Source organism: Lissotriton vulgaris, chromosome 12 (assembly GCF_964263255.1).
Source record: "Lissotriton vulgaris chromosome 12, aLisVul1.2, whole genome shotgun sequence".
Taxonomy (NCBI): domain Eukaryota; kingdom Metazoa; phylum Chordata; class Amphibia; order Caudata; family Salamandridae; genus Lissotriton; species Lissotriton vulgaris.
In genome coordinates this window covers 373,147,618-373,291,796 of record NC_141700.1, presented here as the reverse complement: position 1 = coordinate 373,291,796, position 144,179 = coordinate 373,147,618, and positions in this window count along the sequence as shown.

The window sequence follows — 144,179 nt, the reverse complement described above, 5'->3', positions numbered from 1 at the left end:
TAGGGCAATAAACCGGTTATATAAAGACCCCACAGGTAAAATATTTGTAATTGGGAATTTATCTAAGACCTTTAACATCTACAGGAGGACAAGACAGGGGTGTCTGCTATCCCCCTTACTGTTCAACCTTTATATTTAACCCCTAGCAGAGAAAACTAAAAAACATGAGAGTATAATACCCTTCCAAACTAGATGCTGGCAAAAGAAAGTAGGATTATATGCTGATGATCTGGTGGTATACACATCAGATGTCAGTCTTGCATTACCAGCAGTTTATGATCTGGCAGTTTGTTTTGGGCAGATCTCAGGTTATGAGATAAATCAAAGCAAAACGGTTATAATGGTATGGAATAAAGTCACACAAGTGAGTTGTGTTAAAGAGGAAATGAGGTATCTAGGCATTATAATTGTTCAGAAAGTAGAACAAGTACCTGAAACCAAGAATTAGTTAATGGTCGATTGTCAGGATTTAAGTATCTTCAAATAAGGAGCTGGAGCCTTACGGACTGTCTTGGAGCGGGACAGCCTAATGAATTGGAAACTCGCTTGACAAGTGGTGTAACTTGGAAAAAAGAGGTGGCAAATTGGTACTGGCTTTTAATGGAGATAGCAGACGGAGATGTTAACTTGTCAACAGTGCTGTGGGAGAAGAACTTGCCAGGAGAACAGATCGAAGTCTTATGGCAAGTATCTTGCAACATGTTATACTCCACAGTACGGGCCGGAAATTTAAGGCAGACCCACCTTTTTTGTCTTCACAGGGTATACTGGACGCCATACAAACTATCAAAATTGGGAAAAGGAGTTATGCCAAGATGTCCCAAATGTAGCAAAGAGAAAGGTGACAACATACATATGTTTTTAGAATGCCCAGCGATTCAAGGGTTCTGGCTGGATGTGAGTAACACAATACTTTTAATACTTGGTGAAACGCTCCAGGTAAGCAAATCTTTGGGATCCTGGAAAATTATGAATCTTTGTTAAAACGACAAAAAAATTGATATATTATCTAATATTGCTAGCTCGTAAGGAAATATGTAAAAATTGGGTTAAAGCAACTCCTCCAACTAAAATAGAATGGTGGGCTTCAATAAAATATACTAATAGGTTAGGTAGAGAATGCAAATGTAAGTGAAATTAGTTCTGGCTTCCGTATGAGAACTGGATGCTGGCAAAAGAAAGTAGGATTATATGCTGATGATATGGTGGTATACACATCAGATCTCAGTCTTGCATTACCAGCAGTTTATGATCTGGCAGTTTGTTTTGGGCAGATCTCAGGTTATGAGATAAATCAAAGCAAAACGGTTATAATGGTATGGAATAAAGTCACACAAGTGAGTTGTGTTAAAGAGGAAATGAGGTATCTAGGCATTATAATTGTTCAGAAAGTAGAACAAGTACCTGAAACCAAGAATTAGTTAATGGTCGATTGTCAGGATTTAAGTATCTTCAAATAAGGAGCTGGAGCCTTACGGACTGTCTTGGAGCGGGACAGCCTAATGAATTGGAAACTCGCTTGACAAGTGGTGTAACTTGGAAAAAAGAGGTGGCAAATTGGTACTGGCTTTTAATGGAGATAGCAGACGGAGATGTTAACTTGTCAACAGTGCTGTGGGAGAAGAACTTGCCAGGAGAACAGATCGAAGTCTTATGGCAAGTATCTTGCAACATGTTATACTCCACAGTACGGGCCGGAAATTTAAGGCAGACCCACCTTTTTTGTCTTCACAGGGTATACTGGACGCCATACAAACTATCAAAATTGGGAAAAGGAGTTATGCCAAGATGTCCCAAATGTAGCAAAGAGAAAGGTGACAACATACATATGTTTTTAGAATGCCCAGCGATTCAAGGGTTCTGGCTGGATGTGAGTAACACAATACTTTTAATACTTGGTGAAACGCTCCAGGTAAGCAAATCTTTGGGATCCTGGAAAATTATGAATCTTTGTTAAAACGACAAAAAAATTGATATATTATCTAATATTGCTAGCTCGTAAGGAAATATGTAAAAATTGGGTTAAAGCAACTCCTCCAACTAAAATAGAATGGTGGGCTTCAATAAAATATACTAATAGGTTAGGTAGAGAATGCAAATGTAAGTGAAATTAGTTCTGGCTTCCGTATGAGAACTGGATGCTGGCAAAAGAAAGTAGGATTATATGCTGATGATATGGTGGTATACACATCAGATCTCAGTCTTGCATTACCAGCAGTTTATGATCTGGCAGTTTGTTTTGGGCAGATCTCAGGTTATGAGATAAATCAAAGCAAAACGGTTATAATGGTATGGAATAAAGTCACACAAGTGAGTTGTGTTAAAGAGGAAATGAGGTATCTAGGCATTATAATTGTTCAGAAAGTAGAACAAGTACCTGAAACCAAGAATTAGTTAATGGTCGATTGTCAGGATTTAAGTATCTTCAAATAAGGAGCTGGAGCCTTACGGACTGTCTTGGAGCGGGACAGCCTAATGAATTGGAAACTCGCTTGACAAGTGGTGTAACTTGGAAAAAAGAGGTGGCAAATTGGTACTGGCTTTTAATGGAGATAGCAGACGGAGATGTTAACTTGTCAACAGTGCTGTGGGAGAAGAACTTGCCAGGAGAACAGATCGAAGTCTTATGGCAAGTATCTTGCAACATGTTATACTCCACAGTACGGGCCGGAAATTTAAGGCAGACCCACCTTTTTTGTCTTCACAGGGTATACTGGACGCCATACAAACTATCAAAATTGGGAAAAGGAGTTATGCCAAGATGTCCCAAATGTAGCAAAGAGAAAGGTGACAACATACATATGTTTTTAGAATGCCCAGCGATTCAAGGGTTCTGGCTGGATGTGAGTAACACAATACTTTTAATACTTGGTGAAACGCTCCAGGTAAGCAAATCTTTGGGATCCTGGAAAATTATGAATCTTTGTTAAAACGACAAAAAAATTGATATATTATCTAATATTGCTAGCTCGTAAGGAAATATGTAAAAATTGGGTTAAAGCAACTCCTCCAACTAAAATAGAATGGTGGGCTTCAATAAAATATACTAATAGGTTAGGTAGAGAATGCAAATGTAAGTGAAATTAGTTCTGGCTTCCGTATGAGAACTGGATGCTGGCAAAAGAAAGTAGGATTATATGCTGATGATATGGTGGTATACACATCAGATCTCAGTCTTGCATTACCAGCAGTTTATGATCTGGCAGTTTGTTTTGGGCAGATCTCAGGTTATGAGATAAATCAAAGCAAAACGGTTATAATGGTATGGAATAAAGTCACACAAGTGAGTTGTGTTAAAGAGGAAATGAGGTATCTAGGCATTATAATTGTTCAGAAAGTAGAACAAGTACCTGAAACCAAGAATTAGTTAATGGTCGATTGTCAGGATTTAAGTATCTTCAAATAAGGAGCTGGAGCCTTACGGACTGTCTTGGAGCGGGACAGCCTAATGAATTGGAAACTCGCTTGACAAGTGGTGTAACTTGGAAAAAAGAGGTGGCAAATTGGTACTGGCTTTTAATGGAGATAGCAGACGGAGATGTTAACTTGTCAACAGTGCTGTGGGAGAAGAACTTGCCAGGAGAACAGATCGAAGTCTTATGGCAAGTATCTTGCAACATGTTATACTCCACAGTACGGGCCGGAAATTTAAGGCAGACCCACCTTTTTTGTCTTCACAGGGTATACTGGACGCCATACAAACTATCAAAATTGGGAAAAGGAGTTATGCCAAGATGTCCCAAATGTAGCAAAGAGAAAGGTGACAACATACATATGTTTTTAGAATGCCCAGCGATTCAAGGGTTCTGGCTGGATGTGAGTAACACAATACTTTTAATACTTGGTGAAACGCTCCAGGTAAGCAAATCTTTGGGATCCTGGAAAATTATGAATCTTTGTTAAAACGACAAAAAAATTGATATGTTATCTAATATTGCTAGCTCGTAAGGAAATATGTAAAAATTGGGTTAAAGCAACTCCTCCAACTAAAATAGAATGGTGGGCTTCAATAAAATATACTAATAGGTTAGGTAGAGAATGCAAATGTAAGTGAAATTAGTTCTGGCTTCCGTATGAGAACTGGGAACAATTTTTATATAATAGTACAATGATTAGGCTTCTATGCCATATTGCTTAAATACTCTGGTGGTGGCTTTACAGACGATTGGGAGAAATTAGCCACCTATAGTTTAATATAGAAGGCAAGGTGCAGAATGAACCATCCCAGTAAACAAAAGATCACCGGTTGGCGCCATCTCGGGGGTGATCGAGGAGTATAACTTTTGTAAACCTGAGCAATGAGGACATAAAAATAAAAAATAATAATTTCAATTTAGTACCATGATTCATGTCTTATATGTGCTACAAAATAGGGATCCACTATTTTAAGATCAAATACCAAAATATTAGAAGAAAGTTTTTGCCTGGAGTGGATTGTATGCCACTAGGTGCACAGAGGAGAACTTCATTTTCCAAGGATAGAGGGCATTCATTAAGTGGATGTTTGGATATTACTTTACCTTGAGATACCTGATTGGAATTTTAAAGGTAAATGTCATTAACCTGATATATTCCGCTTGACAGAGATATCGGGCACCTATTCCTCCTAATGTCTTCACACAATAAATATGTTTTCACTAGTCTGCGGCGACGCAAAAATCAAAAAGAAAAGCATTTGAGGACATTACAGCTGATCGAGGTACTGTTCAGGGCAGGAAACATTAGGGATCACTTTCATAATAACATCTGATGACAATTCTGCAAGCCCCAATCCCCTTCTGTCCTGCTGTCATGGATAATAGGACACCACCTAAAGCGCAGCACTTTCCTTTCAAAGAGGTTAACGCTGCAAATGCCCTAGGAGGATTGCTGTCTGCAATCAGATGGCTAGCAGTCATTTTCACTGGGTTTCATTGTTGACATTTAGTTGCAGCTAAATCATAGGATGCCTAAAATCAACCATATGTTGCAAAACAGAACAGACTGTTCAGAGAACAGCATTGAGTTTTAACTTTTAACAAGCTTGTCGGGCTCATTTTAGCAAATGAAATTTTAATATCATTAATATTGAGCACGCAAGCCACCATTTTGATGAACTGCGCTTATAGATTGTAACATTATGCTGGCAAAAAAGTTAGTGATTTGAAGTTGATAACAAATATCCGAGTCAAGGGCAAAGACGAGATATGTGCCTACAAAAGACAGTTATCTGCTGTATGACATTAAAAATGGTCCAATCTTCATGCCTTTAACAACATTCATGCCAATAACATGGATTGGTGTACGAACAACAAGTGTTAAAATCATTAAGGCACTGGATGTTAACGATTTAGTTCCTCTCTTATTTCAAGTTTTACTTAATCTTTTCTCCCTCGAGAGTTGGCTATTAATCATGTTGTATTTCTTTCCGTGCATACTTTGAGCTGCGCAGGTGTTTATGATGGGCTTTGTGTACTCTGACGATGCTGAAGCCGAAGCAAGGTGCCTGCCAGTGGGTTGGCCTCTCTGCAGAGCACACAGAGCAATGGTCATGTATTCCAGTTGTAATTGCAATTTTGCAAAAATGTGTGTGAAGGGGGTTCACAGAAGGCAAAATATTTACAGAACAAAAGCAAAAGTAAATACATTGCTTAAATATGAGTGAGTGCAATGTATGTTTGCCTTGGTGAAGTGAGGGAGATGCAAGGAGTGAAAAGAGGGTGCTGAAGAGGTAAGAGAGGTGGTTAAACATGTGTAGATCTTGTTTTTAATTTTTTTCTTCTGGAGCAGGATACAGGCTGGATCCCACGTTTGTCCCTTAAGCTTGCCCATGATAGAGCATGGATGTTATCTTTTGTCTATCCTTATGAATTCACCCTGGAAAAATGATTTGTGACAGTAATTTATGAACATGACAAATGTGTGTTAGGTAATTACACTTAAGAAAAATGCACAAATGAAGTTTGATTTAGATACTACATCGTAAAAGCATGCAGAATGTTAGACATTGGTTTGTGATCATATTTATTAACCACAAATAAGATAATGTAAAGTTTAACGAAAATATTGATATATGTTTTTCTCTATGCATAAATAAACATAATAAACAAACAATAACATTGACATTTTATATAAGAATAAAAGTGTTTATGCTATGTAAAGATTTATGTTAAATGTGCTTTCAAATCCTCAATGGTGTATTAACCTCTAACATGAAAACAGACTTGCACACCGGCCCACTAGACAGTCGGACTGCGGGCGCATTGGGACCAGATTGGGGGCAGAGTCCTTATCAACTCAGAGTAGCATAAAGTTTTGCAATATTCAGGGAAAGTCTCCAGGAACACCAGCCTAAAATATATCCAATTTAACTGCACGCATATGACCTATATGATGCCACACCGGCTTAACGTGACATATGGAGGGGAGGTGTGACAATGTCCTAGATGCACCCACCCGGATGCTGACTTTGGCCACATGACTTGGGATTGCCAATGGTTGGACCCTTACTTGGAGGTGGTGTTGGTCAAGATCAAAGATGTACTTGGTAGGGAGTTGGCCTTAAAAATTCAGACGTGCCTGCTGAGTCTCTTCCCCAGGCCACCTAAGCACAGAATTGGGAATCGTTTGGGCCTTGCTAAGCGCAGGACTATGATCGAGTGGAAATCCACAAGGGGACCACGGGTTGCAGCCTGGACCAGGGATGTCATTGCATGGGTGGGGGCAGAGGGCAGAGCGTTGGCCAGGGGAGTGAGAATCCGCCTAATTGCTGAGCAATGGAAAGAAGCAATAGATGAATGGGAGAAACCAGCGGGATCTGGCAGTGCGGGGGGAGAGTCTGATCACAAATCACAAATGGATGCCGAGATACCAGTCGTTCAACGGGGGCCCTCTGGGACACCAGGGGCTTGATCCATGGGGAGACAACGCATGGACTTGAGATGCCCCCGGGAGTATCTGGCTAGACGCAAGAGGGATGCTAGTTTTCGGGGCCCCCTCTACCGGACCCATTCATGGGTTGATTATGCTTTCAACCCCATTAGACATCAGTGCTCCAACATATTCACACCACTCCTCTGCACCAGTTACATGTTCTTTCTTTTTTTCTTTTATCTTCCTTTTCCATTTTTCTTGGGTTTGTACATTGTCAATGCCATAATGTGATTACAATTATAAATACGTATGCATAAGATGGACTGATATTGGACAACTCTCCATATATTTGCCACTATATATCTGTCTTGGTGGAGCAAGCACCCACAAATGTAAACAGTAATGGATGATGTACCTTGTTTTCATTTTTCCCCTTATCCTTTGTGTACTTAAAGTGTTGAATTATATAAAAGGCCAATAACAATATCTTTAAAAAAAATGTAAAAGAGACTTGCAAATTAGTATGAGATATTATAATGAAGTGTTAAAAAAATATTTTTCTGAGGTACTTTATACTTACATGATATAGATGGAAATCATTAATCTACCTGATTGAAGAACTAAAGCATTGTATTCAATAATGTGATATTTATATTTTGGACCAAATTCATCGTGCACAGGTTGTGTTTCATGAAGGCCTCACAACTTTCTATTCTTTCCTAGTGTGAATTTATTAACTAAATAGTCTGAAGCCTATGGGAACCTTTCTTAAAGTTTCTACGTGTGCTCTAACACTCAATAATTCCTTTCACGTTTGTAGCTTACTTGACTGGACTTGCAACAGAATTGTTACTTTCTAGCGCATATGCTTACGAAAAAACTGACAGGATGAGAACATGAACTCACCTAATTCCTAAATGTCACAACCAATCATGTGACAAAGTACAATGGACATAAGGAAAACGCAAAGTAATGAATTACTTAATTCTTCCGGATTTGTGTACTGAAACTGACAAATGGGACAGAGTGGTCTGAGAAATTTGGTGATATCAAGGGGTATAAACCAGAAATGAATGGATTATAACTGCCCAATGTCTGGACAGGGGAGGCCCCCCCTATCTTGTCCATCTCCCCTCTACCTATCTTGTGGGTCAGAGACTGACTATTTGTACTTCCTGCAACACAAGCTGTGATGAAATACTGCATTTCCTGCCAGCTGGTATGCTGGTATGATGTCTGCTGGTATGCTTGCATAGTAGAATCTTTCCAGCTGGAAGGTTTCCGACAAACAGCTGTGGCATTGATGTTGCAGTATGGACAAGGGCAGGCATTCCTGTCCATGAACTGGAACTAGTCAGGATTCTTTATTCGATGATTAAAAATCACCATAAAAGTATAAACATACAATATACATTCCTTTCATTTAAAAAACAATTAAATTAATCATGAATCCCAATGTTGATACAACAAAAAACCACAATATGTTATAAAACCATTATAAACTTTTAAAAGCAGTCACTGAAATCTCACGGTTCCCCCCCTCTAGTTGCCCTCAATCGAACCGCTACTTTAATGAAATTAATGATACAGCACAGTGTAAGGGGATCAGTCGCCTGTTGTAAAAAGATCAAAGCCTCTTGAGCACATTTTATATTAGATTTTTTTTAAATGTCTACCAAAAATCTATGCCTAGGTACAGAATAAAATGGACATAACAATACAAAGTGAAGGGAATCCTGCGGAGACCTATTGTCGCAGCCGCAGGTTCCCCTCTGCTCAATTGTAGATGAATACCCTAGTGGTAATCCCAATAAATATGGTAAAAGATTGAGCCTAAAACAATTCATTAAAAACCTGTCCTGCGCATTATGTATCAAATATAAATAAGGTTCCATTCCTTCTGAGGTCTTTACAAGATTATAGGCACGCACCGAGGGTTTAGCCCTTTCCAGCTCTGTTCTCTGTGTAGCTTTATGTGCCAAGAACGCTTTTTTACCACTCATCTTATGCTCAGGGATAATCACTGCCGAGCCGGCAAAGAGATTCCCGAGGCCCAGGCTTTCCAGGGTGGAATTAACATAACTGAGCCATGGGATTCGCAACCTTTTATCTCGGCCCAGGCCTCAGGGTTTACCCAGATTTTTAACCAAGCTAGGATTGGCCTAACCTTCACTAAATCTTCAAGGTAGGGTATCCCTAACTGGGTTTCATTGTTGACATTTAGTTGCAGCTAAATCATAGGATGCCTAAAATCAACCATATGTTGCAAAACAGAACAGACTGTTCAGAGAACAGCATTGAGTTTTAACTTTTAACAAGCTTGTCGGGCTCATTTTAGCAAATGAAATTTTAATATCATTAATATTGAGCACGCAAGCCACCATTTTGATGAACTGCGCTTATAGATTGTAACATTATGCTGGCAAAAAAGTTAGTGATTTGAAGTTGATAACAAATATCCGAGTCAAGGGCAAAGACGAGATATGTGCCTACAAAAGACAGTTATCTGCTGTATGACATTAAAAATGGTCCAATCTTCATGCCTTTAACAACATTCATGCCAATAACATGGATTGGTGTACGAACAACAAGTGTTAAAATCATTAAGGCACTGGATGTTAACGATTTAGTTCCTCTCTTATTTCAAGTTTTACTTAATCTTTTCTCCCTCGAGAGTTGGCTATTAATCATGTTGTATTTCTTTCCGTGCATACTTTGAGCTGCGCAGGTGTTTATGATGGGCTTTGTGTACTCTGACGATGCTGAAGCCGAAGCAAGGTGCCTGCCAGTGGGTTGGCCTCTCTGCAGAGCACACAGAGCAATGGTCATGTATTCCAGTTGTAATTGCAATTTTGCAAAAATGTGTGTGAAGGGGGTTCACAGAAGGCAAAATATTTACAGAACAAAAGCAAAAGTAAATACATTGCTTAAATATGAGTGAGTGCAATGTATGTTTGCCTTGGTGAAGTGAGGGAGATGCAAGGAGTGAAAAGAGGGTGCTGAAGAGGTAAGAGAGGTGGTTAAACATGTGTAGATCTTGTTTTTAATTTTTTTCTTCTGGAGCAGGATACAGGCTGGATCCCACGTTTGTCCCTTAAGCTTGCCCATGATAGAGCATGGATGTTATCTTTTGTCTATCCTTATGAATTCACCCTGGAAAAATGATTTGTGACAGTAATTTATGAACATGACAAATGTGTGTTAGGTAATTACACTTAAGAAAAATGCACAAATGAAGTTTGATTTAGATACTACATCGTAAAAGCATGCAGAATGTTAGACATTGGTTTGTGATCATATTTATTAACCACAAATAAGATAATGTAAAGTTTAACGAAAATATTGATATATGTTTTTCTCTATGCATAAATAAACATAATAAACAAACAATAACATTGACATTTTATATAAGAATAAAAGTGTTTATGCTATGTAAAGATTTATGTTAAATGTGCTTTCAAATCCTCAATGGTGTATTAACCTCTAACATGAAAACAGACTTGCACACCGGCCCACTAGACAGTCGGACTGCGGGCGCATTGGGACCAGATTGGGGGCAGAGTCCTTATCAACTCAGAGTAGCATAAAGTTTTGCAATATTCAGGGAAAGTCTCCAGGAACACCAGTCTAAAATATATCCAATTTAACTGCACGCATATGACCTATATGATGCCACACCGGCTTAACGTGACATATGGAGGGGAGGTGTGACAATGTCCTAGATGCACCCACCCGGATGCTGACTTTGGCCACATGACTTGGGATTGCCAATGGTTGGACCCTTACTTGGAGGTGGTGTTGGTCAAGATCAAAGATGTACTTGGTAGGGAGTTGGCCTTAAAAATTCAGACGTGCCTGCTGAGTCTCTTCCCCAGGCCACCTAAGCACAGAATTGGGAATCGTTTGGGCCTTGCTAAGCGCAGGACTATGATCGAGTGGAAATCCACAAGGGGACCACGGGTTGCAGCCTGGACCAGGGATGTCATTGCATGGGTGGGGGCAGAGGGCAGAGCGTTGGCCAGGGGAGTGAGAATCCGCCTAATTGCTGAGCAATGGAAAGAAGCAATAGATGAATGGGAGAAATCAGCGGGATCTGGCAGTGCGGGGGGAGAGTCTGATCACAAATCACAAATGGATGCCGAGATACCAGTCGTTCAACGGGGGCCCTCTGGGACACCAGGGGCTTGATCCATGGGGAGACAACGCATGGACTTGAGATGCCCCCGGGAGTATCTGGCTAGACGCAAGAGGGATGCTAGTTTTCGGGGCCCCCTCTACCGGACCCATTCATGGGTTGATTATGCTTTCAACCCCATTAGACATCAGTGCTCCAACATATTCACACCACTCCTCTGCACCAGTTACATGTTCTTTCTTTTTTTCTTTTATCTTCCTTTTCCATTTTTCTTGGGTTTGTACATTGTCAATGCCATAATGTGATTACAATTATAAATACGTATGCATAAGATGGACTGATATTGGACAACTCTCCATATATTTGCCACTATATATCTGTCTTGGTGGAGCAAGCACCCACAAATGTAAACAGTAATGGATGATGTACCTTGTTTTCATTTTTCCCCTTATCCTTTGTGTACTTAAAGTGTTGAATTATATAAAAGGCCAATAACAATATCTTTAAAAAAAATGTAAAAGAGACTTGCAAATTAGTATGAGATATTATAATGAAGTGTTAAAAAAATATTTTTCTGAGGTACTTTATACTTACATGATATAGATGGAAATCATTAATCTACCTGATTGAAGAACTAAAGCATTGTATTCAATAATGTGATATTTATATTTTGGACCAAATTCATCGTGCACAGGTTGTGTTTCATGAAGGCCTCACAACTTTCTATTCTTTCCTAGTGTGAATTTATTAACTAAATAGTCTGAAGCCTATGGGAACCTTTCTTAAAGTTTCTACGTGTGCTCTAACACTCAATAATTCCTTTCACGTTTGTAGCTTACTTGACTGGACTTGCAACAGAATTGTTACTATCTAGCGCATATGCTTACGAAAAAACTGACAGGATGAGAACATGAACTCACCTAATTCCTAAATGTCACAACCAATCATGTGACAAAGTACAATGGACATAAGGAAAACGCAAAGTAATGAATTACTTAATTCTTCCGGATTTGTGTACTGAAACTGACAAATGGGACAGAGTGGTCTGAGAAATTTGGTGATATCAAGGGGTATAAACCAGAAATGAATGGATTATAACTGCCCAATGTCTGGACAGGGGAGGCCCCCCCTATCTTGTCCATCTCCCCTCTACCTATCTTGTGGGTCAGAGACTGACTATTTGTACTTCCTGCAACACAAGCTGTGATGAAATACTGCATTTCCTGCCAGCTGGTATGCTGGTATGATGTCTGCTGGTATGCTTGCATAGTAGAATCTTTCCAGCTGGAAGGTTTCCGACAAACAGCTGTGGCATTGATGTTGCAGTATGGACAAGGGCAGGCATTCCTGTCCATGAACTGGAACTAGTCAGGATTCTTTATTCGATGATTAAAAATCACCATAAAAGTATAAACATACAATATACATTCCTTTCATTTAAAAAACAATTAAATTAATCATGAATCCCAATGTTGATACAACAAAAAACCACAATATGTTATAAAACCATTATAAACTTTTAAAAGCAGTCACTGAAATCTCACGGTTCCCCCCCTCTAGTTGCCCTCAATCGAACCGCTACTTTAATAAAATTAATGATACAGCACAGTGTAAGGGGATCAGTCGCCTGTTGTAAAAAGATCAAAGCCTCTTGAGCACATTTTATATTAGATTTTTTTTAAATGTCTACCAAAAATCTATGCCTAGGTACAGAATAAAATGGACATAACAATACAAAGTGAAGGGAATCCTGCGGAGACCTATTGTCGCAGCCGCAGGTTCCCCTCTGCTCAATTGTAGATGAATACCCTAGTGGTAATCCCAATAAATATGGTAAAAGATTGAGCCTAAAACAATTCATTAAAAACCTGTCCTGCGCATTATGTATCAAATATAAATAAGGTTCCATTCCTTCTGAGGTCTTTACAAGATTATAGGCACGCACCGAGGGTTTAGCCCTTTCCAGCTCTGTTCTCTGTGTAGCTTTATGTGCCAAGAACGCTTTTTTACCACTCATCTTATGCTCAGGGATAATCACTGCCGAGCCGGCAAAGAGATTCCCGAGGCCCAGGCTTTCCAGGGTGGAATTAACATAACTGAGCCATGGGATTCGCAACCATTTATCTCGGCCCAGGCCTCAGGGTTTACCCAGATTTTTAACCAAGCTAGGATTGGCCTAACCTTCACTAAATCTTCAAGGTAGGGTATCCCTAACTCCCGGTGTGCAATTGATGCAGCTAGACTATGTGGGGCTCTTAGGACGGAGTGTAAATATTTGTTCTCCTCCCTCTGCAGTTGGCAAAAATTCATGAAACCCCACACCTCTGCCCCATAGGTGACTTTTGAGCAACACATGGAGTTTTGCAGGTTCAACACCTGTTCAGGGAACCACCTCCCCAACCTTCGGCCATAACCTGCAATTGCTCCGTTGGTAACATTCATCCTGCGACAACGTTCCTCCACCAGGCAGTTACATTTTAATTGCCCATCAAGTAGTAGGCCCAGATACGAGAATGAATTAACCTTCTCTATCTTATGGCTCCCTTTCGTGAAGGTGCATTTGTTGCAGGGTTTGTTACCGACGGATAAAACATAAGATTTACCCAGGTTAACAGACAGGTCTAGAGAACCCATAAAGGATACAAAACCATCAATTAAAATCTGTAGGCACTTTGGTGTGCGTCCGAGGAGGACCGCGTCATCTGCGTAAAGTAACACGGGAACATGAAGCGTTCCTACACGTGGGCAGTCAGATCCCAGCTGTAGGAGATGCTGCTCCAGGTTATTTATATAAAGGGAAAATAAGAAAGGTGCCAAGATGCAGCCTTGGCGTACCCCACTTCTGCAAAGGAAGGAGTCGGTACATCTGCCCTCCATGTTATACCTGACTTGCGCTGAGGTATTGCTATGCAATTCTCTTAAGATGTTAACAAGGCCAGCCTCTATCCCCATACTGGTCATCATGTCCCAAAGCTTGTCCCTATTTACATGATCGAAAGCAGCTGCCAGATCCATGAACCCCATATAAATGGATTCGTTACTGGCCTTAGTGTATTTAGCTGCTAACATGTAAAGGTTCAAGCATTGGTCACTTGTGGACCGACCCGTCCTGAAACCGTACTGGGTGTCTGAGATATTGTTATTGGCCTCCGCCCACTCAGACAGCCGATTTAATATCCCCCTACCCAAGATTTTAGCAGATACATCAGCTAGTCATTTGGTGATTTACTGAACTTTCATCAAAAGGGTTCGTTTGAGAGATAATTGCTTTCCTACAGACTCTCTTCCTTAGGATAAAATCTCCTGTGACTGAGGAAGATTTGCTCCCTTCAGATTAGATTTCACAAGCTGTTAATTCTAATTACATTTGTTCAAATTCTTAAAATTAGATTGCATGCTAATCATTTTTAAATTTGATAAAAATACAATTTGAGATAAAGTACTCTGCTGATTCTGTTTCCAGTAATTGCTGTTGCCAAATTAATCTGCTTTAAAATGCAACTGACCTAAAGGTAGATTTAATCTGGGAAATACTGTCAGTAATAAATTAATGTTAACAATTATCTTATTCCATTTCTTCATATGATAACTTTTCATCTCCCAAGTATTCTGATCTCCTTCAGCACAGAACAAGATTCATCGGAGGACCTATGAGATTTAATAAAGAAGCTGAGGCTATTCTGAGATAAGAATTTGATCAACTAAAATAATTTGTGAGGCCCAACACGTTTACGTAACAACAGTTTTTCTGGTAGCAGAGGATGGTTTACAGTCTGACAAAACTGGGAGATAAGGGAGATGTGTAATGAGGTTACTACAGATTTGCTCAAATCCTGAGTTCCATGATCCCTTGAACAAAATTACTGTTCCAAAGATGACAAGACTACGAAGTGGTGTGAGTATTAATAGGGTTGTGGAAATATTTTGTGAGGAGTAGGGTTTAATAATCCCATAGCACCTAATGCTCCAGATGCCCTTTCAGTTGCAGTAACTATAGGGGCCGTAATTGCTCTATATCAGACAGGCATGGGTAGGACAGCAAATACACCTGCTAACCCTTCCCACTAGATTAGGAGGAGCAAATACAGTATCCCAAGATTTTAATAAGGATCAAATCAATTCCAATTTAACATTTCCAATTGAAGGTAACTCGCAATAAGGGAATGAATTAGGAGTAAGTGAAGGAAGTACACAGACTACTGTACCCCCTAATCAAGAGACAGAAAACCCATTATCTAGGACTGCAGAAAGGCTCATGGAAACTCCCACTAGAGGACCACAAGCCCTGACAGCTAAAAATTTACAGTTGAGAACTCGAGGTTCTGAAACCCGTGTAACTCCACAAATGGAGGGAATTAGTGGCGAATCACAAGAGGGTGTGTTGAATCAGGCAGTAGGTCCTAACCCACAGGAACTTGATGACTAGATTAAGGCTATAGCTCCTTCCACCTTTGAAACAGGTGCAACAGACAGGGGAAATTAAAGCGCAGGTAATTGAAATGAAAAAACAGTGGTGAAATTGGAAGAAATTATTTTGGGAACTATTAGTCCAGGAAGGATTGATAATTGCTGTGACAATACATTATTGTTTATATGTAACGATATTACTAGGAGAGCTAGAACTACACACGAGAAATTTGGTGAGGAGGCACAAAATGTGGGGTGGCTATCTAGAAGTCAAAAGCATTGATTGGATTGACGTGACCAGGATCTAGAGAGTTTAAACCCATCAGGAAAAAGATCACAGATTAAAGAATTACTATCAACACTTAGTAAATGGGTGAGTTAGAATGATGGGAAGGCAGATGGGCTGAAGATAAGGAAACGAAAAAGGCAACTATGCAAATGTATTCAATGTTTGAAGGGGAAACTGAACATTTAAAAACAAAAATATTTCCAATGAGAGACATGCCAGGAGGAAGATATGCTCATGTTCCTTGGACTAGACCAGACATATTGTTCTTTACAAGTGACTTTCCAAAGCTGAGAGAGAAACAAGTTGAATGGTATAGACTGGTTGAGAGGTTTGTGAATGTTTCAAAGGTTTTGTTGAAGGTTTTGGATACTTTCTTTATTATTGTGGTTCCAAGTGATTTATGGTCTGAGTGGAAGATTGCAATAGATTGACCAGAGAAAGAACCTGTGAGAGATTTGGGGACTGGTGCACCATCACCTGAAGTAATAAGTAAATATAATCAAGTTATTACTCATTTAAAAGGAAAAAACATTCCAAAGGAGACTGTGCTGCTTCTGGTTGATTGCATGCATTCACGCGCTGTGAGCCACCCGACATAGTGCCACCAAGCCTGCCGCCATTTTGGGTTTGTCTCATCATCTCTTCTACCCATATTGCCCTTGCCAACCACGTTTTGTTTGCCAAATAGAAGTTGTTGTGAGACTGAAGAGTTTCTTTTATGCCTCAGTCTTCATCTGCTCACTTCCGCGAAGTGTGTTTCGATTGCAGAGACTTCGGATCGGCCTAGCGTAGTCATATTTCACTGCAGGTGCTGTTGTTGAACTTGCTGCCTCTCCTGCGCTGACCTCTTAGTCAGGCTTTCTTTTCTGGGAATCTTGCACATTTTTAATCCTGCAATCTCAACAGTTTCACTTTAGGCACACTCAAAGTACTGGACAATTTTTTTTTCTACTGTGCCATTTAGTTCTTTAATGTTGCCTGCTACGCTACAAGGATTCACCCTGCTGCGCTACAAGGATTCTTCAACCTGATGTCAACCTGCAATTTGCTTTGACATTTATTCTCCTTCATTGTTTATTTATTTATTCATTTATTTCTCTATTTATTTTTTTCTGCAATGTCCTGCGCAATTTACATTTACGTGACTGCAAGTTTTTCTCTTACATGCTGTTTTTTTTCTTCTGGGGAACCTTTCTTTATGTGATATTATTGCTCTGGTAGTTTCTACCCTCTGCTTTAGCTACATATTGTATTGTACTGTGTGGTGCCTGCCCACACCTTTCCTGTGTTTGGAGTAGTTTTACAATTCCTAATAGTACTGTGTGGTTATTTCCCACACCTCCAGTTGCAAAGGTTTTGCAGTAAGTTGTGCAGTGTGGCGTGCCCCACACCTAGTTTACAGTTCCGGCATTTTATATTATTACAAGTGGTATTTTACGCAATACCTTGCATTTTTACTGTATTGTATTTTACACCATACCTTGTGTAATACTGTGTGATGTTTTGCACCACACCTAGTTTTACGTTTCTGTATGTCATTGTACTATATGGTTATTTCCCACACCTTATTTTTATTTCGTTTCATATTTCATTGTACTGTGTGGTATATTTCACCACACCTATTTCTGCTGTTTGCATTTACATATTGCAATGTAACTTATTGTATATTCCGTCATACCTTGCTCTTTATTACATTGTCCCGTGTGGTACTTTCCGCCACAGCTACTTCTGCATTTCTGTATGTTGCAATGTACTGTGTGGCACTTTCTGCCCTACCTAGGATTTGCATCTTTCTAGGGACGTATCACCATACTCTCTCTTGAGTTAAAGGCAACTATCCTTTTTCTTGCTCTATCTGCTGCTATCTTCCACACTTTCACTGTTCTTTTGCTTCTGTGTTTTGTTCTCTCCTTCACCTTGTGGCATTTGCCCTTGTATATTTTTTTTTCCTGGCCAGCTTACATAATCTTTGTACTTGAGTTGTTTTGTTATTTATGTGAGGGAGAGTGTGGGTTGTCTTTTTGTGAGATAGGGTGTTCATGCTTAAGTTGTTTGTATTTTCTTTTCATGATTGCGTTTCCTCCTTTTGGATCTTTTATTTCCATGTTTTCTTTCAGTCATTTTCCTTGCTTACTTTTGAGGCATTTTTGATACTTCCTTCATTTCCATTGTAAAGGAGGGAGATGTGTGATATCGTGCTGCTCAGCCAGAATGAATGCATGAGAGAATGTTGGTATGTGGAATGTTGAAGTGCCTGTGTCAGTTGGTGTATGGGCTGAGCAGCAGGGAAGCTGCTCCTGGTGGGGCTCTTTTCCATGTATCCTGCTAATTAATAAATCTACATGAAAACATCTTGAATTTCGACTACCATTAATTATACTACATTGAGTGGTATTATTATTGAGGAGTCTTAATTCCAGTTCCTTTAATGCATATCAACGTTTTTTAACTAATACCATGTATATTTTAGGACACACACAAAAAGAACAGATGATGGCTAGAATGATGAACATTGCAAACATTCACCCTGAGTCACAAATATAGGTTTAATCCATAATTGTTTTGCTCTCCATGCCACCCTAGTTTGAACGCAGCTTATGCAAATCAGTTATAACCCTGCTCCTCCTGGGAACAGTCTAGCCTGAACTGCCAAGCCAGGTCCTCCCTGGACTGGAAACAAGCATCCTGGGACCGGTTTCAGGGTATCGCCCCTCATTAGCCAGGCTTGCTTGAATCCAGTGGCACAGTGAGCACAGGACCCACATCTTGGTATACCCTTCCCACTTAGGGAGACAAAGGCAAAAAGAACGGATGATGGACAGAATACTGAACAATGCAAACATTTCCCCCCCAAGACCAAGCCATTTGCAAATCAGTCTTGAACCTGCTCCTCGTGGGAACAGTCCAGCCCGAACTGTTAAGCAGCGCATCCCTGGACCAGAAACAAGCAGCCTGGGTCCTGTTTCGAGATATCACCCCTCATCAGCCAGGCTAGCTTTATTCCAGTGGCACAGTGGACACAGGACCCACATCTGGGCATACCCTTCCCACTTAGGTTGACAAAGGCAAAACGAGTGGGAAGGGTATGTTTGTTTCCAGTCCATGGAGGACCTAAGATGGCAGTTCTGGCTGGACTGTTCTCATGGGGAGCAGAGTCAAGACTGATTTGCTTATGTTTGGGTCCAAACTGGCGTGGCATGGTGAGCAAAACAACAATGAATTTAACCCAGATCTGTGACTGGGCATGAATGTTTGACAATGTTCAACATTCCGTCCATCATCTTTTTGTTTTATTATTTTAGGAAACAACCTCATTCATTCCCTAGCATCATTCGGAACTGATTTTACCAACTATAAGTTAGTTACTAAGGCTCTATTCAGCCTCTTCAAATCAGCTATAAATAAAGTGAGTGTCAATAGGAGCTTCTTGTTTTGTTTATTTTTATATGTTAGATGAGAGAAGAAGCATTTTTATAGATGGATGTGTCCACTCCATTTCACCACAATCAAAGAATTTGATGGATTTCATAAGAAAGTAGCTGTTCTTTCTTCAAGGAACAAAAAATAGAAAGGAAGACTTCCGCTGTATACATTTTTGGAGATGCACCAAATCAGCGCAAAGGTGAAAGCAAATAAAATGGGTGGAAACAGAGTAGCTGCAAGATGAAGAGGAGATTATTTGGTCAGGGGAGACAAGGTGGAAAACATACAAGGAAAAAGGGCAATTTAATGCTTTTTAACTCCTCTTTCATTATCTAAGTGCTATATCACCACACCAAATGTTTGCTAGATAAGGCAGTAGTTATTGGCATTATCTTTGTAATGCCAGCTCAGAGCTTCTTTTATAACTTGTGTTTATTATTACAGGTGTGCAAAATTTGCATAATTAGCTTTTCCACAATTAAGAGAAATGTTGGCAATATTTTGCAAAGTTATACATAATTATATGAACTGCAAATCCACCATTTAGTGATATATGTTATCCTTTCATCAATCTTTAACACAAGGATGCATTTTGCGCTAAAAAAATATTTTTTTAACGCTACACGCACAACAACTGCTCATGTTCTCTTGTTTCGTGTATGTGCTGTAAATGTTTACCACAAATTGTATGTTTGAGGCAAATTTCTTTCTAGCCAACCACTGGCCTGAATTCTCTACATCCTTAAATATTATCAAATCAGATGCTGTGTACTAAAGCTAACTTCCTCCATCCCCAGCAGTGCATGTGCTGCAGGCTGTCTGTCTCCTTGTTTATAAGCACTGAAAAGAACTGTAACAGAGAAATGTTCTCCTTACCCATACAACAATTTGGAAATCTGTAGAGAGGCTCACAAAGACCTCTACACTTGAAAATATCTAATAATTACCAGTCACTGTTTTTTTATTTTATTTATTTCAATGATTAGCTTTTATGAGAAAACCATGAAAATAAACACAAATGACCCTGTGTTGAATTCAGGAAGTTGTCTAGTTTTCGAAAATATGTAGCTTTCTGGGTTCATCCTTGGATTTCACACCTGTTTCCACAACAAACAGCAGGTAGCTTAAAATCACAAAAATAAGACACAAACGTCTACCAATTAAAAAAAAATACAAAAATTGTTTTTTCTTTTACAAGACAGCGTGTTGCTGAAAGCTGGGAAGATGGTCATCTTGTTACAGCACACCTTTTATTTTCTCAGTTCCCTCTCTCGGTACGATTAAAATTCCCAAGATGTCAGAAAAAAGAATACAAAATCTGGATACCATTTGTGAAAAAAAGTTATGAAGGCCGAAAGTCCCAAAAATATTTTTTAAAAAGGGCTCAGCACTGGGAGTGGAAAAGTCTCAGCAGCTAAAGAGTCATGGATCATACATCTGTAACTAAGGGTCAGATGTATGAATTGATCGTTTCTCCTTTGTGAATGTTAAAAACATATTTTTAGGAGTAGGCAGTGGTCCCAAGGATAATTGCTTAGTCCTAAAAAAAGTTAATGATTCCTGTTAAGTAAAATTGAATTCACTAAAAAAAATTTTTTTATTTAAAAGCAATCACAGACATGGTGGTCTGCTGATTCCTGTGATGGCAATAAATCATAGCGGGTTGCAGGTTGCCGTGTTCCTTATTAACATGCATGAGGTATGCCAAATTGGAACCCACTAAGATTCTGTATTTTTGAAACCTGACGTATGTATACATAAGTCAGTTTCCCAAATACCATTGCACTCACTAGAAGTCGGTGGACAAAGTGCAACCACTTTTAGCGAATACATTGTTCGTACAGCTAGCCCCTAATTCGGTAACTTGACCTACTGTGGGATTCTATGCAATGTCTTGCTGAAACTGAAAATTGTGGTTGCAGATATTAATACATCTCTGGGATAAGCTATAAACAAGTTCCATACTATCATAGGTGAAGATATATCCACAGTGAGTTAAAAAAGTAACCATTTATAGTCTTTAATGGTTTTCAAGCAGGTAGTTAATAACAACAGATGTGCTCTGCACCCTGTACTGCAAATTACCTTTATCTGTGTATTGCAGACAAGTTGGCATGCAAGAGGGATAGGAGAGTGGAGCACTGATGTAATATTACCGTTTTAACACATAGAAGTTCATAAAAACAGCAATTCTATTTCGGCTTGACTTTGATATTTTTGCTAAAAATGGGTAGAGCCTATCTTCTTAGGATTTGATTGACACCATTCATCAATCAACTATAGGCTTTGTTATAGGGTCTTTACCACAGCCTGAATCTATACACTCATGCTCTTCATGTGATTTCTATGTGAGGTGTTGGACATAATTGGGAATAAGAACCATCCATCACTACTGGAGTAGTGGAATTTCTCCAATGTTAGTGACTCGTAAGCATTGGGTTTATAATAGCTGACTAGGTCCAGGTGAAATTTAAATTACGCTAGTGTAATCCACTTAATTTAAGGAATTTTCTGTATGCTGTTTAAATGAAATTCCTAAAATCACACCATTAAGTGACATCGCGTAATTACACACTATTTGTGGTACAATTTGACAGCAAGCATTTAGGAATAATATGGATAGCAAGACCCCAAGTGGCTGTTGTTCTCTGTATTTGTGTTTTTCTCACTAATATTTACAGTGAAATGCATTCTCATGTCAAAAGTTGACCGGAGAAGGAATTTAAGACTAAAGTACTGTTTTAAATTACAGATTTTTGTACTCATATGCAAAATCACATTACACGAATTTCACGAACCCCTAAAACCGGACCATGATGCAATACTGAGAAAAGTCCTCCAAGCACTCTGAATCAGTAATAGATTATCAATGAAAGTCTTTCTTCAGATGTTGAGGTTCAGTTGCCACAGTAGGTACGTATTTGTCTTCCAAAATTATTTTATTAGTTGTTCACATTCGTAATCCAATGAACACAGCTCCAATTCAAATAATAAGCAGCCAACACGTGTTTCGTCTTGCTCAAATTTAGCAATTGACTTCTTCTGGGCTGCAACCCAAATAACAATACATAAGAGTAGCTCAATACAACACTTTAATACATTTCTACAGGTTCCATTACTACGTCAAAGCTCCAAAAAGAAAGTCCAAAGAAGTTAAACATCCACAAGCCAAACCAGTGTTGCAAGAATAGAGGGAAGGAACGAAGTCCCCAACAAGAAATCACCCAAAGTATGTGTCATTAAGTGAGTACTTCCTAGTCCATATGTCTCTAGTAACAAGGGCTACTACTACCAACCTTGTCAGTTGTCTGTTCATCAATACAATGTTTCCTCACATTCCGTAATCAATTTCAAATCATAATAATAATTTTTCTCAAAGTAAAGCAGTAAATTCCTGCAAAAGAATGAAAAAACGTATGAACAAATTCCATATTAAGACTCTATTCATTCTTATGACTCACACGTAACCACATAGACACAAAGTCCAGATCTCATCGTATATTGCAACTATATTATAATGTCCCAGGTATCAGTTCCTCTGCATCTCAAATAATCCCCGTGAAGCTAAGTCTCAAGTTTCATATTGCAAATAACACATACAATATCTACTAGGCACTCTAGATGCTCACCTAAATGTTTTGTCCTGTTGTACTCTAATTCTGTCAAGTATCCCCAATCTCCAGCAAGCCTACGATAATACATATTCCTAAAAACCACCAGAATCGTGTGACATTATAATATCCGTATCGCATTGTTGTAGTCACATACACATACAATATCTACTAAGCACGTTAAATGCTCAAACTGACATAATTGGGAATAAGAACCATCCATCACTACTGGAGTAGAATGTGTAGCTAATTCTAGCAGCAATTTCTCCAATGTTAGTGACTCATAAGCATTGGGTTTATAATAGCTGACTAGGTCCAGGTGAAATTTAAATTACGCCGGTGTAATCCACGTAATTTAAGGAATTTTATGTATGCTGTTTAAATGAAATTCCAAAAATCACACCATTAAGTCACATCGTGTAATTACACACTGTTTGTGGTACAATTTTACAGCAAGCATTTAGGAATAATATGGATAGCAAGACCGCAAGTGGCTGTTGTTCTCTGTATTTGTGTTTTTCTCACTAATATTTACAGTGAAAATGCATTCTCATGTCAAAAGTTGACCAGAGAAGGAATTTAAGACTAAAATACTGTTTTAAATTACAGATTTTCATACTCATATGCAAAATCACATTACACGAATTTCACGAACACCTAAAAGCAGACCATGACGCAATACTGCCCTAGAATAGTAACATGTAAATTGACCGTCTTCCTATTTTATCATGTGCCATTCTCATTTATTTTAGTTCAGCCTGTCAAGGGCAAAAATATTGCACATAAATATATTGTAGTATAAATATCAAGAATCAAAATATTGTGAAGATACTACATAAAGGTAAGTATAGGTTTTCTAATCTTAACTCCACATCCACGATGGAAAGTAAACCATCATGGCACACAAATGTTGAGTTGAGTATAGAAACCTTGATCTGCCTTCATATATACTTTGGTAATCAAAATCTTGGGCACAATATTTTTGTTTGAACATATTGCGTCCACAATATTCTGGTAGCATACTGCAAGAAATTGAGCTATTAGTTGACGGGGTAAATACCCACGGCATTTAACAACCAGAGTACTCATCAAGCTAAACCACTAAATTCACTAAATAAACCCAAGCACAACCCACTGGTAGCTAGGGCACAGAGCAGACAGGCTTAACTTAGAAGTAATGTGTAACATATTTACACAGTACTAAATTAGGAATAAAGTTGAAATGCAAAACAATAATAAATCCAAAATAAACTAGAAAAATAGAATAAAATGTAATTGACAAAAGGACAAAAATCCAATACAAGAATAAGATGTATGAGTTATTTAAGTTTTAAATTGAAATAGCACAAAGATACAAAAAGTGTCAATGATAGTCAATGGTCATGGTAGATCAGGACCTTGTGCAATTTGACACTGACCACAAAATTCACAGGTTGGATACACTAAACAGATTTGTCTTCATGAAAGACTTTTACCTTCTGACTTTAGCCCTTTAAGTCCCAATCCATCACAGGAGTACTTTTCTACAGCCTCCCCAAGACCTCATGGTACCTCATTGGAGATACTTAAAGACTCACTGAGTGGAAAGCAGAGTCCAGACCAGATTCCGTTGCTACTGATCAGTTGAACAGTTGGAGGAAAAACCTCATGTAGCATTTGGTATTCCAGTAGCCTGAATCTGCCATTTGATCCTTAGATTCCAAATTCTTCAGGCACACTAAACTTAGGCTCTGAGGGCTAGGGATGTGTGCGAAAGTGTACTATAGTAATTCTAGTGTCGTAATTCTAGTGTCCATCCACATCTATCCCTAAAATCCAGTTGTAGTCAGGCCCTCTACTCCCAACATTGTCAGAGCCCGAAGTTGGGTATAACAACACTAAGCTTTCTGCAAATAGACTCTGGATATACACAAATTGCTTTGAGATTATGTTTCCCTCTTTTGAAGTGCACCCCAAATTTTATATGTGAACCCAGCAGAACTGTTAAACAGGTTGTGACACTGTAATGTCAAAAGAGGTCCACTGTGTTGAGGGTCTGCCATTTTGGGTAGACAATAAAAGGCCCCTGCTCAAGTGTCAGTTAACATTTGCAGGGGAAAGAGGTGGCCCCTTTGAATTGAGTCCCAGGTGTCAAATGAAAAGTCCCAGCAGGCCTCCCAAGCAGGATGTGACATTCAAGCAGGACTTGACACTTTAATGGCAAAAAGAATCCTCAAAGCCCCGTTGAATATTCTGTCAGGTTCAGATAGGTCATCTCTGCCCATTTTGGTCGGCCTATTGTTTTTTTCCTTAGACCAAGTTTTCACTTCATTCATGCATATTTAAATGTTAATTTCCGTCTGGCTGAAATGGGAGAACAAAATGCACATTTAGCTTCCAGAGAGAGCAGGCCAGGGCAAAGGAAATTTTAAAAAAGTTGCATTCTTGTAATGTTTAGAAAAAATCCAACTCCACCATTGAATTGGGATCTAAGAACTATTAAAAATAGTTGTTTAATTTTTTTCTAGCTAGTCCCAATCCCGAGATACATGATTGGTATTTAATATTGCATCCTAGTGTTTTCCTGTGGAATAACTAAAACTGCTACAGAAAAATTTGCTTTGAGGGCATTTTCACCATAAAGACATGTTTAAAATTACATTCTTACATGTTCTCCTTTTAAATACCATGCACCCTGCATGTATGGGCAATAAAGGGCTAAAAAAATTTCAAGAAAGTTTGAAGCCTGTCAAAAGGGTTTATTTTGACAGGTCGAATTTGCAGTTGAAAATGCACAGCCAGGCTACAATCATAGGCCTGGAGACAGGTTTTACAGTGCTCCTTCAGTGGTTTGCACAATGTGTGCTGCAGCTCACTGGTAACATTTATTTTTCCGGCAATAGGGACACTTGGTATCATATACTAGATACTAATCAGCAAATTAGATGAACAAATCACCATGTTGGACCAATTTACCATGTTGAAAGGAGGAGCACAAGCACTTCATCACTGGTTAGCAGGGGTAAAGTGCACAAAGTTCTATAGCCAGCAGAAGTAGGGTTCAGTAAAAAAGACAAAAAAAAGACCACTCCCTTAGTCCCCTTTATTATACAAGCCGCACATCTACCTGGGAGAAGAGCATTTAAGTTTCATACATCTTAGAACCAACTACCCATTGCAGTCCTCCTTCGGTCTTCTTTCAGCCAGTGAGCTTCCTGCATTTTATTATTGGAGCATTTGACTCATCAATCTTGCTAATGAATGTGCAGCACTGATGTTTATTTTGTAGACTCAATAGTGACTGAGATTGTTCTTATGCTATTTATCCAGAATAACATTTCCACTGGATATTCACAAACAAATTCTAACCACCTTGCTACCATTCTCCACATTTTGCATAACTTTTCTTCTCCTCTCCAAACGTACCCTGAGATTCATAGCATCCTGCCTCCCTCCAATGACAGACCTAGGCACTTTGTTCTTTGTAGCCCAGACATGTTGATCAGGTGAACACCCTTGATTCATTCGCGTTATGAAGATGGTCTGAACGCTCTCATGACTGTGCCCTATCCTACCCTGTGAGCGACAATCACACTCCAGAAGATCAGTCATGTGCCCCATATTGCTTCATAATACCATATTAACCATCTCCGCCCCTCACAACAGTCTTCCTAACAAGAGCAAAAAAGCATCATGCATGTATATGGCAGGGTTACTGCCGTTGGTTGCCTTATTTTAAGAAGAGTAGCTTGTGTTTCTCTAATTTCATCAAAGAGTTTATTGACACCACATCAAATTACTTTTAAATAGATTGCAATATAATATGTGCTTGTGCACAAGTCATCTTGATTTCAAGCATGAGCGTTTTCTTTTCATTCCCTTAGCACATAGTGCAATTTTTCTATGAAAAGTCAGAAGAAATCCCGTAAGGGAAGCCATCATGGGAGAAGACTGCCCTATCTTTCCAAGCTTTCTCTAAAACGTATTCTTTAACTTCCAAATCTAAAATGGAAATTATCATGAATTTCTGGTATTGCCTTTTGAAGCACACTCCTTGAGCCCTGGCAATGGTGATATCATTTTGAAACCTAGGTAAATGCAGAATTATTAAATTCTTGATGAAATCAATTAATATTGTATCCATCATAGTGTTGCCTTCTGCTTCCTAAGGGAACCCCTTCAAACAGATATTAGATCTTCTGGATCAGTTGAATAAGACTTTGTTTTTTATCCTTGGAGTTTACACAGTGCAGCGTTAGGTTCATTGTTCCTGTATCAAGATATACCCCTTGCACTTAGTGTGCATCCTAGGCAACAAACATCCATGTGATAACAAACCTGTTATGCCTGGTAACACTATGTTTGTGCTATTAACATATTTTCACGAAAAACCAAGTTTATTGGACTATTAGGGACCTTGTAAACATCTAAAGTGGAAAATACAAAAAAACACAGAATAGAGTGCTCACACCATCATGCCAGCAAATCACTTACAGCTGCATGTCATGTTTTACCAAGCTGTTGCTTTACATTATGGTCTATGGGGTTGTGCTTTATACAGTATATCTTTCTCAGTTTCATTATATTCAGTCTTTTGGCTCAGTTGGCCATGCATCACACAATCCTGCTCTGGTAGTAAACCAATTTTATTGAGTGTAATTCCTAATCTGAATTTTGATCTTTATGGAGCTGCTGGCTTAATGGTGTGCACCCTATTCTGATGTTTTAGGATTCTTGATTGAGACATCCAATGTGTAACAGGTGGCTGTGAACCAGAAGAAGATGATCTCTTGCAGAGAAGTCGTTACTGATCAGGTGCTAACAGTATTTGGTGAAAAACTTGACATTTTTACTGGTTTCAGACTAGTTGTGTTGCAAAAGAGGTGAAAAGATGGAGGTAAAGGGCATCACAACCCAGCTAAGGATTCACCTCTGAGTCATGGCCTTCCTCCCACACTCAGAAATGGTAATAAATAGCATATTAAACTCCATGCATCCACATACATGTATTTATAACTATCCTCAACTTTAATATGTACCTAATTGGAGCACTATGGGCCTCATGTAAGCCCTGATGTGCAGACTGTTGTGCCATTTCTTTTGTAGAAGAAACACCTTGAACACAGAGATGGAAGAAGGCTGATGCAATTTATGTTTCCTGATGAGTTAACGGCTGGAGTAAAAGAAGGTGAACAACTGTGCAGTGGGAATTGAGACTCCATGTCCCACCCCTCTCATTCCTACTCCAAGTGACGTCACTCCATGCCACCACCCTACACATTGAATGTACTCCCAACATGGTGGTAGAAACGTCTCTAATAGTTATTTTATTTTCTCCACAAATCAGGAACATAGTCATGTTTTTCCCCACAGAAAAGACACTACTGGAAATGAGAGTAATTAGGTCACACTAAATTAGGCAGCTGGTCTCAAGTCATTTGTATCAGGGTCACTTCCTCCACAATGGTCCTTTCAAAGGCTTTTCCAGCAACTGCGTTGCCACCAGGAATAATGCCTTCACCCACTCTTATACTAGTATGATGGAATACAGGCAAGAGAGAGCGGTTTGTTGCGGTTTAAGCATGAGCGCCGTTACCATCCTCCTCTATTAACCGCTGTGTAATTTTGTTCTCGTATAGGGTGAATATTGCACTAGAAAATGTTATTCTTTGGTAGTTCAAATGTCTGAACAACATAAAGACATCTTTACTGGCTTTGCCTCTTCAGAAGTATAATGTCTTATTTGTTTGTTTTTGATGACTAAGGGCCTGATTTAGAGTTTGGTGGACAAATGTGACAGATATCCCATCCGACGTGTTACAGGTGCTTTATATTCAATGCCAAACGGAGTATGGCAGACTGGAAATCCATCACACTTGTGACGGAGTAACCTGTCTGCTGAACTTTTAATCAGGCCCTATGTATCGAAGCTAGGCTCTAATGTCAACAATTAATGATGTTTAAATAAATGCTTAATAAGTGTACTATTTTACTCAATCATGGCACATTCCATGTATTTATCTTATCATGCAGCAGCTGTTGTGTTTGTAATCAATATTCGGGAGGTCATCCAAACATGTAAATGCCATTCTGATTCTATGAAAGTCTTGTTTGCACACATGAATTTAAATGTAAGCTGTCTAGCTGGTTTAAGAAGAGCTGTTGTATATGCAGTGTGTAGAGGCTCCGTGAGGAGCTGTCCCAAAGGACCGTTCAGTCATATCAATAATATGTGCATCTAGTTAGAGGCGCACACCTGATGTTAAAATAAATGATCCTTTTCCTAATAAGCTACTTTTTTCATACGTTTAAATTGCTATGCTGACAAATGCCTGTGAAGTAAATTGAGTTTGTTAGGTCAGGCAGCCTCAGGGTGGTCTTCCCCCCTACTCTTTGCCTTTCTCCTCCACTTTTCTGACCTTGTTTATGCTGGTATTAGGACTCTGCTTACTTTACCATTGCTAACCAGTGCTAAAGTGCTTTTGCTCTCTACCCTAAACATGGTAATACAGTTCATCCCCAGTTGGCATATTTAATGTATTGATAAGTCGCTAGGAAAGTGGTAATACATGTACCAGGGCACGTAATTGAAATGCTACAAGTGGGCCTGCACACAGATTGTACCACCCACTTAAGTAGCCCCTTAACCATGTTTCAGGCCTGCCATTGCAGAGCTTGTATGTGCAGTTTATTCGGCCAATTCAACCTGTCAAAATAAACCTTTTGCTAGGCCCAAACCTTTCCCTTTTAGATCAAGCCTGAGCCAGCGCAAGTGCTGCTCTGGGGATAATCTGTTGTAGTTCAGTATGGGAGATAAGCAATGCCCACTTCCCCACCCATATTTTTCATTGGCTTGTGTCTTTGTCCATCATAAATGCAGTCTTCTGATTCCTAAATTTGTTTGTTAGTCCCTCCTTAGTACCACCATGTTGTCATTTGTATTCTCCCATGACTACTGGCCCCTTTGGTTTGTTGTTACACAGGACGTGTACTATTTGTTTCTTGAGTTTTTCCTAGTTAAGCAGGACGTGCTTTGCTTACATTTGGCGGGCCACACCCACTTTCTCTTTCGAAGCAGGAAGCATTTATGAGCAAAGGAGCACCATAAAAGCGGCGAGTCCCCGAGCAGCCCTGGGGTATGCTGGATGAGGAGATAAGAGATGGCGCCACGGTTGCCGCATGCACTATCAGCTCTGTGGGTCCTTGTGTCACAGCCTCCTCCCTCGTGACAGAGCTTGCTACAGGTACCACCAGGGAAAGTTACCACCCCCTTTAATACCTCTTGAACTCCATTTCATTCTCCTGATCCCCTTCCATGCTGGCTCTGTATTGTTTTCTGTAAGCCATGCTGCACACTGGCCCCCGCTGCTGTGCAACATGTCTTAAAAACCTTTGACAACGTCCCTATTGTCTTTGCCATCGCTTGTTTCCCCCTAAAGGTGCTGAGTCTCACCATGAGCCTACTATGAACACAAGCCCAGCTAGCACGAGTCATGTGATACATTTGTTGCTGTCTACATCACAATGCTGCCTGTGGGGCATTTCCTAATGGTGGAGAGAGCATCACGTGACCATGTTTAAATCTGACCCTGGTTCGCTATTTAGTTGTGGGGACTGGTGGCTACAAATGGCTGATGAGTAGCTTGGCCCTCACCAGCAGAGCAGCCCAGAGAAGGGCCTCGGGGACAGTCGGGAACCCGAGGCTAAGAGGTCCCTAGCAGATCTGGCCTTAGGAGTGCTGAGGAATCTTCTGGAGGTATAGGTGCTGCAGGCGAGCGAGGTTCCTGACAGAGGCACGTCAGCCACTCAACACATGGAGCCATCGGAGGAGGTGAGCCAGGCTCAGGAGTTCATAAGTGAGCAGGATAGTAAATACATCCAAGTTTACTCCTTTTTCCAAGTCCAAGTTTTTTAAATACAGGGCTGTACTCGTTGGTCCAGAGGTGGGGAAGGAGCAGGACTTATAACCGGGACCGTTCTTGTCAGGTCAAAGACCTGGCCGTAATTAGGACTGAATTTGAACACCTCTTTACCTGGCCCCATTTTCATATTCTTAATTTTGTAGGCATAAATATTGATCAATTTCTCAAGTGTCTGTAAATACTCCTGAGGATGTAAGCCAATTTTCCCCTATTTACCTTTCAGATGTTCTATTTCATCTTGCATTTCTTAAGAGTTTTTGCTTTTTGCAGGTGTTGTTTCTGTTGTTTTTTCTTCAACAGAGGACACTTACACAGCACGTGGGTTGAGAGGGTGAATGGATATACATGGAGGGGAACAATTGAGAGTTCTGGAGTTGAGGTTGAAGGCAGTGTAAAAAAACAACAGTGAGTCTCTCACTGTGCCTGTTAGTAGCTCATTAAGAACGTCATACTATACCTTCACCCACCCCTTGGCTCCTCTGCAGAGCATACAGAGCAATGGTCACTGTTGGGCAAATGTGACTACCATTATATGTGATCATATTGCAGAGGTGCCCAGCTGTCAAAGTATTGACAGCCCCAAAGGAAAAGGAAATGCTGTGTGTATAGGTCAATGTGTATATGAGGCAGGGCATCGTGAGGACGTTGTAACTGAAGAAAGTACTTGTGGAAGAGATGACAAATGATGCAGCAAGTGAATTTATAAAAGCTGTAGGTCACAAAAGGACATAAAGGTTTAACTAAATGTGAGCTTACAAAGGGAAGTGAGTTATATGGGAGAACAGGAGTGAAAAACACTACCTCTTCCACAGACTTTAGCAATGCTTCATTTACAATATTTTATGAATTGAAACGTTTTCATTTCAAAATTATTCCCGGAAACCCATTATTGTTACTTATTTATATGAGCCTGCTAACTCAATGGCCTAGCTAATAGGTCTGGTTGTTTTGAGCGCATATTTATTGTTGTGTGATATGTCTGGATATAATCAATAACTCACAGAGGCACCAAATACTGGCAAGTGCCACACTGTGTAAAGCAGAAGATTTTAGTTTTCATGCTTTAAGCCCCAATCTTAACTGCATATGCCACTTCTCTTGGAAATGATTCCTAGTTAGGCTTAGTTAACCACGCCCATGTTTGAGACACCGACCCACGTTTTATGTCATCCCTCTTAAAGAACAGGGTAGGAGGACCATGATTAGAAATAAGAGACTAGATGACAGGGTATTGTTTCCTATTCAATACTGCTCCTTTATATGTCATTATTTGAATACAAATTGACAAATAGTAAGTCATTTCTTAGTATATTATAGTTGGAGACCTCATTGCGGAATAATGTATTGAGAGAAAGTGATAGGGCTTAAGGCAGGGGCACTAGTTTGCTCTGTGTAGCCTATAGTTTCTATAAAGACTTTAGGCAGTGCTAAGCTTTTCTTATGGATACTTCTAACTACACGTTGCTCACCTTACAAATATCGCCCATGTGCAGTTTATAGCCAGGGAGTTGTTTCAGCTATGCTCCAGCATGCCAATAGGTGGCGCCATTTGGCTCTACGATGATCTACGGAACAGCAGTGCTTGCAGATGGGGGCCACGTTTGTCAAAGCATACTCAAGAATGTGAATGTGTCCCTAGCAGGTTTATTGTTTCCATTTATCTCCAATATGCTGTTTGTTAATAACAATTCCATATACTAATAAAAATTCAGAAATGTGATTGGTTCACACCTAAGTACACAGCATAATCCATCCGGAAAGAATTGGCTTGGTAGTTTGGTCTGCCCTGTTCCCATGATGCACTGGGCCAGGGACAGACTAATTTGCATGTAGCCAGGTTCTGAACTGGGATGGTGCAGTGAGCTAAAAAACAGTGATGGATCAAGCCCTGATCTGTTGACTGGGTACGAGTGTTCTGCTTAATTCAGATACTTTGTCCATCACCACCCCCTTTTCCGAATCGTTTTGTCCACCATAAGCGTGGAAGGGTATGCTCAGACATGAGTCCCTTGCTCACTGCACCATCAGGATTCAAGCAAGCCGGGCCGAAGACGGCTGTAATGCCAGAAACTGGTCCCCGGAAGCTTGTTTCCTTTCCAGTAAAAGAATTGGCTTTGTAGTTTGGTCTGCCCTGTTCCCATGATGCACTGGGCCAGGGACAGACTAATTTGCATGTAGCCAGGTTCTGAGCTGGGATGGTGCAGTGAGCTAAAAAACGGTGATGGATCAAGCCCTGATCTGTTGACTGGGTACGAGTGTTCTGCTTAATTCAGATACTCTGTCCATCACCTCCCCCTTTTCTGAATCGTTTTGTCCACCATAAGCGTGGAAGGGTATGCTCAGACATGAGTCCCTTGCTCACTGCACCATCAGGATTCAAGCAAGCCGGGCCGAAGACGGCTGTAATGCCAGAAACCGGTCCCCAGAAGCTTGTTTCCTTTCCAGTAAAAGAATTGGCTTGGTAGTTTGGGCTGCCCTGTTCCCATGATGCACTGGGCCAGGGACAGACTAATTTGCATGTAGCCAGGTTCTGAGCTGGGATGGTGCAGCGAGCCTGAAAAACGGTGATGGATCAAGCCCTGATCTGTTGACTGGGTACGAGTGTTCTGCTTAATTCAGATACTCTGTCCATCACCACCCCCTTTTCTGAATCGTTTTGTCCAACATAAGCGTGGAAGGGTATGCTCAGACATGAGTCCCTTGCTCACTGCACCATCAGGATTCAAGCAAGCCGGGCCGAAGACGGCTGTAATGCCAGAAACCGGTCCCCGGAAGCTTGTTTCCTTTCCAGTAAAAGAATTGGCTTGGTAGTTTGGTCTGCCCTGTTCCCATGATGCACTGGGCCAGGGACAGACTAATTTGCATGTAGCCAGGTTCTGAGCTGGGATGGTGCAGTGAGCTAAAAAACGGTGATGGATCAAGCCCTGATCTGTTGACTGGGTACGAGTGTTCTGCTTAATTCAGATACTCTGTCCATCACCACCCCCTTTTCTGAATCGTTTTGTCCACCATAAGCGTGGAAGGGTATGCTCAGACATGAGTCTCTTGCTCACTGCACCATCAGGATTCAAGCAAGCCGGGCCGAAGACGGCTGTAATGCCAGAAACCGGTCCCCGGAAGCTTGTTTCCTTTCCAGTAAAAGCATTGGCTTGGTAGTTTGGTCTGCCCTGTTCCCATGATGCACTGGGCCAGGGACAGACTAATTTGCATGTAGCCAGGTTCTGAGCTGGGATGGTGCAGTGAGTTGAGCTAAAAAACGGTGATGGATCAAGCCCTGATCTGTTGACTGGGTACGAGTGTTCTGCTTAATTCAGATACTCTGTCCATCACCACCCCCTTTTCTGAATCGTTTTGTCCACCATAAGCGTGGAAGGGTATGCTCAGACATGAGTCCCTTGCTCACTGCACCATCAGGATTCAAGCAAGCCGGGCCGAAGACGGCTGTAATGCCAGAAACCGGTCCCCGGAAGCTTGTTTCCTTTCCAGTAAAAGAATTGGCTTGGTAGTTTGGTCTGCCCTGTTCCCATGATGCACTGGGCCAGGGACAGACTAATTTGCATGTAGCCAGGTTCTGAGCTGGGATGGTGCAGTGAGCTAAAAAACGGTGATGGATCAAGCCCTGATCTGTTGACTGGGTACGAGTGTTCTGCTTAATTCAGATACTCTGTCCATCACCACCCCCTTTTCTGAATCGTTTTGTCCACCATAAGCGTGGAAGGGTATGCTCAGACATGAGTCCCTTGCTCACTGCACCATCAGGATTCAAGCAAGCCGGGCCGAAGACGGCTGTAATGCCAGAAACCGGTCCCCGGAAGCTTGTTTCCTTTCCAGTAAAAGAATTGGCTTTGTAGTTTGGTCTGCCCTGTTCCCATGATGCACTGGGCCAGGGACAGACTAATTTGCATGTAGCCAGGTTCTGAGCTGGGATGGTGCAGTGAGCTAAAAAACGGTGATGGATCAAGCCCTGATCTGTTGACTGGGTACGAGTGTTCTGCTTAATTCAGATACTCTGTCCATCACCACCCCCTTTTCTGAATCGTTTTGTCCACCATAAGCGTGGAAGGGTATGCTCAGACATGAGTCCCTTGCTCACTGCACCATCAGGATTCAAGCAAGCCGGGCCGAAGACGGCTGTAATGCCAGAAACCGGTCCCCGGAAGCTTGTTTCCTTTCCAGTAAAAGAATTGGCTTGGTAGTTTGGTCTGCCCTGTTCCCATGATGCACTGGGCCAGGGACAGACTAATTTGCATGTAGCGAGGTTCTGAGCTGGGATGGTGCAGTGAGCTAAAAAATGTTGATGGATCAAGCCCTGATCTGTTGACTGGGAACGAGTGTTCTGCTTAATTCAGATACTCTGTCCATCAGCACCCCCTTTTCTGAATCGTTTTGTCCACCATAAGCGTGGAAGGGTATGCTCAGACATGAGTCCCTTGCTCACTGCACCATCAGGATTCAAGCAAGCCGGGCCGAAGACGGCTGTAATGCCAGAAACCGGTCCCCGGAAGCTTGTTTCCGTTCCAGTAAAATGATTGGCTGGGTAGTTTGGTCTGCCCTGTTCCCATGATGCACTGGGCCAGGGACAGACTAATTTGCATGTAGCCAGGTTCTGAGCTGGGATGGTGCAGTGAGCTAAAAAACGGTGATGGATCAAGCCCTGATCTGTTGACTGGGTACGAGTGTTCTGCTTAATTCAGATACTCTGTCCATCACCACCCCCTTTTCTGATCGTTTAGAAAGGGGGCACTTTCTTGGTTTAGCCATTTGGTGCCTGTATCCCGTCTCTGATCACATGACTGGGTATAGTTGGCAATAGGGCTTTGTGTATCCCTCCTAGACAGCCACACACATTGCAAGCCTAAGTGTGTCTCAAGTGAAACTGGGCACACTCTCACTCATGCCTGAATAGGTAGTGGCCTATTCACACACAAAGGGCTGCATGCACCCCTGTAGAGAATCTGGAGACCGGACAGGCAGGAAGGACACATGTGCACTTCAATGGCATATCTTTGAAGTCTCCCCCACGTCAAAGCACCATTGGGTATAAGTACTGGACTTCAGACACCATCACTTCAGTATACTTATGGACCTGTGGATACTCTGCCAGGAAGAAGGACTATTGCACTGCTGAAAGGTCTGCCATTCTGCTGGTCTGCCACCATGAAGGAGCTTCTGCCTTGCTTGCTGGCCAGCTGCCCTCTTCCCTGGAGAGAAAGAACTGAACCTGGAACCCATCTTGAAACCCTCACCCCATAGTGACTCAAAGAGCTAGTCTTTTGGCCTCCTGTTCTTAGCCTCTGGGACAAAACAAGCTCCCCACAGCTCCTGGCCCTGTCTTTAATGAGTTTCTGGCACCCAAGTACCACTCAGGTCCTGGCTCCTTGGTGTGGTTCTCAAGCTCTTAAAGTAAAGCTTTTGAGCTCTTCGCAAACAGGTCAGTTCACACTGGAACCTCACCGCTGGCATTGGAAATCAGCTGAAGCTGCGATAAGTTTGCCTCTTCACACAATAAGCATTGTCCACCAGTTTGGATCTCCTCAGTAGGTCTCCAGCCCAGCCGACTGAGATGCCTGGCCTACTCTTTGCGCCCTGTCGACCATCGCTAGTGATGTTCTCCCTTGCTCCTGGTGAACATCTTCCTTGCAAACTTGATTCTTAGCATAAAACTTAAAAAGGTAAACCTTCAGCTGAACTAATCTGGGATTATATCTAAACTGCGCTCCATCGCAATTGGCCTGAACATTTGAATTTGAACTGGCCTTGTGTGACCAGTTAGCGCTTTCTGTTTCTAGGGGGTAATTAGCAGTTTATTTTTTAAAATTCTTAACTCCAATTCTAATAATTGGAGTTTGGTCATTTTGGTCTTGTTTTATTCCGTGCATTTCGCTCTATTTCCTACCCTGGTGTGTGGTCTTTTTCTGCGATGTTTTCACTGTTGTACTGTTTAAAGTGTTGCACAAAACTTTACAAATACTAAAAATAAGCCTGACTGCTCTGTGCCAAGCTTCCAAAGGGTCAGCACACGTTATTTTAGGGTTTGCCTGTACCATGCCTTCACCAGCATTGTTGTTGCTGCTTAACTAGAGCACACATCCCAGTCAATCAGTAACCCAATTTTTAACAGAGTTCATATCAGAAAAGCAAATGTAAGAACAAAAACAAGAGTTGTTGACAAAAGACAAACTTATGTGCATTGAAAATTGAAATATATTGATAAACGTTCAATAATGATAAATATTTGATTTCTCCTCAGAGCTCGCATGTTGCTATTCATTGCATTAACGTAATTCCTTGAAATGTGTTTCTTTGCAGAAAACAAGGTCGGACTGCGATAGAAAACAGGCTCGGGCACCATGATAAAAGTGGTTTTCAATACTTAATTAGATTTCTAAGTAGCGGTCCATATTTGGAAATCCGAGCAGTTTTCCACCTGCACCACTGTCATAGGGGCTGGTCTTAGGGCACATGGGGGTGCTGCAACACCCCCAAAATAACAATGCTGCAGTTCATGCTGCAGTTTAGAGGGTGAAAGATCAATAAGGATGCCTTTAAATATTGTTTTCATCTTGTCACATTTGCTGTGCCTTGAAAAACAAAGGTCAAATGTCAGATTATGACTCCCGACCAAATGCTGCTTATTCTTTTACCATGGAGATTTGAGTTTGCTTTTCTTTCTCTGACTGCTAAGTTAAAGGATTTTATCAAGTAGATCATCTCACAATATTGGTCCAGGGGGAGTAAAAGGAAACACAATATATAGGATGTATTTGTTTCTTACACACAACATAATTTAAGTACCTGTAAATAAACTTTAATTCTAGAGTGTGCTATAAACAAAAATGTTATAAGGCCAAAGCAAATCAAGACATTCTACTTAGTGATGTGCGAGTGATAAAAATGATAAAAAAAAATTGCAGTACAACTACATGCCAGTTCTAATTGTGTTGCCATTTCAATGTAAAATGTATTGACTGTAAAAGGACAACGTGCTATCACAGGATGCTTAAGTAAAGTATTTGCAACAGTATGGTACGAATGCACCACTGGCTACAACCCTCACCCTTACCACTCTCTTGCTGAATGTGCATGGCTGATTTGCTATATCCGCTCTTTATGTGACTTTTGACATTTTACCAATCCATGTGACTTCAGTGATGTAACATTGATGGCAGCACCCCCACTCGGAAAATTGTTCTAGTTCCACTGCACTGCTCTATAGATGTTTTGCAAGGTAATTGCGAATGCATACATTTGTGCTTGCTGCAGGCAATATTTCTGATAGTATCAGGGAAATCAACAGAACAAAACAGCCCACACGACAATAAAAAGCTCACAAAGAATTAAACAAGCATTTGCAATGCAATAGGGCTCGCATTTAAGCAAGACCTACCTATTGTATTGCAAACGGGAGTACAGGCGGGTCGAGGGGGGCAAAGGGGTGAGAAGGCACAGACAGCCGGAGTGCGGGTGGTGCAGGGGGTGAGAAGGCACATAAAAAAAATAGTACAGAAAGAATAGTGCTCTGAAAAACACGTACCGTACAGTGCAACTCCTGAAGTAGAGGGGCCAATAGCCATGGGAGGGTACAAATGACCACATGGACATAATAAGAAGGGATTAACATGGCTCATAATCAATCAGAAGACAGAATTAATGAAGGACAAAGACAGAAGGCAATGAAAAATATGGGTGGAGAGTGAGGGCAGCTTGTCTCCCATACTCTACTACAGCATGCCTTGCAAAGCGAGAACCGCATGCGCGCTGCCGCTAAAGATCGACCTAAAAACGGCCTACTCACTGACTCGTCAGATCAGCACTTCTGGCACCACCATATTGACCTATGTAGTCTGACCCTAGTAGGAAAAGAGTTGACTATACAAGTATACAAAACTAAACAGGTATGTCATGTTGTGCTGTTTTTGTGAAAAAGAGTTCATGAAAAGTATGAAAAAAGGCATTAGAGTGTGGAAGAAAAAATGTACATTTATGAGAAAGCAAAGCCTTTAAAGTCTGTACCCTGGAGCCCGCCCTGTACTTTACTGCTGTCAGGGTTTGATCTTTCCTACATTCTTTGTTTCATCGCATATGAGTATATTGGAAATTGGTGGGAGATTAACGAAATCTTACAAAGCTTAGCAGTTCCTGGCTCGAGTAGGGTAATATATAGTTTAAAGATTGAAGCCTGGAGCATCGCCAGCAAAAATGTGATGCACAATACCGCCATCTAGTGGTTTCTTTAACCTTTACGAGAGCACAGCAGAGCTAATTTTAATGTCCTTCTGTTCGCGGAATGAGCTTTGGCCATATGAGAATGCCTGGCCTTAGATGCCAGTAAATTATCCAAAGGTTATTGGTGAACTCAGCAAGCTATTTCTTATTTACCGTCAGACTGGTCTCCTGAAAGGAGTGAAAAGAAATGTCCTCTACAGAAAACACACAGCCTGAAGACTCCTCTCAGCTAGGAATGCAGGGCGCTGTTATTCGTATTCACTGTATATAATATTGAAGCTGTGGGCTGTACAAAGTCACAGATACAGTGAAAGAAAACACATTAGTAATTTGCTAGCAGGTTTGGCAACTCAAATCATACTCTGGACGTGAATCGAGATTTTACGAAATTATATACATTCAAAAATTAGAAGACTTTTAACTTGGGTGACCACAATGCATCTCTGGGGGTCAAGCAATAATACCAAATTAAGGGGCATATTACCAACAACTAGCGATAATTATCGCTATGTTGGTTTAGCGGCGATATTTTTATCGCCGAGCTGCGGCGATTTTTATCTCTTAGGAACCTTGCTATTATCAAGGTTTATCTCCTAAGCGATAAAAATCGGCCGAAATGGATGAATATCGCTGTAAAGTCAGTGATATTCATGCATTACCGAGCTAATGCTCTTAGCCATGTTATCCACCTACCATTGGATAACATGGCTAAGAATTGCTCTGGGGCAGGCGTTAGCTTTTGGAGTTATTCGCGCTTAGCGCGAATATCTCCAAAAGTTGGTAATAGGAGATAGCGATATTAGCGACTGTTTCCAGTCGCTAACATCTTGGCACGCCCACTTTGCATGTCATTAGTGATAAATATCACTGACATGCAAAGTGGGGCCCAAGATGGTCGCTATCTCCTACTAGCTGTCGCTAACTGGTGTTAGCGACAGCTAGGTAATAGGGAGATTATTTTATCTCCGCTTTCTTGGCTTTTAAAGCCAAAAAAGCGGAGATAAACCCCCTTGATAATATGCCCCTCAGTACTTAGATGAGCGACACATTTACAAGACAAAATTGAAATACATTCTTTGCTTTGCATAAGGATCAGCAGTATTGAGCCAACGTTCACTGGCCATGACCACAGTGCTGTGAGGTGAACTAAGCTGCCAGCACCACTCTGTGGACAAAAGCATTAAAGTGAGAGTGTTGCTCTCATTTCTACTGGACATTCTGCGTGGACCCACTCCAGTCTTTAAAAAACACAAGAACAACCCATATGTCCATGTGAACTGGGTATTAAGTATCACACAGAATACAATTGAGATAATATGTAAGTGTTTTAAAAAATGAGCTCATGTGACCACTTGTAAATTGGACCCACTCGTGGGCAGGAACAGGTGATCCTCCAAAGTGAACGATACAATGCACGCTCTGTTGCTATTCAGAGCAGTAAGGTGGGGAGAGGAAAGGGTCCCTCACTCTATGCAGTGCTGCAGTTAGTGTCAATGTTCTGCACTGTAAAAGATGCTGAACCGTGGGTGCACACCATATGTTGTTCCACACTGTGGTGAATTATGTCTCATTGAGGACTTCTTAAAAGTGAAATACAAGCCTCAAAACGCAGGTGCATGCTGTTGGCTAAAAACAGTGCTAGCCGCATGGATCACAAATGGTGGGTCTCACTGAGTCCCTTTTCTGGGCACCTTTAGCCACTTTGACACTTCTACAGCATTGGAGCCTATTGGTTTTAATCTGGATTGAAGGGGCAGAATATAATTGCATAGTTAGGAAGAAAACGCAGCCATTAAGTTCAATCTGTATAAGCTAGAGCAGTAATGGACGACCACTGTGACTGCAGTATACAATGCTTAGATCTCCTTCTTGGGCCTAATTCACGCTACACACCTACCTATACGTTGGTAGTCTGATAACACCCCCCACCTACTGAGGGTAGAGACATTGCTTAGATCTTCAGGAGCTTTCACCTTGTTACATTGCACAAAACAAGTCATTTCTGAAATTGATGTAATTGTTTGGGTAAAAGCATTTTGTTCTACTTGTGATAAAGTGTTACCCAAACTGGTACACGCAAGGCATTGAAATGTCACGCATTCCCTGGTAAAAATATGACAGTGACACACAGAGGCAAACTGTAAACATGGTGGCTGTGCTGAGGCTATACTTATATGGCCATAAATTATACGCATTGTGGAGCAAGAGTGACACAAACCTTAAGGCATATTTTTGAAACCACGCAAAGCCACTTAGCCTGGCTTTGAGTGGCTCCAAAAATATGGAGTAGTGCAATGCAGAGCAAATCACTGTATTGCATTACTCTGCCCTGGGTAGGCGTCCCATGGGTGTTCCCATGCAACCACTATGGTTTTTGATGCATTCACAGATTTACAAGACCTTGTAAACCTGGAAATGCACCAAAAAGGTATCCTTCCCCAGGGTAGGCATAACGAGGAGAAATATCTCTATTTCTCCTCATATTTTCTTTGTCAATGTCTGTTGTATTCTGCAGCACACAGGGAAAGAGGAAAACACTTCTCACAATTTTTTTGTGCAGGAAGGTGCCTGTTTCTACACAAAAGCAATCCTGCCCGCAACACAGATACCCTTACACATGTGTTGGCACTATGTTGCCAAAACAGTGCCAGAGCTAGGGAAAAAGGATAGGAACGCACTATATTGGATTAACCCAGGCATATTCCTGCCCCTTTCCCTGTGATGCAAGACAACATAGCAAGGTGACTTGCTGCTCTGACCCTGCATCACTAAGGTCATAAATATGGCCAACATCACTTAAATTGGCAGTGACGCATGGCCTTGCAGGACATGCCAGGGAGCTTTTAGTGACAGAGGTCAGCTTAGGATTTGCTGAAACCATCCTCCTTGTTTCCTCTGACTGTAGTGGGTTTTCCCAATGCCCCTATGGCCAGGAGGGCACTGCAGGCAACTGCACAGTAGGCCACAGGTCTCCACTAACATCCAGAGACCTTGGGTTGCCTGGACACTTAGCTATTGTAACAGCTGTAATGAACAACTCATAGTCGGCACAGCCTCTGTATACATTTATTCAAGACACAGGATATTAGTGCTCTTCCCTTGGTAGCTCTGTCAACTGTACTGTGTATATTCCAACATTCCGCCTACATTCTAACAGAACATTCCATTGTATTACAGTGCATCATTACATTTCTCCCCCCCTTTTTTTTAAAGAAAAGAAAGAATAGAGAGGAAGAATAAGAAAGAGGAGAAAAACCAACTGAAAAATCAAACACCTTTTTGATCAATATCACATTTTAATATTCAACCATGTTCAATTAGCCAAATTGGTTTTTGTGAAACTGTCTTTTAAGTAACTGTTCCATATGCTTATCACCCGACTGCATAATGTCTTGTTCATTAGCCTTCAGAATACATTTTTTGAAGAAACTCTTATTTCCTGTTATCATTCTGCTATCACTTTTTGCCATAATTGCAGTCCCATGAACATTTGTCACTTCCAAAGGTACCTGGATGAAATCTACTTTATAACTTCCTTATATTTTGTTTATTTACTAATACTAAATCCCTTACATTGTAATCTTGTCTCAAATGCTCCTTTTGTTATCAGCATAGTGCTTCATTTTTTCTTTAGCTTTTATGTCTCTCTCCGTTATCTCAGCATGAACTTTTGGTGGAATACGTGTTTGCCTCGACTGAACAAACATCAACTCATAAGGGCATTTTCTCATTGATCCATGAGCAGTATTTCTATAATTTCTCACCACTTGACATAATGGTTATTTATTGAAATTGCTGATACTGCTTTTACAATCGGTAAACAAAATAATTCATCAATTAATGCCAGAAATTAAAGCCCAGAATCAAGAGGTCCATAAATATCCACTGCCACATTAGACCACACAGCATCTGGTAATCTGGACATGTGTAGTTCTTCCATTACTCATTCCTTATTAGTGCATTGGCATAAATGAAATGTTCCTACGATTTCCTCTACTCGACTATCCAGCTTTTTCTCTCATAATATGTTTTTTTGTCACTGAAACACCTCTATGGCTTTCATGTGCCATATCAAGCCCTAGAAATTGTGTTGCACCATTTATTTATTTATTTACTTGTTTATTTATTTATTTATATAGATTTTTATATAGCGCGGACATGACCCAATCGAGTATCAGAGTGCTTTACAGATGATCAAGGGATAAACAGAGTTGGGCCCACAGGTCAGTAACAAAAAGTGTTTAGCAAGATACAGGAGTAGAAAGAGGATTAAGATATCATGCCAACGCAAAAGGACATAGAAGAGTATATATGAGCAACAGACAAATATAGAGGTTGAGCACAGTCAAGAGTCACAGACATAGTCAAAGGCATAGGAACACAAGCAAAAAACATTGTAGAAGCATCACTCAGGGTGAGTCAGTCTATGGAAGAGGAGAGAAACCCGTATGTAGCAGAACAAACAACCAGTGGTATCTGGTGGGGGTAGGTGCAGTCAATCAAGGGCATTCACCAATAGAGATTTCTCTTTTGTTTTTAAAGATTCCGTAGAGGGAATAAACCTGATTTGCGGAGGCAGGAAGCTCCAGATTCTTTGGGGAATTTTTATGGTTTCAGCAGCAGGGTGCTGGAACGCCTGATCGGCTCCCACCAGAAAGCTCCAGTTTGTGGGCTAGGTACAGAGGGGTGTTAAAGTGAAGGGCCTTGTGTGTCATTCACGCAATCTTAAGCTGAATTCTCACCTCCAAGGCAGCCATATTAAGGATTTCAGGTCCAGTCTGACGTGACTATTTCTTCGGGATCCCGTGATGAACTTTGCTGCTGAATTCGGGGACGGCCTGAGTGGTGCCTACTTGTAGCTGGGTAGCTCACAGAGTGTTGAGCTACCATGATCTAACCTGGAAATTACTAGAGCTTGAACAGCAGATTTGAAGTGGTCCAGGGGGAGGAAGGGTTTATCTTTCTTAGTATACTCATGTGGAAGTTTGCACCTTTAGTGGCTGAGATAATGTGTTCCTGTATGCTTAGTGTCCTGTCAAGCATTATGCCAAGAGACCTTGCGGAGTCAATATTGTGTGGGTACAATTGAGAACTGTTAGGTGTTTCAAGTTCTCAGCGATGATGGTAGTCTGTTTAGCTGGGCCGATCAGGAGGAATACCGTTTTGTAGGAGTTTATCTTGAGATGTTGGGAAGTCAGTCAGTGTTGTATTTTGAGTAGGGGTGAGTTGAGTGATCTGATGTTGTCTGGGGAGGAGATTTTCAGGTACAGTAGGGTGTCATTGGCCTACATGTGAATATTGGCTGAATTTAGTAATTCTGTTAGAGGCTCCATGAACAAGTTGAAGAGGGTGGGAAAGAGTGCAGGTCTCTGAGGGACCCCAAGAGCGGATGGCATAAAGTTATTAAGGGATTGATTGACTTTAAATCTTTGCATACTGTTATTAAGAAAGGAGGCAAACCAGTTTAATACTGCGCTTGAGAGACCCTTCCTTCTCCATTTGTTTTCAAGTATAATTTGTTTAATTTCCTGAATCGTTTAATTTTTTTCTTTCATTTTAACTAGGTATTTTTCTGATATAATGCCTTGCACTGGTGACCTGATGATAAAACATATGTATGCCTCTGCTGCCAATTGGTGGTTTTTTGTCTCAGCTGTAGTTGGGTGCCTGGACAGATATTCTGCTGGGTTAAACTATTTTCCTGGTTTATGAATGATCTTAAAATAATAATCCATCAGTGTCATTCCCCGGCTTTCAGTGTGTAGTGGCATTTTAATTTCTGGGTTTCGGAAGATCTGTTACTATAACAAATGTCTTCCTATATGTGAAGTCATCATAATGCTCACAAACCCAGACTACAGTGAGGCTCTCTTTTCCTGGCTGAGAGTATCTCCGTTCAATATCAGACATGCTTTTACTGGCAAGTGAAATCACATACTGAGGAGTTTCTCTACCACGTTTATATTGCACCAACATTGCGCCAAGTCCTGGATTACTAGCATCCACCACTACTTCCGTGCTCAATTCTGAATCAAATTTTTTAAATTAACTGCATATGATATGTAATCTTTTATTTGTCAAAAAGCATGCTCATGCCCCAACTGAACTTTTGCCTTTTCTTTGTTAGTTCTCTAAGAGGCGTATTTATAGTGGCATAATTCTTCATGTAACACAAAAAGTATCTGGAAATTCCCAAGAATGAACACAGTTAAGAAACATCTTTCGGGGTAACTACTGAATTTAAATACAACACCTTTACTGGGTCATGTCTCATTTTTCCCAAGAAAATATATGGCCATAGAATGTTATTTCGGATTCATTTTTTTCACATTTCCCTAGATTGAGTGTTAAACCTCCTTTTATGAGTTGTTGACACACTTAATTTAATGCTTGATCTGGTCTGTTCTAAATAGCAAAATATAATCACTGTAGTTCATAGCATTGTTTATTGGACTTATTATATTTTTTATAGTTTCTTGAAAATGTTTAGCAGCTGAAAATTTGCCAAATGACAATCTTCTTTTACCTAACTAATCCTAGATGCGTAGAAAATGTTTTTATATATCGGGACCGATCATAAATTCCCTTATAGAGATCCAATTTTTAAAAACAGTAGTTTCAGATATACTACTCATCATGTCATTTAAATATGGTCCCGGCGCCTCTCTCTTTCAATCACTGTATTGGCCACTCGCATATCCACACAAATTCTGATATATTCTGTATATTTTTCAGAACTGCCACAATCGGAGATATCCATGGTGTCGGACCAGAAACTAGTTCAATAATATCCTGCTGAAGAAGTGAATTTATATCTTTCTCTACTTTTGTCTGAAAATGTATTGAAACTCTTCTGTGAACTTGCACCACATGTTTCACAGCTTTTTTAATATGCAAGGTAATTGTCTTAACCTTCAGCTTTCCTAATCCTGTAAATAATTCTGGAAACTGTGTTAACACAGGATGATCTGTTGTGACATTACAAGTCACTGCTAGCAGACCCATAACCTGAACCGTGACATTGCTTAACAAAAATAGGCCAGGAACTTCACCCTCGAACATATGTATTTCTACTCTGCTGGTTAGCTCGCCACATTGCAAAACTTCCTAAAAAAGTCCCAAACATGAAACCGGATGTTTTGCTCCCCATTGGAAAACACTGATGTACTGGATTTTCATTTTCTGGTACTCAGTGACAGAGATGATATTCAAAGTTACTACACTATCCAGCCCAAAAGGAACTTTTTGAAAGCCAACTATGATATCTGCAGATGTTGATTTATTTATATCTTCTCCTCTGATCCTATTAATCTGTTGAAATTCACTTTCTTCACACATCATGTAAAGTCATTCAGATTGTTAAGCTTCGTCTTCGTCATAATATTGTTCAACACTTTTAATCTGCCTTAAATATTTCACATTACCTAATTTCTTTTTAGCCTCTGGTACACTTTGTTTGTTCTAACTCTCCTTCTCCATTTTTCCCATCTCTGTGCAATAGTTTGTTGATCAGATATGTCAAGGGCAAAGACCTTCGAAAAATTATGCGTGATACTTTTCTATATTGTCTTCATCATTTTTTATTTCTGTATCTTTCTGTATATTTATTGTTGCTTCGCTACCTTTTCTTTCACTTGACGTTTTCCTATATTATTTGAGAAATATTATTGAGAAAATTAGTGTTTTTCCCCCCAAAAAATAATGTATATTTTTAATAAAATGCTTCACTTAAAAATAGAGGTTCACTCCATAATCACGGCACAATTCAGGTGTGCCCGACTTTAGAATGGAGTTTCACTATGTGATTAAGGCTCAATTCAGGTGTGCCTGACTTTAAAAAGGCAGCGTGATTTCCTTTCAGACCTATTGCAATCCGGTTTTAAATTACTCCTCGTATTAAAATGGCACTTACAGTGACCATTCAATTTTTAATAACACACATGCGCAGGATATGCCCAACGTCTTGTTTCTGCTGTGCGCGATCTAAATAGAACATTTCACATGCGTGCATGATCAGTGTCTTTCTACGGTATTGCACATACACATGCATCGTGACTAGAGTTCTTTTAGCTGAATCCTGATGCCGTGTGCACACTACAGTCAGCACCCTGTTTCCTAAATATTACTTTTAAGTCTCTGCACTATCTTGAGAGTGCAATGCTCTTTCTTTACAGTTGCTCAGTGCAGGATGTTCACAGGCAAAGTCAAATCATCGCAGATTGGCTCCAGAATTTCCAACGCCCCGCAACCTTAGTAATAAGTGCAGCCACCATTATATTTTCAATGCATGCCACATGGTAGTCTTCTGCTCTATGCCATTGCAACAGCTGTAATTAACAACTAATAGTTGGCACAGCCTCTGTATACATTCATTCAGGACACGTGAGAATGGTCCACTTCTCTTGATAGCTCTCCTAACTTTACTGTGCATACTCCAACTTTACTGTGCATACTCCACCTTCCAACTCACATTCTAACTGAAAATTCCATTGCATCACTATGCATCATTACAGCGATCAGAGCATAATATTGTGTCCAATATTCACAACACCCATGTTGGGCACTTTCCATGCAGAATGTCCCACTTACTGTGTAGAAAAAGTCATTAGTACTGTTATTTTGAGCAAAACACACCTCTGCCATACATAAGTGACAATGATGATTATGATGCAGTGACTGCCGCTCATATTGCTTATTCTTGTCACTCCTAAACACATACTTTTAACATTTTAATCTGGAATAGGCAAGGCAGAGGGCAGGTGAGTCCATCGATATATTTCATGCATGTCTCAAACACCTAGCAATTATATGCAATCTGCCTAGTATAGATGCATATATAATGGATACTAATATGCAGGGCCTGTGTATGAAAACACCAATAAGTTGGCACTATTAAGGGTGCTCTACATTGAAGGCCTGATGGCTCCTAAAGGGTTAAAGATAACACTACCATAAACATAAGAAAATAGCATTTGATCATGTCTCATTAGGTTGGCAAATGCTGTGTAATGGTAAAAAACAGAATCTTCATAACAATTTCTGGGATTGGTAGAAGGCATAAACCCTGGCATCCTGTAGGAGGTTAGGAAAACGGAGCGTAATACAATGCACATGTATATGCACCCAGTCACTTACTGCAGGCCACCCAGACAAGGCTAGGTGGAAGGCATGTTGAACAAGCACACCCAGTCTACATAAGTGCAGGTAGGTGGAGGATCTCTACTGCAGGGATGGACTTTACTGTTCCGTGGCACATGCTGAGCCCACATCATCCATCTCCTGATGGTGAATTCTGGGGTTCACTGTCATCAAAGACTCAGAGCTGTGCCTCCTTTAGGGTTTCTTATTTTCCAAAGTCTCTAACAAAGTCCCAGTGATGTAGCATCACACCACCATCGAAAGACTGTCATATGCTCAGATTCACATAACATCTTCTAGGACACTCATAACCGTAAGATGCTTCACCATGTTAGTCATGAGAAACAAAAGATTGAGGAGTCCACCTAGGCATAAAATAGGTGAAAAAGGAATACAAAGTATCAACCTATGGTAACAGCTGAAATGCTGTTTTCACAGGAATAATACACTGTGAACTTTGAAGAAACATTTAGGAATGTCAAAGTTACACATGTACTGAATAAATAAAGCAGAATTTCACCTGTTTTATAAGGCACCATTTTTCTAGTTCAGGGGAAAGGTCAGCATTAGACAAAAAACATTTTCAGATAAGCCTTGAAAATGGGCATTGCTCATTTCAAATGAAATAAACTCTAAATCAATATCAAATGTAATGTAATAAATAATTTCAAATGGGGAATATGTTGAACTTTCACCAGACATTATTACATTGAACAAAAACGCTAGAATTACCCTGCTATCACATTTTTTCTCACTATTCATATGTGTATAATTTTCAAAATTCACACTACAAAGTTAGTTTTTCACTTTTCATAAACTATAGACTCTCTAATATTACCATGCAAAATGTCAAGATTGTACAGAGTATCTACACATTTCTGCACCAACTAGCTAAATGGTGCATTGTAACAGAAGGCATTAGAATCATGAGGCCACTTGTTCATAAGAAATTCTCATTAGTGCAACTTGTTTATATGTATGAGTATTATTTTGTATGTATGTTTTCTTTATCTTACTTTTTAAAGCGCACTTTTATCGTGCTTCTACTACACTTGTCTCATTTTCATGTGTCACTGTGTCTAATGTTTGCAAAGCGTACTTTCAGCTTTTTGTGCCTTTAAGCAGTAACTCAGGTATGTTTTATGATTTTCAAAATCTTGCGTCATAAGTATGTACCCAGTGGGCATCCAGACAATGGCAGAGCCAGGCGCCCTGATATGTAGTAATGAATAAAAAGGTGGAACACGTGTTATGTGTGGTCTTTACCTGCAGGTCAAATCTAAATGTGGCAGTCTGTTTTATTGTCCAAAGCCCCTTTGGGGGACCGTCTCTACAGTCCTTAACCTCAATGGCAAAACAAATTGATTGTTTTCTGAAAAATAAATGCAACAACCATTAAAGTAATCCATATTTATATTTACATGTTTTACTTAATCTTCTATTCCCTAAGAGTCTTAGCTATTTCCAAAATGCTGTGTTTCTGTATTTTTTTCATATAGCATATTACTCCTGTTTAGTGTACATTTTCAACTGAGTTGCCTCTAGGTGTTTATAACTGACCATGATTGAGAGCTGTAGAGTTGGGGCTGGAGGCAGTACAAGTTTCTCACAATGCCTTGGTGTTAGACCTGTCAGCCCTTTGGGTGGTCCCTCCTACTTATTTATTTATTTTTGTTCCCTTTCTGCCTCCTAACCCTTGTTCTTTTTATGTCCACTGGAATTTTTAGGTGTTGTCCCAGGGGCTAGGTACTCCTTGATTCTAAAATCTTTCTTAGGCCTAGAAGACCAACTGTTAACCGTAAAATTTAGTTTTACAAAATTGTGGCTTGTAACTGCCACAACTGCTCACCTCAGAAAATGGACCCATAGGGTAACATAGGGACACTCTAGAACCTTCCAGCTGGTTCTAGTGGCCTGAGGCTAGCCTATATAAGGCCAGGGACAGGGCAGCCATTTTTTAGAGTGACCAGAGTACCTAAGAGAACCTAGTAAGGAGTGAAGCATTAGTGTAGGGAGGCCGGCGCAGTGATAAGTGGTATATTGTCCCTAGGTTCAGCTGCCTCACTTTGCTGACGTAGCCCCCTTTCTTCTGACTGAGCCCTGATAGCACTGTATTGTTTTTAGGCTCCTAAAGGCCATAGAGCCTCCTACCTTAAGACAACGTTAACTGACTAGGGAAGACCACAGGGGACAGGTCCTGACTAAAAAGGAGATTGTCCTGCCCTGTTTTTTTTCCCCTTTCTCCAGAGTGACCCCACCAGTAATGCTCGCTGTGGAACTGTGGGGTTAGGAACGTCTTCGCTCCTTTCCTGAGAGACTTCCTGGTCATAAGGAAATAGACCTACCCGGTGGCGCGGTGAGTGGCTACTTCGTCATCATTCCGCTGACGCTAATTCCTGGGCCCCTGTTGTGGCAGGTCAGCCGGGAGGGTCTGCCTGAGGTCAGTGAAGCAGCGAGCGTAGCAGACAGTATTGCGCAGAACAGCGAGGCAGGCTAGCGGGTTTCCGGAAGAGAAAGGGGCGTGGAACTTAAGGAGGCCGGCCTGCGTCGTTCCCAACCCCCCTCTGACGAACGTGAGGAGGGCAGGACACGGAGCAGGGAGCTGTGAGGAAGGCTCGGCGTAGCCCGACCCCATCAGCTGCTTTGCATTCTGCAGCGCAGGGGGCGGAAACCACACAGCGCTGAGTTACCGGTGGAACTGTGGTAAAATCGATTACCTATACTTAATTTGCTATCAATAATCAATAAGAATAACTCAGAAAAATAAGAGGCAAAATCCGGGATATTGAGGTTAACTCAAAAGGGTTTTATTCCTGTAAAAGGAATTGGGTTATTGGCTCGAGCCAAGGTGGCATAACCATTCCATCACCACACAGGTTCAGGAAGGGGCAGACAGACAACATATTGTTTACAGAGGTACATATATATAGTCAATGCATTACAATGTATGAGCATATAGTAGGCGTAACAGCTGGAAAAGAAGAGATAAAACATGGAAACGTCATCAAAAAGGCGGTACAATAGGCGTGCATGAAGGCGTACACTAGAAACGTCATTAATCATGAGGTCACAAAATGGGTGGATACATAAGAGAATCTTGCAATGTCAGCAGAAATTCATGGCAGAGATGCGCGCGCAGCAGATTGACGTGAATCTGACGTATAACCAGAGGGTGAAAGGACTTGACATTTAGCACTACAAGTGTAGACATAAGTGTAGACATAAGTCTGGGATGTCAGATCAACCTAATCCCAAATTGCATCTGGTATCGTATGTTTAAGGAACAGTAGTGTCTGGAAGGGAAAAGGTCTCTCGGGCGGAGACTACTCTATACTGTCTGCATGTATGCGTCTACGTGTTGGTATGCGGGGTGAGGGGGCATGGTCCTACCATGGCAACGGAGTCTATGAATTACTTGCACGGAGACAGAAGAACCGGGCCCTCTGCTCCTGCAGCTGGGAGGATGTTTACTTGAGCTACGAGACAGGAATGTGTTTTCGAGGAGTGGAGCAGATAATTCGAAGGTTGAATACAGTCTTGGCAGGCAGAGGTTAGGCTATGCGCCGGAGCCGCGCAAGGAGTAAGGTGGGGGCCACTGGTACAGAGGTAGCCTGGGCTGAGGCCCTCGGAGTCAGGAAGCAGGAGAAAGGCTCGAAAAAGCTCGATGGCATGATCTGGGCCTACTTCGCCAGAGCTGAAAAACGTGTAAAGTGTACCACAAAAAGACGGTGGCACGACATATATAGGAACTGAATATTCAATCCGTTCATGGCGGATCTGAAAGAGGACATGTTAAAGATGGACGCAAATGTATTTGCGTCTTCGTAGCTAACACAGGAGGGAAATAACATGCACTGCAAGCTAGCACATGGAGACGGTGGGGTACTCGCTGGGGAACACTACTCGATCAAAAATTATATTTCCTCAGATCGAGGCAGCAGGAACAAGTATGGGACTGGGACAAGCCTCCAATCACGCGGTAAGACCGAGGAGTGGAGAGCGGGGCCCCCGGGTCAGAGAGGGCCTCTTACCCGGCTTTGGCGTAGTGGAGGGAGGGGTGAGCCTTCCTAATTTGACTGGAAAGTCCGCCTTCACTGACTAACAGCTGACGGGCTTGGAGAAATTTCTTTTCCTGCTGTTGTGGTAATCGAGTAAACCAAACTCATGGAGTGTGCGACATCATAACTGTCTAGTCGCACACGAAAAGGCTGCCTGCAGGAAAGCATTCCACAGGGTGAAGGGCAACTTGCAGCCTTAGGAGAACAGGGTTACTGCTATAAGGCCAAACAATTGGTGCTGACGAATGGAACTGTGAACAGCTTGTAATGTTAGTCTGGACAGTGTAAACTAAAGAGGCTAGTTGGGGACAAAGGGGATATTATGGTTGAGGGTTTATCGGAGCACCATTCCCTTTAGGCCTGGTATTACTGCACTATTCGAGGGACTGTTGTTTGTAACCTCAGGTTCAATATTGCAATGAGTATACATGGTGAATGAATAAGCCTAGCCTAACGTTAAGAGGGATCTAAGATTGTTAAATGCCAGGTCCGTGAAATATAAATATTTTGCTTGTTTTAATAGAATGAATTGTTGTAGAACCCTCCTGTCAGAGTGAAGGGGAGGGAAATGTCATTAATGTTTGATAAAATTGTCCTAGTGTTAATAATTTCATGTGGAGCTATTTTGTGCTGAAACTAAAAGTCTGCTAATTAACAAAGAAAAACAAGAGATTATTTTTATAAAACAGCTCGTATTTTTCCAATTCTGGTGTAGAGTCATTCTTTTTCTAGTGGATGTGCACTGAGATACTGTTGATGTGAAGCAAGCTGTGTGCAATCTGCCTTGGAGTTTAATCCTAACTGCTCTGTGCTAAGATACCCTATGTAGTCTGGGACTCCAGGTCTAACATAATTGGTGGGATAAGAGCTTGTGCTTGCATCCACTCAATAGTAACGCAGTGTGTACCACAGGCCCACATCTGGAGTTTTCTCCAAGCGGACTCCCTAATTATATTTTTGAATTTCCAAATTTACTCCTGGTGGTGGGTGGAGGTAGCTTTTAATCACCCCCTTAACTATTTCCTTCCAAGTGGCTGTCCCTGACTCTCATTGGCAAAATGGAATTTGCTCTGAAAGAATTGGAGACCTATACTGTGGTTCAACTCAGAGAGTTTTGCCAAAATATGGGAGTGTTCTTCAAGTGTGGTGCTAAAAAGGGGGAACTCCAAACCAGCTTGAGAGCGTGGGTGGCAGCGCACCCAGATGGGAAAGAGGAGGAAGAGGGGGATTGGGACACTTTCATCGGAGTGGATGGACTATTCCAACCTGAGAGGGAGAACCTACTGACAGGTCCCAGAACACTCTCAAGGGAGGGCAGCAGTGTTTCCGTGAGAAGTTTGACTGAAGCCGAACTAGTGGACAGGAGGGAGGAGAGACAGTTAAAATGGGAGTTGGCGAAATTAGAGAAGGCAAGGGAGGAGAGTAGGCTAGCTCATGAGTTGAGTCTCAGAGAATTAGACTTTAAGGCCCTGCAAGTAGGGACTTCCAATTCTCCAAATGGTGGCAGCGAATCTAAGGACTTGACCAGGGAACCCAGACCCTATTTACCAAACGACGTAGTCGCCAGCTACAGCGCAGGGGATGACATCGCCAAGTGGCTGGCTGCCTATGAGGTCTCCTTAAGAGCCCGTGGGATACTGGAGAAACACTGGGGGGGTGGCTTGTATAAATACATGCCTCCTGTAGGAAGGGATACACTTTTGGCCCTAGAGCAGGGAGAGCAAACCCACTACCCCACCATGAAAGTGGCGCTGATCAAGAAGTTTGGACTGACTCCAGAGAAGTATCGGCAGAAGTTTAGGGGTAGTCACAAACTAGGCACACAGAATTGGGTGGATTTCTTGGACTACGCAAAGAAGGCATTAGAGGGTTGGGTACAAGGCAGTGAGGGGAGGGACTATGAGCGGTTGTATGACCTTATTCTCACGGAGCACCTACTCGAGAAATGTTTTCCTGAGCTGCGACAACACCTGGTGGATAGCAAGCTGACCAGCCCCCGGAAGCTTGCTGAGGAGGCGGACATCTGGGCTAGTACCCGGGTGTCCTCAAAGGGGACTGGAGGGGATTCCCAAGGGAACAGACAGGGCGCCCCCCAGAAGAAAGAGGGGGCAGATAAAAAGAGGGAGTTCTCAAAAGGCCCCCAAAACAGTTTCAAGGGAAACGGAACAGGATTCACCCCTAAGGCTAACCCGCCCAGAAACCCTCATCCTGGCCAAAGTCAGCAGCCAAGGGTTGTCCACTGCTTTGAGTATGGTGGCGTTGGACACTATACGGGAGATGTCAAGTGCCCAAAGAGACCACCCCCTCCCACTGGAGGAAAAGCCCCGGGAGTAGCAAGTGTAGTGCTCGGGAGGAGTTGCCCTTGGATAAAGGGGGGAGTGAGCGGGTGTCACCTTAGTGTCCCTGGGAGATCCGGAGATGGTTCCTAAGATCCAGGTACCTTCAAATACTATTAAGTATGGGCAATGGGTCACCATCAATGGCCAAAGAGGGGAGGCTCTGAGAGACACAGGAGCCAGTATGACTATGGTAAGGAGTCAACTGGTGTCTCCAGAGCAGGTGATTCCACATGTACTCCACCCCACCGCGATGGCTGACAGCAGATTGGGCCACTACCCTGTGGCCGAGGTTCCCTTTGAGTGGGAAGGGGTTGCAGGTTCACTTCGAGTTGCCGTAAGCCCTGCCGTGCCAGTTGATTGTCTGCTGGGGAATGATATTGATGCAGTCAAAAAACAGTGTCCCAATAGGTAATAATGAACAGTCAATTAAATATGCATGCACATCGCATTGCTAGCAAGGAAAAAGGAGAACACTCTTTGAATTTAAGGCAAGGTAGTAAATCATCTTGTTTTATAATGTAAATTCATGGTCGGTATTATACAGTTATAAGCAGCACTGCATAAACTCAATTAGGTGACAACCATAGAAAACTTGGTGCTCTACAAAAAGTGACTGTAGTGAAAGTGGCGACGCAAGTGGGGGCGTGAACAGCAGAAGCGGCGCACTGTGGAAAGGTGCAAGTAATCTACAGTGGGTGGCTCAGATCATGTGACAAAGTGGGATCACAGATACAAGATTTAATTTCCATTATTTGAACCACATTAGAAAAGTACGCCTATTAATAAGCTGTAGAGTCGACGGCGTTTCGATCCACGCTAGTAAGGATCGTCATCAGGACTGGGTTGTCTTGCTTGGGGCGTGCTGCAAGGGAAGGAGAATGTATCAGGGGCGGTGTAGTGGAGATTAGGGAGGGGGGGCGTGAAATACAGGGGTAGTAATTACCTGGAAAGGTGCTAGAGTTGGGACGATCAGGGGTGATCGTCAGGAAATGAATTTCAACCTGCACGAGGGCACTGTAATTAAAAATGAGGGCATAGGGTAAGGATACTTGATCAGCTACTCTGGATGTTAATAGAAGGTTAGTAAACTGAAAATACATACAGGTATTGGAGGGCTGGGCGGTCGTCTGTGATCCACCAAAAACCTGCACGAGTCCTGTAAAGAGGGGAGACAGGAGGGGGTAATTAATGACCGGTCTAGGACGCTAACCTGTAGTAAAGGTAGCGGTGTGGATCGTGGGGCCAAGGTGTTTACCTTAAATCTTCGTGCTGGTGCTAGAATCAATCCTCAGGTCTGGTGAGTGGTGGCGTTCGGGTAGAATGGTGGTTTTACTTCCGCGTGTGGGAGGAGAATGGGCGGGGTCTAGGTGAATGACGCGAAGGACGGGGGCGTGGTCTGGGGAATGACGTGAACTGAAAGAAAAGCCTGTCGCTTTTGAATTTACTGTCATGGGAGCAGTAACAATGTCTGGGCGTAAATATGTTTAGCCAAGGATCATATTGTGGCCAAGAATGATTAAATGAAAACATAATATTGACAATGCATGGGTTGTTTAAACCAAAACATAATCTTAACAATGCATGGGTTCCCGTAAACATGAAAGCAGTGAGATATGAGTGGACAGTAAACACAGTTCTAGCGGAGGGATTGAGCTGCTTAATTCCTACAGCGTTGAATATTGTATTTGTAATCGTGGATATCAATTAGTTCATATACAGATTTAGCTAACAGTACGCAAATAATGACAATATATAACAGCATAGTCCATTTGAAAATTAGGGAAATGGGGGGGGAGACAGGGGGAGGGAAGGGGAGGGACGGGGGTTCTAAAAGGGGAAAGGTAGATCAGAGGGAAGAAGGGTGGTAGAGTTGCTGTGTGCAGGGTCAAAGGGGGAAAAATGTGGGAGTGGAATGATAATTGACTGGATTGCTGTTTACAGGGTCAGAGAAGGAGGTACATATCTTCAAGTGGTAACAGTGCTGTTCCACTCATCGATGGTGTTAAGGCCATTATTCACAGAGTCACAGATGGTCATCCATTTGCATTCAGCTTTATTGAGTAAGGATTTAATGTCTCCTCCCCGAATCGGTAGAGTTGGTTTTTCCACCACTTGCCACAAAATGTCTGTATCTAGGTGTCCCAATTCTAGATAGTGTGCCACTAGAGGTGCCGTCAGTGTTTTACAGTTTATCCTACTTTTGTGTTGGATAATACGTTGCTTAATCATCTGGGTTGTTTGGCCGATGTAGAGAAGTTCGCATGGGCATTTTATCGCATAGATGACATTTTGCGATCTGCCGTTTGTGTGATTTTTTAGCTTGTGTGAACGGCCCCTGAAATTGAATTCTTTTGTGTTTAGAGTCAGGCTGCAAACGCTACAGTTTTGACATCTTTAATGTCCCACAATCAGATCAAGGACCCAGGCTGATGTTATGGTGTTTCTTTTTTTGGTGGTTTGTTGCCACATAATGGCATGCACTAGGTGACTCGCCAGATTGTCACCCCGTTTGTATGAAAATAATGGGGCTTCCTGAAAATGCTCATGTGAGGGAAGCAGCGACCAGTTCTTCTTGATGATTTGATTGACCTTGTTGCTGTGTGGGCTAAATGTAGAAACAAATGGAATCCTCGTCATGGATTTCTTAGGTTGAGTGGTGAGGAGGAGGTCTCGGTGGCAATACTAAGCTCTTTTTTTGGCTCTATTCACCAGGCGTTTTAGATATCCACGATGTATTAGCTTTTGGGAAAGGATGTCTGCTTCCCTGAAAAAGTCTTTCCGCCATTTACAATTACGGCGGATCCGTAGGAACTGACTATATGGTAATCCATCACGGAGGCCGCGTGGATGGTAGCTGGAGTAGAGGAGTAGGGTATTCTTCTCGGTGGGCTTTCTGTATAGAGTGGTGCCCAATCGTCCTTCTTCTGCGTGGATGGTTATGTCCAGGAATGGAAGGTTGTTATGTTTGCATTCACTCGTGAATTTCAAGTGTTCTTGGGAACAGTTAAGCCAAGTAAGGAATGGATCCAAGGTTTCTGCCGTGCCGTTCCATAATAGCAGCACATCATCTATATACCTTCGCCATAGATTGATTTGTCAAAAGAAAGGATTAGTTGGTGTTAGAATCAAGGTACTCTCCAGATTGTGGACAAATAGAATAGCGAAGTTTGGGGCAAAGCAAGCACCCATGGACACACCATTGATTTGTAGGTAGAATGTGTCGCAGTACATGAAATAGTTATTCTGAAGTGCTATTTTCAGAAGATTCTGTTGGAATTCGGGTAGGTTGAGGTCTGAAAAGTAGGAGAGTCTGAATAACTTGTAGGCCTTCATCATGTGGTATGTTCATATAGAGGGACTCTATATCCAGTCCTGCCATTACTTGATTAGTGGTGTCCAAAGGTAGGTCCTCTATTGTGTTAATTAGATCCATTGTGTCCCAGATATAGGTGTCTGTTTTCAGGGACAAATTCTTTAATGATTGAGTCTATGTATTTTCCAAGGGGTTCTAAAATAGACCCGCAGCCAGAAACAATAGGTCTTCCCAGGGGGTTTTGATTGTTCTTATGAATTTTAGGCAAGACGTATAGCACCGGTGTGCGCGGACTCTGGTTGTTTAAAAATTCAAATTCCTTCTTGGTGATAATGTCTCTGTCTTTTGCCTCGTTAGTGATAGTATGTATTTTGGTGCGGTTATCCTCCAAGGGGTCTTTGGGAAGGGGGCGATAGTGTTGTTGATTCGCCAATAGTTTTTGGATTTCCAGATCATATTTGGTAGTACTCATCGCCAGTATTCCGCCCCCCTTGTCCACCGGCTTGATGATGATAGCTTCATTATTTTCTAGGGTTTTCAAGGCCTGTCTTTCTGACATAGGTAAATTGTAGGGGATGAATAGAGATCTTCCTTACCCAGTCCTGATTAGGTATATGGGTCACACTCCTGTACTTTGTACTTGTGGAATGATATTGAGCACAATGCTTGGAAGAAGGTGGAATACCTGACTCATTCTGAGATGCTGGGTACACCTGACTGGGCCTGTGCTAGCACAAGGTCCGCGACTACCCAGAGGGGGAGTTCACTTGGGCTGGAGCCTGGAACAAGGGCCCAGCCTGCTGCCAAAAAGGAAAAGATCCGAGGACAGGAGAAGCCTGCCTCGGCGTCCACGCCCCATGAGACAGATAGGCCTCCTGCGTGGGTGGACCAGGAGTCCGTGGAGGGGGATGTTGTCTCTCTGGAGGACCTACCTGTCCCTGCCGAGTGTCATGTGGAAGGAGGGCCTACCAGGGAGGAGTTTTGTAAGGGTCAGAAGAAGTGCCCTACCCTTGAGGGACTGAGGCGACAGGCCAAAGCCCAGGCAGCAGGGAACGTTACTGGGAACTACCATATTTACTGAGAGGATGGACTCCTCTACAGTGAACCTAAGGCACCCATGCACGGTTCATCACAGGCCTTGGTTGTCCCTCAACGTTATTGAGCCTTTCTTTTAGAACAGGCTCATGAGATACCCTTGGCAGGACACTTAGGACAGGACAAGACCTTTGCCCGGCTTGTCCCCCACTTTTATTGGCCTCAGATGAGGGTGGCATCCGACACCTACTTTCGGACATGTGTAACTTGCCAAGCCAGTGGGAAAACAGGGATGAAGCTAAAAGCTCCCCTGGAACGACTTCCTGTTGTTAGCACCCCCTTTGAAAGGGTGGACATAGACATTGTGGGGCCATTGGATCCACCAACTACAACTGGTCACAGGTTTATCCTGGTTCTGGTGGATCACGCCACAGGGTACCCAGAGGCTATACCTCGTAGGACCATTATGCACCTGCAGTGGCTAGGGCCCTGATGGGGATCTTTACCGAGTGGGTTTCCCCAAGGAGGTTGTGTCCGACAGGGGCACCAACTTCATGTCAGCATACATGCGGGCTATGTGGAAGGAGTGTGGAGTTACCTACCGGTTTACCACTCCTTATCACCCACAGACCAATGGTCTGGTGGAAAGGTTCAACAAGACCTTGAAAGGCATGATAAGAAGTCTGCCTGAGAGCCTGCAGAGGAAATGGGACGTCCTTCTACCCTGTTTGTTGTTTTCCTACAGGGAAGTGCCACAGAAGGGAGTGGGCTTCAGCCCCTTCGAGTTTCTGTATGGGCACCCTGTGCGTGGACCTCTCAGCCTGGTGAAAGATGGATGGGAAAAGACTCCCAGGAAGCTTCCCTAGGATGTGGTGAGCTACATGCTGGCCTTCCGGAGCCAAATGGCTAAGTTGTGGAAGCAAGCTTCAGACAACTTGGAAGCCAGCCAAACAGTAATGAAGGAGTGGTAGGACCACAACGCTCACCCCGTGGAGTTGGAGCCTGGCCAGAAAGTGTAGGTGATGGAACCTGGAGAGCTAAGTGCCCTCCAGGATCGCTGGACAGGCCCCTTTGAGGTGATGGAGAAGAAGGGTAAGGCCACTTACTTAGTGGATCTGAAGACCCCTCGGCAGCCCCTGCGGGCGCTCCATGCTAATCGCCTCAAACCCCACCATGAGAGGCCCGAGGTCTTCCTGATGATGGTGACTGAGGGAGCAGAGGAAGCGGAAAGCGAGCCTCTCCCTGATCTTTTTTCGTCTCAGGAAAAGGATGGGTCGGTGGAGGGAGTGATTCTCTCCCCATCCCTAACTCCTGAGCAGCGAGAGGACTGCTGCCAGGTCTTGGAGCAGTACTCCTCGCTGTTCTCCCTTGTCCCGGGAAGGACCCACCTGTGTACCCATGATGTGGACACAGGAGACAGCCCACCTGTGAAGTCTAAGACCTACCGGCTGTCAGACAAGGTGAAGGCCAGCATCCACAGTGAAGTTACAAAGATGCTGGAGCTAGGAGTAATTGAACCTTCTAGTAGCCCCTGGTCCAGCCCGGTGGTTCTGGTACCCAAAGTTGCCCCACCGGGCACCACTCCAGAACTAAGGTTCTGTATGGATTACCGGGGACTGAATTCTGATGCACATCCGATCCCTAGGGCGGATGAACTTATTGACCAGCTGGGAGCTGCCCAATACTTGAGTACCTTTGACCTCACTTCAGGGTACTGGCAGATCTCCCTTACAGATGGAGCAAAGGAAAGGTCAGCCTTCTCCACACCTGAGGGCCACTACCACTTCTGGGTAATGCCCTTTGGGCTCAAGAACGCCCCTGCCACCTTTCAGCGGCTGGTGAACCAGGTCTTCTCTGGGATGGAGGCTTTCTCCGCTGCTTATCTGGATGACATTGCCGTCTTCAGCAGCAGTTGGGAGGACCATTTGTGTTACCTGCAAGCTGTTTTCCAGGCCCTGAAACAAGCTGGCTTGACAATTAAGGCCAGCAAATGTCAGATCGGGGTGGGGTCGGTAGTGTACCTAGGCCACTTGGTGGGCAGGGGAACGGTGCAGCCCCTCCAGGCAAAGATTGAGGCAATCATGGCCTGGGAGCCCCCCAAGACCCAAACTGAGGTCCGAGCCTTTCTGGGCCTCACAGGTTACTACCGTCGCTTTGTAAAGGGGTATGGCACTATCGTGGCACCCCTGACTGAGCTCACATCCAAGAAGCAACCTCGACGGGTAGTCTGGACGGAGGCTTGTCAGCAAGCCTTTGAAAAGTTGAAACAAGCAATGTATGCAGCACCGGTCCTGAGGGCCCCAGATTTTTCCAAGAATTCATTGTCCAGACGGACGCATCAGAGCATGGAATTGGAGCAGTGTTATCGAAACTCAATGAAGAGGGTCTGGATCAACCTGTTGTCTTCCTGTCTAGGAAACTGCTTCCCCGGGAACAGAAGTGGAGTGCAATTGAGCGGGAAGCCTTTGCAGTGGTATGGGCTCTGAAAAAGTTGCGGCCATACCTGTTTGGCTCGCACTTCCTGGTTCAGACCGACCATCGGCCCCTTCGTTGGCTGATGCAAATGAAGGGGGAGAATCCCAAGCTGTTGAGATGGTCCATCTCCCTACAGGGAATGGACTTCTGGGTGGAACATCGACCTGGAGTGGACCACGCCAATGCAGACGGTCTCTTCAGGTATTTCCGCCTTAGTGATGAGCACTCCCAAGGGGTTGGGCAGCTCTCCCCACTTTCAGCTGGGGCGGACGCGTGTTAGACCTGTCAGCCCTTTGGGTGGTCCCTCCTACTTATTTATTTATTTTTGTTCCCTTTCTGCCTCCTAACCCTTGTTCTTTTTATGTCCACTGGAATGTTTAGGTGTTGTCCCAGGGGCTAGGTACTCCTTGATTCTAAAATCCGTCTTAGGTCTAGAAGCCCAACTGTTGACGTGAAAATTTAGTTTTACAAAATGGTGGCTTGTAACTGCCACAACTGCTCACCTCAGAAAATGGACCCATAGGGTAACATAGGGACACTCTAGAACCTTCCAGCTGGTTCTAGTGGCCTGAGGCTAGCCTATATAAAGCCAGGGAAGGGCAGCCATTTTGTAGAGTGACCAGAGTACCTGAGAGAACCTTGTAAGGAGTGAAGCATTAGTGTAGGGAGGCCAGCACAGTGATAAGAGGTAGATTGTCCCTAGGTTCAGCTGCCCTACTTTGCTGACGTAGCCCCCTATCTTCTGACTGAGCCCTGATAGCACTGTATCGTTTTTAAGCTCCTAAAAGCCATAGAGCCTCCTACCTTGAGACGACGTTAACTGACTAGGGAAGACCACGGGGGACAGGTCCTGACTAAAAAGGAGGTTGGCTTGCCCTGGTTTTTCCCTTTTCTCCTGAGTGACCCCACCGGTAATGCTCGCTGTGGAACTGTGGGGTTAGGAACGTCCTCGCTCCTTTCCTGAGAGACTTCCGGTTATAAGGAAATAGACCTACCCGGTGGCGCTCGGTGAGTGGCTACTTCGTCATCATTCCGCTGACGCTAATTCCAGGGCCCCTGTTGTGGAATGTCAGCCGGGAGGGTCTGCCTGAGGTCTTTGGAACTGTGGGGTTAGGAACGTCTTCGCTCCTTTCCTGAGAGACTTCCTGGTCATAAGGAAATAGACCTACCCGGTGGCGCTCGGTGAGTGGCTACTTCGTCATCATTCTGCTGATGCTAATTCCAGGGCCTCTGTTGTGGAAGGTCAGCCGGGAGGGTCTGCCTGAGGTCAGTGGAGCAGCGAGCGTAGCAGACAGTATTGCGGAGAACAGCGAGGCAGGCTAGCGGGTTTCCGGAAGAGAAAGGGGCGTGAAACTTAAGGAGGCCGGCCTGTATCGTTCCCACCCCCCCCTCTGACGAACGTGAGGAGGGCGGGACACGGAGCAGGGAGCTGTGAGGAAGACTCGGCGTAGCCCCGACCCCATCAGCTGCTTTACATTCTGCAGCGGCGGAAACCACACGGAGCTGAGTTACCGGTGGATCGAGGCAGCAGGAACAAGTGTGGGACCGGGACAAGCCTCCAACCATGCTGTAAGACCGAGGATTGGAGAGTGGGGCCCCCTGGTCTTACCCGGCTTCGGAGTAGTGGAGGGAGGGGTGAGCCTTCCGAATTTGACTGGAAAGTCCGCCTTCACTGACTAACAGCTGACGGGCTTGGAGCAATTTCTTTTCCCGCTGTTGTGGTAATCGAGTAAACCAAACTCATGGAGTGTGCGACATCATAACTGACTAGTCGCACACGAAAAGGCTGCCTGCAGGAAAGCATTCCACAGGGTGAAGGGCAACTTGCAGCCTTAGGAGAACAGGGTTACTGCTATAAGGCCAAACAATTGGTGCTGACGAATGGAACCGTGAACAGCTTGTAATGTTAGTCTGGACAGTGTAAACTAAAGAGGCTGGTTGGGGACAAAGGGACAAAGGGAATATTCTGGTTGAGGGTTTACCGGAACACCATTCCCTTTAGGCCTGGTATTACTGCACTATTCGAGGGACTGTTGTTTGTAACCTCAGGTTCAATATTGCAATGAGTATACATGGTTAATGAATAAGCCTTGCCTAACGGTAAGAGGGATCTAAGTTTGTTAAATGCCAGGTCCTTGAAATATAAATATTTTGCTTGTCTTAAAAGAAGGAATTGTTGTAGAACCCTCCTGTCAGAGTGAAGGGGAGGGAAATGTCATTAATGTTTGATAAAATTGTCCTAGTGTCAATAATTTCATGTGGAGCTATTTTGTGCTGAAACTAAAAATCTGCTAAGTAACAAAGAAAAACAAGAGATTATAATTATAAAACAGCTCATATTTTTTCAATTCTGGTGCCAATCTGCCTTGGAGTTTAGTCTTAACTGCTCTGTGCTAAGATACCCTATGTAGTCTGGGACTTCAGGTCTAACACTTGGTCAAAAAGGTATTCAAAATGCATGGTCCTCCAATTATTGGCCTGAGTGCACAGAACAATGGTCTAGTATTCCAGTTGCAGTTGTGATTCAGTGTAAATGTGGGTGTGCAGGAGGCACAGTTGGCAAAATATTTAGGAGGCAAAAGCAAAACAAATGCATTGCTTACAGGTGAGTGGGAGCTTTGTGCATTTGGGGGAGCGGTGAAGTGTTGGAGGTGCAAAGATGTTCATTCATGGGCATCAAAGAGGGTGCTAAATAGGAAGATGATTGAGTGCAAGCTAAGTAGATCTATGAAGTGTGAAAAGAAAAGGACATGTATGTCTGATACAGACTAAAAATGTTCAATATTCTTTATAGCAAAAGAATAGTTGTTTCTTATTTATCATAAACAGCTTAACAACCACTGACATAACTAATTGTCTTGGCTGGTTTTAGGTGGACGTCAGTTGTTGTGTTATGTATGTGGAGGCAATAAAAGAAAAGTTCAAGAATAAACAAAATTACTGGTCAGGTGGCACACTCAGGGAAGCACAGAAATGTGGTTTACATGTTTAAGCCTCACCATTTAATTGCATAGGATATGTACCTTTTGGAGACCCCACACTTTTGCCACCCTACTCAAAGCCATGAAGTAGACGTTATCCTACAAAACCTCTTCACTTCATTGCAACTCATTTTGATTGAGTTTTAAGTCTGAGACAACCATGAATGTATATAGCTCTGAAGGTGTGAGTCATAAACACCTCACTCATATATGGTTTGAGAAATAATAATGTTGCTCCACATAATAAGTGAAAGTTGATCATGTATAGTGCACATGCCATAACTGAAATATTGTTGGTTTAGTCACAGCAGTGTTGCTAAGGTATTGAGCTACTGAATCCTAACAAAGGTTCAGGATATCAATACATACAATAAACAAACTTACAAAGAACCAAATTTACCATATGAAAAACATCAGTGCAAAGAAAAAGGAGAAGGAAGAAAAGGAAAAAAGCGGGTTGAGGCCCATGTACAAATGGTTACAAATGTATAACAAATTCATTCAGTTCATTAAATATTAAAACATACAAGACAGTGACGCTTAAACAATACACTGGTAACAAAAAAAGAAATAATAAACAATACAGTGCATAACCAGACAAGTGGCTGATGGAAGGAATTATACAAACAAGGGCACTTCAGGAAAAAACTGAAAGAACACAAAGCAAACAATGCGTCGTTGTTCAATTTTGGCCACATATGTGCGTCGATGACGTTTTTACCATTGTGAAAATACACCAACTGGACAAGAAAATCATTAACTGATCGTCCAAGAAATTTGCATAACATATCTATCCCTGAAATGAATCCGACCCAATGTAATTAGCAATTTAAAGAGAATGCAGCAAGAGTTTGGAAGCCGAATGGAAATGATTAAAAGTTGATAAAAAGAATTGTAGCAAGTGATCAACTAAGTGATAAAACATCTACCCGTGGCTGTGTATACTTAATATATTAATCATGGCTGGGAGTTTGTAGAATTAGTACACGCCGGGCTCGTTGTGCACCTTGCCTGTCATCTGAATCAGGCTTCCTGATTCAGATGACACTCACAGTGCACAACAAGCCCGACGTGAATTAATGAAGCACACTGAACCCTAATTCAGGAAAAAATTATTTGTTATTGAGGTTTTTTTTATAGTTAGTGAATTTGATATAATCATATATAGTTTTATTTTTAACTTTTTTAAGTTATAAGTTAACTTTTTTTTAAATAAATATATATTTTTATTTTGTTTACTCTTATTTATTATGTAATCCCTCGTTTGCTGCTAGTTTCTTGACTGGAGTTGGCAGGGCCAGACTGGAAACCCAAACCAGCCCTGGCAATTTTGCTGTACCAGATGGGTAGTGTGGTGCAATTTTGAAACACTGCTGATTTTGATACTGGGAGCTGATATTGCAGCCCCGCTTCTTAACCTGCGCCGAACAGCAAAAAAACGGCTCCACTGCAGCAAAACCTGCCCCCACCCTTCCTGCCTCCTGGGAAAACAACCAATGTCTGCTACGGCCAGTCCAGGCCTGGGAGTAGGAATAGTAAATTTAACCCCTCTGAAGTCCAAAACTTTACCCCACTGTTGCTTACATTGGAATGGAAATGGTAAATGTAAACCCTATGAGGTTCAACACATTCCATACTTTTGCTCTAACTGGACTAGGAATTAGTCAATTGAACCCTTTCGAAGTTCTACGCTACTGTTGCCTAGGCTGGAGAAGGAATACTACATTTAACCCCTCAAAAATCACTTTCCCTACTGTTCTGCTGACAGAAGTAGGAATAGTAAATCTAACCCCCTGAAGTCCAGCTCTTTCCCTCCTGTTGTTTAGAGTGCAGTGGGAAAGGTACATTTTACCCATCCGAAGTCCAAAACTTTCCCTACTCTTGCTTAGACTGGAGTGGGAGTAGTAAATCTAACCCCTCCAAAGTTCAACCCTTTCCCTACTGCTGCTTCGGCTTGAGTGGGCATAGTAAATCTCACCACTCCATAAACCAACATTTTCCCTAGTATTGCTTAGATTGAAGTGGGAATAGTCAATTCCACCTCTCTGAATTCCAACTGGAATGCCAGGACAGAGCGTGCTCGCATGGTTGATGCTTTGAATACCGTAATGGGAGAGTGTTGCCATTACTCACAAGGGATTTTAAAATGGGACAATATGTTTGAGGAGGACCAAAGTGTTTATAGTGTTTGATTTGGAAATACATGTGGGATTGGTTGGGACTGTGAATAACGAAACAGGTCACTCCGGGTCAGAATTTACAACCAGAAGTTGATGAAAGGCCTGTAACTTACACATATAGCTGGACAGCGCTGATGAACCGAAACACGAAATCAAGACCCTCGGAGTCTGGCTAGAACCCGACCTCTCAATGAAGACTCAAGCGGCCAAAACGGCAGGGACCTGTCTTGGGCTCTTGCGGACTATCCGCAGAATCTTTCCCCTACTTCCTCCCTTGTCCAGGAAACTATTAGTCCAAGGCCTTATATTGTCACAGCTAGACTATAGCAATATGGTCTACATGGGTGCACCGGAAGCTACCTTGGCGAGACTGCAACGAGCCCAGAACGCAGCAGCTCGCCTACTTATGAGCGTACCTCCCAGAGTATCCGCCAAACCCGCTATTAAGGCCCTGCACTGGCTTCCAGTCCGCCAAAGGGTGGAATTTAAAGCCATGTGCACGGCCTATAAACTGATTAACGGCTCGGGACCTGCTTTCCTCAGTGGCCTGGTTACTCCGTACAAAGCATCCAGAGCTCTACGGTCCGAGAACGAGCACCTTGCCAATATCCCCAAATTTAAGAGGACGCGCACCGGAGGTCGACGTTTCTCTGTAAAAGCGTCCACTGGATGGAACTCCCTCCCACATTCCCTCAGACTGGAGCCCAGTTACCTGGCGTTCAGGAAAAAACTCAAAACCCTTCTGTTTCCTAAATAAGCCCTTCGCCCTTCTCCCTCTCAGCAGGACATGAATCTTTTATAGCGCGGGGATGCCCTTGGGTCACCAGGCGCTTTACAAGTCGCTAAATAAATAAATAAATAAATAAACTTGTAGGGTTACACCCTAAGATGACAAAACATGTGTCAGCTCAAAAGATGGCTAAAAAGAAGAGGTCAATAAGCCGAAAATAATATGATTAAAAAAGACATCAGGTTTATGACTATTCATTGTATTATCATTTTAATTTTTTTGCTTGTGCTTAAGACTGTATGTTTTTCCAGATGAGAACTTGCCTATCACAGGTAGCCTGTCCGGGGCACATCATCTTTGCATGCAGCTGTGTCCCACCAGCTGACTGTGGCTCCCATGTCTGTACTACCAGATGTGAAACATTGCACGTTTAGATCAATCTGCTCCCATGGTTCAGTTAGAAGACTTGCACCTTGTGGGCTGGGGAGGGAGGCTCCTTGTCTCTGTTAATCCCCATGAGACTGCCATATCTAATCCAGTAGACCTACAACATCTAGACTGCTAACCTGAGTTTATCTTCCTGCTCAGTACAGCATGACTTAAGTAGCGTCTGCCATATTGGAAGCAAAAGTGTCCACCCTTTATTACAAATGACTCTCTATCCTCCTCATAGCAAATGTAATGTTTGAGTTAGAGAGATAGCTTATTATTGACAGCACACATGGCAGGAAACATCGGAACAAAAGTGTCAGTGACTCCATGGCAACCAGCACTTATGCCTGGGTAAACGAAAAGACTTTGGGTTTAATCACGAGTGTGGTGGTGCGTGAGCGAACGGCACACCACCACAACGCCCCCGCACCATCAAACTCGACCTGTTGGATAAGGAGTTTTCTCCCAGTCTGGCAGACGGTCCTTTGGCATTCCCACCACGGTGCCTTTCAAAAAGGCACCACAATGGGAAGGTCAAGTACCAGTTCCTGCACAGCATGGACTGTGAAGTCCATGCCATGCAGCAATGGAGGTGCATGCACATGGGGGGCAAATGTTATTCCCTCCTGCATGCATCCCATGGGCCGTGAGGCACCGCAAAGCCCTGTAGGTTCCCCTTTGTTTCCTCACCACTACCCTAACAAATGCGGTAACACTGCTGTGGGTAGGGTCATAGTAAGGAAACTTGTAAAATGCTTGGTGGCATCGCCAAGCATATTGCTGCCTCAAGACCACCATGCAAGTGCAAGGGATCACGGATCCCTGTCAGCTGCGGCAGTCCACTCACGGTCCGACTGCAGTACTTGTAATACGGCAGCTGGACCACTGGTGGGGCAGTCACCGACTGCCACCACAAATCCACTACAGGTTCTGTGGTCCCTGTAATCAGCACCTATATGTCTAGATATCTAGATATTGCTGTTTGAGACTGTATATGTCATTGGAACTGAAAAACAAATTGCCTATCCTACTTGAATGCAACTTGCATCTTAAAACCTGAATGCTCAGAAACTGTAACGTAATGAAACCAAATGATCTTGTGTTGCAACTGTTTCCAAAGTCAGCCTTGAAAATCTTGTCTGTGCTATATCAAATTGCAAAAAAATAAACGATTACATTATTAAAGTTCACGACGTTCTTAAATATAGGTTAATTTCAATAAAATGTGAATACTTCCTCTTTGATATCTGGGAGATTTGAGATGGTGTTTAATACTTAAGAAAGTTTTGTGACCAGTAAGAAAAAAAATATTACAGATTATATAATATTCTATCATCTAATGTGTATCCGAAGCATTTCCTATGTAGGGGGTTGTTCCACCCATTCTGTCTTTTCAATATTGTTTACAATTTCTAATAAATTAATTCATATTTTCAGTCTATTCATGACTTCTAATAACCTGATGTTTACTTTTGTAACAACGAGAAACCTTTAATCTAAAATACAGACACAGATCACCAGAGAGGTGGCTCAATCAAGTAAAGAACATACAATAAGTCAGAAATGTGTGTAGGTGCACATTTTGTGTATTTAATAATAGCCATGGCAGCCGTTTGCATCTCATTAAATCCTTTTCGTTCCCTGTATTCTTGGATATCCCATCCTACATTTGTGTAGTGAAAAAACGTACTGTCCAAAATGAAAACAATGAAAGAAACTTACCAGACATGGATTAAACAAATGGAAACTGATGGAAAATTTGGGAAAACCGTCTTCCTGAGGAAGTTGAGAATGAGTCAGATGAAGAGGAGTTCCTGTGCTGCAAAGGCTCTTGCAAATACAATGCTTCTCATAGCCTGATTGATCTCCAAAGAGAGGGTCTTCCAGACAACAAGGGTGCTGCAAAACATGAGCTGAAAGGAGGTCATAGGGCTGAGCGCCCCAGAGATATAAAAGAAGACACATACTTCTGTTATGTACATGATCATTGGCCATTGGGGAGATTGGGATATGGGCAGCCAGGCTGCAGTGGTAGCTCATTCTCAAGCACTGGCTTTAGATGAAGCACTCACCAGAGCGGCAGGTCTTTGATGGTGATAACTTCCAGGCTGGTAGACTCATTCCTGGGGATCAATATTAATTATCAGTTCAAATTCAAGGGCATATTTACAAGCCCCTATCACAGCTGGAGCATCACTTTTATTGAAACTCTAATGGCGTGGCATCATTTTCCATATTAACAAGGTGGCGCTAAGCCACTTAGCGTTGCTTAACACCACCTTCTAAATATGCCCTTTTCCACCGCAGGTTCTGAGGCAAAAGGGTGTGCAATGGGTGTTGCTGTGGGCGTTCCACAGCAACACCTATAGCTTTTAGATGCAGCCCCAGATTTACAAGGCTGAGTCAGTGCCAACAAATAATGCCACAGACTACCAGCAATTAGAATGGTGATACGAAGCAAACTTATTAAATTCTCCTCACTTTTTGCTCTTTCCATGTGTGCTGCATTCTGCAGCACACATAGAAAAAGGAAATTGCCATTAATGATTGTGTTTGTGCAGGACAGTGTCCCTCCCGGCACATAAACAATCGTCCCTGCAATGCAGGCACCATTGAAACATGGCACCAGGTTTCTTGCGCTGGTGCTAGGCAGCTTTTTTTTTTGCACTAGTGCTGGGGAAACACAGAGGTGCTTCGTATTCTTGTCAATACGATGCATCCCAGCATATTGAAGTGCAGTGCTGCCAAATTTGGCACAGCTCCGCACGCCAACATTTTTTTGCAAATATGCCTTTCAGTACCGCTGTAAAGGCCAATGCAGCTGCACGGAAGGAGGGGACTGGCACAGCGCCAGCATTAATCTTCAGTAAGGGTGGTGATGTGGCAGAGGCTACAGCCTTTCAACCCTGGTTTTGGGGTGGGAGTGTTCTTTCATTTTGGCCAAGAGAAACAGAAAGATCACGGGTCAACAAGATACACAGAGAATAATTCTGATTTCCCACAGTCGTAAGTAGACTTGATGTCAGCCAGAGGTGGCATATACATGTTGATGAAGCCTTGTGGGACCAGAATCTTTTTAGGGCCCGATATGCTCATAAAATCGATTAGGTAACTGCGTTTTAAAAGCACTAAGTGTAAACTTTTGACAATAAGATTCTTTCTTATAATTGCCACCTTAGGGACTGTAGCTAATTGATTCTGCACGGTTACCTTGGAAATGGAAAAGCAAACTTACAGTGTCATTTAGACCTTGGCGGTGAAAGCAGGCAAAAACCTCTCTGACGAAAATAACCAATATGCAGGGTTCGCTGTGACTCTCAGTGATCTGAAAGCACACATTTTTTTAAGGATTATGTTCCCTTCAATTAATGAAAGTCGCTGCTTGTCTAAAAACGGAAAAGCACTGTGTTGATTTAAATGTATTTTTCGAAGTCGATTGTGACAATCATGGGTAATCATTAAACGTACTGTTCTGGATAATCCTTTTCATTAATTAAAACATGAAGCGGAACACCTTCAATTAGAACATGTAGAAAGGTTGTCAATGCCGATCACAATGCTTTTGATGACAGAGGGATACTTCTACACGGCTCAAGGGAAACCATAAGGGTGGCGTGAAAATTAGGGGCCCATTAGGATGTCGGCCGGATCGCCACCGCCATGCAGGTGGTGGCGATCCGCCCGACATCTGTCACTGGCCGACACCTATTTCCCCCCGCCGTATTACAATGCCGGAGGGGGCCAAGGTGGCCGTAAACACCGTCCGCCGCTTTTCCGCCCCGGTTGCCTTGCGGCCGGGGCGGAAAGGGTTCATACGGCTGGCGGTGTCTTTCAGACACCGCCAGCCATATTAGGATGGCCAGGATCAGATGCCTTTCTGTGACGGCAATGGCGCCACGGAAAGGCATGCGGTCTTCACTTTGAGGGCCCCCTGTGGGCCCCCATGGTGAAGACGAGGGGGGTGCACATGGGGGGTACCTGTGGTACCCCCCTGCATTTGCATACGCAATGCGGCAGGCACCTCGCGGTGCCTGCCGCTTTGTGCATGCAAAGGCATCACAAGCATTTATAGCATTGCGGCGGGTGCTGGTGTGAAAAGCGCCTGCTGCATGTTATAAATGCATGATGCGCTGCCACGGTGGCGGGTGCATCATAATAAGCTAGGCGGGACCGCCGCACAGCCGCAAAGTCCGCCAGCCATCCTAATGGGGGCCTTAGTGTCTTTAGTGGCTGCATACCCGAAACATCATGGCAGCAGCCTTCCTCATACATGTGAGATGACCAAAATAGATGCGTTACTAAATTTACGAGCATAGCAACACACATGAAATGTATTGTTTAATGTTGCGCCTATTTAGTTTTATTATATTTGGAAATGTCACTTCCTGTAACACACTATTTATTGCTCGCAGGTGCTTTCATATGGAGTTGGGTTGTCAGTCGTCCATTTCTGGCTTCCAATTAGATATCTAGATTCCCAACCCTGACTCAAGAAATGCTATGTGTGAAAGAGAGATTCAAATCATTTGTCTGTAATGTCTGGATAAAACGTCCTACTTCTTCCACAGTATCATTCTATATAAAAAGATGTCTATACAACATATCCAAATTAGTATATGGGAAGTATAGTGCTCATAACCAAGACTACAACAAAACTCAAATGGATCATCTCCTTATGGAGAGCTCCTGAGACCTAAATGTATTTGTGTTAATCAAGACATCTATATGACCGAGGCTAGAACATCATTACCAGATTTACCAGGAGAGGATACCCCAGAAAAGTGTTACAAGAGGCAGCTCGCAAGTTAGCCTCAAAAAGAGTGATTAAATTCCTTTTGCTTCCAAGAAAACCATATGTTGACCTAATGCACAATGGATTAGGTTTATCACCAATGTTAGCAATCAATCTGATCAGATAAGATTATTGTTGAACACTGAGGGATATTGAAATATGATATCGTTATAGGAAAAGACATCAACACACATGCTGCAATTACATACAAGAAAGCTAGATGATCTTTGAATGATATGTTAGTTCATAGGTATTCACAGTCAAAAATGACTTCCACATGGTTGGAGTTACCTGTGACACATGTCCAGCATGCACGAATAGCACTAACTTCAATATATATCTGTTACCTACAGGTACGACAAAACGTTTTACTAAACATATTACGTGTTGCATTGATTACTGTGTTTATGCGCTAGAGTGCCCATGCAAATTGAGATATGTTGGAGCACCACTTTTCCAATAAAAAAAGATATTAGAACATCTAAGAGCTATAAAAAAATCATGATATTACCTATCCAGTTGCTCGCCACTTCTATGATGAGCATCAAAGCAAACCAGATGTACTAAAATATTTTCATATTGACAAGATCAACAAACTTATATGTGATGGTGATAGAGGTAAAAAAGTACGTATTCTGGACTTTCATCACATTTTAGACTTGAATATCAAACATGCTTAGTTTGCATAAGGATGAGGAAATAGCTGGTCATATTCATGCAACATAAATACTTCAGTTTGTCTCATGCATGAGCTAAGCACCTCTTTCTCCAAGTAAACAATGTATATTTTTACTTACATGTATGTACCCATAATTGTGATTTTCTTTTGGTTCTGCCTTGTCAATTCTTTTCTCTCTATTTCCTTTTCTTTTTCTTTTATTGCACAAAAAGGAAATACATTTTATTGTACTTCATAATGAATTACTAGACCAATAGTGATTTATGAACAATTGAGTTGCAATATATGATTACAACACCATGAATTACACAGACGGGAAATACATTTCATTGTACTTTTTGATGTATTATTGGACGAATGGAAAGGGGCGACCACTCGGTCCCCCCGAACGTATGGCGGAGTGCCTCGATCCCCCGGGAAGCCATTTTTGGGCGGGAGGCGCGTCTCGGCTGGTATGCCCGAAGCGGCGTAGCCGGGGCGCGCTTTTTCCCGCCCTAGAGTGGGCTGGCCTAGACACTGACGCAGCCAGCCACGCCCTCGGGGCAGGCAGGGGCGGGTTTACGCCCGCCCTGAAGACGCATAAAAAGGGACGCAAGACCAGAAGACGTCCTCTTGTTCTTGTGCTCTGAAGCTGCACCTCCTCGCTACACGTGAGCTCGAGACAGAACGAAGAGCCAATTTTGAGCGTTTTGATCTTTCTTTTTGTCTTCCAGATACTTCGTTGGAAAGATGCCCAAGAAAGGCGCGAAGAGAATGACGACTGACCAAATGGTTCGGGTCCTCGTGAAGGAGATGTCCGAAATAAAGAAGCGGCTGGCGGAGCGAGACGGTGAGGGGGGATCGGGGCGTCCATCGGCTGGAGCAGCCCCTGGAGGGAAAGCCAAGAGGCCAAGAAGGGGACCAGCCGGGGGAGATGTCCCGGTTCCCTGTACCCCGCTCGAGGCGCCGACCCCGGTACCGATGGAGGGGAATCCGATTCCCGTTGTGGTCACCCCGACATCCACTGAGGATATGCCCCCCGAGCTGGCAGCACAGCTAGCAGCGTGGTTGGGCGATAGTAGCGAGGGCGCCACGGCTGCCGAGGCACAGGCGCTGATGAAACAGTTGCGCGAAAAAAGAGATGCAGCCAAGGTGCCCGCGCCGGCTGCGGTGATAGACAAGCCACAAGTGGTGGAAGCAGCGTCCGGTGCAGGTAAGCGGCCATTGCCGATCGCGAGGGATGAGTCAGCACCCTCTCGTAGAGAGAAGTTGGGGCAACATGTTCCTTTGGCAATAAAGGAAAAGATTTGGGCGGGGGAGTATGTGAACATTTTCTCCTTGCTTGTCGATCATTATGAAGTAGAGCATGTTAAGAGTCAGAAGGACCTAATGCATCCGAGTGTTTGGCGCGCAAAAATGGCCGCCTTTAAAGTGAATGAGAATATTGGCAACTGGGGCAATGCGTGGGGTATTTTTACGTCAATTTTGGGGGAACGTAGGCCTGAGTTGCTTCCTGAGTTTCCAATTTATCAGTCACGGATTATGGGATACTCGACATCGCATCAAGGTAACCATTGGTTCTGTTATGACAACCTCTTCAGGAAGGCAAAGGAGCATAACAAAAGTTTAACCTGGGACTGTTATGATTCGTTGACATGGGATAAAATGAAAGAGTCAGGAATGTTGAAAATGCCGTTGGTGGGGAGCAATGTTGGTGAGTCCTCCCGCCAATATGCGGGGACGCCCTTTCGGTCAGGTACGAGTACCGACGATTACTCGAGACCCGCCGGCAATACAGGGAAAAGGGGATTCTGCTTCAGTTTCAACAAAGGTAAATGTACTAGGCCCCTGGGATCGTGTAAGTTCAAACACGAATGTAGTGGTTGCGGGTCGTCCCATCCTGAGTCCTCGTGCAGAGCCAGAACGGGTGAGAATGGGGGTAGAGGAGGCGCCAAACAGGTCTAATGTAGTCCGAGGGGCGCCTTTACCAACTCCGATTGATACCTTGGCGATGATTCCCTGGCTCAGTGAATACCCAGATCGTACTTCTGCTGGGGTGCTGCGGAACGGTTTTTCATATGGTTTCCGCATCCCGGTAGGGGACTTTCAGGGTGTCGGGACGTGCAAAAATCAACTTTCCGTCTTGCAGCATACGACTGTAGTGCAAGATAAGATCCGGAAAGAGGTTATCCGGGGTCGGGTCGCCGGCCCGTTTAGTGTACCCCCGGTACAGAATTTTGTCTGTTCTCCCTTAGGGGTGGTCCCCAAGAAGGACCCAGGTGAGTTTCGATTAATTCATAATCTGTCAGCTCCGCATGGTCTTTCTGTAAACGATGCAATTGATCCAGAAGTATGTTCGGTGCGGTACGCATCATTTGATGAAGCAGTAGCCATTTTGAATCGCCTGGGGCCCGGGACGTTGATGGCGAAATCAGATATCGAGTCAGCGTTCCGGTTGCTCCCGGTACACCCAGACGACCAGCGTCTTCTGGGATTCATGTTTCAGGGTTCGTATTACATGGATAGGTGTATGCCGATGGGGTGCTCTATATCCTGTGCATATTTCGAGAAATTCAGTACTTTTCTACAATGGGTCTTCACGAAGAAAACGGGTTTCCGAAATGTAATGCATTACCTTGATGACTTTCTGTTCCTTGGGGCCGCCGGAGATCACGAATGCGGCGGGGCCTTGGCTGAATTTTGTGTGTTAATGGGTCAATTTGGCGTGCCATTGGCACCAGGTAAAACTGTGGGTCCCACGACTTGCCTCGAGTTTCTGGGGATCGAGTTGGACTCTAGTGAGGGTTGTTTTCGTTTACCAGCTGCCAAAGTGTCGAAATTCAGGGCAGCCCTGCAAGTATGTATAAATGCATCTAAAGTTACGCTGAATCAATTGCAACAATTGGTGGGGAAGTTGAATTTTGCCCTGAGGGTGATCCCAATGGCCCGCCCCTTTTCCCGTTCAATTGCCCAAGCGATGGTTGGCCTAAAGGAGGGTCATCATCGCACGAGACTATCGGCTGAGGTCCGCCAGGACATGCGTATTTGGTTAGCATTTTTGGCGGACTTCAATGGTCGAGTCGTCTGGAACAAACCAGCCGTGTCCTCTGAAGAGCTTGGTCTATGGACAGATTCAGCGGGAAGCATGGGCTTTGGCGCCATCTTCGGCACAAAATGGTCGGCACAAAGGTGGCCCCCATGGTGGCATGAAGAGGGGCTGACGAGTAATATTGCGTTCCTTGAACTGTTTCCCATTTTGGTGGCCCTCAGAACCTGGCCCGAAGGGTTCAAAGATCATTCTGTCGTGTTTTGGTCTGACAATATGACCGTTGTAGAATGCATCAATAGTCAGGCAGCACGTTGTAAACTGATTTTAAGGCTGCTCAAAGAAATTGTCTTACTGTGTATGCAACTGAACGTGATATTCAGAGCAAAACATGTCCCAGGGGTGATGAATCAGGCGGCTGATGCACTGTCTCGTTTTCAAATGCAGGCTTTCTCGGGTTTCCTTCCCTCAGCGGACCCAGAGCCGGCACCCTTTCACGAAGCTCTCTGGTCTCTCGGTGCCCCGAACTTCGTCACCTCGTGGGAGAGAGTCTAGCGCCAAGGACGAGGAAGGCATATGAAGGGGCATTTCGGGCCTATTTAGCCTTTTTGGGGACTGAGAGAGAGGGGCTTTGGGGCCATGAGGAATGGGTAGTACATTTTCTGATGTCCTTGCGTAGGGCTGGGAAGTCGGTGGCTACGGCCCAGAGGCATCGTGCTGCCATTTCCTTTGTTGCCAGGGCCCATAATATCCAGGACCCGACAGCGTCTTTCGTGGTACAAAAAGCGCTGCGTGGGTGGCAACGCCTAGAGGGTCGCAGAGTAGATGAGAGGCGCCCGATAGGTCTGGATAGGTTGTCCCAGTTGCTGGCCACACTCCCTGCCACATGCTCGTCTCAGTTCGAGACGTTGTTGTTCCGAGCTGCTTTTACGCTTGCATTTCACGGGGCGATGAGGATAAGTGAGCTGGTGGCGAAGAACAAACAGGATGTGGTGGGGGGTTTGTGCCGGGAACACGTTCAGATCAGGGGTGAGACGATGACTGTCTCCTTTGTCAGGTCCAAGACCAATCAAGATGGGATGGGTGACTGCACAATCATTCGCAGGATTCCCGGGTCCTCCATGTGTCCGGTACAGTGTTTAGAAGATTACCTAGCACGAAGGGTGGCATCATGGGGAGGGACCTTGTTGAGACACGCGGACGCCACCCCACTGACGAAGTTTCAGTTTCAGCGGGTGCTTGCGATGTCAATTACCGCAGCGGGCTTAGACCCGGGCGAGTTCGGGACCCATTCCTTTCGGATAGGGGCTGCCACTGAAGCTACAGCCAGGGGTCTTAATGTTGAACAAGTAAAACAAGTGGGGCGTTGGTCCTCCAATTGTTATAAGAGATATGTGCGGTTGCACATGTTGTGAAGCTGTAATAATGTACTCACGCTTCTTGTCTTTTGTTTGGTTTTCAGTTGCGCAAGCCTACGAGGCAGGGCGGACTATGCAGTCGACCCAACACCAGGCCAGCGGTCAGACATCACCGGCTGTGAGAAAGGAGGTGTGGGTCGTGGGCCACTCATACGTGAGGCGTGCCGCAGACGTATTCGAAGCAAGTGACATGATTCACGTAGCTGGGGAATACGGGTACAGGGTGTCCTTCTACGGAAGAGGCGGTCTCTGTATTGACCAGTTTCAAGCATTCTTTGAGGGTCTGTTAGGGCGGACGAGGTCACCGCCGTCTATAGTCATAGTACATTTAGGGGGCAATGATTTGGTCACCACCGGTAGACGACTTCTCCTAGAGGCAATGCTTTCCACTGTAAGTTGGTTGGCGAGGAAAGTTCCGGGGTGCATAATTGCGTGGTCTCATATGATCCCACGAAAAGTGTGGCGGGGGGCTATCTCGATTCCTGCTTTGAACCATTCTGTTAGAAAACTTAATAACAAAGTGAGTAGGTTGTTCCGTTCCAAGACATTGCATTCTATCTCGCATGGTTGTATTAATGATGACAGTATGTATTTGGGGGATGGTGTGCATTTGTCTCGGGTGGGAAATGAGTTACTCATAGGAGACTTCTTAGCGTGGTTAAAAACGTTAAAACATGACCTTTAGGTAGGAGTTTTGTGGGGGGTCCGGATAGCCGGTCAACTATCCGGGCCTGTGGTGGTAAGGTCATGATCGGTGAGCACTAATTAGAAGATCCCTATGAGTGGGCGTCACCCAACACGGATGGGAGCGCTCGGGAGAGGTGGCCATTGGCCCCTCAATGGGGAGGCGGTCCCTTCTAAGGATGGGTCGCCGGAAGTAAAGGAAAGGCGGTCAAGGCCCCTTCCTTTGTAGGAGGGGTTACAGCCCCCTCCTGGAGAATTTCCCGGGGCCAGTGACATCTGCGACGGCAGATGCGGTAAGTTGTGTGGGGTTGGGGGGAGGTCTACGATACCTTCTAGATACCTCACACGAGTCTTCGAACGACCTTTAACTGGCGTCGAGTTCTTAAGTGCCCCCGTCAAGTCAAGGGAAATTGTTAGTAGTTGCACTTGAGGTACGCCTCCGTGCTGTCGCCCCTCCCAAGTGGGAGGGGTAAGTCTGGTTAGGGATCTTGACACCGGTTATGACCTTGCCGTTGGCCCTTAAACGTTAGGATGTACAATTTCAATATTTCAAGAGAATGTTTTGTAGGATGCTAGTTCGGCTAGGAGAACCTCCGTATTAGAGAATATGTTAAGGTTAGCCAAACATCGCAATGTGGTAATGAAATTGTACATAACATGAAACGTTTAATGTTTTTAATTTTGTTTTTAATAAATACGGCCGGGAGGGTCACTCCCTCCCACTTCCAAAAAACTTCAAGAACTGTTTCCGGTTTCCCTCCTTTTGGGGATTGTGTTGAGAGGGGGTGGCGGGTATCTCAGCCATATGGAAAGGGGCGACCACTCGGTCCCCCCGAACGTATGGCGGAGTGCCTCGATCCCCCCGGGAAGCCATTTTTGGGCGGGAGGCGCGTCTCGGCTGGTATGCCCGAAGCGGCGTAGCCGGGGCGCGCTTTTTCCCGCCCTAGAGTGGGCTGGCCTAGACACTGACGCAGCCAGCCACGCCCTCGGGGCAGGCAGGGGCGGGTTTACGCCCGCCCTGAAGACGCATAAAAAGGGACGCAAGACCAGAAGACGTCCTCTTGTTCTTGTGCTCTGAAGCTGCACCTCCTCGCTACACGTGAGCTCGAGACAGAACGAAGAGCCAATTTTGACCCACCCACCAGCCCCTGAAGACAGCCAGTTGTTTGTAATAAAGTTGATCAATAATTCTGTTTCTGTTTCGTTTACAGGTTGTGATAGTATCATGTTGATGTTGATTATAATAAAGAATGGTGTATGTTGTGTAGGTTTTGCGATTAAAGAGATTCGGATAGTGTTGATTTTTTGAGCATGCTCTTTCGGTCATAGTGACCAATGTATTCGTAGGTTTTGTTAGCATTGTCGTATTTATTTTGGTAGGCGGTAAGGTCATGATCGGTGAGCACTAATTAGAAGATCCCTATGAGTGGGCGTCACCCAACACGGATGGGAGCGCTCGGGAGAGGTGGCCATTGGCCCCTCAATGGGGAGGCGGTCCCTTCTAAGGATGGGTCGCCGGAAGTAAAGGAAAGGCGGTCAAGGCCCCTTCCTTTGTAGGAGGGGTTACAGCCCCCTCCTGGAGAATTTCCCGGGGCCAGTGACATCTGCGACGGCAGATGCGGTAAGTTGTGTGGGGTTGGGGGGAGGTCTACGATACCTTCTAGATACCTCACACGAGTCTTCGAACGACCTTTAACTGGCGTCGAGTTCTTAAGTGCCCCCGTCAAGTCAAGGGAAATTGTTAGTAGTTGCACTTGAGGTACCCCTCCGTGCTGTCGCCCCTCCCAAGTGGGAGGGGTAAGTCTGGTTAGGGATCTTGACACCGGTTATGACCTTGCCGTTGGCCCTTAAACGTTAGGATGTACAATTTCAATATTTCAAGAGAATGTTTTGTAGGATGCTAGTTCGGCTAGGAGAACCTCTTCAAGAACTGTTTCCGGTTTCCCTCCTTTTGGGGATTGTGTTGAGAGGGGGTGGCGGGTATCTCAGCCATATTGTTATGTATGAATCATTGAGTGGTGATCTATTACTACTACACCATGAATATAATAGGATACAGGGCTGTAAGAAGCTGATATATTGAATTAAGTGGCAATGAACACCGCCTACTTGAGTGATCGGATAAACCCCAAATAGTCTTACAGTTTTGTGGAATATTTGAATTAATATTTTCTTATTGTGCATATAGGGTTCTGCCATCCTAATTTGATTTAGCACTATTATTAATTGTTTTAATTCTGGTTTATATTATTCTATTCAACATATGTATCATTCCTTTCATGCTTGAATGTCTCAACATTGATTGGACTAGTCTATGAAATTATGGTCCATGTAGTTCCCAAATGTGGAAACAAGTGTGTGCATATTTATGAATTACTTTATAGAAAAATATATGATGCATTTATATAATTTACCTCCATCAAAAAGGAAAAAGGCACATACACATGTAATTAATATGAAATGTCGTATTTTCTTTTTATCTTGTACAACATATTATGTCTTCTATGACTTTTATGGCTTTGTTATTTTTACGGGTTGTAGGCACATTTTGCAAACTTGAGAAAGGCTTGTAGCCAAAAAGTGTTGTGTGTGAGCACCGTATAAATCCACAAAGAAACTGCAATAGAGTGCTGTTTCTATATATTTCCTGAGTCTACACATATATATGACAGTAGCCACTCTGTAGTTGTAGCTAGGTTTCCTAGACATAGGAATTCCTCGAATTTTTTACAGTAATTTTGTGCCTGCATGCTGAATCTCCACAAAACGTTGCAGACCTATAGCTTCTCCAACATTGGTGTATGATGCACAGTTTTGCGGTAATTGGTCAAGGGGGTGCAAAGAGAAATGGGGAGTTCCATAATGTGTTTTGCATAGACTTTGTCGTCACACAGAACAGATTTCCAGGAAATTTGGCAGGATTATAAATTAGGATCAGCAGATGATCATATTGGGTAGTAAAGGTAAGTGTAGTAAAGGTTTTTAAAATATTGAGGCATTTAAACTTAGTAATATCTGTGGTTACAGTAGTTCTGTGAAATTCCATGGTACATTGCATTGACAAAGCATCATGTGATTGGCAAATGACTGCTTTTATCAAAGTTAAACGCAGCCATGTTGTTTTAACTACACTTTGGGTGTGTTCTGAGTTAGACCTTAGATTTAGGTAAGTATTGAGCTTTAGATTTTTTTCCATACCTATTACCACTTTAATAAAGTGGTAGAAGGTAGGGAATATTATTTAAAGTTTTCTACATCTTTTTTTAGAATGCACTTTAAAAAAAAATTTCAAGAAAGGAAGGCTAGATTCTGACTGGCAGACTGGCTCTCCGAGCCTGTCGAATGCCAGCCGGCCGGTTTACTTTTCACTGCCTACAACATAACGGGGTGGGGCACTAATGCAAGGTTCTGATTGGCTGGAAGCACCTTCACCAAAAAAATGGAAAGGGTTAAAGAAATACTGACCATTTAGAAGTGGTATAACAAAAAAGGAATTCTATTATTTGTTTATTAGAGCAGCATAAGTAAGAGCACAAGGTAAGGGGTAGCCATTTAAGATGTTTTTCTACAGAAAGATGGGTGGTTTGCAAGAGTTGTGACTGGTGATTTGGAATGAAAACAGAGGTGACCAAACATAGAAATAAAACGGAGAGAACTGGAAGCAGCTTTTACAGGTATGTTACTTAGGTTGTGGTATATACAAGTATATTAAGGAAAAAATAATGACTGTATGTAAGGTGGAAGAAAATGTGTAGCTTCTAGACAGTGTAGTAGAGGGGAAAATAGAAGTGTGTTTAGACGAGAATTTTAACAAAAATTACAGTGAACAGGAAAGGGGAAAGAAAAATTGCTAGACACTGTATATTCATTTTATTATGCTAGTATGAATAATTGTGTTTATAATTAGAGGTGGGTGCTTGCTTATAGTATGCATTTTAATAGTAAGCAATTTGCATATACTCATACAGTCAGGAAGGCACTTACAGAACCGGTTACACTCTTACAAAAGCAGTTATATACCCATCACTCATATAGCCAGACAATGACTGCCACATTCATTCACACACATCCACAGAATGCTAAATTCACCACAAAAAGAGTTTGAAAACGACTATTTAAGCACTCTTGAAAAGGGACAGCCCTGATAGTAACATACAACAAAGATGAAAGATCAAGGCATATAAGTCCTGCAGCCGTCAGTACAAACTAAATAACAGTACATTGTTGTCACAATGGAGCAATGAACCTGAAGTGTGACCCTTCTACACTTATAATAGGAAATTACATTCCAAAATTAACATAGAAAATAGTGGTTCAGCATTCAATTCAATTCAATAATACTTTATTTGGTTAAAAGAAAGATATAACCATAAAAGCACATGAAAATAATCATACATTAAAAATTAAATATCTCTATTTAAAAACACATAAATACAAGAATAGGAAAGGGCACATCATACACCAGAATCACATTATAATTGATTTTCTTATTCTAAAAACATTTTTTAAAAAGACCATAATTGAGAATACCACAAACATTGTCTCCAATTGATGAAGTGCCACAAATGCAGGATGACAAAGCCTCAATTCTGATTCTTTTAAAAGAGGGACAATCCATTTTTTCCTCTGAGGTATAACATTTACAGAAAAACAAAACATGTATAGTGGATTGCTCCGAGGTATCATTGCAAGGACATTTACATGGAAATTTTGTCCAATCGTTGACTACCGGGAAACTTAATAATCCATGAATAGAACCCAGGTGAAACCGCGTTAACAGGAATTGATCATAATCTTTCATCGGGAGGCGTAAATACGGCTGGACACAGAATGTTGTTAACGTAAGATTGTGAGCCTGAACCGAGATTTTATTTAGTTCGGCACACTGTATTCGTTCTGCTAAGTAATTCAGACAAATAGTCTTAGGAGATTGTCTGTTCATTTCAGCCATAGTAGATGGATTATCATAAAATGCAGGCATTCCTACATTATACAAGAACTTTTTTACATAGGATAGCCACCCAATCCTTTTTTACCCCTTCCAAGGCCTAGCTATCAACTAATATCCCCCTATCAAAATGTGTCTCCTCAGTAATCCATACCCTGTGCCTTAAAAGGACTGGTTGAATCTTTATAATATCTTCTATATACGTTAGTCCTAATTCAGTATGGCACACAAAAGAGGAGGAACTTTTTGGGACAATCAACAAAAATTTTAAAAACATATTTTCTGCCGTCTGGATGGAACCTACTTCCGCGTATCCCCAAATGCCCGCTCCATATGTTGCTACGCTAACACATTTAGCCTTGTAGATTTCTAAGAGTTCCTCAACAGGCTGTCTACCAAGTCTCCTGCTAAAATTAGAGAGTGTAGATAAAGTTTTAATATAAAGTAGCCTCCTTGATTTGACGGCCTGCACCAATTACCCTGTGGCATCAAACAATATACCCAAATAAGAGAAAGTCTTTGTAAAATCTGCCCTCTTGTGATCAATAAAAATAGATTTTTTCTTAGAGCACCCTGGTCCACAATTAATTACAAATGTGTTTGTGGGGTTAATAATAAGACCTCTCTCTGACATATAATTTGCGAAGCTGGTAACTACCCTTTGTAAGCCCAGCGGGGTACGCGCCATTAAAACTGCGTCGTCTGCATATAATAAACCGGGAATGGGTCGCTTACCGGTAGATAGGAAGATAGGAAGATCGTTACACCTTTGGACAAGTTCCTTTTCCACATCATTTATATATAAAGTAAAAAGGAAGGGTGTGAGAACGTACCCTTGCCTAACACCACGTTTTACTTCAAAATGTCTGGTGCATTCACCCCCTTTCCCATATCAGACCCGTGCCCTAGCCCCTAAATAAAACTTTCTAATAAAGAAAATTAAAAAATGATCTATGCCCATTTTGTCTAAGGTAGACCACAACATGTTGTGGTCTACACAATCAAACGCTGAGGTTAAATCAACGAAGGCCAAATATAAGGGCCCCTTTTGGGTTTTAATGTATTTATTTAATAAAATATTTAAATTTAGGCCCTGCTCTATGGTGCCTAATTTTTTCCTTATTCCAAATTGTACATCACTAATTACTGTTCCTGCTTCAGCCCAGTCTTGCAGTCTATTCAATAAAACACGTCCTAATATTTTCACTGTCGACTCTAGTAAAGATATGGGTCGACAACAGGCCGGATCATTTCCATCCCCTTTTTTATATATAGAGACGAGTATAGACTCCTACCAAGTGGTAACAAAGCCAGATATGACAGCAGCATTAAATACTTGGATAACTAAAGGACCCCATAAAGCAATATTAGCTTTAAATACGTCAACCGGAACACCGTCCAGCCCAGCGGCCTTCCCATTCGAACACGAGGTAATTACTAAATTACCTCATCGAGCCTGAATATTGAAGCACTCCACGATTCCATAAAGGATAGGCCCTGGACCTCCCTGTCATCTTGATTGAATAAATCAAGCACCTCCCCCTGTATGTGTTAACTCTCGCAGTTGTATATTTATTTTATCATACAAGAGTGTAAAATGCTCAACCCATCTGTTCTCAGGGATAGCTAGCTTGATTACTGAAACATTCTTATCATTAAGGAATGGGGCATGTACAGCCTTCCAAAAAGCACATGGGTCTTTAGCAATTGATGCATCATGAAGTGCTGTCCAGGCTTCTACTTTTAGATCTTCCTTTCTCTCTTTAAGGGCCCGTTTATACTCTCTCCGTGCAGAGCATTTTTTCTCTCTATCATTCGATTCATGATGCAAAACATGTCTTAAATGTCTATATGTCCTGGTACAGTTTGGATCGAACCAGCCCTTTCTGCTTTGCTGATTATTCTTGTTCTTAAAACTAACTGTTAGTACACTTTTAATGTAGTCTGTAATTATCACAAAATTGTCAATGACATCCTTTGGCTTTACCTTTTCCTGCAGACACACCTTAATTGCATCATTACAGTTAGTTACCACCCCGGCAAGGAAATCTGAGGGTATTACCTTCTCCGAACTCAGACTGTAACCATTTTGTCTAGATAGAACAATATTTTCTAAGATATCATTTGAGCTATTACTTTTGCCCTACGTTTGTCCAAATAACAACAACCTTACGCTCTTAGGGAAGTGGTCACTCAATGCAGTAACATGTTGAGAAAAAACTACAACAATGGACCCATAACAATTAGACACCAAAATAAAGTCTATTGTGGAAGCACTCCCTTGCCCATTAAACGTAGGGCCCAAGGAGACTGGTGGGCAGCTTAAAGTATTGGCAAAACCTAAATCCAACTCAAATATTAAGTCATTTAGACATTCACTATATAATGTATGAGGGAAGTGAGGGAGGCAATGTTCCCTATCATACGTAAAACCACAATTAGCATTATCCGAATGTTGACACAGGGCAATATTAAAGTCTCCACCCCATAACACAATCATATCTTTATTCCCCGTGTCCAACAAATTATACATGTAGCTTCGGATATCCTTCAGGACACCTTCTCGCATATGACAGGGGATATTATTGTAATAGTTCAAAAGTATTACAGAGCAGGCAGTATTGACCTTCATGCGAATAATTTGATAGAAACTGTCCTCCTTTACCATATCTATTTTCTCAAATGAAACTAAATTAGAGTTATACGTACAAAGGCCCCCCTTAACTCTACCATATTTGGACGCTATAGCATCAGTATGAATGGTCCTACAGCCATTAAGGTGGATTGATTCAATAACCCAAGTTTCCTGAAGGCTAAAAACATCAAATTGGTGGATAAAGTCAAGCCAGGGTATATTATTAACTTTTGATTTTAGGCCGGCGATATTCCAAAACATGAAATTACATTTACCCTTCTCGGTAGGACCTCTTACAGTTGTAATACTTTCTGGTGTTCCAGGCCCCGATATAAGTTCACTTACTGCTGAGTGGGTAATATCAACCATGGTACAGTTTCCAGGTTCAAACCTACGTGACGTTTCAGACACTAAAGGATTTACCAGTGCTATATCTTCTCGATTTACCACTATGTCACCATCCCTTATACCAGTGACAGCCGAGGAATTCATAAATATACTCTATCTATACAAACTATATCCCTTGATTCCAGAATTACCCTCGAAGCGGCATTATTAGACACATTTTGTCAATACACCTCTTCCAGGTTCTGTAACATATTAAAACGATTAGAGATGGGTATTCCATAATTTGTATATGGAGGTAACCAGGATGTATCTTTTCTCTACGGACCAAAACCAGATTGACTGGGTTTATAAAAATAGCCTCATGGGACTATATTAATCTGATCATTTCTGAATGGTCCATTATATGCCCTACTCAAAATTCTCTGTTTTAAAAGCGGAGTTTTGAAAGTCAAAATAACACAATCTCCCTCATATAATTTATCTCCCGGCCCTACTCCAACCCACCCTCCTGGCCATTTTAAATTCATTAAACAGACTGTCTGTCAGGCCTGTTTTATATCCCAGCCAAGAAAGGGATTTATTTCTGAGGCTTTTCCATGGCTCATCCATCCCTTTTTGAAGCTTCGGTACATTAGTGAGTATCACGACATAGGGAGTAACAGCCGGGGGGAGATCTAAAAATGACACAAACTTCTCAGGTTCAGAGCCTTTTGGCATATCCACTGTTCTAGTTACACCATACCACTCATACTGGTTAACTTCTCACCCATTTTGTACCGTGCCACTTACTCCTCCCATCCTGTCCAGATTCCTACATCTAGGGCTGCCTTGTTTGTTTGAATTCAGGGCTGCACTATGTGTACTAGTATTTGTACCAGGATCTAAAATTACGTCCCCTTGTGGAATTTGTGTAGCTTTAACTTGCGGTAGCTGTTAATTTTTCTTATCAAATTTTATCAGCGTGTCTTCTATTACGCCCAATCTGCCACTTAATTTCCCTAAAAAATCCCTAAGAAAAGAATCTAATGCCTCCAATTTATTTTTAACTCTTACAACTTCAGACTGCAGCCGAGCATCGGTACTAACTAACGCTTTCTCCCTTGCACATGTCTTGTTACGTGTCAGTATCCTACCCCTATTTATCTCTTTGTCTTGAATTGTATTTGCTATTTCCCCTTTATTTATAATGGGATCCTTTTCCTTATCCTGGTTAATTAAATTAACATGATTTTTTATTTTTTTTGTGGGTGGTTGCGGGTCACTTTCTGAGTCAGAACACTCAATGTGTTCAGAGATGTTAAACACACAATTATTACAAGCTTTACTACCGGATGTACCATTCACACTGATCACTTGAGGAATAATACTTGTCTCAGTATTTATGCTAGAATTAGTGGGTACTGCAGAACCTTCAATACTATTGGATTTATCTGAAATCATAGCTACCTCCACATTTGCTATTTGCTTTTCGATGGCACCCATTGTGCCAGTCAGATAGTTTATTAGTGAGTACGATGTCTCTTCCCCCGTTTTCCTTTGCTTCTTTTTTGTTGGAGCAGTTACAGTTTTCCATTTCCCCATAGTAGCTTGAATATACGAAGACAAGATACATCACTATTACAACCCGCAACTAGTGATTAAGTCAGTAGAAAGACCAGTGTTTATGACGGGTGAGAAAGCCAACCTTCAATAAGTTCACCCTTTCAGGCAATAAACACAGAACCTTCGAAATGTCCACCAGAAGCAACCTAGAGCCGTGGCCCAGCCCAGCCTCTTCCGGCCGCTGCGCGCGTCCCGTGCTGCGGGGGCTCCCAAATGCTTTTATCCGGTGGGGCTGGTGCTCTTGCGGCTCTTCTCGCGTGGCCACTCTGCCTTCTGGGGGTTGTGGTGCCCCGGCGGCCCGCGATTCCGAGAGAGCAAGGGCAAATTACAGGCCAAGGTGCAGGAGTCCAGAATAGAAGGGTAGCAGGCAAGAGCAGAAATCCAACACTGTGATATGCGCGTCCCTCACTTTTCCACTGTGTCTCCAGAGTACACCACTATTGGCTCCATTCAAATCACTGTGTAATGGCGCGCATAGCTGAATGTTACTAGAGGCAAAATGTCTAACGGAATGCACCTGGTAAAAGCATTGAGAGTCTTACTTCATACAGCATGCGCCTTGATGGTGAGGAGAATGTATTATGGCCAGCATTTCAAAAGAAGTTTGTTTGCCCACATATGCTGCGTACGCCCAGCAGCAGGCTCCACAATAGTCAGCTTTGATGATCCTAAAATGGCGGGTTCAGAGCAATGCTACACCGCTATACAGGGGAAGTCAGCGAATCTACGCGCGTCTCTGCAGCGCGATAATTATAAAAAAGTGTCTCCTGTAAGCTGGCAGCTTTTTATACCCACTGTGTGCTCTCCGGCAGGTCCGCACTCCCCCCGATGTCCGCAGGGGTTCCGTGGCCGTGCAACGCTCACTGTCGGTCGCGGTGCACACCAGTGCCGGAGTCGGGGTGCCGCGCACTCATTGCTGAGCGCAGGTCACCTCAGACTCGTCCACCCCGCTGACAGTGCTCTGACCCTCGGCCTCCTCGGGTTCTCCGCCCGCTTTGCCATGGGTCCCGTCACTGTTCCAGTTTCACCGCACCCGCTTTGGCAGCTCCTGATTCACGATCTGCTCCAGCAGCACAGCAGCAAGCCCCCAGCTCTCAATTTCAGAGTTAATTAAATGTACATGGTGAGACTTCAGTCTAAAGTACACAAATTGTAATTACAAGAAACATTATCATTTGGTCTCAATAAACAAATGTGAGAGTAATTTCTCGGATGTCGATCGCTCTAAGGCTACATCCTCTCCTCAAGTTAATCCCAAGCAGGCTGTAGAGGTGGAATATTCTGCTGCACCTAGTTTCTCCGGCATCATTCAGTTGTGCACCCTTTCATTAATTGTTTTTATGGGCTTTACTTGGAAATTGTCCCATGTGAATACTTCTTGGCAGTGATGCTGGGTAACTTTAATCACTCTTTATCATCGAGGAGGGAGAAGGAAAAGATTTGTGATCCATCCAGTTTCCTTGAAATGTAATCTCTTAAATCAATTGGGGGGGGGGAAGGATCACTTGTCCTGCTAACCTGGACTTTCAGGTAAGTGGGATGTCCCTCGGTAAAAAACCCTCATACACGTGAGTAGATGTTATCTGGTAGCGGTATATCTTGGTTCTCCGCTATATTACTCTTGTGTCTGCATAATCACGGGGTTAGTAGGTATGCAGACTCCACCCCGGAGGAAGTAACCCAAGGTTAAAAACAGTAGTGTCCAGTGATAGGTGATAGTGGTGACATTAAGATAACTCGGACAGCCAGATTGCTATATTTATTGTTCTGGATTCGAGTTAGTGATGAAAATATATTGGATATGCGTAGCGAGAATTGTAAAGATTCTCACGCTATCAATTTTCATAAGTTTAAAAGGTCGACAACTTTAATCACTGCACTTATTTAGCTGTAATTTTCTTTCCCCTGAAGGTATTCTAAAATGATTGCAGACATCACTTTCTTCTGTACTTTCTGGTGTAAAGATATACCTGCATGTGTTTAAAGTCGTTGTGCACAAAACTGTATTTGTAAATAGTTAAATACGTAGTTTTATGTTTATTTGTTTATTTGTAGAAAGTCCCTTAATTGCAATGAGATAGTGTGCAATTTTTTTAATACAATCTTTATGAATGTTTTTTTCCCCACTGTTTAATGGTGACTGCTTAAAAAGTACATAGTTTACAGTGTATGAGTAAAGAATCTGAGACCAGTAAAAAAGAGACAATTAAATGCCTATTTATATTAATACATACCTTTACAGTATGAGAAATGTCTATTTATTTCTTTGAATTATGTCTTTATGCATTGTGAAATTGTAAGTTACTTTTGTAATTCTATTAATTGTGAAACTAATAAATATTTCAGTTCTTTGTTCTTTGTATACTTATTAGTCAGTGGCACATCTATTGGAGTAATGTACTTTACTAATTAGTTCTTGCAGTGTTGTTCCATACCTTTATATGTTCAGGATGCACAACCAAGTACAGATTGCTACAATTACTAACACGCCTAGGCATACATCAGTACCACAACTCACACAGCCAGCTAACCACAGATAGAGGTACTCACACATGCAGGATCACACTGATGCAGCCACTAACACACCTAGACACACATTGATACAGTCACTGACACACCAAACTACACACCGAGACAGACACTGACACATCCAGTCAAACACTAATGCATCCAATAAAACAACCAGGCACACAGTGACACACACAAGGACTTCTCAATGCAGACACTGACACACCGAGACACACACTGATGCACACACTGAGACACCCAGAGACTTACCAATGCAGACACTGACACCCAGCCAAACCCTAGTGTATCCAATAACACACCAAGGGACACACTGACACACCTAGGGACTTATCAATGCAGACACCAATACACCCATTCAAACACTACAGCATCCAATAAGACACCCAGGCATACATTGACACATACACTGACACACCCAGGCATACACCAAAGCAGACTTTGATATACCCAGGCATATGTCAATAGAGACACTGGCACACCTAACCAAACTCATATGCATCCAATGAGACACTGACACATACACTGGCACACCTAGGCACTTTCGAAAGAAGACTTTGATATACCCAGGAATATAGTAATGCAGACAGTGACACAACATGCCTAACATTAATGCATTCAATTACACACCCAGGCACACATTGTGATACCCAGAGACTTACCAATGCAGAAACTGACACACCTAGGCATATAGCAAGGCAGACACTGACCCACCCAGCTAAACAGTAATGCATCCAATGACACACCCATGCACACACCGAGATGCCTAGAGACTTTCCAATCGCGACACTGATGCACCCAGGCATACAGAAAACAAAAGGAGTAAACTGTAAGTAAGAAACTCCTTCTATCCTCACAGAACCCCGATGCGAGCACATGCTATGCTACGTATACTTACCGATGCGGTCACATGTACCGCCATTCGGCATTCTCCGTTAGGCTAACCTTATCACGGGTACTATATCATTTACACAGAATACGTTGTACTGTGTGATGTGCCTACCCCCTGCCCGCCGAAGCACTATAAAGAACCACAAACAGTAAACCTGCCCTCTGCCAAGCAGCATCTGTGACTCTCTCTATGTTACATGTATGTTAGTCCTGTGTGTCTCTTTTTGAAACTTCGGGCATAGCCTGCACCATAATTGCTAAGGGCCATCACTGTCTGGCCCATGTTACATAATAATGCGCATTATGATACCTTTTCTATTAGAAGGCAATTTCGATCACAACCGAAATAACGCATTTTTGGGACTTCTGCCTATCAAAGCACTATGGCGATAAAAATAGTATTATTGCATGCGACCGTGCACGCACCAATTGATATTTATATATATCGGTCCCGGCACTAATACTAAGCGCTCACGGACACGATATCATCACGCTCATTATCACCTGAGGTTTTTCCATACATCACTGTGGCATGAAGTATGAACGCACTGAGAAACTGCACGACGTAACAGGCTAGTAAGAATGATTTGCGCCTGACGCCTATTTATTTTCTCTTCTTCACAGGTTTTTACATATGCTCTACATTTTTTGAGCATTCCACCTTTGGCCAATTTGCCAATGGTATAGAAAGGATTTAGGATAGGGTGAGTCTTTTAGGGGACCCACACCGTCCATCTCCTTGGTCCTTATGAATACCGGGAATTTTCCCATTTGGTAGAAACATGTGCACCAACGCACCATAACACATACAGAGATACTTAGGTCGTAACTCCCCTCCCAGTATCTCACCCTTTATTTTTATTATTGTCCAGTTGCTTTTTAATAAAATTCACTTTCTCAAGTTAAACCAGGACAATTTTTAACATCTATTTTTTGCACCAACATTCACAACCTGCTCCACTGTACCACAGGTGTCGAAGCACACCCTGGTGACGTTTGGCCACCAGGGTGGACCCCGATGATGAAGCATGTCACCACTAGGTGGTGAGTGAGGGTTTTTTTACAAAAGGAATAAATATTCCTCCTTTTGAAAAACCTGCCGCCTAACTTCGGGTGATACTCCTCCTTTTGTTTCCTATATCCGTGACCACGGGAACAGGAGTATTCCTCGTCCACCCTTGGTGGACACTATCCCTTGCTCTCCCCTTGTTTTCCCAGCACCCAGGCATACAGCAATGCAAACACTGACACACCCAGCTAAACACTTATGTATCCAATAACACACCCAGGCACACACTGATGCACACACTGAAACACCAAGAGACTTACCAATACAGACACTGACATGCCCATCCAAACACTAAAACACTAATGCATACAATGACACACCCAGGCATTCACCAAAGCAAATTTTGATATACTCAGGCATACACGCAGATAAACACTAGCAAACCTAACGTCTAGGGTGATACGAAGGCATACACTGGCACACCTTGGAATACATTTATGCAGATACTGACAGGGCCAAACACACACCAAAGCAGACACTGACATACCCAACCAAACACTAAGGCATCCAATAACACACCCAGGCATACACAAACATGCACTGACACATCCACTTTCACACGATATAGTCAATGACACAGGTAGTTCTTTGTTTCATTAGACAGTGGTTCTAACAACAGCCGTGTTTTTCCAGAAGGGTTTTTTAATAGTTTTTTTTTTCATTTTTTTCTTCTTTCTTATTTTTTTTAATTAAAAGTAAAAGGGAAATGTAAAAAAAGAACTAGCTTCAGTCTTATAAAAACATTATGTGGCCACTGGAAGCAACAAAAATAAAAAATAAATTACAGCGATGCTTCTTCACTGTTTCCACGAATTAACCCACAGAAGATATTTTTACAGCGACAAGCATGTTGCATTGCACGCATTGAATAACCATGTCACTCAATTCTTCCCAGGCTCCTAGCATCGTAATGACTGCAGATGATGATTGTTCGCCCACTGCTGCTGTTGAGGTTGACTGTCCTGCTCCACCTGCTTTCTCTAGCATCATCTGGTTCTAGAAAACTTTATGAATTGTTTTCAGGTTCTTTCACATGGAGATTGTCCCGTGGGAATATATCTTTGCACTGCCTCTGGATAACTGCTTGATGTAAATATTCCACTGCACATATTTTGCTGTTACCTTCTTTTCCCCAGAAGGTATATTGTAAAGTGCTTTTGAACATCACTTTTTTTTCTGCAACAGGTTGTGGATGCTCATCTTGGACAGATGATGTAGCTTCAGCCATTGTGTAAAAACAGATATAATATGGTTTCTATGTATTTGTAAATATGTTCACACTGATGTCAATAATGGAAATTGAGGAGTGTACATATTCACAGTAATATACACATTTGTCTGTGAATCTGCAGAGCCAGACACGTGGATTCATTCCGATCACATGATCATGATTAAAAACCATAGAGTAGTAGTCTGTCTATGTTTACACACCCGCAAAGGTACCACAATCCCCCAAATATATTTTTTTAAATACAATTTCTTTAATAGAATTAAAAGAACTTACTATACTCTACATTAACTAAATATGTGCTTTTTATGTTTTAAAATGTACAAAAACTATTTCTATAAAAAACATGGCTACAGAATAAAAAATACATGAAAAATCAAAATAAATTGTAATAAACTTAGTATTAAAAATGAGCCCCACAAATTAACTCAAAAACTAAACATTAAAGGGAACTAATATTTTAGAAATGGAACTTGAAAAACCTTTTAAATTCAATGAAAAAAATCAAAGGTTACAAGGATGTTATAGTTAGGAAATAACATTAAAAGCCACAGAAATTCACTGTAAAACCAAAGGTTACAGGGATATTATAGTTAGGAAAAATAATTTATAAAAATCTTAGAAATTAACTGAAAAAAACAAATGTTACAGGGACATTATAGTTAGGAAATATAATTTAAAACAACTTTACACATTCACTGAAAAAAAGTTTACAGAGGTGTTATATTTAGGCTCATATTTCACTTGTGCAAAGTCATAGAAATTCAGCAGTTATAGTTACCTGAGCTAAGTATAATTTATGCCCCAACAATGCACTGCTTATGACCTCACATATTTTCTCACTCATAATATGGTCAGTGACATCCCTGATGACATCCAAAATGACATCACTCATGACATCTCAAATGACAAAACTGAAGAGATCACTGATGGCATCATCCATAGAAGCACTCACACACTGTAAGAATGGTCTTTCCAAAATAAAGTAAGTAAATCCACAGATAAATATATTCAAGAAAACATGAATATTTAATTTCTTACATAGCGACCCACGACAGGTCCAGTGAAGCAGCAACTACAAAATGATTAATCCTAAAGCAACATTCTAGATCTAGGAAGATAATGATCATGAGGTTGTAATTCAATTCAATTCAAAAATCTTTATTCGGATTTCAGAAATCCATAAAAGCACACTTTAAAACAATTGGCATTTACAATTACAGTTACAATAGGTACAATAAACACTATAAGGAGCATTATTAGTGCATTTACTACGTCACGCATTTCAAAAGTGCAAGAAAGAAACAATAGACATTAATAATTCATGGGTATTCCATACTTCTACGTACATTAAAAATAACCTTTAAAAAACAGCTTGTCCGAAATATGAGTTCATCATCCTCCAGTCTTAAAAGCATCAAATAAGACTGGTTCAGGGAAATGGGTCTACGTTTTTTAAAATATGGTGCTAAAAACCATTTAATGTATTTCATATAAAACTTACACATGAAGAAGAAATGTACATCATTTTGTTTGCTGGTTCCGTCACAGGGACACGGAGTCTTGTCAGCTACAGTGTGTCCCATAGGAAAACAGAGTAAAAATTTTACCGTTCCTGCTTTCAGTCTGAACAATAGAGATCTTTCCCAGTAGCACATTGGTAGAGTCAAATACAACGGAAGCTGCTGGGTTAATAGACCATTGTTAATATAGGACACAACAGTTTGTTTCTTTATCTCTTCTGACAATCTTTTTTCCCTGTAACTGGCATACAGTTCAAGTTGGACTACTTTTTTGTCTGCCCTCTGTATACAAGATGGGTTTTCAAAGAGGTTGCCCCTGTCTATACTAGATAGACTCTCTTGTATGCCACGGAACCATGGGATCTTATTCCATTTATCACAAGCCAGACATTCCCTCAAAATGTCATGTGTTAGGCTAGCATATTCGTTTACCCAGATAGCTAGCCAAAATAATGCAGGCCTGGCTGCAATAAAGTCACTAATATCGGGTGCATTCAGCTCCGAGTGACAGATAAACCCTGACGATGAAATGGGAGCCCCCAGTAGCTTCCTGCAGAGCCGATTTTCTTCTCTTTGTATTGAGGGTGTTTTTACCGACCCCCAAATTTCGGCACCATAAGTTGCCACTGGGATGCATTGGAGCCTATAAATCTTTAAAATTGCTTTAGTTGCTCCAACTTTCCTCGGTTTGGGGAGAGATAAAATAGAGTTTATGGCCTTTGAGAACTTGCCTGTGGCGTGGGCAATGTGCCCACTCCACAGGCCGTTCGCAGCAAAGACCATACCTAAATATGGGAATGTTTTAGTTAGGAGCAGCTTGTCAGCTCCTATCGTGATAGAATTTAATTGCTTAGCACCCGGCCCACAGGACATAGTAAATGATTTTTTAAAATTTACTTTTAAATCCAAATTCCCCATATATGATGCAAAATCCCTGACTAGTGCCCGTAGGGCGTTGGGTGTTAATCCCATAAGCACAGCGTCATCCGCGTATAAAAGGCACGGTAGTTGCTGACCTTTAATTTTAGGGACATCTTGGGTAGCCTTTTTTAAGGAGTCTCTCAGGCCATTTATGTAGATAATAAATAATAGGGGTGCTAAAACGCACCCCTGTCTCACCCCCCTCTCTACATTAATTGGACCAGAGAGTGTACCCTCCATGTCTATCCGTACTTGTGCCTTTGTATCTTTGTGTAAATAGGCAAGGAAGTGTACCAGGGGGGGGTCCAGGCCATACGACAATAGAATCGACCACAATTTTGACCTGTTTACCAGGTCAAATGCGGACGATAAGTCCATAAACGCCAAGTAAATGGGAGACGCCTTAGCAATATTATATTTGCTAATTAAAAGGTTTAAATTTAAACATTGTTCGATGGTTCCCACCTTGCGTCTAAAACCCATTTGGCAACGGTCAAGTACCCCCATTTCCTCAGCCCAGTCATTAACTCTATTATAGAGTACCCTGCCCAGGATTTTTAAAGTATTGTCCAAGAGCGAAATAGGCCTATAATTTGCGGGCTCAGATCTTTCGCCCTTTTTATAAATAGGCACTATTATGCTCGTGGACCAAGTTGCAGGTATTGGGGCAAACGGTAGACTATTAAAAAGGTTGACAAAAATATTTCCCCAGAGTTCTGGGTTGTGCTTAATTATGTCTATTGGGAAGCCGTCGGGCCCAGGTGCCTTGTTTCCAAGGCTCTGATTTATGGCCACGATGACTTCCCCCACAGTGATTTCTAGGGATTCCATTGTTCCTGGGGTATAATCCTCTAAAACCACGCCAGGGCTGGCATATATTTTAGAGAAATGCAATTCCCATTGCTCGCTTGCTATGGTACAACTGGTCGGGGTTAGTTGCTTACCCATATCCCGCATCTTTTTAATGGCAGGCCAAAAGGTGGTGCTGCTCCCCAGGGTGGCAGCAGTTGTTAGTGCCTCCCATTGCTCAGTTAGTAGAGCAGCCTTCCTTGAGCTTGTAGCTGTTTTATAATTTAGTCTGGCGATCCTCACATCTGTTTTACTTCTCGGTTTACAGTTTAAAGCTCTACGAAGAGCTTTATTTGCTGCCGAGCAGTGACGATCGAACCACCTTGGCTCATGGGCGGTTTGTTTGATAGGGATACTTAAGAGGGATTTAATAGTAATGCAGAGTTTAGAAAAATCTTTTACTATTCTGCAATGGTTCCCATCATCCAGAGAACATGATTCAAGTAACGGACCATGGTTGCTTGTGATAGTGTCCGTTACTTGTTTACTATTTACCCCCCGCCATTTTAACCTCAATTTGTTAGTTGAAACCATAATATCCCTTGCCCCCAGGGATCGAACAAGGGCATTCGTGGGGCCTAAGCCAATATTGGCCTCTAAAGCGTTATGGTCCCCAAAGGCAGTTTCAAGGATGCCAACCTTATTAACTCTATCTATTAGGTCAGAGGACATGAAAATATAATCCACTGTACTAGAAGAATCTCTTCCTCTAAAGGTTGGAATATAGATAAGTGGCTCCTTCTTGTCAACATCCATTATATCTATTAGGATATGTTCATTAAGGAAGCATTCTAGTTCTTTGCCCCGTTTGTATGCCCTATCTATTTGTACATTGTTCGTTTTTGATGTTATAAACTTGGCATTAAAATCTCCTGCCAATATTGTCCTGGTGCTTATTTGATAATGGAGCTTTTCCTCTATTTTAGATAGTTCTCCGAAAAGTTCAATAAAATTCCTGTTCGGAGTAGAGCTAAAATCGTTATTATAAAAGTTAATAAGATAGTATGGTACCCTTCGAGTATACTCAATTATTTGGATATTTGGATTGTTTGAATGAATCAATTTTATAGATCCTCCTATGCTTATCTTAAACCCTGTCAGTAGACCTCCAATTGGGCGGCCAAAGACAGGCTTTCTGGCATTGATACAATAGCAGTGGAAACCCTCTATATGCACCGCTGTTGTCGCCCAGGTTTCCTGGAATAATATTATATCCTTTTCGGAAATAACCTTTAACCATTCAGGATCGGAGACCCTTTGCTGTAATCCAGCAACATTCCAGCTTATGATCTTAAACTCCTTATTATGCTCCTTTGGGTATTCACTACCTTCATGTATTCCCAAATCATGGGGTGTGACACATTCTTCTTTTCCGTAGAGCACTAATTGCCCCAACACACCCAATGCATTGACCAATCCTTGTACTGGTGTGGCATTTATCTCATCTATTTGTATGCTTCCTGCCTGAGCTTCGTTGATATTTTTGTCCCTAACACTAGCATCTAGTGGGTTATTTTGAAATTCGAGTGGTAATGGGAGTCAGTCTACCATATCCAAAGTATTGAAGGCATCAAATCTATTGGATGTAGGGAACCCCCAAGTTGGATCCCTTGCTAAATGGGGTCTTTGAAAATTCCAATGATTGTTATTATTATTTTGCCTATGGTTATTTCTCCCCCATTCTCCCCAGTTGTTTCTCTGTCCTACCTGGGTCCACCCTTCGTCTAAGCCACAATCATAATCATCATAGCATTGTTGTCTAGGATTTCCTCTTGGCGGGTAGAAGTATGAAAGGTGCCTTGTCTCAATGCCCTCGGTGTATCCCTCATTAACCCAGGAACAAATATAATCCACTGTGCGAGGGTCATTGAAATTAATAATAATACAGTCACCTTTAACTCTCTTTTTCTCGTGGCCAACCCAGGGTACTCTTCGTACTGTTAGGATTTTACTTACATAGTATGATGGTAAAGGCCTATTATTATTCAGCCAGTGTGTAACCTTGTTAAGTAGCGACCAAGATGGCTCGTCTATATTGTCGGGGGTCTCAGGTACTCCTGTCATCACTACAACATAGGGACTTGAACCTGGGGGTAGATTGGCTGCAAATCGTTTATTCTTCCCTTTGTGCCACTCATTTCCCTTATTTGCCTCTTTGGCTTTTTCTTTACCAATGGTGGAATTATCCCCTGCAATATTTTTGTTATTGTCTTGGGGTTTTGCAGTTGGGGTTTGCACCATTGGTTTTGTTGTCAAGTTCTTAGCCATCGGGAGTGCCTTAGAGTTAGTTATGGCAGTAGTAGGGGGTGGATTAGTTCTTGGTGTTGGCTGGGGAATTTTTTGCTGGGGAGGGGGTGGAGGTTTTAGGGGTTTAGCTGGGGGTCCTTTAATTATGGTGCTTAATTCATTCAGTTGTTTTTCTATTAGTCCCAGTCGTGTATCTATGGTCGCAAGATGAGCAGTGACAAGTTCTCCAACCTTCATTGTTAAATGACTGTTGGAGGTACAATCTTTACACAACAGGGCTAGGCTGGGCATTTCCCCAGCACATACAGGATCTGCAGTTCCTTTTTTACTCCCTTTTTTAAGGCTGTTCTTTGCTTGATCCTTCCCCTGCTTTCTCTGAACCTGAGGATTCCCCTTAGAACTTGGTACATTTGTAGCTAACTTTTGTGGCGGTAGTTTTTGTACAGCCCCCTCCCTCAGACCTCTCAGATTTCTTGAAGTAAAAATTGAGTTATCCAGAGTATTACTACTGGTAACTATGGGTATGTCAGGAGTAGGGTTAGGAACAGAACGGTCCAAATTTATGTTTAATGTATCATTCACGATAGAGGTATTTTCAATATTAAAGATGGCTTGCGATGCCTCTATCATAATTGGGTCTAAACCATTGGCAAGATTTATCAATGGAATGGACTCAGTTACAGTATCTAATTGTGTGTTAAAGTCCTCTATCAGATCTAAATTTGGTGACTTCTCCAGACTCAGTTGTAATTCAGATAATGACTGAGTAGCAGATAAATCAACAGTGTTTGGCATGCTGTGTATCTCCACTATGGCAGCAGGTTGAATAAGTATTCCAGGATCTCGATGGGGTGTTTTCGCATTGGCTAGCAGACCCAATGATGACCTTTTTGCTTCTGCCAACTCTAAAGAAACGCGTCGATTTAATAAAGATATACCCTGGTCTATTGCATCATTTGCTTTCGCAATAAAATTATCAATGGGTCCAATCACCTTTGCTCCTCCAGCTGCAGTTTTGCTCCGGCTGCCCCTTGTGGACATGATCACCGTTTAAACACAAACAAAAGGCAAAGAGTATATGTTACAATGGATAATAAGTTATTACTTATCCTCACAAGTCACAGAGTCTAAGTGTAAGGGGGGTGGCCCGTCCCGTCCCCGGTCGTCCCCGGACGGCCACAGACGGTCCCGCCCTTGTCCCGGGCTTCTCCCGGCGCCCACCCGCGCGCTCCCGCGCAGCGGGGATGACGCTCCTCTTTTGTTGCTAGCTGATAGGACTCTGGGGGCGGAGCCGGCAGGGAGAGCAGCCCAGATCACCACGGGCGCGCGGGGGCTCCTGGAACTTGGAGTCCCCCGCTGTGGCTCGCAGCCCTGCCGGACAGAAAGCCCACACACCTGAAAGCCTTACAGGCTGCTCCTTGCCGCGAAGCGGGACCCGCGAAGCGGGTCCGGCGGGAGGCAGCGGCGGGAGCAGGCAACAGGCAGCGCAGGCAGCAACGACCGCCCTCAGCTCCCTCCTGGACAATGGAGCAGTAGGTCCGTGGTTGTAGAAAATGAAATCCGCTGGGTCTGTAAAAGGGAAGCCGCTATATTCGTCCTGGATGGGGGCGGAGCCGGCAGGGAGAGCAGCCCAGATCACCACGGGCGCGCGGGGGCTCCTGGAACTTGGAGGCCCCCGCTGTGGCTCGCAGCCCTGCCGGACAGAAAGCCCACACACCTGAAAGCCTTACAGGCTGCTCCTTGCCGCGAAGCGGGACCCGCGAAGCGGGTCCGGCGAGAGGCAGCGGCGGGAGCAGGCAACAGGCAGCGCAGGCAGCAACGACCGCCCTCAGCTCCCTCCTGGACAATGGAGCAGTAGGTCCGTGGTTGTAGAAAATGAAATCCCACAGTTAATGCAGAAGGTAATAGTGCTGGAGTACTTTTTTCAATTTTGTTACGTTACCCGAGCCTCTGAGAGGATGACGACCAAAGGGAAACAGGAGAGAAAGCCAAGGCAGCGGACGCCGAGGAACCTCATTATCGGAGCTAGGAAGCGAACTTGGCGGGTCACGGTCCTCACGCTCCCGTGGCGCCTCAGACGATCCTCGTTTTCCTACTTTGCGAAGATTGTCGCAGTTGTCCCTGTCTCCTTCCCATGAGGTTGTAATTAAAGGTACACAACCCCAACATACCTGAAACCACTCTCAACACACCCCCATCCTATAAAACGAACAGGAATAAATAAATAAGTAAACATATACATATTAATAATATACAAAATCATCAGAACGTAAAGGTGAATTTCTGATACAAGAGCTGCATCTGACCCGGATGTTATCTCCAGATCCTTTGACATTACATGGAGCATTATCAACATAAGTTGGAGTAACCTGAGAAGAAGAAACATTATCACCACTCCCCACATTTTCTGCAAAATGAGTAAAACAAGAGTTTCCATCAAAATGTTTATGTTTATGAACAAGCTCATCTATATCAAACCACTCAGAATCAGATTAAGTTTTGATTCTTTTACAGATTATCTTAGCTTGTTCCTCTGTGAGTTTTATTACAGCATTTCGATTCCACTACCCTCTATTCTGTAATATTACTGCCATTTTAGATATCCTTACAATTCTTGCAGGTTCAGAAAATTTAGATTGCCATTTGCAAACTTTTATGGGCTTCTTTATAAGAACCCAATCACCTGGAAATAAAGTAGTTGTTCTAACATATTTTCCTATGTCTTAATTTTCCTTACATTTTCTTTGCTTTTCTTCAACATGTTCTCTAACTTTTGTAAATCAATAGTATTAGGATCATTAGGACCAGTATTATGCACTTTATTTCCCAACCATGAGGGACTCAGAAGAGAAACTGGTTTTCTCCCACGTAGCAAAACATAAGGAGAAACATCTGTTGTTGAATGTGGAGGAGTATTGTAACTCCACACTTTATCACTTAAATACTTGTATACATACGGGTTACTTGCCAAAGCCGTTTGTACCCCTCTTTCAAAATTCTGTTTGCTCTTTCCACCAGACCAATAAAGGCAGGACTATATAAAGGCACCAAAACATGCTTAACAGAACAGAAACCTCACTCATAACATTTTCAAAATCATTGGATACAAAATGCGTACCAATATCAGTCACAATTTCGGAAGGAAGGCCTTCAATTAAAAACAAATGTTGTAGAAAGGCAATGACAGACTTTTTTCTCCTTTCCGCTTTTCTTCTTTTTTTCTTTAGAAGTAATGTGAAGTTTTGATTTAAGAAATACTGTTTTATGTTTGTATTCCTCCATGTTTTGAATGAATTTATAATTGTATGTTAATTATGGAACTGATCTACTATGAACTTTGTCACTACTTGCAAACAATAAAAACGCTTAAAACAAAAAAAACAAAAAAATAAATAAATAAATAAATGGAAAGTGTTCCTCTTGGGGCAAAAAAACAAAAAAAAAAAAAAAAAAAAAAAGAGAAATATTGCCACTTAGGAAAGGAATCAATAATGACAAATAAGAATCTATTATCAGCACCAAGAAGATTAAAAGGACCAGAAAAACCTAATCCTAACTTCTGCTAAGGAAATTTTGGTCATTCAACCGGACATAAAGGAGTAGTGGAAGTACACCAATGCTTATCAGAAGACAAGTATTCTGGACATTTATCTACAAACACCTTAACCTGACTATCAATGCCTGGTCACCAATACATTTCTTTTATTTTCCGAACAGTACCAGAAATTCCTAAATGTCCGTCATGAGCAAGATAAATAATTTTACATCTCATACATTCTGGTGATACAATTTTGTCTTCACGAACTAGAGCATCCTTCACTAAAGATAGTTCTGCAGCAACCTGAGAATAACAGTTGTCTTGCATAGACAAGCTTCTATCACAAGGCCAACCTTGAACTAAACATTTCTTCACTCTTCCCAAACTAAGATCATCTCTATCACAAGCAATCCATTCCTCTTCAGTCAACTTGCTAGACTGTATTAAATCATTAATAGTGAAAACAACATCACAATCATTATCCTTAATGGAACTATCCATGTCCACACACTCCAATGGAATACGTGATAAACAGTCTGCCCTGATGTTTTTCCCTCCTGGAATGTACATAACATCAAAGTTAAATTCTTGCAACCTAGCCAAAAGTCTAAACAACCTTGATGAAGGATTGTTAGAGCAACTGTCGCGAAGCATATAAATTAAAGGTTTGTGGTCTGTGAGCAGTTTGGATCTAGAATCCCAAATATACATCCTGAACTTTTCCACAGCCCAACAACATGCTAAATCCTCCCTTTCAATAGTACTATAATTTATTCTGAACTGCTTAAAGTTCTGGAGGCAAATGCAATCGTATACTCTTGGCCATTAATAATTTGACTTAAAATCGCACTTAATCCTTTTTACCTAGCATCAACAGTCACAACACTAGTTTGGCCATGAGTGAAGGTTCTAATGGCTGGTGCTTCCAAAATAACCCCCAGATTCATCATGGTCATGTTTTGCGAGTCCTTAATAGCGAATTTTAAGGATTCGCTATTAAAGACTCGCAAAACGAGATGCATGTAGAAATCTCAATATTTTTTGCGATTTCTACTGATTCCCTATTTGCGATTCGCTAATTGCTAATCGTAAATAACAAATGGCTTTCCCATTCATTCCTATGGGCCTAAAGGCCCATAGGAATGAATGGGTAGTCATTCCTTATTTGAGATTAGCAATTAGCGAATCGCAAATAAGGAAGCAATTTCAAGGGTGCCGGGGTGTCCAAAGGACACCCTGTAGCACCCCTGAAATGGTAATGTACACTGGTGTAGCGCACACACAACTTAGAAAAATGCACTAAAGTGCATTTTTCTAAGTTTTTGCTATTTACCACATAGTTAGACTTCGCGGTAAATAGCAGCCCCAGATTGCGAATTCTCAATTTTAAAATGGTTCATGAATTGCATTTAAGGAATCTCAAATTGAGATTCCCTAAATGCAATTCATCGCAATTTAGCAATTTCTAGAATTGCGATTTTTGAATTTGGGATGATGAATCTGAAATGCAAAAATAGCGCTCAGAATCTGGCCCTTTGCGAGCCGATTTCGGCTTGATGAATCTACCTGTATATCTTTTAACAGAATCAAATGATTCTTGCATCACATCAGACCAAGTGTACTTTGCATTTTTTTCAATACATTTCTGAGTGGTTGCACAATTATGGCATAACTTTGTAGAAAAAGGGGGTCATACTCGCTAAGCCCTAAGAATGCTCTGAAAGCGTCTTGATCTTGGGGTCTGGGAGCATCTTTGATTGCATTAGTTAGAGATAGGTTAGGTTTTATGCCATTAACAGAAATATTGTGACCTAAATAGTCTACTTCCTGAGTAATGAATTAACATTTCTTTTTGTTAACAGTCATACCAATATCCTCAAGTTTTTGCAACACAGCGTAAAGTAGATTATAATGTTATTCCAAAGTCGAAGTGTGAATCAAAAAAACATCTTGAAACGCTTGAATACCCTCAATATGTGAAAATAATTGGTCGATCAAGCATTGAAAAACACAAGCAGCGGATGCTAGTCCAACAGGTAAGCGTTTGTACATCTGGACTCCATGAGGAGTAACAAATGTAGTTAGAGGTTGAGAATCTTTAGAAAGTGGGATATGATGGTATGCTGATTTTAAATCTAATGTGGTAAAATATTTGCTACCACCTAGATTTGCCAACATCTCCTGAATACGGGGTAAAGGGTGACAATCTACCACTATATTACGGTTTAAAGCTCTCAGATCCGCACATAGGCGGATCTCGCCAGAACTTTTCCGAGCGACAACACTAGCGGAAACCCATTCAGAGGATTTAACAGGTGTTATTATGTCCTGAGCACATAGATCATCAAGCATTCTCTTCAAATCATCTCTGGCTGACAAAGGAATATGTCTGCTTTTTTTAATCACTGGGATAGCATTTTTCTTTACTTTAATGTTGTGTTGGAAACTTTTAAATAAACCAGCTTTGTCAGAAAACACACTAGTGAACTTATCACAAAAATTCGTTCAACATAGTATCATCACAAGTTTTAACCGTATCATCTGAAATAGACAAAATAGGTAGATCACCCAAGACAACAGGTTCTGGATGTCCAGGTCTCAAAATAATTCCTAATTTTGCTGGATCTTGCCTACCTAACATGTCACGACCAATGACAGCCACAAATACTCTTGTGTAAATGATTCTCCCTTTAAAGTTGATGGAATCTGAAAAACAACCCCACATGATAATATCAAATTCCCCAAAAGGGATCTGTGGGTTTCACAAAACTTTAGACCAGTACTTGTTAAAAGTTTTAACATCAAGTATTGTGATTGGAGACCCTGAAACAGCCATAACATGTAAATCAATGGACCCTATGGATACATTGCATAAGGGACCTTTACATCTTTTACTTTCGTCGTTTAAAGTGTTGATTTTAATGGTAGATAATGTATTGCTCATGGACTGACTGAGGGCCAGATGTAGGTGGCCATTTACCGGCCGGTAAATGGGTTTTTGGGATGTAGGGGGCCAATTTTACCGAATCGGTAAATTTACTGAATCGGTAAAATACCGAATCGGTATTTTTACCGATTCGGTAACTTCTAGATGTAGGTGGGACTCTTCTGAGTCCCAAAGGCCTTTCAGATTCGGTATTTTACCACCCAATCCAATTGGGTGGTGAAATACCAAATCCAGGTGTGCATGCACATGTGTGCATGCACACCTATGCCATGTGACAGACAGACATGCCCTTAGGGCAAGTCTGTGTGCCACATGGCACACATGCCTGTATTTGGGGTGCAAGAGGTTGTCAAAGTGACACCCCCTGCACCCTTACTGGAATCGGTATTTACAGAATCGGTAAATACTGATTCGGTAATGCCCATTGATTCCTATGGGCTTCAATACCCATAGGAATCAATGGGCATTACCGAATCGGTATTTACAGAATCGGTAAATACCCAATCTTAACGATTCGGTATTTACCGATTCTGTAATACCTACATCCCCCCCTCTATTTTACCACTTCTTAAATACCGAATTGGTAAAATTCGGTATTTAAGAAGTGGTAAAATAAAATTACCTACATCTAGGCCATAATTCCTCTTCATAAACCTCAATGGAATTGACTTTCTTTTTAAATTTAGCTGACCTACACACCGTATTGAAATGGCCAACTTTTTTACATATGTTGCATCTCTTACCTTGCGCTGGACAGCTTAAATCATTACCCGTATGATACTTAAAGCCACATCTGTAACAAGAATTCTTTCTTTCACTGTTGAAATTAGGTTTAAATTTAGTAGAGACAACATTAACACTTGGTTCATTACCTTTTGAAGCCATATCTGAAATATTAGAAAATTTTAATGCAGAATCTTTAGTTAAAATTTTAGATGATATAACAGAACGTTCAATGCTTCTCGCAATATCCATCACTTCATCAAGTGAAGGATTTTTGCAAGTTAAAATACGTTCTTGTATTTTTTTAGTAAAGCAGTTAAAAAGTAATTGATCATGCAAAGCTGTGTCCAAATATGACCCATTTTGACATTTAGCTGCCAAAACACGTAAAACAGCCAAATAATCTTCAATGGATTCATCTTGCATTTGTTTACGCTTAAAACATACATGCCTTTCAACCATGACAGATGGTTCATCAACGTAATTTTTGCCAAGTCTAGCTAAAGCTTCAGCAAAAACATTCCATGTTTCATCACCAGATGGTGCTGGAACCACAGGTAAGTTATCAAATACATCTTGACCAGCACTACCCAAATGATTAAATAAAAGTGCTTTTTTTGCAGATGCAGAATATTTTGAAGCATCTATTGCCTCTAAATAATTATCAACAATCTTAAACCATTTGTGTCAAGGCACGAGAGACTTACCTGGGTTTTGTAAAAAAAAGGTGGGGGCTGCATTACATTATTAGAAGATGAAGCCATAGTGTAAATAACTAAAACAGTTAAAAGTAAGAATTGTAAGTTATTTGAGAAATGACTGGACAATTGTTTGAAAAAACACTGTTATAATGGATTAAAAAGTCACTGTAAATATATGTTTCTGTATTCCCATAAATCCGATGTCCAAGTAGAAACGTGTGCTACTCACGGAGGAATAGCACTAATGAAATAATTCTTGAAAAAGAGTTGAAATCCTTTCAAGAAGCACCTTTAAAGTCATTATTTGAAAACAAGATGAAATCCTTTCGAGAAACACCTTTAATGTCGTTATGGAAACTCAAAGCTAAAATGGCTGACACCACGTAAATTTCCCAAGCGTGATGACGATTAACGTGAGAAGCGTCCTTTGCCTTTCCGATGATGCATGAGTAGCGTCTCTGGCTCCTGCAAGTGCTCGGTGACGCGTCGAGATATGAGTAGCGTCTCTGGCACCTGCAAATGCTCGAGAGGAGAAGGTTCAGGACCGAATCTTCATGAACGAACAAGGAATGCTCAAAGAACTTAATGGGAGCAAGAACGGATGAACATTCAAAACAAAACAATCTCCAATCGGCCAAAGGCAAATCAGTTGTTCTTTAGATCAGTAGAAGTTGTTAAGAAGTTACACTCTAGCATCCATAAAACTACCAAAATACACACACGTCAGAATGTACATGGTATCGCTCTGTTTTTGAATAATAGAAAAGTAGTACAGTACCTTTTTCATGAAAGTTGAGTTTTGCCTTCAGGAATAAGTATAGAGATTATAAATCCAAAGCTTTGCAATTCCTTGGCAAAACAACAAAAGTCGAAGGAATACAGAATTATGAACTGCTCAGTAAAAATTTGTAAAGGTTCTAATATATATGTATATATATATATATATATATATATATATATATATGTATATATATATATATATATATATATATATATATATATATATATATATATATATATATATATATATATATATATATATATATATATATATACATATATATATATATATATATATATATACATATATATATATATATACATATACATATATATATATATATATATATATATATATATATATATATATATATATATATATATATATATATATATATATATATATATATATATATATATATATATATATATATATATGTATTACCTACTGGCGGCTGGTAGTTGAAGTTAGTAACATGTTTCCATAGAAAAAGCACTTTTAGGCTTACCTATAACTTTGGCATCATTTGACCGATCTTCCTGAAATTTTCTTTCCAAAAAGAGTGTCATGGTAGGTTCTCGTTTTCATGGAAAGTTTGGGGGTGATACATGCAGTGGGCCCCAAGGGCATAAAATAAGGGTGTGTTTGAAATGTTAATTCCATTTGGAAACTTTAGCCACACCTACAGCCCAGAATGCTGAACGGACTCACACCAAATTCGGCGTAGAGGTAGATGTTGGTTCCAGGAAGTGCCTTTTAAATATTCGGTGTAAATCTGTTCAGTGGTTTTTGAAAACTTTAAGCCAAAAATCATAGTGATATCCCTGGCCGCTGATAATTCACAATGTTTTTGCGATTACTTGTGAATACATGCACCAACAGAAATGCTCTGATTAGCTGAAGGCAACCAGAACAGAAAGTTGCAGCTGCCATTTTATCTGTCAGGAAGGATTCCCAGAATCTGTGGAGTAAAACACCCCTGCTGTATCTTATTTGGAAGTAGCATGTTCCGTCTAGAATGTGCTGTGACCTTGTGACATACTGGTTGCTTTGGGCTGCTAGATACACTGAGCAATGAGTCTTCTGGGGTAAGGGTGTTAAAGAGACAGAGCATTTTGTTTAAAGTGGAAAAGTGATGACACAATTTAAGTAATGGCAAGTTTTAATTTCCAACTCAGGACTATGTAATAAACTGTTGTGTAGTATTTACATTTCAGAAATATTAACATAGATATAGGTTTGAATTACACAATCATTGCAAAGACATCGCGAAAACACACTCACAGGAACCTAGTTTTGATATAGAGGGAAATAGTTAACAGATGCTGACCATTCACAAGTGGAGATGAAGTACTCTAAAATGAAAGACATGATTTAATTTGCTGCCTTTCTCATGATGATAGAGCGGTTAGAGTTAAAGAGGTTGTCATTTTAATGTTGCTTTGTATGAGAGTGGTGTGCCATTCTTGTGCTTAGTTTTTACAAATCCTAACAGTGTCAAAGGTATCCACAAAGAGCTAAAACAACAATATAATCTACTAACGCAATTTACTGGTATGTACATAACTTTTTAATCCTTTAAACAAGATACATTAGAAATGAAGATGTGCATGTGAGTTTGAAAGAAAAGAGTATCACAGTGATGTGAAAAAATATATGAGATGAACTGTATCTATTATAGGGTTTGTGTTTGAGAGATCAGTGGTGAATATTTTGGGAAGTAAGAGAAAATGAATTAGTGGTTCATTACGTTGTGCATTTTATTGAAAAAAACAGTATAGTCTTGTGGAAAGCTGCGATGAGAAACTAAGAATGTTTTAAATGTCTAAACATCATTTGCAGAATAGATATATCTGTCAGTTGCATTCTCGGAGTTGTAGTACTTTTAGTAACATTAATTAACAGGAATAATGTAGTGAGAAATAAAAGATGAGAACCTATTTTCCTCCTGTATATGAATTAGAAATAAGTAAGACTTGCTAGGTATGTATTGTGAAGTGATTGCCAATTTTTTTTTTACCTTATATGACTGCTTTGCATATGCTTAGATGATGAGATATGGTTTTTGTGCTTGTACATAGCTATATATATAGTGGGACTTTTGAGTTTACCTAAAGATGCAGAGAGGTATACATTTTTGGAAAGATGGCTTGAAGGTGTACCTCTAATAAGAAATGGCATATATGTTTACATTGTGATCTATTTTCAGTAGGGCTGATGAAAATGTCATGTATATGGTGAGAGTAGTGTTTTTCTTTAAACATAGTTTATTTCAAATGGAGGAGGATAAATAGTGTAAAATGCCTCTAGAGTTCTTGTTCTAGCTTTAATTTGAGTGTAACTTTTGTTTGAGATATGCTGAATATATATTTTAGAAGCAGATTCAGTATTTGAAAAATGATGTAGGTATGCCATTCGCAAAAGGTTTTGTGCTTTGAAAAAATTAAAAATGTTGTTATCCATTTTAGAAACTTACTGATGCATGTGCATGCTCAGTAAGAAAGCAATGTATGTTTCTAGAGAGCCACATACGCAATTATATATCAAGTGTGATCCCTAGACTTCACTCACATATAGCTCAGAATAAGAGCATGTATGCAGTAAAATGGATAGTTTGATACTGACAGAAGGAGATAACCAATGAGTCAGAGATATAGTGACACCTGTTATGTATCAGCAATGAAGGTACTTTCACAGTCAGTCAGGCAGTATTCAGTCACTCATGTAATCACCCAACCACTAGTCAGGCAGTCATCAAATCAGTGATTCACTATCCATAGAGTTATTCAATTAACCAGACAATGCATATGTACCCTTGCAATTAGGCCAGCAGAAATTATGTAGTCATTGAACTATGCAGGCACTACCAATATATTCATCTAATCACCTAGGTGCTAACCATTTACTTATGTGATTAGAAATTCTGTAACTATGCAATTATTATAAGATTTGCGCAGAAACTATGCAGCCATCTAAGCACCCACTTATAACCCATGCAGTCATTGAAATACTGAGGTACATGTGTGCACTGATGAAATACTCAGGCACTACTCATGCACTCATCTATTTGTGCAGAGATTACCATTGTAGTAAACCTATCACCCATCCAGTACCTATGCAGTCATTTAATTACTGAGGCAATAGTCTTGCACTAATACAATCACCCCAGCAGTGCACTTACTTTCATCCAATCTCTCAAGCTTTAACACTGGACTTGTGCAGTTACTCAGACACTAGTTATGCACTAATCTAATTAGACAGGCACTAATGATGCACTTATTCAATCATCCAGGCACTACCTGTGTAGTTATCTAAACATCCGGGCACTACCTGTTCATTCAACCAAAAACAAATAGACAGCATCCAATCGCTGAAACAATATTCATGCACTCATCCAATAGGCTAGGTGCAATGCATTGACTGAAACAATCATGTATGCACTATCCATGCACTCTATAAATCATCTATATATTATGTATGCGCTCTTGCAATCATCCAGGCACTAGAGTTGCACTCAATTAATCATTCCACCAGTATCTGCATATATTGAATTATTGAAGTATTAGTCACACACTTGCCTAATCATTCAGTCTCTACTCATGCACTCACCCAAACACCCAGATACTAGTGTTATACTCATGCAAACATGCAGGCAGTAAGCATGCAGATTTGGAATGACCCATGGAGTTATGACATAGCATGGGTATCATCTAGGCACTATTTGTTAGCTCAGGAAATCCCCTAGGTGCTACCTATGCATTCATTTATCCAGGGAGTATTGATGTATTCAACTACAAATCCATGTCTTTACAAGTTTTATAGAGGAACATGTAGTATTTTAGAACAATATGAAAAATTATATATGCAACCTGTCACACACTTTTTGCAAGCACTCGGAAAATTAGTAAGCTATATGGTTGGATGTAGAGTAATGTGCAGATTTTTATATGCAGCGTAAATATGATACATTTTAGAAGAAAAGTATTGAGATACTAAATACACCAGTGACACAGTGGTAAAGATGATCAGAAAGAAGTGAGCGACCCAAAATACCCTTGAGGGCTTGGGTAATTAGATAAAGGGGTATGAGTGCCTTCAAGGGAATTCGTTTGAATAGTGTTTAATGATTTTAGATTAATTTGAAGGGAAAGGTTAATACTCCCTCTATGTAGTTAATACATCACACAACAGAGACTGAAATTTTTGAAAATGACTTAAACAAGGTATTAGCACATAAACAACATATAAACAACAAGCACAAAGGTGTATTTATAAAAATAGACTTTATCAAAACAAATCAAGTGGTAAAGAGGCACGCAAATAGCTCTTATGGTGTATTTTTGGATTTACAGTGTTGAGACACTGTACTTACTTCTACACTTGGGTCATGCAGCGCAGAGCTTCAAGTCATTTGGCTGTGCCGTGCAGCATTACTTTCAAAGTACTCGGATGTGTCATATTTACAACAATATGATGGCTCCCTGTGCTCTCCCCTGTGCTGGCGCACAACTGGCTGTCATGCTCCAATGGAAGCACCCTTGCAACATGGTGCAAGGGTGCCTTTGTTGCAGGAATGATTGTTTTTGTGCACAAAGGCACACCTTCCTGCACAAAAATTATCACAAGAGGTATTTCTTTCTTCCTATGTGTGCTGCAGAATGCAGCACGCATAGAAAGAGGTAGAAAGGAGGAGAAATACATGTATTTTTTCTAGTTTTGCCTCCCTACACCTCCCCTGGGGAGGCGTAGAATTCTGACACATTCCTAGGTGTACAAACAGTTATAATTTTGGGAATGTGGCAAACTGCCTGAGAGGCTCCTTTCACGCAAAGTACTGCGTGCAAAGGGCCACACAGAGTAGCTTTAATTGGGGCCAGATGTACAAAGGTTTTTTGCAGGCGCACATGGGTTTTAGACCGGTTTGTGCCCGCAGAAAAACAGTGGCCCATGTACTAATCCTATTTTGTGAGTCGTAAATCGATTTGCAACTCACAAAGTAGGATTAGCGACTCGCTATTCAATTGAGACAGCCTCATTAATGTGCATGAGGTATGCAATTTGCGACCTCATTGGGAATTGCAAACAGTGCCTCAGATACTGTTGTGCATCCCAATTAGCGAGTCGCAAATTGCGAGTTGCAAATGCGATGCAATTTGTGACTCGCTAATTGGCAGGTCGTATATCTGGCCTTTGGCCTTGTAAATAAGGAGCATCACACTATGTCAAAAGTGTGTCAAAACAAGTGATGCTTTGCGCATGGGGCTTGTAAAAACATTTCCTTGGCCTTGATGTTCATTTTAAAATTTACTACAGAAAGGAAAAAATGGTCTTTCACCATGTATAAGTTAGGAGTGAGATATGGTGCAGCTCTGTTGTAGGATAGGGTGCTAACATGTTAAAAGGTAACTAATAAATAAGGTTTTGTGCTTTGCTTTAGGTTTGTTATATTGAAGTAAGTGCATGTAGTAATATAGCTAGGTTCATCAGTAGATTTAAAACTGTAACATACCAATAAAACAGTTTTTGTATTATTTGTAAATCAGTAATAAAGTAGTTTGTACATTGGCTAGGGTAAAAATTAAAATATACTTTTTTTTACAGAACAAGATATACATTACTACACACAGTTAGAATGCCTACAAAAGCTCAGACAAAAAAAGCAACAGAAGCAACTACAGTATCTCTGCAGAAATGAGTTATAAAAGGAGCAAAATTATGAAAAAGTGCTAAAAGAAAAAAGAACTACTGGTAACAGGACCACTTCATTACTTAAAAATATATCTGGAGATTTGCAAAGATTACAAAATATAAGAAAATACAATTATGACTAAGAAAAACAACAAGAGGGAACAAAGTGTACATTGGAAGAAGACAAAAGATTGTAACAAAGATGGACACGACATAACCAGGAGACCGATCAGTTTAGGGAAATCAGCGCCTGGATGTTTGGTAGTAGAGTGCATGTAAATTTTGTGTAGAATAAGGAGAGATGCATTGAAATAGAACAAATAAGTTGATAGAGTATTTCATAAGGCCTTTGCTTTGAAGAGGAAGACAAATCCATAAGAAAAGGTTAGTAAATATGCGATACTTTTGAACAGGTTTAAGTGGAGAATGGATACATACTTCTTTACAGAGCCTTTCTTTAATGAAGAAAGCTATCTCCAGGATCACATATTCATGTTATTGACGAAAGAGGACGATGTTATGAAATCAGGAATGATAAACCTATAGCGAAAGAGGTTATGGCACATAGAAATGTAGAAGAAGGCATTGCAGAAGAGGTACAAGGAAGGTTCAGTCAGGGTTCTGCATACAAATGGAATTGTAGTAGTATTTGTAGTATTAGACAGCAATCCATTGATATGTTAGGAAAATTCCAGGTGGTTTAAAACACAAAATAAGTTATAACACTCAACAATGCAAATTTTAGTTAAGAGGCTTTAGTATGTGAACACTCCTGCTTTATGTTTAAGAGAAATGAACAGAGCACTTTAGCATGGTAGTGTGGCAGACGTAGAAAAGGTTTGTGGTGATGTGCAGTTTTGTTTCTTTAGTCCTGAGCAGGATTCTAGGGAAAATGAAGAGGAGGAGTTGCAGAACAAGGCACATTTCTCACAGTTGATCGTTTTAAAAAAGAGATTACAAAATGTAACACAGTGTTGTCTAAAAAAACAGAGTATGTTTGTATATGTTGTCGATGCACTTACTAGAAGAGTTAAACACTGTTGACTTATATTTAAAAAGTGATAAAGTAAACAATATTAACTGGTAAAAGTTAGATGTGTATTAATTTGTAGAGGGATGGTTTGACTTGTCTATGCAGCAAGGTATATGTAAGTAGTGTTACAATACATTTGAAGACAATACAATTAACAACATATAGATATTAGATACCCATTTTATAAAATAATAAAATGCCTGCTAATGTAGAAAAACTAAGGGACAAAGGTTTACAAAAATCAACATTTATTATTCTTTGCAGCATCATGAAGGGCAGGTATGGACTGCTCTCCAGTACTCACTACAACTCCACAATCCATGCAGTATGATGCCATTGGGGTAAACTGTGGAGCCAAATCTTGAAGTTGAGATTGGACTTTTGAATGGACTCTCTGCTTTGGTGTTGTTGTAGCTGCTATTGAAGTCAAGGGTCCTTCAGCCTTGCAGTGCCTTCAAGCTGCTCACTATGAACTCCTCTTAAAGAATGTTCTAGATAGATAAAAGGGTATGTTCTTCTTATTCTTTTAGTTGAAAAGTGTATTATGATTTTCCTTTATATCTTGGTGACATGATTTTCTGTTTTGTTTTTGAATTTTTGTGTGGTTTTGTAAAGTTTTATTAAAATGTTGTTCTTATTTATGGTAATAAAAATGGCAACTGGGACTGGAGGAATTCGATAAATGTGCACTGAGAAATGTGCAAAAAAATATAAAAAGGGGAACAATTTAGCATGTATGATTTTTGCAGCATTGAGAATAGCTGCAACACACTGCTCACCAGTTCTTATAACACAGTCCATGCAATACGTGGCCATTCTTGAAAACTCTGGAGCCATGTCTGTTGTAGTAGTTTGTACCTTTGAAGGGATTTTCTGGCCTGGGAATTATTGCTGCGGCCACTGATGTAGATGGTTCTCCAGCTTCCCTCTGCTTGATCGGCAGTTGGAAATGTTTTCTATGATAGGTTTTAAGATGACATAAAATGAACGCAATCCCACATGATTACTTTTTGTCATGACGGATGTAATGTGTGAGGTCATAAGTAGTGCATTGCGTGGGCTCACCTTATATTTAGCTCAGAAAAGTAAAATGGTTGCACTGTATACCACCCACCTCTGCTCTATCCCAGTTTCTTTATTTATGTATTTTCTAACCCTGGGCGTAGTGTGCGTAGTGGGGCTACGCGAAGCTACGCAAAGTGAGCGAGAAACTACGCCCACCTGCGCACATCGTGTAGCCCCACTACGCGTCGCATGCCCCCCTCCCCTACATCCCTAATTTTATTAAATGGGCACATCAAAATAAATAAAATGCACTTACCTTGTCCGCAGCGTCCCGGAGCTCCCTCTGCTCGTTCACGCCGCCGTCTGCTAACCAATGCGCATGCGCGGGGGCGGCCGCGCATGCGCATTTCTCGTGGGCGTAACGAAGTCCTTTGCCCAGGGTTAGTATTTTCCTTCATTAGGATTGGTAAAAAATCACTCGATTTAGCTCAAACAAGCAGATGCCACTATAGGCTATTCCACTGTACACAACTCCACTCAACACCACTACACTGTGCACAACTCCACTCTATGCCAATCCACTGAATGGCACTTCACTATACGCCAATCCACAGCACAACACTCCACTTGTGCTATTACACTCTTCACTACTCCAGCCTATGCCACTCCAATGGATGCCCCTCCTCTCTGCACTACTCCACTCTACACTCTTCCACTCTCTGCCACTCCATGCCAGTCCCCTGTATGCTATTCCACTGTATGGCATTTCACTCTATGTCACTCCACTGTACATGACTACACTCAATGATATTTCACTGTGCATCACTCCACTCTATGCCACTCCATAGTAGGCAACTTCCCTCTAAGGCACTCCACTCTACACTATTACACTGTGTGCTACTCCACTCTAACCCACTCCACTCAAATCTACAACACTCCACTCTATGCTATTCCACTCTAAGCCACTGCACTCAATGCCACTCCACTCTACACCATTCCACTGTGCTCCACTACACTCTTCGCTATTCCACTGTGTGCAACTTTACTGTACGCTACTCCACTCTAAGCTTTCCACTGTATGTCACTCCAGTCTGAACAATTACATTGTATTCCACTCTGTTGTACGTTATTCAACTGTACACCACTTCACTATATTACACCCCACGCTGCGCCACTCCACTCTACACCACTCCACTCTACACCATTACACTCTATGCTATTTCACTCAAAGCCACTCCGCTCTATGCCACTCCACTGTGGCCGATTCCACTGTATTCCACTCAACTCTATGCCACTCTAATGTACCCCACTCTACCCTATGCCACACCACTCTACGCTATTCCACTGTATGCGACTACAATATACCTCACTCCACTCTACACCATGCCACTCTATGCCATGCTACTCTACAATAATCTACTGCACTCTCTTTGACTCTATGCTACTTCACTCCATGCCACTTCACTCTATGCTATTCCTCTGTACTGCCCTCCACTCTAGTCTACACTAATCCCCTTTTATGTCACTCACCTCTACGCCAATCCGCTCTATGCCACTCTACTCTACACCACTCCAGTCTACACTAATCCACTTTACACCACTACACTCTACTCAAAATCAGTCTATGCTAATTCACTCAATGCCACTCCAGCCTATGCCATTCCACTGTGCGCTAGTCATCTATATGCCACTTCATTCTATGTCACTCCACTGTATGCAACTCCACTCTATACCATTCCACTCTATGCCACTCCACTCTATACCACTCCAGTCTATGCCACTCCACTATATGCTATCTCACTGTACGCCACTCCACTGAGCTCCACTGCACTATACTCCACTCCACTGAACAACACTCCGCTATACGCCATTACACTGTATACCACTCCACTCTATACCACTCCCGTCTACGCCTTTCCAATGTACACAACTCAACCCTTCACTACTCCACTCTAGGCTATTCCACTGTATGCCATTCCACTCTATTCTATTCCACCTTACGCTATTCCTCTGTATGCCACTTCACTCTATGCCACTCCACTCTACATTTTTACACTGTACATCACTACATTCTAACACACTCCTCTCTACAACACTCTACTCTGCTGCGGATTTTTCACCCTCTTGAGGCGGAAGCCGGGAGGTCCTCCCTAACCTGTTTTAAAATCTCATGTGTCCTAAACTTTGTCACTGGTATCGACGCTTGATGTAATAAGCGTTTTATCGTATTTTACTCTGTGTTGTTAATCCGCTTGACTAAAAAGCGTTTTACTTGCCAGACACTTTAGCCTTTTTCTCTCCGCTGCCTGGGCCCACTCTCAGCTGAGCATTGACGCTGAGAGTGTGGTCCCGGGGAGCCGAAGCTTCCACAGCGCCATCTTGGGTGTGACTAAGCGCTCTGGTGCGCTCTAGCTGCATTTAAAAAGGGGCATCTTCGCTCTCGACGCCTGTGTAAGCTGCACATTTTTCACCCTCTTGAGGCGGAAGCCGGGAGGTTCTCCCTAACCTGTTTTAAAATCTTGTGTGTCCTAAACTTTGTCACGGGTATCCTCGCTTGATGTAATAAGTGTTTTATCGTATTTTACTCTGTGTTGTTACTCCGCTTGACTAAAAAGCGTTTTACTTGCCAGACACTTTAGCCTCTTCTCTCTGCTGCCTAGGCCCACTCTCAGCTGAGCATTGATGCTGAGAGTGTGGTCCCGGGGAGCCGAAGTGTAGGAAGGTGGATACCTGACTATGGTTACCCCATATTTTTTGCCTTGTGTTTAGCTGGTTTTCGGCTTAGTTGGCCTGGTTCCCTGCTAATCAGGGCCCCAGGCTATCTGCTCTCTCTGTAAAATGGATTCCATGTACCCTAGGTGCATAACTAGATTGGCTTGGGTCACCTTATCAGCCCCTGTACAGTGTACTATAGGTACCCAGGGCATAGGTGCATCCAAGGCCTACCAGGGGCTGCAGCATATCTTTTGCTACCCCTGGCTGGCTATCTAAAATTGACACAACTGGCTGATCACTCAGCTGGGGTAAGGTGGTGTAATCACCCCTTGCTTAGATATAGTATACCTATATCGAAACCTAACTGGACACATATATACCTATAAGTCACTCCTATGGCAGGCCTTAACAATCCTGGAGGCAGAGTGCTTGGTTTTATGTGAGATGGTGCTCTAGCATGAGCTGAGCCTGTCTGCAGCTGTCGGGACCAATTCCCTAAGCTGTTCCGGGATAATGCCAAACCATATACTATTAAGTGCATTATAATCCACGCGGTTATATGTTAACTTTGGTTTGGCTTTATCAAAACATGTCGAGTAAGGTGTCATACGATTTGGAATACTATCCCCTCGACTGTCCTGTTGACGGGGATAGCATTCCACCCCTCTAGAGGGAGAAGGCATGTTACTTTACTAAAACGCGGTTGATTTTAAAAGAGCCTCAGCATCACAAAATGGACGCTTCTGCCACAGACACGGGTCTGACCTCCTGCTGCTGACCGAAACTCAGCAGAGGAGGCCTGGACAAAGGGTTTCCTGTCTCAGGGAGGTGTCACACCACCCCAGACAGGAGATAGTGGATTGTAGCAGGGAGGTTTGAAAGAAACCAGACACTGCCTGGGGAGCACAAGGCTTCCCCTTGCGTAATCCAGTCAAACCGGTTCTGGGGCACACCAGCCCCAGTTCCAGCGTGACCCTGGACAAAGGGAAAGGGGTGTATCCACCCCCTTCCTGGGTCCCACCCATAGGAGGGACCTAGCAGGTAATCCAGCCCACCAGATTGGTATAGGAGTGGGAGCAATGCCCAAGCATTCAGATTATCCTGACTGAAACTTATGAAACAAAACTCTGGACCCTTTGACATCCTACTCGATGTAGAAGACTGAAGAATCTCCCTTGTGGTCAAGGAGTGACCACCCTGTGCAAACAGGCACCATCCAGCACCTCGACGTTTGCTTTGTTGCAGTTCCCGCCGGAACTCGAGCAACATAGTTTGACAAGACCAAGCGTGCCTGCCTTGCAACAGCCCGATCCACAGTCCCTGCAGAGCTGAGACCCGTGGAGGCGACCGGAGCGTGGGGCCCGCCATCTCGGAAAGACCACAAGGCGCTGACCGTGCAGCCCACGAGTGACCCTCGAAGCTGTACATCGGGGTTTGAGAAGCCCCAGCCCTGAGCCTCTTTTGCACTGAAGCTCAACCCTCTACACTCACCGAGTGCTGCGTGGGGCCCTTCTGCTTCTTTTGGCTCAACGTGTTGGCCCGGTCACTTGCCCGTTGGCTTGTGGCCCCTGTGCCGACGAACTTTGAAATCTAACCTGTGATTCTGGTTGCTTCAGACTTGCACCCGCTCCACTGAAAAGGAGCACCTGCTCTGACCCTCCTGGTCCGAGTGCAACGCCATCTTTGAATCCTGCGTGGGTTGCCCTTGCCAAGGGTTGTTTGCGTTAATCCGGAATCCGACACCGCCGACAGCGAGAGCCTGTGTGGGACAGCTCGTGATCCACTCCTGCACATCCTCGGTGCCCCAGAGTCCACGTGGCAGCGGGGAGAAGCGACCGGTCAGCGACCTGAAAGCACCCAACATTGCCTGGTTCCTTCTGGTTCCACCCTGGTCACTGCTGAGTGACCCAGACTCTGTCCCCTTTGCTTTCAGATCATCTTTAACTTCGATCCACCCTTGGATCACACCGGACACTTCTCGTCTCAACGCCTGCAGCATCTTCAGCTCCAAGCACCAGCAACCTGCGTGACAAAACCCGACACTACTTCGCACCTGTGCACCTCCTTCCTGTAGGTCAGGTAACTCAGCAACGCCGGTGTTTCACACTGGTACACACCTCTAGTGTATGTGTCTTAAGTTTCGTCCTTCTAGATTGAGCGGAAGTATTATTAAACAGTAACTTTATAACTTTTACGCACCATTGACTTTACATTGGTGCATGCCTGTGCTTTAAGCGCTGCACCTGAATCCCGCGGGCTTTTCCCGACTTCAGCATTGCTAGTCCCGACTGCTCCCAGCGATTCCCTAGGCCCTAGGCCTAACCACTGTTTGATTGGTATCTCTTATACCACTTTCTTAATATATGGTTTGAGTGGCCACCCGCCCTCATCCATAATTGTGCAACTTTGTATGTTTAACTGTGCTTTTGTTTAAACGCTTGTGCTTCTAGACTCATAAAGAGTATAGAGGATTATTCTAGTAATAAATACATATATTTTTATAATATATAACTTGTGTGGTGTCCTTTCATTTGATATTACAGGATTGTGATTGGTAAAACAGCTCGCTTAACACAACCTCTTGAGTTAAGCCTTTAAGGCTGCTTAGTCCATGCTACCCTTAGGATAGCTTGTCTATAAGGTTGACTTACAACCAGACACCATAAGGGATTGTTTGAGCTGATACATGGTGGTTCCAGAATTGGAAACATCATATATCAGGCCAACTTCTCACATTGGTGGCAGCGGTGGGATTTGAGCTTGCTGTTGTTTTACCATTGCAATCTTTTTATCAAATTGAAAGATCACATCAAGTACCTTAGGTACATATAAACAAAAGCTTAGCATATTTAAGTTCTACTGAACTTAGTAGTTGTAGATTAAAGGGATTAGCACACCCTGCCTACAACTCACTAGCAAGGTACAGTAGAAAAACACTTAGTGTAGGTAAGTGCACCACTTACACCTCACTAGCAGTCATGTCTGGCGAAGGTGAAGCTTCTGGCTCTCTACCTGCGGTGGTTGACCTTACCAAGGCACCCTCCAGCTATGACAAACTTAGCCATAAAGACTTGAGTGCCTTATGCATTGCAAGAGGGCTAAAAAGGGGTCACAACCCCACCATTCCTTCCCTGATAGCCATCCTGGAAAAGGATGACTTAGATAAGGCGAGTGCAGTTCCCTTAGATGCTGGAGATTGAGTGAACCCCCCTGAGAATGAGAGCACCCCAGATAATAAGGTAGACCCAGAATCAGATGATAATGTGTCAGATCATGATCAAGAAGATATCCAGGTACCAGTGGGGAGGCTTAGCCGAGCCAACTTGGACCTACTTAGGGATGGAGAGGGCCAGCACCTCCCCAGACCCTATAACCTAGTTCCCTCAGGTAATAGAAGGTTGAGATCTCCCTCAAGGGACTCTCATATTTCTAGTGCCTCAAGGGAATCTCAAAGGGGAATGACTTCCCCCAGAGAAAAGAGCATAGGGCCAGAATGAAGGCTGTCCGACTCCAGATAGAGAGGGAAGAGGTAGCCCTGGCTCAAGCTAAACTTGCTTTAGCAAGAGAACAAAAGTTGTGTGGATTAGATTCCACTGGTGGCAGCAATATTCCTAGAGAGAAGACAGAGCCTATGATAATAGAAACCTGAGAAAGATTTGCCCCCCTACAAGGAAGGGGATGACATCCACAAGTGGATAACTGCTCTTGAGAGAGCCTGCATGGTACAGCAGGTTCCTGAAGAACAGTGGGCAGCAATCTTATGGTACTCCTTTTCTGAGAAAGGGAGAGATAAGCTCCTCACTGTCAGACATGAGGATGCTAAAAACTACAAAGTCCTGAAGAGTGCTCCAATAGATGGGTTTGGCTTAATCACTGAACAATACAGGTTAAGGTTCAGAGATATGCAGAAGACACAGACTCAGGACTGGACTGATTTTGTAGATTGTGCTACTAAGGCTCTGGAGGGTTGGCTACATGGCAGCAAAGTACATGACTTTACAGGATTGTATAATTTGATTATGAGGGAGCAGATCCTAAGTAATTGTCAGAACCAGCTCTTACACCAGCACCTGGTGGACTCAGATTTGACCTCTCCCCAAGAATTGGAAAAGAGGGCAGATAAATGGGTCAGAACCAGGATTCGGCCTAAGAATCAGGGCAATGACCAGAAGAAGGAGTCTACCAAGCCTCAAGATAAGGGTGGGGATAAAAATAAAGAAAAGACTTCCCCAGGGCCCCAAAACTCCAAGGATGGGGATGGGTCCCAAGACACTTCATCTGTTCAGAAAAAGCCATACTGTCATGTCTGTAAACAGACTGGCCATTGGAAATCAGACAGCTGTTGTCCAAAGAATGGTAATAAAGAAAATATACCTCCAAAACCAGCTCCAACACCTCCTGTTACTGTCAGCAGTAATCCCCCAGGAAGTGGGAGCAACCCCAGGAATCTGGGTGGGTTTACTTTTGGAGCCCAGGTGGACCCTGGCTTACCCAGGTCCCCAACAACGTCTGTCTGTGAAAATGGCATGGGGTTTGCCAACTTCCCTGATTGCCTAAATACTTTGAGCAAGTATAGACAGGAGCCCCTCATCAATGGTTTGAAAGTTGAGGCCTTTAGAGACACAGGGGCTAGCATCACCATGGTGGCTGATGTATAGTCCCCTCTCAGCAACTTTTACCTGGTGCCACATACCAAGTAACAAACATTGATGGAATACAAACCAATCATCCCATGGCAGTAGTAGGTCTCAGCTGGGGAGGTGACACTGACCCAAAGAGAGTGGCAGTGTCAGCAAATTTGCCTGTAGACTGCCTACTAGGAAATGATTTGGAAATCTCAGCCTGGGCTGAGGTTGAACAGAAAATCCATTCTAGAATGGTAAATGCCAATGGAAAGGTTAGTGGGGCTGTAATTGCTACAGCCCCAATTCAAGATGTCCTTCCTGAAAAGGTTCGTACGGCTGTGCAAGACTCAGCCCCATCTCTAGCTAACTCCCTTCCGAACAGAATAGCAGAACTGTTATGATAACAGCTCACACCCAAACTGAGTCTCCTCCTGGAAAGGTTGGTGGGGCTGTGATGGCCACAGCCCAAACTCAAACTGATACGTGTGTTGTGAAGCCTGAAATGATGGATCACTCCACCCAAACTGAGAGCATTGAGGAGGAAGAGACATCTCCCTCCCACCAGAAGTTACGACAGGATCAGCCTCCTCAGGGAACTGATCTTACCCCTGATGAAGGAACTGTCCCAGAGGTTGTTAGGCCTGGCCTGACAGAGCCTCTGATGGCAGTGGACCCTTCTCAGGTGGGACCCAGTCTGGAGCAGGTAACCTGCCCCTCTCTACCTTGCCTTAGTCGGCCCAGGGCTGCAAAGGACAAGAAGGACAGTGAGACCCAAAAGGCCCCCTGTCAAATAAAGCACCCCCATCAACAGATTAGGGGCACCGAAGCTAGCAGCCCTAGCCAGGTGAAAACTTTAAAAACTCCTGAAGGATCCCCCTTAAAAGTAGTTAGGGACCTCCCACAGATGGATTCTGTTGGGCACAGCCAAACCTGGGACCCAAAGGGCCCAAACCTGAACTGTCCCTCCAGTAAGCCAAAACAAGGGACCCAGACTCCAGCTTTAGGTAGCCAGAGGTTGACCCTGAGAGCACAGTGCAACTCACTTGAAGAAAGAAAGGCACACATGGTGGACGATAATTGGAGGAAGATGAGCCCTAAATTAGTGGAGCCTCACTTCAATACTCCATATCAACACCAGCCTTTGACTTTGCATAAACACACCCAAGGTAGTGATTCCCTATGGTGGAGACCCTCTAATACCCCAGGGGTGAGGGACTGCTTAGTGGACCATGAGACAGGGGGTACCCATGCTAGTGCAGGTACTTCCTTATCTGGCCACTCAGGCAATATAGGCTTACCTGGTCAAGGATAGCCTTATCTCCTTTCATTTGGGGGGGGGGGGTGTGTAGGAAGGTGGATACCTGACTATGGTTACCCCAGATTTTTTGCCTTGTGTTTAGCTGGTTTTCGACTTAGTTGGCCTGGTTCCCTGCTAATCAGGGCCCCAGGCTATCTGCTCTCTCTGTAAAATGGATTCCATGTACCCTAGGTGCATAACTAGGTTGGCTTGGGTCAGCTCTTCAGCCCCTGTAGAGTGCACTATAGGTGCCCAGGGCATGGGTGCATCCAAGGCCTACCAGGGGCTGCAGAATATCTTTTGCCACCCCTGGCTGGCTATCTAAAATTGACACAACTGGCTGATCACTCAGCTGGGGTAAGGTGGTGTAATCACCCCTTGCTTAGATATAGTATACCTATATCTAAACCTAACTGGACACATATATACCTATAAGTCACTCCTATGGCAGGCCTTAACAATCCTGGAGGCAGAGTGCTTGGTTTTATGTGAGATGGTGCTCTAGCATGAGCTGAGCCTGTCTGCAGCTGCCGGGACCAATTCCCTAAGCTGTTCCGGGATAATGCCAAACCATACACTATTAAGTGCATTATAATCCACACGGTTATATGTTAACTTTGGTTTGGCTTTATCAAAACATGGCGTGTAAGGTGTCATACGATTTGGAATACTATCCCCTCGACTGTCCTGTTGACGGGGATAGCATTCCACCCCTCTAGAGGGAGAAGACATGTTACTTTACTAAAACGCAGTTGATTTTGAAAGAGCCTCAGCATCACAAAATGGACGCTTCTGCCACAGACACGGGTCTGACCTCCTGCTGCTGACCAAAACTCAGCAGAGGAAGCCTAGACAAAGGGTTTCCTGTTGCAGGGAGTTGTCACACCACCCCAGACAGGAGATAGTGGATTGTAGCAGGGAGGTTTGAAAGAAACCAGACACTGCCTGGGGAGCACAAGGCTTCCCCTTGTATAATCTGGTCAAACCGGTTCTGGGGCACACCAGCCCCAGTCCCAGCGCGACCCTGGACAAAGGGAAAGGGGTGTATCCACCCCCTTCCTGGGTCCCACCCATAGGAGGGCCCTAGCAGGTAATCCAGCCCACCAGATTGGTATAAGAGTGGGAGCAATGCCCAAGCATTCAGATTATCCTGACTGAAACTTATGAAACGAAACTCTGGACCCTTCGACATCCTACTCGACGTAGAAGACTGAAGAATCTCCCTTGTGGTCAAGGAGTGACCACCCTGTGCAAACAGGCACCATCCAGCACCTCAATGTTTGCTTTGTTGCAGTTCCCGCTGGAACTCGAGCGACAGAGTTCAACAAGACCAAGCGTGCCTGCCTTCGAACAGCCCGATCCACAGTCCCTGCAGAGCTGAGACCCGTGGAGGTGACCGGAAGCGTGGGGCCCGCCATCTTGGAAAGACCACAAGGCGCTGACCGTGCAGCCCACGAGTGACCCTCAAAGCTGTACATCGGGGTTTGAGAACCCCAAGCCCTGAGCCTCTTTTGCACAGAAGCTCACCCCTCTACACTCACCGAGTGCTGCGTGAGGCCCTTCTGCTTCTTTTGGCTCAATGCGTTGGCCCAGTTATTTGCCCGTTGGCTTGTGGCCCCTGTGCTGACGAACTTTGAAATCTAACTTGTGATTCTGGTTGCTTCCGACTTGCACCCGCTCCTCTGAAAAGGAGCACCCGCTCTGATCCTCCTGGTCAGAGTGCAACGCCATCTTCGAATCCTGCATGGGTTGCCCTTGCCAAGGGTTGTTTGCTCCAATCCGGAAGCTGACACCGCCAACAGCGAGAAGCTGGATGGGACAGCTCGTGATCCAATCCTGGACATCCTCGGTGCCCCAGAGTCCATGTGGCAGCGGAGAGAAGCAACCTGTCAGCGACCGGAAAGCGCCCAACATTGCCTGGTCCCTTCTGGTTCCACCCTGGTCACTGCTAAGTACCCATACTCTGTCCCCTCTGCTTTCAGATCATCTTTAACTTCGATCCACCCTTGGATCACACCGGACACTTCTCGTCTCGACGCCTGCAGCATCTTCAGCTCCAAGCACCAGCAACCTGTGTGACAAAACCCGACACTACTTCGCACCTGTGCACACGCTTTCTGTGGGTGAGGTAACTCAGCAACGCTGGTGTTCCCACACTGGTACACACCTCTAGTGTATGTGTCTTAAGTTTCGTCCTTCTAGGTTGAGCGGAAGTATTCTTAAACAGTAACTTTATAACTTTTACGCACCATTGACTTTACATTGGTGCATGCCTGTGCTTTAAGCGCTGCACCCGAATCCCGCGGGCTTTTCCCGACTTCAGCATTGCTAGTCCCGACTGCTCCCAGCGATTCCCTAGGCCAGAGGCCTAACCACTGTTCGATTGGTATCTCTTATACCGCTTTCCTAATATATGGTTTGAGTGGCCATCCGCCCTCATCAATAATTGTGCAACTTTGTATGTTTAACTGTGCTTTTATTTAAACGCTTGTGCTTCTAGACTCATAAAGAGTATAGAGGATTATTCTAGTAATAAATACATATATTTTTATAATATATAACTTGTGTGGTGTCCTTTCATTTGATATTACAGGATTGTGATTGGTAAAACAGCTCGCTTAACACGACCTCTTGAGTTAAGCCTTTAAGGCTGCTTAGTCCATGCTACCCTTAGGATAGCTTGTCTATAAGATTGACTTACAACCAGACACCATAAGGGATTGGTTGAGCTGATACAAGGTGGTTCCAGAATTGGAAACATCATATATCAGGCCAACTTCTCACACGAAGCTTTCACAGCGGCCATCTTGGGTGTGACTAAGTGCTCTGGTGCGCTCTAGCTGCATATAAAAGAGGCATCTTCGCTCTCGGAGCCTGTGTAAGCTGCGCATTTTTCACCCTCTTGAGGCGGAAGCCGAAGGTCCTCCCTAACCTGTTTTAAAATCCTCTGTGTCCTAAGCTTTGTCACTGGTATCCTCGCTTGATGTAATAAGCGTTATATCGTATTTTACTCTGTGTTGTTACTCCGCTTGACTAAAAAGCATTTTACTTGCCAGACACTTTAGCCTCTTCTCTCCGCTGCCTGGGCCCACTCTCAGCTGAGCATTGACGCTGAGAGTGTGGTCCCGGGGAGCCGAAGCTTCCACAGCGGCCATCTTGGGTGTGACTAAGTGCTCTGGTGCGCTCTAGCTGCATATAAAAGGGGACGGTCTCTCTCCACGTAGCGGACGCGACTTGCGGATGCACTGGACTCACGCCGGAGTCATGCCAGAGTCCTGCCCGTCTGCGCCCGTCCACGCCAGGACGGGCCCAGGGACCAGGTCCCTTGCCATCTCCACGCCTGTCCCAGCCACATATTCGCGCTCCTCCCTCCTGCAATTAAGACATGCCACCACCTTTCCTAACACATTATGCAAACACTCGCTAGGCCCTTCACAAAATCAACATCAATGCCGACACTGCCCTTACCAATTGATTAAGCCGGCGGAGATCAGACAGAGACCGGAGCATAAGCTCGACATGGCACTATTGAATGGCCGCTCCTTGCCTAAACATGCTTTAGAGATCTCATTTTTACTACAGGACTCGGCATTGGATGCACTGTTTCTTACAGAAACTTGGTTAGGACCCAGCTCAGGTCCAGATATTGTCCTGGCTCTGCCTCCGGGCTACCTAATCCAGCACATTGACCGAACAGGGAGTGTAGGAGGAGGGATCGCAATTCTCTATAAGGAACATCTAGTCTGTCGCCTGTTAGGCAGTCCATTACTTGACTGTGAAAATGTCTACTTCTCGATCACTCTGTCACCTTCAGCCTCATTCACGGGGCTCTTAGTATACCTTCCTCCAGGATCCTTAGGACAATTCCATAGGACACTGCTAGAAACGGTTGTAAACCTCGCCAGTTCTGCTTCCAATTTTACCATACTGGGAGATCTGAACCTCCATTTCGACGATCCTCAAGACAAGATAGCTGTGGATCTGGCCCAATATCTCGAGACATGTGAAATGGTTAAAAAAACTCACAAAGCCACACATATTAAAGGACACTTGCTTGACCCTATTATCTCCAATATCACAGATTTAATTACCGCGGACCCGAACCCGGTTCCGTGGTCAGACCACTTTACCATACCTTTTACTTGGAGTGTCCCTCCCCCAGCCCCGATCAAACACTTTAGCAGTATGCAGACAAGACATTGGTCCAAACTCAAGATAAATGAATGGTCGTAGGTACTAAGGACTACCTTACCGCCCACTAACCCTGATATTAATATAGCGAACCCAGAGTTTAACCAGAGGATAGAGTATTCACTGGACGCCGTTCTGCCTAGGAAATCTGTAACCCAAAAAAGAGTGTCAACCAATCACCCCTGTTTTAGCCCAGAGCTCCGAAAACTCAAACAGAGCTGTAAAAAAGAGGAGAGACAATGGAGAAAAGACTTTGATCCAGAGATAAAAACTAAATATAGGGCCTCCATCAAAGCCTATAAATCTGCGTTAAAGGCAGCTAAAACAGCTTTCTACGCAGAGAAAATTATTGCATCCCCCAATTCATCGAAAGAGATTTTCAGAATTGTTAAAACTCTGTTGAAACCCCCTGACCCCCTTCTTGCCCCTAATGCATCAGGGTCCCGTTGTGAAGAACTTGCACTTTTCTTCCACACTAAAATCAAAAAAAGTCTCCTGGCTCTCCCACCCATCACGACCCCCGAATCACTACCGTTGCTTAAACCTCCCTCTCAAGGTACTACTCCCGAACTCTCTTCCTTCACCCCACTTACTGAGGAATTGCTACCCCCCTCCTCAATTCAATAAAAAGTGGCTCGCCGCTTGACCCTGTTCCAATCAACATCTTGAAATCATCCCTGCCTATTATTGCTACTCCAGTTATCAATCTGATCAACTCTTCGATTGAAGCAGGCACAGTCCCACAGGACTGGAAAATGGCCATGGTCAAACCGTTGTTAAAAAAAACTAACCTGGACCCTGGAGACCCATCCAACTACCACCCCATTTCCCTTCTCCCGGGTATCAGTAAATTGGCAGAAAAATTTGTAAACCGTCAATTGTCCTCATTCTTGGAAGCCTCTAATTTACTCCATCCCACTCAAACAGGTTTCCGCCCGGGACAAGGGACGGAGACGTCACTTCTTAAGGTGGTGGAAGAGTCTAGGAGGATCCTGGACACAGGTGGCAATGTGGCCATCATCCTCCTAGACCTCAGTGCCGCCTTCGATACGGTAAACCACTGTATCCTTTTAGCCCACCTAAACAAAATGGGAGTCTCGGGAAAAGCCTTTTCATGGCTTGAATCCTTCCTTTGGGATAGGTATTTTAAGGTATTTGAAGGGGATTGCCACTCATCGCCGATACCCTTGCAGTGTGGGGTTCCACAGGGCTCCTCCCTTAGCCCCACACTTTTTAATGTGTACATGTCCCCCTTAGCCGAGATAGTGTCCCCCTACGGAATTTAATTAATCAGCTATGCTGATGACACTCAGCTCGTGGTCTTTCTGAATCTGGCAGATCTGTCCCACACGAGCTTGAGTGACTGTCTTGAGGAGGTAGCAAAGTGGATGGGCCAGTCTCAGCTCAAACTTAACAACGAGAAGACTGAACTGATGTGATTGGGCAAGGAGGCATCATTCAACTCCCCCACGCTATGGCCCCCTTCTATGGGTGCTGGTCCCACCCCAAGAAGTGTGATCAAGAGTTTAGGATTCTGGTTAGACGATGATCTTTCATTCAAAGTGCAAGCCAGGAAAACCGCGGCCACCTGTTTCGGCTTGTTAAAATCCATTCGCAAAATCCTGCCTCAACTTCCTCATAGAGCCAAAAAAATCCTAATCCAAGCCATGATTTTATCCAGGCTTGACTATGGTAATGTGCTCTATCTGGGAGCCCCAGCATCTGTGATCTGTAAACTCCAGGTAGTCCAAAATTCAGCAGCTAGAATGCTGACGAGCACCAACCACCGCTCCTCAGCCAAGCCAACGCTAAGATCACTTCATTGGCTACCGATAAAAGAACGGGTACACTTTAAAGCCCTTTGTATTGCCCATAAAAATCTGCAAGGCAACGGTCCAACGATCCTTACCAATCTGATCAAACCATATAAAATGCCCAGAAACCTCCGCTCCAACGATCTTAACCTGGCACAAGTCAACAGATTCAATAAGGCTTGCGCTGGTGGCCGCCTCTTTTCTTATAATACCTCTAAGTTATGGAACTCTTTGCCCCTCCCCTTGCGTAAGGAATCCAATCATCTTTCATTCGGTAAGAAAATAAAAACATGGCTTTTCCCCGGTAACTAATTAAATATTGGATCCCATCTTTCACTCTCAGACCCTATGCTGTCGCAGCTTCTAGCACTGGGATGCCTCCGGGTAGCCATGCGCTATATAAGAATTATTTTTATTTCATTCATTCATTTCATTTCACTCTATGCTACTCCACTCTGCTCTAATTTACTGTACACCACTGCACTCCACTCTGAACAGATTTGCACCAAATTACAAAAGCACTCTTTCTTGGACCAAAATATAGCCAAATTTGGTGTAATTCTGTTAAGTGGTTCAGGCTGTAGTTGTGTTCAAAATCCCTATTTGAAATTGCATGGGAAAAACACTTTTTAGGGTCCACCCTTTTCTTGGTCCCCGCTTGACAAATCCTAAAACTTATGGACAGCAGCTGAAGTGAGTGGCAAACTAACTTTAACATTTTTGTGAAGATTCGTCAAATGGAGTTAAAGTTTTAAAAAAAACAATAAACGTTTTTCCTATGGAAACCAGGTCCTAACTATAACTACCTACTCTCTCTCTCTCTCTTGGTATATAGTTGTGAACGTGGAGGAGCAGCCTGCCGGTAGAGGTACCCTGCCTCCACAGAACCTCACCTTAGTGAGAACCCCCTGTAATTCCCACCAGATGCCACACAATTCCAATAAAAAGATGGATAGCAAATACATGTAGTCCACTTTCTAGCAGACAGAGACACTGATAGGTTAATTTCACTAGAGAATGGACTGCCCACACTGCCTGCCACACGTGTGTTTTCAAGAAGTAAGTCTATGTCCTCTTCTGAAAGGGACACAAGAGGGTGGTGTGCACACCGTGCTTTTCACTTTAGTCTATCGTTTTGACAATCATATCAATGAAGAATGTGTGTGAACTGGGCATGCCTTGCCCTGTTTGGCAAAAATGTTTAAATAACACTGTGGGGAGCATAGTTAAGCTCCACTCCCTGATGTACTATGTAATAGGATATGTAATCCTCCAAGTTTCCACATTTGGATCACTCCATTTTGTAATCCATATTAATCAACGCTATTTCTAAACTTCTCGTGACATTCAAAGCCAACCCTCCTCCCCCAATGATTCAAACAAGTAAACACCTGACTACAGTCACTCCCTGAGACCATCTCCTAAACTTCAACTCCCATAACCCACTGCCTCACTATATTGTGTTCACCATCGTGAAAATCTGAAACAAACACTAAATGAAATGTGTGATGCAAATGTGCAACAAATGTAAACAGTCCACATGTTCGCGTTCGAGCTGTAGACACCTGGAGGGAAGAAGTCAATTGTAATTTTGATGTTTTGTTTTAGAGTTAGATGCACGGGGAATAGGTTTTAAATTTGCTATGTTTGACAAATCTAAGAAGGGTAATATGATGAGCTGCATATGTGTGATCTAGGATAACGCAGTAATGATGTTTTTCTAAAATGGTTTAATTGCAGTTACCCCTGACGAAGGGCTATTATAAGCCCAAAATGCATTGGGTGTCAATAAAAGAAATGCTGTCTTGGAGGAATCTTGTGTTATGATCGTATTCTTGAAGAGGTCCAGATGGACACGTCTTGAATATGAAAAGCATTCAAAACGCACAATAGAAATCATGTGTGTGGATTAAGAGAAAAGCATGAGGAGTTTGGAAAATAGCGTTGATTTATATGGATTAAAAAATGGAGTAAATTAAATGTGGAAACTTGGAGGATTACATATCCTACTACGCAGTGCGACTGGGAGTGGAGCATAACTATGCTCCTCAAATTGTCTCTTCTGAAAGGGAGACATCTGGACATCCATGCACAACAAAGCTTGATAAAAAGTTGTTTACCCCACTTACTGTACTGATAAAGTATAACATTATAATAAAGTATAATATTAAGTATATTAAGTATATCTTATTAAGTATATAAAGTATATCTTAAGTTATATCTTAATGTATATCTTAAGTTTATCTATATCTTATATACTGTATATATTAAGTATATCTTATTAAGTATATAAGATAAAGTATCATATTGATATTGATAAAGCAGATAAACTGCTGAATCCCTTAGTTGACACATAAAACTGATTTCAACACCCTTCAGGGAAAAACGACAATGTTCATAAATTTGTACTATTTATACATTGGAGACTCTTGAGAAATAGATCATAAAAACACTTGGTCACTGCATCGTAAAAGTGTGCAGGAGAGTGTAGAATAGACGAAAATGCTCATTTGAATAACATAGGTTCTTGTTATAATATATATTGATTTTGATAGCGTTTATTAAGAGTGACAAATGCATGAAGAAGTCTTGGCACTGACTTCTGAGCAGGTAGAAGCAATGTGTAATGAAATGCAGTGGGTCTTCGTCGATTATGAAATAAAAAGACTACGGGTAGCAAGTTTTCGTTTGCTTCCCTGAAAGACACAACATAGCCACCAGCATTAAATCTTGGCTGAAACTGAAATACCTAGAGAAGGCAGGTACATGGAACAGATACCCACTCAAAGACCCTAACAGTCTATTTTCTGGAGCAGGGGGTGACCTTTCAAGGTAAAGTTGTGTCATAAAAGTTTAAGATGCAAACAGCATTTTACCCTAATAACTTTATTCGGTCACACAAGGAATCTACAGGTGAATCTGTGGTTCCAGTTATGGCACAAAGATTTGATGCACATTCTGCTAAATCATGCAATGTGAACCCCGTTGCGTGCACCGAGCAAGAAGAAAATGATCGATTAATTCAATAGTTTTAGTTTAAAATGTCCTCTCATGTCCGAAATTATTTGGTCAATCTTCCCTGGACCAACTGTATACCATGTTCAGGAAAGAAAAATGAAACGAATTTGATGTTCCAGAAATGATACCAATGAATTTCTCAGTCTGCTAAAAATCCAATGATTTGTAACCAAAATGACAACATTTTGGATTAAAAAGCAAAATGTGGTAAAGAATAGCATTTGCACAAAGATGAAGCTATAAAAACAAGAAAACATCTGCTTTAGTGTTTCTAATTAATTAACGACTGGTTGTAAATTAGTCATCTTGATCTCTTTCATTCATTTACAGCGAAAATTGCCAAAACCAGAAGGGATCCTTAAAAGAAATGCTAATAATATTGGGAAATCTACATCTGGCTCCCAGCAATCATGAGGAAATCCAGATGCTTTCAGATTTCATATGAGAAAGAAGACCCATGATCATTAGACTTTCTGACAAAGCCAAAATAAGAACACCATGTCCAATTGTGAAACAGATGTAAGAAGGCTATGCTCCCTCTACTGTACCACTTCTTCCACTAAAAGCATTAAGTACTTCTGGTAACAAGGGATTTTGTTATGGCGGGTAATATACAGAAATGGATTATATACAATCTTTAGTATTGCTATACTGGACCTTGTATGACTGCATGGTCTTTTAGAAGTCTGCCCAAATTGAGCAAAACCTGGCAATGCTCCACGGGAGTCTGAATCCTCTATCGACCTCTTGTCTGAATGGCTGTAACCACACAAGCCCTTTGTCCTAGGGCACTGCAAGCGTTGTCTGGCCCTAAAAACACAACAACCCAGGGATTGAACACTGGCACACTGGAAATAATGCACCAACAAATTTAAGCTTTCATTTTAAAGATAAATCACGTATTTATCATTGTCAGAGTCTGATTAGATGTCTAATGTGTGGTAGAAAGGTAGCATTATATGCTTGCTAAACAAAAAAAAGATTAAATTGATATATTATTGATCTCTACTAAAATGTATTAGCCTCAGTTGATGCCGAGCATGGGAATACATGTATTTTGGCACTCATTGCAGCCCATAATTAAATTTATGTTCAAAATGGCGGTATAATATGAATAGTTGTAAGCCGCAAAACGAGTCTATATGCACAATTTCATTACTTAAGAGTTCTGGGCATGCGCGCCCCTGTATGAACAATTCTGGCTGCCAATGTCATATATAAACAGTAGAGGATCGAGAGATCGTTTGAGAACAGGAAATGACGAAAACTTCAGTGGCTCTGAGAAAGACATTTCCTATACTACAGTTTGACACAGAATAAACAGAGAAATGAAAATGGTGGCATCTTCTCAATAAGAAAACAGGATGCCTACATCTGTGTACCTTCAATGAAGCAGTTCAGGTGGAGCTGCACAAAGGCCTGATTGTCCCAGTGACTCAGAAACATTGAATGTTCATAGTTTATCTGCTGCCTCTCTCCTTATTACCTACAAATTATTAGGGTCACACCAATTGGATTTTTTAAGCTCCAAAAGGAATCTATGACCTTTTTGGAGAGAAGAAAAACCGTCAGATGTTTCTCACTCGTCTCTGACTGAGTTATACACTAGAAGGTGAAAGTGGTTGGAGTTAAAAAAAACCTGCCAGAGAATCTCCTATCATCAGGTGGCATATACCGTGCCCCTCACCATACTTTAAAGTCAATGCAGGCACACTATGGCTGGCATTATACACTATATGATTATTTATTATACACTATCCATCTAAATGCACTTATCATACACATTAGGGAAATGGTTAGATTAGCCTCAACCTTATTTCATCACATTTACCTGCTAGTCGAAACTTCTAGATTATAATCAGCTGTGCAACAGCCCGTTTTAATTAGCTTATTAAAATATGCCAAGTCGTAAAATATTCCCTACAGACACCCTTAGAACTGAATTTGGAGCTTTGTATTTCAGCAACGGGTCCATGTGTTTCAGCCTGCCCTGACACCTGCATCATGTTTTATGGAACAAGGGGTACTTATCCTATGCGTTGCTTATGTTTCATTACACTGGCATTGAACAATGCATTACAATCAAATACACATTCATTCGCTGCACCATTTACGCAAGTTAGCCTGCTTTCTATGCCCAACACTTTCACTCGGGACTCGAGTATTTAAAGTGCACAAGGTGCCTTAGAGTTACCTGGTTTCTAAGTCAACGGACACCTCTCTCTTTTTTCTTTCTGGGCAGTGGTGGTAAGATCGTCAGTCTTGAATCCTCCATTTGCTGAGAATGGCGTAACTCTTGTTGACCAGACCAAGGGGCATATTATCAAGGGTCTTATCTCCGCTTGTTTGGCTTTAAAATCCAAAAAAGCAGAGATAATGTTTCCGCCCTATTTACCAGGCAATGCTAACATGCATTAGCACATGTTATCAGCCTGTTTACCGACGCCTCGCTTTGCATCTCTAATGAGATGCAAAGTGGGCGTTTCCACACATAACAACATGTAAAATATCGCTGACTTCACATCGCGAAATTTGTGAGCATTGCCCTGACACACATAGTGATAATAAAATCTGTGCTAACCGCGGTTATTGCCGTAAGCTAACATCTGGTAATTTTCAGACTTAGCTATCTTTATTAAGGGGGGTGAATTGTCGTGCTACGACCACAAGGAGATATTTACAAGGTTTTCCCTCTTGCTGCAGGAATATCGCTGGATTTCCAGCAATATTCCTGCATTTCGCCGCTATTGCAGGAATTTATATCGCCTTGGAGAAACACGTTGTTAATAACACCCTATCCAGGCGATACATTCCAGCGACAGCCGGTGATAACTGATATAGCGCTAAGCATGCGTAGCGATATTTTTCTCCGTTTGATGGTAATAGGCCCCTACATTCTTATTTCCATCGCAATTGCTTTTGACACAAACTCTATGACCATGGCTAGCCAGCCAATAATAGCAGATATTGACTGGACTTTAGCTGCTTGCGCTTCTCTCAAATGTAATTGATTAAACTGCAAATCTTGTAATATCTCAAGGTGTTAGTGATCTTGGGTTCCTCTCCTCTCCGAAAATCCAACACGTACATTTTGATTCTGAACAATATCCAGTACGGTTCAACAAAACACAGTGGCGTCACTAGGGGGGTGCGGGGGTGCGGACCGCACCGGGTGACACCCTCACATGGGGTGACACCATCTGGTTACGCTGTGTATGTAACACAGCTCTGCAGCCTCGTCTCTGCTGTTTGTATGTTTAAACTTATCCTCAGCGGCGCGCGCACGATTTCAAAGCACATTTCATGTGTTTATTTGACTCTCTCATACACGCATATTCACAACACAATATAGTCTTGCTTGTGAACTCTAATTATATAAACCGACAAGAAGAAAGAGTGTGCGGCCGATTCCGGTAATATGGAAGAAGTCACTTTTTCAAGTGACGGCCAGTAAGAGTCAGCCTTTTGTTTTTCTCAGATCGGTACGTTATGTAACCTGTCATAAAGAATTACAGCCCTTGGAAACGGTAGGAAAAAGTTTCTTTTTTTTGCGAAAAAAGTGATGGTAGATGCCATATATTGTAAAGAAAAAGCAAAAACAACAGGTGATGGACCGAATGTGGATCAATGTCACACACTCAACCCAGTCCAAAGATCTGGGCCCAAATCCATCGTTTTTTTGCACTCCACACCACCCTGGGTTAGACAATGGCGATATGCAAATCAGCTCTGACCCTGTTCCCCATGGGAACAGTCCAGTCCGAACTACAAAAGCCATGTCCTTCCCAGAACGGAATCAAGCATCCGAGGACCGGACCGGTTTCGAGGTAACACCTCTCATCAGCCCGGCTAGCTTGACTCCAGTGGTGTGGAGTGCCTGGGACCCACGTCTGGGCATCCCCAGCGCACTTAGGGCGGAATATGCAAAAACAACAGGTGATGGACCGAATGTGGATCAATGTCACACACTCAACCCAGTCCAAAGATCTGGGCCCAAATCCATCGTTTTTTTGCACTCCACACCACCCTGGGTTAGACAATGGCGATATGCAAATCAGCTCTGACCCTGTTCCCCATGGGAACAGTCCAGTCCGAACTACAAAAGCCATGTCCTTCCCAGACGTGGGTCCCAGGCACTCCTCACCACTGGAGTCAAGCTAGCCGGGCTGATGAGAGGTGTTACCTCGAAACCGGTCCGGTCCTCGGATGCTTGATTCCGTTCTGGGAAGGACATGGCTTTTGTAGTTCGGACTGGACTGTTCCCATGGGGCACAGGGTCAGAGCTGATTTGCATATCGCCATTGTCTAACCCAGGGTGGTGTGGAGTGCAAAAAAACGATGGATTAGGACCCAGATCTTTTGACTGGGTTGAATGTGTGACATTGATCCTCATTCGGTCCATCACCTGTTGTTTTTGCAAACTCGCTATAAGTGTACTGGGGATGCCCAGACGTGGGTCCCAGGCACTCCACACCACTGGAGTCAAGCTAGCCGGGCTGATGAGAGGTGTTACCTCGAAACCGGTCCGGTCCTCGGATGCTTGATTCCGTTCTGGGAAGGACATGGCTTTTGTAGTTCGGACTGGACTGTTCCCATGGGGCACAGGGTCAGAGCTGATTTGCATATCACCATTGTCTAACCCAGGGTGGTGTGGAGTGCAAAAAAACGATGGATTAGGACCCAGATCTTTTGACTGGGTTGAATGTGTGACATTGATCCTCATTCGGTCCATCACCTGTTGTTTTTGCAAACTCGCTATAAGTGTACTGGGGATGCCCAGACGTGGGTCCCAGGCACTCCACACCACTGGAGTCAAGCTAGCCGGGCTGATGAGAGGTGTTACCTCGAAACCGGTCCGGTCCTCGGATGCTTGATTCCGTTCTGGGAAGGACATGGCTTTTGTAGTTCGGACTGGACTGTTCCCATGGGGCACAGGGTCAGAGCTGATTTGCATATCGCCATTGTCTAAACCAGGGTGGTGTGGAGTGCAAAAAAACGATGGATTAGGACCCAGATCTTTTGACTGGGTTGAATGTGTGACATTGATCCTCATTCGGTCCATCACCTGTTGTTTTTGCAAACTCGCTATAAGTGTACTGGGGATGCCCAGACGTGGGTCCCAGGCACTCCACACCACTGGAGTCAAGCTAGCCGGGCTGATGAGAGGTGTTACCTCGAAACCGGTCCGGTCCTCGGATGCTTGATTCCGTTCTGGGAAGGACATGGCTTTTGTAGTTCGGACTGGACTGTTCCCATGGGGCACAGGGTCAGAGCTGATTTGCATATCGCCATTGTCTAACCCAGGGTGGTGTGGAGTGCAAAAAAACGATGGATTAGGACCCAGATCTTTTGACTGGGTTGAATGTGTGACATTGATCCTCATTCGGTCCATCACCTGTTGTTTTTGCAAACTCGCTATAAGTGTACTGGGGATGCCCAGACGTGGGTCCCAGGCACTCCACACCACTGGAGTCAAGCTAGCCGGGCTGATGAGAGGTGTTACCTCGAAACCGGTCCGGTCCTCGGATGCTTGATTCCGTTCTGGGAAGGACATGGCTTTTGTAGTTCGGACTGGACTGTTCCCATGGGGCACAGGGTCAGAGCTGATTTGCATATCGCCATTGTCTAACCCAGGGTGGTGTGGAGTGCAAAAAAACGATGGATTAGGACCCAGATCTTTTGACTGGGTTGAATGTGTGACATTGATCCTCATTCGGTCCATCACCTGTTGTTTTTGCAAACTCGATATATTGTAAAGAAAGCATCATATAATAATGGTATCTAACCGTGCTGTTATGCTCACTAAGAAAGTTGAACATTGCAGAGAAGTTTTGATTTTCTTCGTTTTTAATTTTATTTTCAGGAAGAACCGAAATACATTAATGCAACTTTATTTCAGTCACTTTGAGAAAAGCCAAGAACTGTGAGGGAGAAACCATGGGGGGGAGGCGACTAGGAAAGGGTTAAAAGAGCAGCAGGCGGGGAGGGGGTGCAGGCGGAGGGGGAGGGATGGTGCAGGCAGAGATGGAGATGGTGCAGGCGGACGGGAGAGGGTGCAGGCAGAGGGAGAGATGGTGCAGGCAGAGGGGAGATGGTGCAGGCAGAGGGTGAGATGGTGCAGGCAGAGGGATAGATGGTGCAGGCAGGGGGTGAGATGGTGCAGGCGGAGGGTAGATGGTGCAGACAGAGGAAGAGATGTTGCAGGCGGAGGGGAGGTGGAGCAGGCAGAGAAAGATGGTGCAGGTTGAGGGAGAGATGGTGCAGGCAGGGGGAGAGATGGTGCAGGCTGAGGGGAGATGGTGCAGGCAGAGGGAGAGATGGTGCAGGCAGAGGGGAGATGTGCAGGCAAAGGGAGAGATGGTGCAGGCAGAGGGAGAGATGGTGCAGGCGGAGGGGAGATGGTGTGGACACAGGGAGAGATGGTGCAACCAGAGGGGAGATGGTGCAGGCAGAGGGGAGATGGTACAGGCAGAGGGTGAGATGGTGTAGGCTGAGGGAAAAATGGTGCAGGCAGTGGGTGAAATGGTGCAGGCAGAGGGTGAGATGGTCAATCTGGTAAATTGTGAGGGGGTGACACCATGAGTTACCAGCACCGGGTGACACCAACCCTAGTGATGCCACTGACAAAACATGCTTTGCCATACTAGACAAAGCTGTCTTTACGTTCTATAAGGCATTTGCAGTCAAGGTCCGTGTAAGCATACTACTGTCTCCCTGTTTGAACTAGTGCTAAAGGGATGCTTTTCTTTCCTTTTATCATCTACTTTCCTGTGTTATTGTATGTATTGAATCACCAATGTTTTAACTCTACATTGCACAATAGGAGGCATCAGAAACAGTCAACATTGAGACTGAAGCATTTGCTTTTTGCAATGCTAAGAGCAATGCATTAAATTCAACTATTTGTGAAGTTGAATCATTAAGGTCTTCACACCACTGAAGTATTGTTATGCTGTGCCTTCTGCAGATTGTGCCAATCACTTCTTATTAAAGGCCCTCTCATCATTATTGAATGGTCTCACTGATGAGGTGTGTGCAAGTGCTTGTTGGTATCGAAGGAATGTCCAAACTTATTTGGTTCACAGCCCATTTCTCCCAGTGTACTTGTAATGTTCTAGTACTTTGTATGCTTGCTTTGATGCAGGTAAAACTGTAATCATTGTATTGCTTTCTGCTGTGGGTCTCTCTTTAAAGATGGCTTTTTGCACTGGTGTCAGAACCTTTTCTATTAGAATGAAATACTCCTCTGCTGCAGAGTATAAATGTGATTTGTATGCAATCCGTGCTGGCTAGCTTCATTCGGTATTATATATGTGAATCCAGCCAGACTAGGAAATATTCTTATTACTACGTTGTATTTGCTGTCTCGTGTTTCTAAATGTGCAGTTGCAATCCAGTGTTTCTTTATGTCCTTGAGGATTGAGTGTGTTCTTCCTTCCGGTCCTGCGCCATAAATATAGCAGTGATCAACCAGTGCAATGTTTTACCCTCTGTGCATATTATGGAATATATGTTAGCCCGCAACTCAATAAGCCCCCAAAAATTCACATTTCTCCTGAAACTCCGGAGTGATTTCTTTCCCCTTACCATGCAATTATTTCCTGGGAAAAACACATACATAGCACATGTTTGATTTTCTGAAATTCAGGCTGTGACTAACTTCCAAAAGTATTGCCTCTATCTGCTGCTGGGTAGGCAATAGTCTGGGGCTCTTTGTGCTTTGGGATCAGTCTTGGAATGGGCTCTGACTTTAAAGAAGGGGGGGAAGTAAAAATCTTTGACAGCCAACTTCACGACCTGGTGGAATGGGAACAACCCCTGATTGGCTTTTTGCATTTATGGTGGGACTTGTCTCTTGACTTTGACTTTCTTGAGATTGGTGACTTGAAATGGGACTGCGATATGGGTTGGGAGTGACCCCTGATTTGCAGTGGAAGGAGAGGTTCACTATTTGGAGTGTCACCTGTCCCATTTCTTCTGGTCAGCATCTAAAATGCAATCTCCAATTCCCTTCTGGCCTTCAGGTGCATCATGTATGCCTTGATGCAGGACTTGGAGTTTTGCTTGGACACTAGATACCATATACAGATATCATATGTATCTGTATCCTACATCTGATTCCTGGAGTCTAAGCATGGCTTAAAGCATGTGATCTTTGGGAAGATGTTATCCATACAACTTTGTCCGTATAAATCAATGTTCAAATTGGTACAACACTAACACAAGTTGGGAGTGGAGTTCTGGATCCTGTCGAATAGCACAGAAAGAAAGAACTGACATCCCACTGCAGGGATTGTGCCTATAAACACCTCTGTGTCATCATTTCCGAAGGTACTGTGAGTTCACCGCAGATGGTGCTACCTATCAGCACATGGCAGCAATTGCTGTGAAAAGATCAGGATCCAGTCTGGGGCCTGAAGAAATTCAAAAGGTGAAGAACATGTGGTTAGACGTATCACCAAAAGCTAGAGTATACCAAGGTTCCTCTATAGCTTTCCTCGTCTTCAGTATATATCCCAGAACACTCACCAACCTGAGCTCTAACTTTAAACTTAGTGCCTATAACTACGTGGCTGACACACAAATTACTCTAAAATAATCAAAGCTCATGCAAACTAGATTAATGTCCACTATGCCAGTAAATTCTACCACTAGATAAATGGATGCAAACAAATGTCCTTAAATTTAACACACCAAAAAGGATTCACTAGCCTAAAGGCACAGCAGTGCAATCTCCTCTGCACCCTTACATACTCTGCAATAATCATTGCAGAGTATGTAAAAGTGCAGAGGTGTATGCCCTACACAGCGCCCTTTCATATTCTGCAGTGATTACTGCAGAGTATTTAAGGGCGCTGAGGGATATGCACAGCAGTGCCAAACACCAAATGTACTTACAGTGCATACCCCTTGGTACCCTTACATACTTTGCAGTGATTACTGCAGAGTATGCAATGGTGTTGAGGACTACGCACAGCAGTGTCTACCGCTCGGCGCCCTTACATATTCTGCAGTAATCACTGCAGTGAGTAATCACTGCAGTGTATGTAAGGGTGCTGAGATTTATGCTCTACAGTGCAAACCCCTCTGCACCCTTATAAACTCTGCAATGGTTACTGCAGAGTATGTAAGGACGCCGAGGGGTATGCACAGATAAATCAAATAACAAATGTACTTATAGTGCATAGCCCTCGGCTCCCCTTTATGCTCTGCAGAACTCACTGAAGAGTATGTAAGGCACAAAGGTCTATGCACAGCAGTGCCAAACACCAATTGCACTTGCAGTTCATACCCTTCAATGCCCTTACATACTTTGCAATGATTATTGCAGAGTATATAAGGGAGTTGAGTGGTATGCACAACATTGTCTATCACTCAGCACCCTTGCAAACTCTGTATTAATTACTGCAGTGTATGTAAGGCCACTGAGGTGTATGCACTACAGTGCATATCTCCCAGTACCCTTACATATTCTGCAGTGATTACTGCAAAGATTATAGGGTCGCAAACAGTATGCACAGCAGTGCCAAAGACCAAATGCACTTACAGTGCATACCCCTCAGTGCCTTTACATACTTGCAGTAATTACTGCAGAGTATGTAAGAGGTAAACATACTTTACATCGACTGCATTGCAACTCGTCACTACCCCGCATTTTTTACTCCGCGGTGCATTTTACAATGCAGGGCTCTGCACAATAAGCCATTACAATGCATTCCCCATTACAACACTCCGGTGGAGTTAGAAGAGTAAATTACATTGTAATGGACAATGGGTTGTAATGACTTGCGGTGTAAAGCCCTGAGATGTAAAAGTTGCTGAGGAGTAAAACATGCGGTGTAATAGCACGCGCTGTAAACGCATGCAGAGTAAAGTGTCATATTTATGTAGGGGTTCTGAGTGGTATGCACAGCTTTTTGTATCCCTTGGTGCCCTTACGTATTCTGAAGTAATCCCTGCAGTGTATGTAAGGGCGCCGAGGTGTATGCACTACCCTTCGGTGCCCTTGCATACTCTGTAGTGAAGTGCATACACCTTGGTGCCCTTACATACAAGGTGTGATTACTGCAGACTATGTAAGGGTGCAAGGGGTGTGTACAGCAGTGACAAATACCAAATGCCCTAACAATGCATACCCCTCAGTGACTCTTGCAAACTCTGAAGAACTCACTGTAGCGTATGAAAGGGCATCAAGAGGTATGCATCACAGTGCGTTTGATATTTGTCAGTGCCATTTCTGAGCACAAAATGCATCTACACATCCATCTTTTGAGAAAATAGTACCAAATGCCCACTCCTCCCCGCCATTGAACCCTGCGGAATCTTGATGAATTTTCATGTAACTCCACGTAATCCTTCTGAATCAAATTCTGACAATTCCACCCACCCATAGTTATAAACTACCTTGTTGACTTGGCATTAGAACTCCCTTGCTGAGCCTAAAACTGCCCTTTTATTAAATAAAAGTCACCCTAAGATAGGCTTTCTGTGGAATTATAAGGTTGTCATGCACTTTTACGTTTTACATGTCCTGGTAGGGAAACACTTCCAAATTAGTTTTTTCACTACTGTGTAGCCTACCGCTCCCCCATGATAACATTGGAGGCTCATTATTAAATGTATTAAGCTGTCATTTTCAAATGGGAACAGGTAGCTAGGCAATGTTTTGTGTCTTTGGAATTGTAATGAAAAACCCTATTTAATGGAAAAGCTGGGTTATTGATTACAATTTTGGAAATGCCACTTTTGGAAAGTTAGTAAATTACAAAAAGGATTATAACCCATAGACCAGGTTGAGATCTGGGTAGGTAAGAGAAAACTAGCAACAATGTCTCAACTGGATTCAATTAAAAAGGCAAATAAGTTCAAGTTCAAGTTCAGAAATTTGTATAGTGCACTACTCACCCAGAGGGTCTCAAGGCGCTTGAGGGATGGGGGGAAGCTTTACTTATCGAATATCCAAGTTTTTAGTTGGTTTCTGAAGGAGAGGTGGTTCTGTGTAAGGCGGATGTGGGTGGGGAGAGAATTCCAGGTTTTGGCCGCTAAGTAGGAGAAGGATGTTCCTCCCATGGTGGATCTATGGATGCGCTGAATTGCGGCAAGGGCTTGGTTGGACGATCGAAAACGGCAGGTGGGGGTGTAGAAGGACAGTCGCGTGTTGAGGCATTCGGGTCCTAGGTCGTAGAGGGTTTT